The sequence below is a fragment of the Mytilus galloprovincialis genome, chromosome 12 (genome assembly GCF_965363235.1).
Source record: "Mytilus galloprovincialis chromosome 12, xbMytGall1.hap1.1, whole genome shotgun sequence".
NCBI lineage: Eukaryota > Metazoa > Mollusca > Bivalvia > Mytilida > Mytilidae > Mytilus > Mytilus galloprovincialis.
The window spans coordinates 43820683-43947838 of NC_134849.1; the positions used below are offsets into that span (position 1 = coordinate 43820683).

The 127156-nt window shown below is 33.1% G+C and overlaps 7 protein-coding genes across 7 annotated transcripts; 3 read left to right on the plus strand and 4 right to left on the minus strand.

The window, feature by feature from the left end:
* Positions 1–7284: 7284 nt before the first annotated feature.
* LOC143053854 (uncharacterized) lies at positions 7285–12743 on the plus strand. Its single transcript, XM_076226640.1, has one exon. The coding sequence runs from the start codon at positions 7567–7569 to the stop codon at positions 9010–9012; it is 1446 nt and encodes a 481-aa protein (XP_076082755.1). The 5' UTR covers positions 7285–7566; the 3' UTR covers positions 9013–12743.
* Positions 12744–18876: 6133 nt separating this feature from the next.
* Positions 18877–23742, plus strand: LOC143053852 (uncharacterized). Its single transcript, XM_076226638.1, has 2 exons — positions 18877–19016; positions 21210–23742. The coding sequence occupies exon 2, from the start codon at positions 21277–21279 to the stop codon at positions 22783–22785; it is 1509 nt and encodes a 502-aa protein (XP_076082753.1). The 5' UTR covers positions 18877–19016; positions 21210–21276; the 3' UTR covers positions 22786–23742.
* A 3382-nt stretch (positions 23743–27124) lies between these two features.
* On the plus strand, positions 27125–32179 carry LOC143053853 (uncharacterized). Its single transcript, XM_076226639.1, has 3 exons — positions 27125–27356; positions 28225–28298; positions 30645–32179. The coding sequence occupies exon 3, from the start codon at positions 30654–30656 to the stop codon at positions 32133–32135; it is 1482 nt and encodes a 493-aa protein (XP_076082754.1). The 5' UTR covers positions 27125–27356; positions 28225–28298; positions 30645–30653; the 3' UTR covers positions 32136–32179.
* A 12243-nt stretch (positions 32180–44422) lies between these two features.
* Positions 44423–49102, minus strand: LOC143055305 (trimethylamine monooxygenase-like). The gene is made up of 4 exons (XM_076228441.1): positions 48902–49102; positions 47640–47804; positions 45212–45902; positions 44423–44933 (listed from the first exon to the last, which is right to left on the minus strand). Exons 1-4 carry the CDS (start codon positions 49056–49058, stop codon positions 44591–44593), a joined length of 1356 nt encoding a protein of 451 aa, XP_076084556.1. The 5' UTR covers positions 49059–49102; the 3' UTR covers positions 44423–44590.
* A 10706-nt stretch (positions 49103–59808) lies between these two features.
* On the minus strand, positions 59809–61249 carry LOC143053671 (trimethylamine monooxygenase-like). The gene is made up of 3 exons (XM_076226461.1): positions 61225–61249; positions 60146–60562; positions 59809–59900 (listed from the first exon to the last, which is right to left on the minus strand). The coding sequence occupies exons 1-3, from the start codon at positions 61247–61249 to the stop codon at positions 59809–59811; spliced, it is 534 nt and encodes a 177-aa protein (XP_076082576.1).
* An 8089-nt stretch (positions 61250–69338) lies between these two features.
* On the minus strand, positions 69339–76788 carry LOC143055306 (trimethylamine monooxygenase-like). Its single transcript, XM_076228444.1, has 5 exons — positions 76685–76788; positions 74724–74887; positions 73594–73758; positions 70654–71344; positions 69339–69938 (listed from the first exon to the last, which is right to left on the minus strand). Exons 2-5 carry the CDS (start codon positions 74878–74880, stop codon positions 69602–69604), a joined length of 1350 nt encoding a protein of 449 aa, XP_076084559.1. The 5' UTR covers positions 74881–74887; positions 76685–76788; the 3' UTR covers positions 69339–69601.
* A 9881-nt stretch (positions 76789–86669) lies between these two features.
* LOC143053855 (trimethylamine monooxygenase-like) lies at positions 86670–115568 on the minus strand. The gene is made up of 5 exons (XM_076226641.1): positions 115456–115568; positions 90768–90984; positions 89965–90129; positions 87824–88514; positions 86670–87157 (listed from the first exon to the last, which is right to left on the minus strand). Exons 2-5 carry the CDS (start codon positions 90922–90924, stop codon positions 86821–86823), a joined length of 1350 nt encoding a protein of 449 aa, XP_076082756.1. The 5' UTR covers positions 90925–90984; positions 115456–115568; the 3' UTR covers positions 86670–86820.
* Between the last annotated feature and the right edge of the window lie 11588 nt (positions 115569–127156).

Consider the following 127156-nt stretch of genomic DNA (forward strand, 5'->3'; position numbering starts at 1 on the left):
ATAGCAGTTTGAAAAACACTTATTTTGATCATTGAGAAGCTTAATATTCCCTTAACAACACAACGTCATTAAAACGTTTAGATGATTTTACAGAGTAACAGTTAACTGTAATGTTAGGTACCACCTTACGATTGAACTCGGGACCATACCACATAACGCAACTGCTCGTCAAAAGTATCTTATTTCTTCAGGAAACAAGCGCCCTTTATCAATCCATCTTCATGTAAAACAGGAACAATAGTAATTGTTATAACTGACTCATATTTAATCATATCTTGCAACTAATAAACGCTTGTAAGGTTCTTGAGCCCTATTATACTAGTAAGTAGCACTTAAATCAATCGAAACAAGACACTGCTTTTATTTAAAGCCCTGTTTATTACAAAACTAAAGAAGTTCATATCGTCACAGATAATTATAAAATAAGATAAAAAGAAGATTTGAAAAAAAACAGAAAGTTTCAACAGACATTGTAACCATATGATGAACGATTGAAATAAATAAATTAAACATGTTTAAAGCTAATCAGTTGTTATGGTTGGCATTTGTTTTGTATAGACTAATGAAAGTAGGTTCTTAATACTAACGTTATTGAAGAGTTGGTAACTTGCATAGTCGATACGATAAATTCTTTACATAGTGTGCTAGTGACCTAATACGATATAAATGGGGTCAGTCAATTCCATACATATCGTAGTAGGTCACTAGCACACTATATCATTAATAATATATTTCAAAAGTTATAAGGCTAGCACTTGACATTAATATCCACTTATCTTAACAAAATTTCCTAAATCAGGAATTTTCTATTCCATAGATTGAAGTTGCAAAAAATCCAGTTTTCTTGATAAATTGACTAAATAATATACTTGATATTGCGTGTATTATAAATATTCAGCTCAAGGTGCAACGGTAAAATTTTCTGGTCAATTAGGATAATTGTAACCATTTAAGATTTTATTAAACTTTTTAACTAGAACCTATAATACATACAATATATTAATAAAGGCAGTTATTCCATTTTGAAAGGCCTTCTGGACATCTTAACAGGCTACGAGTACACCATATAAAATTCTTACGAAAATCACCTTTATTCAGAATTAATTCATATTTTCTTTTAGTTTTTTAAACTGATTCACCAAACTTGCGCAGTTGTTGTTCTGTATAATATGCTTCCATTTGTCCAATCACACTGATCATGGCTTTCGGTCATAAAACAGAAGTACAAATTCAGTATTTGTATTGGTTGATTCGACGATAATCGTACTCGAAATCTTTTTTGACCAGGAAAGGGTACACAAAATAGATACTATCTATATTACGATAAACACGCTCTTTTTTACAGACTTCGAGAGTTTTTGGTCAAGTTAAGAAGATTTTCATGATAAGAGTTTTCGACACACTTCGACAAACCGCACCTTAAATCGCTAAACCATTTAGTGCGACTTCTTGTATAAAATTATTCGTGAACGGAAGGAAGAAAATTACATGTTCATCTTAAAGTACATATATTGTTGATTATGTACAGGACTGACATTCAAAAACCGCAGACCAGAAAACTGTCAACAGTTAAAAAAACATGTTAGACAGATACTTACTATTTACTTCGAAGTGAGATATGTTTGCTACATAAACTGTGGAGCAAACAATTGGCCAGAAACTTTGATTAAGATCAGGAGATATGAATAACAGGACTACGGTAAAGTTTGGTGAACTTGACAGAGTGAACGATGAAATGGCTGCAGTTTTACTTCCGGTTATATTAATTGTTGGTGTTTATATGATTGCAGGAATATTTGGAAACCCTCTAGTAATATATTATTATGGTTATTTAGTGAAACCTTCTCCATCGTATCATTTTATCGTTACAATGGCCGTGTTTGATCTTATTGTTTGCCTTGTGTCTATGCCGTTAGAAATCGTGGACATGAGATTTAATTATAAATTTCCGGACGCAACAGCATGTAAAATTTTCAGATTTGGGAATTACTTTTGTAGCATGGCATCAAGTTTCATTCTCATTGCAATAGCTGCTGATAGATATAGGAAAGTATGTCAGCCATTTCAAACTCAAATAACTTTTAAAACAGCCAAAATTATAACAGGATGTTTATGTTTGGCGGCTTTCTTTGTCGCAAGCCCATCATTTATTATTTACGACATTCGTACCGTAAATATCAGTGCTACATCTGGATTAGTAGGATATGACTGCACAGCCATAAGAGAAGCTCGATATACGCTTTACATATCAATATTCAATGGAATATGTTTTCTTATTTTCATTTGTTGCATTACCACGCTGACTGTTTTGTACATTCTTATAGCAAAGAAATTATGGCATCTAAAACGATTTCGTGTTATGGATACTACTCGGAAAATCTCTAACATGCCGTATACACCGCCTACCAGTTCATTTGATCTAGAGTCGTATAACAAACCACATTCAACTGTTGTCAGGTCAACTGGTGCTGTTCCGGTGAACATCAAAGCATCAAACGATGACAAAAATATCCTCCACGGATGCAACGATAAGAAAAACTCCGAAATAGTGTCTTCTCCAACTGGTAAACATTTTGATTCCGAAACACCTTTTACAAAATTTAGAGAAGTCGTTTTACATTGCTGTGTTAATAGCAAAATAAAAAATTCAGATAACGAATTTCACGAGCCTGGAACAATGGAAATATCACCTAATACTACAAATACAGATACAGAAGCAAGAAAAAGACACATTAGGAACAACAAAAACCAAATCCACCAGCAGTATATACATCTTAAAAAGTATACATTATTGATGGTATCAATAAGTGTAGGCTTTATTGTTAGTTTCCTACCCTATCTTGGTTTAATGACATGGCAGACGTTAATTTCTCAGTATGAAGTTGATTTAATGTCCAATCTTGAACTGGTTCTTTATAATATATTTTTTCGTTCGTGGTTAATATCTAGTGTTGTTAACCCAATAATTTACGGATTTTTCAACACAGAGTTTAGGTCATTTTTCTTGAAGAATATTAGAAAATGTATTTGTTTTTGTTTCATTAAATCAACAAAAGCGGATATTCAATCTAGACAGGAGGCGTTCTAAACAATTTAATTGTAAAAATCTGCAATGATTCAAATATTCATGTATCGTTTAATTAATGATTAATAAAAACAGAATATCTTTAGAAAAATTAGTTTGATATTAATGGACGAACAGCTGAAATTATATAGCTTCATTTGATAATTTTAAAGTTTTATTAGTACGTTTTTCTTTGAATAAAAAATCTGAGTTTTATTGTTCATTTTCTTACGGTGCGTCTTCTCAAAAGCTCATCAAATAGAAAAAGCTTAAAATTTGATACAATATTATTATAAGTAACCCTGTAGGACTGTGCTGATGTTTTTGCAGTGTTTTTGGCCTATTTATCATTTACGAAGAAATGTGTATTTGTCGCCTTTTTTTAACCTGACTAAATTGCAGCCTTATTGTCATCTTGCCAGACGATTTTACAAGACAAATTTCCGATAAACATAGATTTTAACTCATATACGTCTCTAAGAAAATAGACTGTATATTACATTAACTAGAAATGGAAAAGCATGCTGACACCTTTAATAAGATGAAAGAAATTTGGCTTAAATTTGATTATTCGAATTGTTTGTTTAAAAGCATAAAATTATGGAAAAGTCTATCTTCTGTAAGGGGTGTAATTTGTTTTCATATAATTGTTATTGTTTGATATAAATTTCGATTATGTACATAGTATGTGTATTTTTTCATTTTACATTATACGACCAGCCACAAAAACAAGACAAAGCATTATTGATCGATTAATGTATTGGATTTTTTTTTAAGTGTTATTATGAATAATGTTTTTTTTTTTATATATATTTGTAAAAAGTTAGATAACAAAATTACTGCTCTCCGCGGAATATTCAAAAAGGAAAGTCACTCATTACAATGTAAATGGTAGTATGAAAAGCTTAAGACATCAAACGAATAGATAACAACTGGTACATTCCAGAGTTGGTACAGGCATTTTCATATGAAGAATTTAGATTAAACCTGGTTTTCTAGATAGCATTACACTCTCACTTGTATGACAGTTGCATCAAATTCTATTATATCGACAAAGATGTGGGATCAAAACAAACAGACACATATATACTTTGATTTAAGCAACGACCATTTGAAACAATGGGTAGAATGAAGGTTTTTAAAACTAGTAAGTCTGTTTGCCCATAACAGAATGCTTATGAATGATTTGTGCAACAAACTGCAGGAAACTATAAGCGCCAAAATATTAGCGAGCCTAGCAAAAATTGAAAAAACTATATTCCGTCAAAAAAAAAAACTCTTGACACTATCCTGTTATGAAACAGATTAACGGACTGATACATAGAAGAAAAAACATAAGCCTCCCTTTTTTTCGCAGACTGGGATTTAAATAAATGTTAAAAAAAAATAAAACAAAAAATATCTTCATTATATAAAATAGCAAATGTCAGAGTTAAAGTAGTTTTTCTTTAATTGTTGATAAATTGTGACAGTACATTGTATGACAAAGATAACAATTATATGTCCGCAACAGTAAACATTACCTGTTCCAAGCTTAAGTTTCACATTGTTTGACTCGGATCGACGGAGAGCTTACCATATAGCATACAGACCAAGCTATTGACGGAGACTTTAAATGCACTTTTGTTATGAATAATGACTCAATGTCGTTTGGTTTCTCTCTTGTTGAAACGGACCTAAAAAAGTAAAATCACAAAAATACTGAACTCCGAGGAAAATAAAATCGGTAAGTCCCTAATCACATGGCAAAATCAAATGACATAACACATCATAAACGCAAGGACAACAGAGTGGAATGAGTGCCGATGAAACAACTCTCCAGGCATGTCACAATTGGTTTAAAAGTAAAACAAGTAAGGTCTTCAACCCGGGGCCGTGGCTCACAACGAACAGAAGCTATAGAAAGGCTCCCAAAATGACTAATGTAAAAGCATTTAAACAGGAAAACCAACAGAATGATCTTTTAAACGTAATCGATTGTTAGTTTACCCATCAAGTAATCAGGCTCAGACGAACAACACGAACAAATCTGTAAAAGTTGTTACAGTTCACTTTTAAATATCGGATGAAGGCAATTTTAAGATTTATTAGCATGTTGAAAAATTAGATAACACTCATAACAAACAAACAGAATTCTAAAGTCTAAGACTATGCCCCACATCAAACAGCAAATACATAAGGATAGTTACTTTGTTTTAAATTTTATTTATTTAATAAGATTCAGTCATGCATCTGTACATATTGTCAAGCTGATTTGTGCATAATTAAAAAAAAATTTGGGTTTGTGATCAAAGTACAAAACTTTGCACATTTGTAGATATTTATTTGGTAGTCAATTTAACAGCGGTATACTACTGTTGCCTTTATTAAAGCTATAGACCCACACTGAAAAATGCAATATGGCGGTCATTTTCAAGATGTCTGTCAATCCGTCCGATGTTCACAACCATGTATTACATGTAATCAATAAATTAATATTCACTAAAATATTTTAAAACATATTCAATGAAATTCAACGTTTTATAAGTAATTCATGATGGTTTTTTTTTTTTTTAGAAATTTGCAATAGATGCTAAAGAAAGTGAAAAATAAACAAAACTGATACAAAGCTTTGTTGAAAAAAAAGTAAAATCACAAAAGTACTGAACTCCGAGGAAAACTCAAAACGGAAAGTCCGTAATCATATTGCAAATTCAAAAGCTCAAACACATCAAACGAATGGATAACAACTGTCATATTCCTGACTTGGTACAGGCAGTTTCTTATGTAGAAAATGGTGGATTGAACCTGGTTTGATAGCTACTTAAACCTCTCACTTGTATGACAGTCGCATCAAATGCCATTATATTGAAAACGATGCGAGAACAAACCAAACAGATATTATATATGAAAATGTCAAAAATATAGCAGTCAACAATGTGTTAAAATCTTATTCACTAAAAAAACCAAACAAATATGTAACAAAGAGGCACAAATTGGCATATGTACCAAGCATATTAGCAAAAATTAAAGACCATAGTACAATAACACAATGACAGGATGTACATGTATAAGTACAGAGCCACGTCATTTGTGTAACAAAGTATTATAAAAAGGCATAGTCAATATTCTATAGATTGTTTTCTCAGGATACATGGATGCTGCATGCAGGACGTTCTAATGTGTTAGCACAGAACTTTATAATATTGTTCGAAAAAAGGTTTGACATCTAAAAAGATTCCGATTTTTGACATGTACTGATGGTTATTATATTTTCCTACATTTTGTAATTCTTATTTTTAAAAAGACACATTTATAAATCCACTTGTATATAACATGTATAATCTATGCATAAATATTTGATAATATTTATCAATCCGTTTACACAATAGAACCTTAATTTTGATTTTTGATGGCGGTCATCTTGAAAAAAGGTCGTCAATTTGAATTTCAAGTTGGGTTCATAGCTATTATTGTTTAAAATACCAAGTACTACATGCAGAATTTAACACTATTATGAGATAACTGTACATTTTAACATCCACAGTAAAACTGTTGACATCTAAGAAAGTGTGTCATATGAGTGTAATGAATCATTACAAGTTTGAGTCCATAAGGTGTAATACCACCATTGATTTATCCCTTTTAGTCTTTTAGTGTTAAATTTGTACTTTTCAAAAACAATTGTACAGAATTTATCTGTGTTACAAATATAAAAAATACTTGGCATGAGTATAGTGTTATCCTGTCGTGCACTAAAGACAAAATTTCGCAGACCATTTAATTGCAAATTAGAAAATAACCACCACTGGAAGTAAACCAATCATAGAATCACCTCTCTTTACAGGCTTTAGTAACCATGATACCTCAAGTTTTCAAAATATTCTAGAGAAACACCAAATAAACAAGGATTGGTGATTTGAAACACCCAAGATATATGTTTAGGACTAAGAAACTTTTATTGCCATGAAATGAAGGATTAATTTCCTACAACTGTCAAATTCAATGGAATACTAATTATCGACTCTTTTTCGTATGCCACCGGTTTAGACGTACTATGATTTGGTGGTATTTCGCTATAATAAAACATGATTGAAAGTTAAGATTAAAACGGAACACATTTGATACTGAAGTAATTGACCTGTTTTCCATTAAACTACGCATCTTCCTTCTCTATCAGCAGGCGTGTACTTCCTTGATTTTGACCACTTGTCAATCTAAGTACTCATTTAAAGTGGACTTGTGCTTATGAGAAGCACGTAGAATAAATTTGAAATATCTATTTAAAGATTCATGATGTATGAACGATATTTATAATTAAAAATATGTTAAATGTTGACGATCATGGGAAATCGTCTTATAATTGCGTTTTAGATTTTAGAAATAGTTCACTATCTAATTTGTATGGATTTACTATCATTGACTACTTTTAATAGTATATAGTGGTAAACAATAGAGCCGTCAATGACGAAATAAACATAAATCAACATCGTAAACCAGCTGCAATTTAAAATTCACTGAGGATGGATAATTCTACAGGGCTAAATGTTACTGCTAACGATCTTGATATAGCAAACGATGAAATGGCTGTGATTTTACAACCAGTTATAGCAATTGTCTGTATTTATATGGTTGTAGGTGTATTAGGAAATCCTTTAGTTATATATTATTATGGATTCTCTGTTAAACCGTCTCCATCCTATAATTTTATCGTACTGGTAGCAGTGTTTGATCTTATAATATGTTGCATTTGCATACCATTAGAAATTGTAGACATGATGTTCAGTTATAAATTTCCCAGTGCAATTGGATGCAAAATTTTCCGATTCGTAAACTACTTTTCTAGTGTTGGTACTGGATTGGTGCTAATTGCGATAGCTGTTGATAGATACCGGAAGGTTTGTCAGCCATTTAAAACGCAAATTACTATGAAAATGGCAAAAATAATCATATTTATTGTGTGTTTGACCTCGGCCTGTATCTCGTGGCCGGGTTTTGTATTTTACGACATACATGCCGTAAACATTTCGTCCGTTCCTGGTTTAATTGGTTATGATTGCACTACAATACGAGAAAAACAATACAAATTGTATATATTAATTTTCAATGGAGTATGTTTTCTCATTTTCCTTGTTAGCATTATGACGCTCACTGTACTTTATATTCTTGTCGGAAAAAAACTTTGTCATCTAAAAAGATTCCGATTTTCGACTACAACTCAGAAACTATCTAAGAATATCGAAACCCCGCCGACTAGTTCGAGTGAGGTAAACAGTCATAGTGGAAGGTTTAAACATGACATTAAACCAACTCAAAAACCTATACAACTATTGCAGATAATCAAGGCTAAAGATGCAAACTATAACACTTCGGTATATAATCAAGGAAAACAACAAAGAAATGTGTCTTCTCCTGAAAGTACTCTGAATTCAAACAACATAACGCCATTAACGGGAAAAGACAATACTATCATTTCCACTTTGAGAAGCACATGTGCAAAAGTAGAAAAATCACAGCCTTTAAAATTTAATATTATGCCTGATTTCACAGATTCTGATTCTGACACAAGAAATTCGAAATATGATTCTAGAAATACCAGACAGAGAAGCCTGGTACAAAGGAAAAAGAAAGTTCGAGATCAGTATATTCATTTAAAGAAATACACGTTTTTGATGTTTTCAGTCAGTTTGGCATTTATTTTGAGTTTTCTTCCTTACCTTGCTTTAATGACGTGGCGTACACTTGTGCCACAACATGAAGGAAACCTAATGACCAAAGACCAACTTGTTGCATATAACATATTTCTACGATCCTGGATAATTAGCAGTGTTGTAAATCCTTTGATATACGGATTTTTCAATGCAGATTTCAGCTCATTTGTCTTTAGACGTTTAAAAAGATGTCTCTTTTGTGGAAATAAACAAAAATACGAAACTAATTCAAAACAAGAATCGTCTCACACAGCTTGATTATAAAACGAAAGTCTAGTAAATGCATGCTTTTTTTAAATTCAGATTTTTTTTAAATATATTATTTAATTGCATACTTAAATATTTTTATTCATGTCTGTTTTAAGATTTAAATAATTGATTGATGTTTACCACAGTTCCGTTCTAAGACTAGAACATTTGTAGTACAGATTTCGGTCATTACGATATGAGACAATAGATAGATAGAAACTTTAAATAGCAAATAAGATATCAGCAATACATGTATACAAACTCTACAAAAAAAGGCCAAACGTAGCCGAAAACATGAGTCTACTCTTTATTAGAGTTATTGCCCTATAATGACGATTTTCACAAGTTTTGATTATTATCTTAAAAACTGTAAAAGATAAATAAGGACTTTAAATAACATTAAATAATTAACAAGACAAGATCCATGAAATGAAAAAGAATGACCGAAATTTTCATCCAACACCTTAATGCCCTTTAATATTAATTTTTAATATTGTTTTGCATTTTTTGCCTTTTATCTTCAAAACTATGATAGAAAAACAGACACTTTGAAAAGGAAAACTTTTCAAAAGGATACGATTTAAAACTATATCAACATGACTAAAAGCGTTGGTTAACTTTTAATAGAGTTATGTTCCTATACTACAAAGTATGCATTGTTGAAGATGCAGGTGGTCGACATAGGCTCTTTAGATCCTCTAGTTGAATAATAGAATTTAAATATGCACTTGTTGAACACGCAAAGATGTGTATAAAGTCACCAATTCTGAATTCGATAATATTCATATTAACAGAAGGAACTTTGTGGTGCACGTTTGCGAGAAACTATATCGTTAAGTGATTGGTATCAAATGTGCTTCTCTTGTGGCATATTTGTTTCTTTGATATAATTCTACCATCATAATGTCATGTGTAACCTGCAATAATTTATATATCAATTGATAAGAAATTAATATTATAAACTATTTTGTACAATAATCATATATGCATAAAGCCATGCAAAGTTTTGAAATGACCTTTAAATCTATACATTTTTTTGTTGAATGCAGTTATTGCATTTGGTATTTTTTTTTAAATATGTATGTGCTCAGTTTCGTAGATTAAAACAAGTCTGCGATAATTCTTCTTTTTATGTTATGAAATTCCGAACAAAATATATTTTGCGCATCAAAGTGTATCAAAAAAGCGACTTCCTTTACTTATAAAGAGGTTGCTTTTTGAAAACAATTTTTACATTCAGCCATCAATAGTCATGTTACAGCGTTGGCAGTATGCCATGTCAGCAGCTTATTAATAAGAGCTTTGAGAATGCGTTTAGTAACCCGACATAGAGCAGATATGGGTCATCAATGCACCAAGAAAATCCCGTACCGGGAGGCGTGCTCCAGCTAGCCCCTACACAAAATTGTATACTAGTTCAGTGATAATGAACTGGTCACCTTTCGTTAATTTGTTTGGCTGAGAATAATGTACACTCAGAAGCATATTAATGAGAGAACAAGCCCATCTTTGATGTATAGTAGTTATTTTATTTAATTGCAACTTCTATTAGATACGTATCTACGACAGCCGGAACACTGTACGTTAAAATCTAAATATCTATATTGGACTTTTCTTTTTTTTTCCTGTATCTTGATCTTGATATTTGAGAAGTGAAAAAGACCTAATGAAAACATGAAGATGTCAATTAGTCTAGGTAGAGATCCCTCTTGAGTATTACGAGCATCTCACCCTAATAAACATCTTGTATTTCCGACACGCAAAAGTAACCACTTCCTGATTGTATATTGAACTGTGTACATTAACTATGTTCTTGGTGACATTTTCATAGTAGAAATAATAATAATAATAACAAATTATAATGCAATTAAGATGCATACCCGACATGTTCAAAGACTTATAATAAGAAAATATGTCATTTTCAAAGATAGGATTTGATGATTTCGATGATTGCATATACCTACCGTGTATACAGAAACGTAAAATGTACTTGTGAAAGTCGTAACATCACTCAGGAAAAGGGATTATCATATTTCATAAGTAGACAAAAATCTCAACTTCTCAATCCTATATCAACTGTGCTTTAGTACATAAATGTTAAACTTTGTCCAGTGAAGACGACACATGGTCATAGAAAACGTTGGTTTTTTTCATGGTTTTTTATGGAGAATACAAAATAAAGAGGAAACATAAAATTATTGGATTGTAAAGCTAGTTAACATGAATAACAGCACCACGTTTACATCTTATCATCTTGACCAGATAAACGATGAGATGGCTATAAATGTTCTTCCGGTCATTTTATTAATTTGCATTTATATGTTCGTTGGACTATTTGGAAACCTTCTAGTAGCGTACTATTATGGATGCTTCGTTAAGCCTTCACCTTCATATTATTTCATTGTTGCCATGGCGATTTATGATATTATTTTATGTTGTGTATCAATGCCATTAGAAATTGTGGATCTAAGATTTAGTTATAACTTTCCGAGTGTAATAGCATGCAAAATTCTCCGGTTTGTAAACTACTTTTCTAGTACTGCGTCTGGATTAGTCTTGATTGCAGTAGCAGTCGACAGATATCGGAAAGTTTGTCAGTCATTCAAAAATCAAATTACCATGACAACAGCAAAGATTATCATTGGAGTTTTATGCTTTGCTTCTGTATGTATTGCATGGCCAGCACTTGTTATTTACGACATCAATGTCGTAAATATATCGTCTGCACCAGGTTTGAATGGATACGATTGCACGACAATTCGAAATAAAGAATACAAAGTCTATATATCTATATATAACGGTGTGTGTTTCCTTATTTTCATTGGTTGTATAACAACTTTAATCGTTTTGTATATTCTTATTGGAAAGAAGTTATATCATCTTAAAAAGTTCCGATTTTCGGCAACTGCTCGGAAATCGGCTAACGTCAACTACACACCGCCTACAAGTGAAAGTGAAATTGATGCAAACTTCAGAAGGTTTAAACCAGTAGTTTATGCAAAACAACCAAAGAGTACATTCATACCTCTTTTGCAAATTAAAGAAACAAATAGTTTGAGCGATTCCACTGCACAGCAATCAAACAAGAAAATAAATGCTATAAAATCTACAAGTATTGAAAACAAAGTCCATGAAACATCACAAAGCAAGGAAAGTGTTACTCCTTTATATTATAAAAATGAAATTTCATCACAAACTAATCAAGAACCAAAATGGTTATATACATCTGATTTATCAGATTCCGACTCTGACACGAGCGGTATGAAATTGAAGAAGAAAAGAAGCATATTGCATCGACGGAAGAAGATCCGTGAACAGTACATACATTTGAGGAAGTACACGTTGTTAATGTTGTCAGTTAGTATGGCATTTATACTGAGTTTCCTCCCCTATCTTGGATTAATGACATGGCGGACATTGGCGGTAAAATATGAAAGGGAAATCCTATCGAAAGTAGAACTAATTCTTTTCAATATATTCCTCCGCTCATGGATGTTGAGTAGCGTGGTGAATCCGATCATTTATGGCTTCTTTAATGCTGACTTCAGTACATTTGTTTGTGGTCGCCTGAAAAGAATTCTCTGTTCCCAATGTGTAAAACAGGCAGATGTCGACAACGAAACAAGAATAGAATCGTCGCATACATTTTGAGTGTAAAAATAAGAAACATGAGTTTAAAAGTTTTAAAAAATATATATATGAAATTGTCGTCAGCAATTATATATAAAACTAAAATACTACAGTGTTATTTGATAGACATGTATAAATAACCAAATCTTTTACGAACACCATCATATATTGGGTGGCCGTCGCGGAATTTTTATGCAAGAAATACCCACAGATAAGTCAAGATAAGATAAGATAAGATAAGTTAAACTAGAGGCTCTAAAGAGCCTGGGTCGCTCACCTTGGTCTATCTGCATATTAAACCAAAGGACACAGATGGATTCATGACAAAATTGTGTTTTTGTGATGGTGATGTGTTTGTATATCTTACTTTACTGAAAATTCTTGCTGCATACAAATATCTTTATCTATCAAGAACTTGGTCCAATAGTTACAGTGGAAAATATTTTGTAAATATTTATAAAAAAAAAATACAAAATTAATGAAAATTGTTAAAAATTTACTATAAAGGGAAATAACTCCTTTAGGGGTCAGTTATTGACCATGTTGGACACGTTGAATTATTTGTACGTCTAACTTTCCTGTTTATTATTGCTGCTCACAGTTTATCTTTATGTATAATAATTTTGAAGATAATAACCAAACGCTGCAAAATTTTCTAAAAATTATCAATTCAGGGGCAACAACAACGGGTTGCCTGATTGGTCTAAAAATTTCGGGGCAAATAGATCTTAACCTAATGAACAATTAATTTAATCGTCATATTTGCTCCAAATGTTTTGGTTTCAGAGATATGAGCCAAAAAACTGCATTTTACCTTATGTACTATTTTTAACCATGTCGGTCATCTTGGTTCGTGGGGCGGGTGTCATCGGACCCATTTTTAAACTAGATACCCTAATGATGATTGTGGACAACTTTCGTTAAACTGGTCTCAGTAGTAGTTTCAAGATTTTTGTAAAAGTTAACGACGGACGACAGACGACGAACAAAAATTTACGGTAAATTGACAAAAATTGACTATAAAGGGCAACAACTCCTTAATGGGTCAACTGACTGTTTTGGTCATTTGACTTATTTGTATATCTTACTACGCTGAACATTATTGCTGTTTACAGTTCACCTATATCTATAATATTCAAGATAATAACCAAAGACGGCAAAATGTCCTTCAAATTACCAATTCAGGGGCAGCAACCCAACAAAAGGTTGTCCGATTCATCTGAAATTTTCAAGGCAGATAGATCTTGACCTGATAAACAATTTTACCCCCATGTCAGATTTGCTCTAAATACTTTGGTTTCTTGGTTTCAGAGATATGAGCCAAAAACTGCATTTTACCCTATGTTCTATTTTTAACCATGTTGGCCATCTTGGTTCGCTGGTGGGGTCACCGGACACATTTTTTTAAACTAAATACCCTAATGATGATTGTGGACAAATTGGTTAAATTGGTCTAAATAGTTGCAGAGGAAAAAAATTGTGTAAAAGATTACGAAAATTTACGAAAAATTGACTATAAAAGGTAATAAATCCTTAAGGGGTCAACTGGCCATTTTGGTCATGTTGACTCATTTTTAGATCTAAACTTTACAGAACATTATTGCTGTTTACAGGTTATCTAAATCTATCTATAATAATATTCAAGATAATAACTCAAAACGGCAAATTTTCCATAAAATTACCAATTCAGGGGCAGCAACCCGACAATAGGTTGTCCGATTCATCTGGAAATTTTAGGGAAGATAGATAAAACAATTTTATTAGATGTCAGATTTACCCGAATACTTTTGTTTCAGAGATATAAGCTAAAATCTACATTTTAGCCCTATGTTCCATTATTAGCCACGGCGGTCATCTTGGTTGTTTGGCTGGGTCATCGGACACATTTTTTAAACTAGATATCCCAATGATGATTGTGGCCACGTTTGGTTAAATTTGGCTCAGTAGTTTCAGAGGAGACGATTTTTGTAAAAGTTAACGACGGACGACGGACGACAGACAACGAACAACAGACGACGGACGCCAAGTGATGTGAAAGGTCACTTGGTCCCGTGGGCCAGATGACCTAAAAAATGGTATCTGTTCAACCTTCTAGAATAATTGGTTCAAATACCTCACATCTCAAGATCCTTTGGTTTATTATCAATGGTAAAGAGATTTACTACAGCTGTCACATAAGCATAATTTACCCTCAACCCTTACTTTATAGTTTATAAGTGTGTTGAAATATCATACCAAAGAGATCATTTAACTATTTATTATAGTATTAATGAATGGGTATTTTTATAATGGCCCTGTTATATGTCCAAGGTCTGTAATAATGGTCGAGGACGTCTGTAATGGCCCGAGGCAACGCCGAGGGCCATTACAGACATCCGAGGCCATTATTACTGACCAAGGACATATAACAGGGCCATTATAAAAACACCCATTTCTTAATACATTCAATAACCAACTGAAAAAAGTGTATGTGTTGCTGCCAACTTGATGTACTCTCTTACTCTTTTAATGACAGTTTAGTTTGAAAAAAATTAATTTGTACTTCATCATGATCAAGCTTTAAATATACCAAATATCCAAGATATTAAGTTGAAAGAAGTTATGTGTTGAAAAACAGGATGAACAGTGATCCCTTTATATGGTTCTTTAATGTTTGTTGCTGGTTACTAAATTAAATAAAATACAAATAGGTATTATACTCTTTACAGCTTAATTTTATTAACTTTATTAAAAACCCTAACTGGGCTTAATACAGACAAGCTGGGCATTAATACGGGGCCATTACAGAAAAACAGGGCCATTACAGATATAACAGGGCCATTACAGAAAAATAGGGCCATTACAGAAAAACAGGGCCATTACAGGAAAAAACAGGGCCATTACAGAAAATATGTTATTTTTATTAACCAGTCATTTTTGGCAATAATGTACTTAGTTGGTTAATAAAAGAATATAATAACCTACTAGGTTCCTCTAATGAATAATAATCATACACAAACATATGCATTGTTCGTTTTTTTCTGACTTTTTTGTTTTTCAACTAATCGAACTGTAAACGGGTTGGTTTTAAACACATGAGCGTTCTGTATTTTTTTGTAAGGAGGTTGTCGGCATTTAGGAAACTCTGCAAAATATATTACCATTATCGCAGACTTGTCTTCAGACCAATCATATAATGTTCAGTGGAATAGTCCATATGTTTTTTTGGTTTTTTTTAGTCCTTGCGTTGCTGTCTAACTTAAGTAATGAATGGACATTTTTTATTCATATTTACACGAGGCAACGCCGAGCATTGACCTCTGCATCTTAACATTTTGACGTTCAAGGGGAGACAAATCTTGAATTTTTCGAAAGACCGAAACATGTTATTATACTTCAACTTGTTAAATTATGCACAAAACTATTTGCCGTGTTTGCCTGATTTTTCGGGGCGAAAAGAAGTGGGGTGGGGCATTGAAAAAAAACCAGCTCAAAGAATCAATGCTAGACTTAAAAAACAAATGTGTAATAAAACAGTTATATTCAAAAAGGTTTTAAACATATTGTGAACTTGGTCGTACTATACAAGAATTCAAAAGGCAATATTTTATATTTGCTGATAATTTTCATTCTCCTTTATGGTATTCTTGATTGATTTTTTTTCTTCCGAAAGCTTAGACTAGTACTTAAGAATTGATTTCAGGACCCATTTTTTCAAATAATACAATAACGAGTATTTTTCTTTTTTCTCGAATGTCCACATTTTTAAAATGTGGTCACAAGGTTGAAATGAATCAAACTGCAAAACCTACTCCTACTAAGGTACATAATTTTTTAAATCGCTTTTAGGTCACGCATCATTGTAAATATAACGCAATTTGGTGAGACTGTCATCAAAGTGAGAGGTTTAGCGCTTTAAAACCAGGTTTAATCCACCATTTTCTACATTTGAAAATGTCTGTACCAAGTCATGAATATGACAGTTCTTTTCCATTCGTTTTTGATGTATTTGTCATTTGATTTTGCCATATGATTAGGAACTTTCCGATTGGATTCTCCTCTGTGTTCAGCATTTTTGTGTTTTTACTTTTTGTATCAGAAATATGTTTCTTCGTGAACATCTGAAACGACAGAAGTTTTGGAAACCTATTTATCTTATTATACATGTATCTGTTAACCTCAGCATTCTCAAAGCACATGACTGGAAAAGGAGATTAAGGGGTGCAAGGGGGCCAGCCCCCCCCCCCTTTTCTTGGAAAAATTTGATTGCTTATATAGGGAATCACTGAAGCATGACTGGAGACTGGACCCCAATTTAGAAATTTCTGTCACAAGGAAGAATTTATATAAAGTGCTATATCATGCAATGTAAACTTCCTGAATATTACTGAAATGTTTGCAACCGAACATTGGGCAAACAGTATTCACTATTATACACGTAAGAAAAATTTGAATGATTAGATAGGGAATCATTGAAGCATGACCAAGGACTGCACACCAATTTAGAAATTTCTGTCACAAAGGAGAATTTATATACAGTTCTACATGAATATCATACAATGTAAACTTCCAGAATATTACTGAAATATTTGCCACTGAATATTGGGCAAACAGTATTCATTATTATACACGTAAATTCACAATTAAGAAGTTTGTTTTTGTATAGATCGCAACTGAACAAGGGAATAATCGTTTATTTTTAAGGTGGAGTGGTGTTATGGTTTTGTCTGAGTCAGAAAAAAAATCATTTTCTTAAAGATCTAGACGCTATCAATCAAATTATTTTTTTTTCAAAATTTAACACTATAATAAGGTATCATGGAGAAAATCTGGATTCTGAATTTAAAAAAAATGTCATCTATTTGACCACAGGATACAACCCATAACCACCCATCCCTATCCCACTTTTGAAGTTGAATGGTCGTTCCCTACACAATTTATTCACTTGTAGCGGGGTTGCTTCCCCTTAGTACAGGTAGAACACATATAGCCAGTCTTAATCAATTGAGCAAGGGAATCGATTCTTTGGCTCGGTGGGTTAACGCACTGACTGTAACGCAGACGACCGGGGTTCGAATCCTGGTGGTGACGACATGAATTTGTAGAGTAGATACGCGCTCTCCGGTTACACACTGGCCTATAAAGATCAATACCATATACACTAGACCTATGTAAAAAAAAAGAATATAACATTTAAAGAGTGTTCACAAAATAACATATAATTATATTAATATAATTAAAATCTAATTGATGTGGTGCGTTTAAATGGTTTTTCATCTTTTATTCACATGTCATTTCATAAAGAAAGTTCAAATCAAAACATTTACACATAAAGAAGTATACATGTTACACTGCAGGAGCTATATACTGTCTTGACGGTCAATTTAAAATCTATTTAAAAAGACTGTCTGCAGAAGACACATCGTATCGTCTACATAAAAGTCTCTTCAGAAGCGCTCGAATCAAAACAGTGTGGAAACTATCTCAAATACAAAATACCACGCAACCAGACGAGAGATAAACAAAATGGTGGAAATGGACATTGTGTACTTGCTTAATGAATTAAAACCGTAGGAATTGGAAAATAAAATCATCAATTTTGGTGAAATATTTGGTACTTTATTATTCAGCAATTATTGCGATGTTTTTATTATTGCGAAAAATGCGACAGCGTTATATTCACAATAATTAAAACTCGCATTTTGTAATTTTTATATCAATTGAACAGGATTTTTCTCAATGTCTCAAAAGTAAAATCGCATTTTAGTCCAAAATGACAAAATCGCAATAATTACTACACGCAATAATTTCTGAATTTACAGTAATAAAAAACTAATCGTCCAAGTATTGAAAAATAATTCTACCTTTGTTTGCAATCGCAAGATGTGTAATATCAGTATGAAATACTGATCGCAATGAAATTTCTCAATAATTCTAGTAGTACAACAACCTTTAGTTTATAACAAGCGTGATACTATGGTCAGTTTCAGTAAGACACGACCCCATGCAGCTGGACACTATTTGCTTAAACTTACAGATTTTAATGATAAACCATAAGTTTATATACCTTGCTGTTCAATTTACACTTCAAATAAAAAGACAGTGTCGTGATGGTCTATTTTATATACGGTGATTTTAATGATGGTTAATCCAATTCACACTTTCTTAAGACTGGTATTTTTAAAGAGGGTTCATTAAACCTTACAACCCTAATTCTAATCTTATATTCAATTATTTAACAGCTCTATTCATATACATGTTTAAAGATTAAATACGGTTTTTATAATGTGTATTGCTCTGTTAAATACCAATTGAAATGTTTTTCTTTAGTTGAATATTAGTTGAGAGTGTATGGATATAAAAAATGACATCGTAAGCTATGGAAGTACTATATTCTCCTGACGGTAAGATTGTTTTGTATTTTTCATTTTTTGAATTTTTCTTTTTGAAAATTTGTTGTAGTGATTTTTTTTTTTAAAAGGGGGGATAACATGGAACATATAACAGAGATTTTGTAATCATATGGGTTATTATTTTTTGGTCATTGCTATTCAAAGTTTATTATGATTAAAACCAGATGTAGGTACAGGCATGTGAAGAGACAGTAACCCAACTACTTAATGAAACAATCTTTCTTCCTATCATGAATATAAAATATTATGTTGCACACCTACAAATGTATATAAGAAAATCAAGAATTTCCTGCCTCAGTTCAATCGCGGGAGTAGCAAGTCTAGACTTATGTGTGCTGACGTTCAAACAAAGACTACATGTATCCAGATATGCATGTGATAGCTAAATACACAGGCATAACCACCTAACAGCAAAATTAAGATATACATTATGGGATCAGCGTCAGAAATATCTCATTTAATGTTATCAGAAATAATTATTCATCAAATGTAACAGAATTAAAGAGCTGATTTTTTATTGCTTAAACGTTCAGTGGCAAATACTACATGCATGCTTAAAGGAAAATTATAATACAGATCAATTGGAAGAACAATAAAACCAATTAGAGTGAAATGGTAAAATATATATATATATGTATAAAGAAACGATGATTCGATTCACTCCTCACCCCCCCCCCCCCCCCCCATCAACACCATTACCTACCACACTCCACACTCTCTTAACCATGTCTAATTTTGCCCCCCTCCCGCCCAGTATATATATTATGTATACATTAGTACAGCAGATTTTAATATATGGCACCAATAGCTGGTATTAGATAAAGAAATAAGAAGATGTGGTATGATTGCCAATGAGACAATTCACAAGAGGCCAAATGACACAGAGTTTAACAACTATATATTTTGAGCTTTCTCGATGGAAGTAAATTCACAAAAGCGCTTCGGACGTTCTAAATTTCATGAACTGTTATTATTATCATTTTAAAAAGAGTTTGAATAAAAAACAATAAGTGGGCCATATTTATATACTATATGATTTTTAAACCTTTCATGTCTATATTCTTCAAGCTATTCACTGATAGTTTACATTACAAACTTAGCTTATAGTCAAATAGACGCGAGATGAGTACTTTAAAAGGTTTCTTTGTATATTACTGTTTATAAAATTCTATCAAATATCTTACGAGGTCAACCAATTGCTCGTTTTTTAAGTACTGTATTTATTTGATGAATGTATTCAAATGAATGAGCCTTTTAATATGTCGATTGCACTTGAAATGTTTTGAATTATATATAATAAGCTCCGTGTAATTATTAAAATCCAATTCTCTTTCATTCAAAAAAAGAATTTAAAATCAAGTACAGTGGAAAAAAATAATTCACGCCTTATCGTAGGGGTTCCTGGTCTTTAGACTAGACATCAAAGCTGCTTACTAGATTTGGTAGTGGAAAGAGATAGTGAAACTATTCCAGCTCATTAGTATTTATTCGGGTCCTCTCCTGATCTAACGTCAGACTTACGAATATTCAAATATTTTGGCCTCGAGCATCACGAAAGAGACATTGATTGTCGAAATGCGCATCTGTTGCAGAAAAATTGGTGGTTAATGTTATTACATTGTGAAGTCGATTATTAAAATGGTACCTACATTGAAGATTTATGTTACCTGATGACACGTACATACTTAAGTTGTAGTAAACCAGCCGTTCAACTGAACACCTGCCATTAGTACATAAGTACTTTTGGAAAATGTTAATATATGGACATCTTTATTTAGGGTTTATTTTCTGTAAAAAACAACATGTCAGGCTTAAATAGACTTACTAATTATTTTCTACTGTATATATAATTTATTTTAGTATTAAGCTGTCTATGAAGAATTTGAAAATTTTAGTTGACATATGACAATGTTTCTTGACGAATTGTTGATGATAATTGAAATTGAAGTTTAGCTGAATTACTGTACTTAATGTTGTGTCATGTCTACTCATAAGATGTTTTCCAGTTTTTAGTCCCGATTAGCTCAGTTACTATTAAGAGGTTATAATAAACAGCTGGTTAATACAAGTATACATGTTAGCTTGTTTCACTTGTTAAAATATAACGTTTCTGCCTGATGTTTTGACGATTTATAAACAGTAAATACATTTTTTTTCATTTACATATGTTTTATTTTTTAACAGGATATTATTTCAAGAGATGATTGTATCAGAGAACCATTAATGAAGTCGGACTATTTTTAGTGTTATCATGTCATCGACAAAAGAACTTGACCAAGTAAATGATGATACGGCAGTTACACTTCTTCCCGCCATAATTCTCGTTGTAATCTACATGCTGATTGGACTATTCGGAAACCCTCTTGTAGCATTTTATTATGGATGTCGTGCAAAAGCTACATCGTCTTATCATTTCATTGTGGCACTATCAGTTTTCGACCTTATAACATGTTGTATATCAATGCCTCTAGAAATCGTTGACATGAGAAATTCATTTAAGTTTGAAAATACAATTGCTTGTAAGATTCTCCGTTTTGTCAATTATTTTGCAAGCATATCATCTGGGGGAATTTTAATAGCAATTGCAGTCGATCGTTATAGAAAAATTTGTCATCCTTTTAAAAAACAAATTACACTAAAGCTTACAAAAATTATCATCGTCATCACTTGCATGTTTTCTGCATGTGTATCATGGCCAAGTTTTGTCTTTTACGGAGCACATGAAGTTAATGTGACGTCAGTTCCGGGAATTGTCGGTTACGACTGCACAACAACGAGAGATAGTTCATTTAAAATTTACATAACAATTTATAATATAATACTTTTCATATTTTTCTTTGTTGCGATCACTAGTATCATAGTTTTGTATTGTCTAGTTGGAAAAAGACTTATAAATTTGAAACAATTTCAATTCTATGCCGCAAAACCAAAATCGTCTAACACAAATAATGCCTCACATGATTCTAGTGATTTTAAAACATCAATTGGAATATTAAGTCGAAGAACCTCGAATGTAATCGAAATACCCGACGAAACAGATGATAAACCTTTAGCTACAATCAAAGAACTCGATTCTTCGAGTAGACCTTCTTCGGCGACATCAAGCAGACCAGTGTCTTCCAAAAGTGAAAATCGAGTTCACCCTCAAAACTCTCACAAAAATTCAGCTTTTTCGGATCAAAAATTGACGGAAGGAGTTTCATCTATTTCTATCCATATATCAAACGAAGTCAGAAACGGATCTGCCATGTCAAATTATTCGGATCGGTCAAAGTCAACTCGTCAAGGTTCGGCAACATCAGGAACATCACGTATATCCGGTTTATCAGAGTACAGTGACAGCAATTACGTTCCAGCAGCATCTGAATCAAGAGATCCAAGGGGTTCAATAGACATTGATAAAAATGACAAGAAACTACACGCTCAAAACGTAGATACTAAAAAGTATACGATTATTATGCTATCAATATCAATAGCATTTATTGTGAGCTTTCTGCCTTATCTTGGACTCGTTACATGGCGGACTTTAGCGGAAGAACACGAGTTTCATCTTTTTTCGGATGCTGCATATTGTGCTTACCAAATATTTATACGCTCTTTTCTAATAAGTAGTGCTGTAAATCCTTTGATTTATGGATTTTTTAATACAGAATTTCGTAACTTTGTCAAAACTATTTGTCAAAAATGCTGCTGCTGTTGTTGTTATAAGAAAAAACAAAATACACACAAGCAAGAACATTCGGCATCTTTCTCGAAATAAGACTCTGACTTAGTTATTCAGTGCTTCAACATGTGTGTAGCGTGAAATTGACACGCGCCTTTTTACACATACGTGGGTACTGCTTGTGTGTACGATTATATCGCCGGATAATGTGCGATAATATCGATTATGTGCGAAAAATATCGATTATGTGAAATACATATATCGAATGCGTGTAAACAGTTTCAACTAATTATGCATACATACAATGTATATACGGAACTATAACTAAATAAGTGGATGCTTACATTGAATTGAGGGAGATCAGAATATTACGAAAGAACAATTACCCGTATGCAACAAGAAATAGAATATTATGACATTGTCAAAAAAGGGTAAAAATGCAAATAACACAAAACATGGTCAATGTTCAGAAAGGATGAACTTGAGAATTATGATCATGATAATTATGTGTTGTTTATTGACATTATATAAATAACACATAGCTGAGAGGGTGATAGAGCAGATTGTTACCCCGAGAAAACATTGTCATCCGCGGCGAAGCCAAGGTTGACAATGCTTTTTCGAGGGGTACCTATCTGCTCTATCACCCTCTCAGCTATGTGTTATTTAATTTATTGCGAATCGAATTCGAATTACGTGTGAACTCAGCATTATAGTCTTTTACAGATAAATTTTATTTTAAAAATTGTTTCTATGACGTCATCTACATAACAACGTTACAGGTATTAGAAAAAACAACAAAAGTTAAGTTATTTTGACAGTCAAATAATAAAATCTGAGCCAAAACGTAAAACTTTAGCTGTATATAATAACTTGATGTAAATTAAATTCAGTGTCCCTTAAACTATCGATCTTTGATTAGTCTAGACGTGAGGGTAACATTAAAAAAAATCGTCACCCGCTTAGCCATGTGATAGAGTAAATTAACACCCTCGTATCAGCCAATCAAAATATGGCATTTTAACGTGAAGTATAATAAAATATATTGACATATATGTTTATGTTGAATTTGTTTATTTGACAAGCGTCCACAAATTATTCATTTGTATATGGAATACAATATATTATAGTTTTAAAGGAGGAAGAACATTTGTCTGTATTCTTGAATATGCATCCTTTTTATCTAGTTTATTGAAAATTTCTCAACACACTTGCCAACATCTTCACCTTCAGCCAATGATATTACAGACGAAAGCATTGAATGTGTAGGTAAAGGTAAAATCTTTGGTTAGCTTGCTCGATAGCTTAACCGTGAAGTCATTATTAGGTAAGGTACATGTATATTATCCTCCTTTCGAAGTAGCCTAGTCCTACAGAAAGATATATTGGTTATCTGTCGGTAGGACTAGACTACTTCGAAAGGAAGGAAGTTTATCTAACCTATGAATGACTTCATGCATATGTTTCAGCTAGCAAGTAAGCCAACCAAAGATATTACCTTTACCTACACACTCAATGCAATCGGCTGTAATCACCTGTCCAGACATTTGCCAAAGTATTGTAACATACTCGAAAAGCCCACATGACGTTCTAGTTCTGGATTTTATGTAAATGTGTGTCTTAATCGAAATCGAATGATGTTTAAACAATTTGCCAAATTTCATACGAGTTGTCTATTTTTTTTTTTTCATTTTTCGAAAGCACAAATACATGTATACGTTAGAGCTATCTCCTCAACTTTTATCTTAAATTCGATCTTTTAATATCTTTCTTTCTTTCACACAAAATGGTTCTGGGTCTTCTCATGTATTACATGTATCTATATAGAATTTAATTATACAAACAGCCTGCACCGATTGTTTGCAGCCATTTCACCATCCATGCAAGATGGTGAAAGACACCCGGCCGATCTGCCTTAAGGTTGGAAGACATAAACTTGACCCTGTTGTAAAACAAATTAAGAGAAAATCAGCCTGCCTATTTAGAAATCAATGAAATTGTTTCGTAACTGTACTTATTAATCCTTGCAAGAAAAGCTTTGAAAACTTTTCAAGGTCTAAGATTTTGGTGCAAATATATTAAAGAAAACATTATTTAACCACTAATTATATAAATTATTGAAACGACAATTCCATTAATGATAATCAAATTAAAAGTTAAAGTACAAAGTATCAATTTCCTTCGATTATTATTCAAGATAACATGTGGTTTTAAACTTTAAAAAGGACAAGAAAAAGTCAACGGAGCCGTATAATGCTTGTACTTTAGAGATATTTTGAAGTACTAAATAAAATTGAGAATGGAAATGGGGAATGTGCCAAAGAAACAACAACCCGACCATAGAAAAAAACAACAGCAGAAGGTCAACAACAGGTCTTCAATGTAGCGAGAAATTCCCGCACCCGGAGGTGTCCTTCAGTTGGCCTCATAACAAATATATACTAGTTCAGTGATAATGAACGCCATACTAATTTCCAAATTGTACACAAGAAACTAAAATTAAAATAGCATTGAAATTCTGTTTGAACTTCATTTTGCAGTAAAAAATTCTGTGTAGTCATGCAGTTAGCAAGGTAAATTAGTACTAATTCATGTCGACACTAGCAAATTGCATGCTTATTAGTATATAGCCTTGCTTAGTCTGTTGTTTTCTGATGTCAGTGTATTGTTAAATTGAATATCTCAACCAACACCCTTTCACCAAAAATTGAAATAAATATAACATTCTTCAATATTTTTGAATTATGCTAATTGGTGATTATGATAACGTTAATTATTGGACAATATAAATCAAAATTGAAATATCTGACCCATAAAATGTCGTTTAAAAAAAGCTTATGTGTGGATAATTACAAGTTACATGTACGTTTTATAGCCCTATTCTTTAAAGATATTTAAATTCACATTTAAGTTTATGTATAAAACACCTTGAAGCAAGTATCTCCTGTTTGGTACAGATGAGGATAACATCTTTATAATAAGGATAAGATCCAAAAATGTGGCTTTATTTTAAAACATTACATTCATAATTCAATGCGGTTATTTTTAGATCCTAAGGCAGATGTATACTTAGGCAAAATTTAGCAGTATGAATTCTAAATTGTGACAGACTGCTACTGGAAAAGAAAAGAAGGGGATGTTAGATATGAACAAATGTTTTGTTATGTAATGAATAACTTGTGAGCCCTTCACATACTTTTTTACATGCAGGGATAACAAAAAAATCCAGTATGGTATAAGTAAAAAATCCAGCAATTGGTGTGCCAATTGAATGTTTGATTGACAAGTGTTAAATGCCCCTTTTAACACTATTGTGCCAATTCGGCCAGTTCTTATAAGTGGAGGAAGTCAGGGTGCCCGGAGAAACCACCGACCTTCGGTAGGAAAAATGAAAACCCTAGTCATTAAGATTGGAGTTGAGTGCACCTGCGCCGTCGTGATTCACACTCCCAACTTCAGTGTTGAGAAGCATGCGAACCAGAAGTTTGAGGCATGCACATGTAGAGGGCAAAAAAGATTTCAACAATATACGGGTGTATTTACGTAATGTGAATATCTAATTCGTCCCGAGTCTAAACAAAAGCAATCAAAAGCACTTTACATCAGTTCTTCAAGAATGAAATACAATTAGTTATAATTAACGTACAAAAAACTAGTTACGAGAATGATGTCTGACTTGATATGCACTATCAAATTCGGCGTGATTATTTCCATTTGTTCCATTTTGATCGTGGTAAACATTGCTATTGATTTTGTTTAGTTATTTGATAACACTTTTAGGCCTTTTTGTGCATTTTCAAACTGATCATTTGATAACACCCTATTCGGCTTGTTTGAGAATTTTGCAAAACCAGTGATCTGGGAACCTGAATTTAAATGAATAGACTGACACAAAAGGAGTAAAATCAGAGAATTAGCATATAAATAATTGACAAAGCTGGTAACTTCTCTTGAGCTTCAATTTCTCTTTTGGAAAATTAAGGATTGAAAATGATTTGTTTACACTAAGGAGGGGCATTTTCGTGGTAGGATGTGAGTCGCAACCACGTTCCCCTTATCGCAGTCTCCATGCACTTAAACATTGTCGCTTAAACTAGCATTTGTTTAAAATTATTCATCTTAGTAAATAAAAAGATTAGATAAATTGTCAAAAGTTAACGATGTTAGGTTGTTCAAATAACTATCAAATGTCAAGTTAATAAAACTAAAAGAGAAAATTATCAAAAGACAACGATGTAAGGTCGTTCAAATAATTATTAAATGTCAATAAGTTTATAAATCTTCCCTTTACTCATTCCATGGCAATGAAATTGACAGATAGGGCTGAATATGACAAACACTTCACCACAAACTTGTCAGCTGATAGAGATCAGTTTCAAATACCTGAGAGAAATACGATGTTAGATGTCGTTTTCATGGGTCACGTGACCTATACATCTACTTAATGCTTTATATCGTATTCAATCGACAATAACTTAAATATACGAGGTGAAATCTTTAATTACATCTTTTTGTTTTTACTACCTCTAGGTAAACATAGGGTTATGGTATTTTATTGTTTACCGTGTGAATAATACGTACGACCCCCGCAATTATGTTAGAACTAGAAATGGGATGAGATGTCCGTTTCTTTTCAAAATAATCGGATAGTATATAGAAATAATCAGGTAGGAAATGTGGGTTATTTTTTTTTTGCAGTTTTAAAAATTTTCTTTCTTTTTTTTTTGGAGGGAGAAAAGATGTGTTCTTTAAAGATAAAATTCGTCATTTTATCTGCATAAACAATATATATCTCATGAATTTTCGTGATCTCATTTCTCAATGACGTCTTGACATTATATTTGTATTTTACGTGCGCACATTAAAAAGATTTATTTGCTGATGCTAATTATGTGAGTTTTATAGTTGCAAAGAAAATTTATAAAAGAAAATCAAACGAATGATCGAATAAAAAAAAACAAGTATTATAATCGTGGTCAATTGAAACTATTAAATATAAACATTTCAGAGCATAGAAAAGGTACCATTCATTTAATTATCAAATTTCATATACTCTTAGTGAATGCAGTGAGAGCAAAATCGGGATTTATATTTTTGTTATTCAGATACAGTATCAAAATATATATTTGCAGAAAATTTCGCAATTTCTGATTTTTATAAAAAATGTCAATCAAAACTATCGTCCTGAACAAGCATGAAATATTTGCCACTGGACGTTAAGCAACCAACAATCAATCAATCAATCAATCAAAACTATTTAAAATCAACATTTCAGAACATAGAAAAGAACAACAACATGCAAATTTCATATATATATCACACTAAATCATTGTGTTATGTGCATTTCATCTTAATGACATTGTTTACAGTATAAACAGAATAAGATATAACATTCATTAATAGTGATAAATCGTCTAATAACTTTGTAAAAAAACAATGTCTCGAAAGGAAACGTCAAAAACATACATCGACTGTTTATCATGTATATTCCATCATTAAATCCAATACACAATAAGATTGTTGATGTCTTTGTAGACAGTTCATGTATAGGTGATAGATGATGGTCTTTTAATTGTCCATTAGCCACAACTTGTCAGGAAAAACAACAGGTATGGTAGTTTATATATGTAACGGTTTGTGTTGAATTGTTTTAGAATTTTAAATTAGTTTGATATGTATTATGTTTCAAATATTTTCCTACCATATAAGCGTTGAAATTGTTGGTTTTAAATATTTGCAATATTTTGTTTTGAGTTAATGATTGCAATTTTTAAATGGCGATTTTTCATAAATCACAGTGATTAATAGTTGTTCATATATATCAAACGTAACACATGTTATCTCCATGGATTGTCGGAATTGGGTATAGATGTATAGCATTTGTTCCATCCAGAAGTATGTAAAAGATGAAGGGCGTCAATAAGGCTGCACGAAATCTTTAAATGCGCAGTTATAAACGCACTTGATAAAATCACAAATCAACACAAGGGAACTATTCAATTGTGTGATATGCTTTTTCGCAACTTATCCTAATTCATAATGATAGCAATACATTATATACTACACGTTATATATCCCCCTTTTTAAACTTACAAGTTTGGCTTTTAAAGGGATAGCAGTACTTGTAAACTAACCTTTGCATTCCCCTGTCCCATCCTCCCGGGATTGCTGTACTTGGGCATTGGCCATGGGCATGTATGTAAAATATTTTCAAGAAGGCATCTTCCGTCTAGCAGTATGTCAAAGATTAAGGGCGTCCATTTGGTTGCGCGAAAGCTATAAATATGCAATCTTTACCGAGCTCGACAAAATCATATAAGTACACAAGGAAACAATTAATACTGTTATTGATGACAAAAAAGAGTTATCGGGGATGGTTATTGTTCAGCAGTTTATTTCACATTTTTTAAGAGGTCAGAAACAGGAGACTTAGTTAGGTTTTACCAGATAGATATAATACGACTTTTGTGTCTAGGGATCTTCTCTTGCCTTAGTTTTTCTACGTAGTGTCTTTCGTCTAAACCACCATAGTCTAGACACAAACTGTGTATTATACAAGGAGGTACAATTCTAGGCGTTGGCACAATTATTGGCACGTCTTAAATTGAAAAGAGATTAAATCCGATTAGATGATTTAAAGTCTAAATGTTTATATGTACGGGTTTTACATGCATATTATGTTTAACACTAAACTACGTCAGTTTTACATGCAAAGTGTTTTGCACTAGTCATTTTTGGGGCCCTTTATAGCTAACTGTTCGGTTTGAGCAAGGCTCCGTGCTGAAAACCGTACTGTTACCTATGATAATGGTTTTCCTTTTTCACTTGGATCGATAGAGAGTTGTCTCATTGTTACTCATACCATATCGAAAGGGCAAATGATTTATGATGAGGGATGCCGGTTTAAGGTTAAGTGAGAGTCATCACATGCATAATATAGACGTAATATGACAACTTATACGAGACTGACGCATCTTAAATGTAGTCAGATTTTTTTCACGGTAAGGGTCTGCATGTCAACCAGACATATTATTTGCACACCGAATTCACCTTTTTTGTTAATATTTCTCAATGCTGCATACTGAGAAGCGTGAACACCTAATTTTCAAAAACATTTGTGTACCAGCTATGGGTCGAACCTACTAACTAACGCGATGGAGTCGAAATACTAACAAGTCGCGATTCGAATGACTTATGAAAATAGGCGGAAGAGTAACCATTGTTAGAATTAGTTTAATCATGGTGTCAAATATTTAAAAAGTGCATTCTACAATGAATAAATAAAGGCAACAGTAGTATACTGCTGTTCAAACTCATAAATCCATGGACAAAAAACAAAATCGGGGTAACAAACTAAAACTGACGGAAACGCATAAATATAAGAGGAGAACAACGACACAACACTACAATGTAACTAACACACACAGAAACGGACGCCTATAGGTTTCTTTGGCAGAAAAAGCTTGTCTTTTGTAAAGTATTTAGAATGTTTATGTTTCATCTACTTAAAATATCACCCTTTCGAATGTTGCTTATAGGTCTGCTTCGAATCACATTCAGTTCTGAATTTTCCTATTAGAATCGAATAATTTTATCATGCCATACTCTATGCTAACAGCGACATAGTTAGAAATTATATATATATGTGTGTCACCCACCGCTTTACACATCGTTAACACTCTGAATAAAGATAATGACAAAGAAAACATTTATTAATCTAATTTTATTCCACGATAAAAGACTTTGGCCGAACTATTTCGGAAGTGATATCTAGTACAACAAATGGACGTTTTTTACGACCTTGACTTGCTATACAGCCCCTGCGCATGTAGTACATCATGAAACGGGTGTATATATACATGTATATACCTTGTTGTTGCCATTACGACGACTTTTGAAATAAGAAATTTTGGAAACAACTTTGGATTTATACTAATTATTTTTTTTCATTATAGGACTTTGATATGGATTACAGTGAAGTCAATCAGATAAATGATGCAATGACAGAAACTCTTATGCCAGCCATTGGTATAGTCTCAGTATATATGGCAATCGGTCTGATAGGGAACCCCATGGTTATATATTACTACGGATTTAGAGCTAGATCAACTTCATCGTTTCATTTTATTCTTGCGTTAGCAGTATTTGATCTTATCGTATGTACTGTATCAATGCCGTTAGAAATTGTGGACATGACCCATTTCTACAAATTCGAAAGTGCGGTTGCTTGTAAAATTCTACGTTTTGTAAACTACTTTGCTACTATAGGTTCTGGTGGAATCTTAATGGCTTTAGCCGTTGACAGGTATAGAAAAATATGCAGACCACTTCGAAGACAACTCACCTTACAAATTACCAGACTTATAATTGGATTTGTTTGTTTGTTTTCATTTTGTATTTCTTGGCCAAGCCTCGCTTTTTACAACATCGTAAATGTAAACATTACTAAAGTACCTGGATTAACCGGAAGTGATTGTACCATGATACGAGACGATGACTACAAACTTTTGATAACAGTCTACAATGTGTTTTTATTTTTAATATTTTTAATATGTGTTAGTGCTTTGATTGTTCTGTATGCTTTAGTTGGAAAGACATTATTTCGAGTGAAATGTTGCCGTCTTAAAAGAGATGTACAAAAAAGTGAAAATACAAGTCGGCGATACAGTCCGGCAGAAACAGTTGCGAGTGAAATAGAAAGTTGCAATGATAGTTCAAAACGTAATTCAGTGAGTTATGGATTAGAAATTCAAATTAAAGACGAGAATGATGACAAGCCTTTAGCAACAATAACGGAACTACAAAATGATAACAACAACATTCTATCATCCGATAATTCTGGCCATCCTCACATAGAAATGTCGGAAGTAACCAATCGAAACATAGTATTACCTCCAAATTATTTACCGTACTGCGCAGAAAAAGATTCAAAGGACTCTGACGACATTGATCCGTCTATTAATAGACGTTCCACGGAAATTATCCTAAAGGAAGGTACGGACGGGAAAACAGTCTCCAAACTTTCAAACGGAAAATCACATAAAGGAAAAGTAAAATTAACTCCAAATGTATCCACGAGCAGTCTTGGAAGTGTGAGATATAACCATCGATCGTCAAGAAAATCAATTTCAAGAAGACTACATACAAGACAATATACCATTATGATGATCGCCATTACTATAGCTTTCATCATTTCATTTTTACCATATTTGGCTTTGGTCACGTGGCGAACCATAGCAACTGACTATGAGGTTGACGTGTTATCTGATCCTGAACTTTTAGCTTTTCAAATTTTCATCAGGTCGTTTTTGATAAGCAGTGCTGTAAATCCATTAATTTATGGATTTCTTAATAGTGAATTTAGACGTTTTATTTATCAGCGTGTCTGCTGCTGTTTACACAGCAAAACACCATCACCTGAGATCTCTTCATCACACTCTATTTGAATTTGATTGCTCAACATCGTTAAATAAACGATGCTGATTGGTTAGCATTAATCATGTGATAAAACTCGCTTGCTTATTATTGTAGTTGAATACATTTAGAATATGAAAGTAGAGACTCACTTAACAATAAAACTCTCTTAATATAAAAGAAAAATAAGCATAACTAAAAAACGTTAAAAAAAAAGCCAACCACTGACTAGATGCCTGATTTGGGACACTCGGACACATGTTACGGGAATAAACTAGTTTTTGACTTGACCCTTTCCTTTTAATGTCAACAAAAGTACTAACAAATCTATATAAAAGAACATACAAAAAGGAAAACTACAAAAACGTTCAATATACATTAACAGTTTTAACTTGAAGTATGAATATGAAACAAAATGACAGACCAAACATGTTGCAACAATTGTCTTTACCAGTGTATAACACTAATAGTTATTGATAGCAAATTCAAACAAATTAACTACTGATGACTGATTGAGACTTGCTATGTTCTAATATCGGTGTCTTAACATGAATGCAGATTTCAGAAAACAACGTGTTTAGAAACCTGAATCGTCCATCAACTACTCATATCAGATTTTAGCCCTGAAACGAAATTTTACCCGGCAATGTATAATTGTCTTTTCATGTTTGCCTATTATATTCTCAACTTTGATGTTATGGGAGTTACTCAGTCCGAAATGATTTAACATCAATACAAGATCTTCCCCAAATAATAATCATTCAACCCATGATTGATTGTTGGTTGCTTTACGCCGCATGAGCACAAAAAGGCTATATCGCGGCGAGCATTCAACCCATACTTGTTGCATTGTATAAATTGTATGAAATTATATAAGGAGGGCGATAAATGTGACATAGTGCCTCTGGTTACTTAGGTTATGCATTTTAAGTTACTTTTCGGATACATATCTTTGTACAACATTTAATATTTTATCGTAGTACATGTATATAACGTCCTTTAAATTTCTTACCTAATCTACACTTCTTAAACCAAAGTTTTAAGTACAAATTTCATAAATTGAAAGGATTCGTCTCTATAGAAAAGAAGATGTGATATAAGTGCCTGTGAGACAACTATCCTTCTAAGTCACTATTTACAAAAAGTTCACAATTATAGGTCAAAGTAATGCCTTAACACGGAGCTGTGGCTCACATCGAACATCAAGCCATAAAGGGCCGCACAATGACTAGTGTAAAACAATCCAAACGGGAAAACCAACACACTAATCTATATAAAGAAATAGAAAGAACTGGTACGAACAACAACAAACGGCAACCACTGAACTGAGGCTCATGACTTAGAACAGGCTAAGATATTTTATATATCAAAGGTCCGACCTCTTTCAAGATTACAAGTTACATCATGATATTTTTGTATCGTTTTGATTTTGTAATAGCCACTATTATTAACGTATACTACATGAACTGATTTAAGTCGATATTATTGTGTCTATCAGAGGTCGACTATTTTTTTTTAGTTAAGTTTTTTTTGTTTTGGGGGGGATATGGTAGAAACAAATGAAAATGAGTAGGCACTCTGCCAAAAATTCTTCTGCCAATAACATTAGATGTTCATCTCCCATCCCATGTTTCAATCAGACAAGTGGTACTTAATAGAGAAAAGCCAACATGACAATTATATCTTATCCTATATGAGAGCCATATACTATTTGGTTTCTTGTTAAGCAGAATAGAATAGGAAAATCGAACAGTACTGTTCTATTAAAAAATCACATCAGTCAATCTAGAATAAAAGAAGTTAGATTCAAAGTTTGGATTTTGTGTCTAGTGTTTCAGAAGGGATTAGATTTTCAAAAGAGATGAACAAAATGTGTACGTCAGAGTAAAAGTTAAATTCTTTCTTAGATATTTAAATGTACGAAAGAAGTTACATTTGTCATAGGTTTTGTATACCGTCTCACCTTTTGTAACTTTTGAGTTCCTGGTATGAAAGTGTTTCTTGTCTGTTTGCCTTTTTTTGTTAGCCATGGCAGTGACAGTTTTTTTTTCGATCTATGAGTTTGACTGTCCATCTGGTATCTTTCGTTTTGGCCAACTAAAATTAATTAGTAGATTTTCATCCAAATTTTTGAAAAAAATGGGGCGGGTGGGAGGATCTTATTTATTAAATTTTATTTCATATGAAACTTTCTTGTCGCGTGTTATTCAATCATATATGCAAGTGTAATAATAAGCTTATATCATGTAAACACATCCATTAGGTATCGTGTATAACACAATAACAATCAAAACCAAGGAGTATCCAAAGACTAAAAAAAACCAAAAGACATTTACATAAACAGTTACAAATATTAAGTAGGAAACAACACAAACTCCACTAAAAACCAGGAATGAAATCAGGTGCTCCGGAAGGGTAAGCATTTCCTGCACCGTATACGGCACCCGTCATGTTATTCCTTTGTTCAGTTCGGTAATGATGGAAGGTTGTAATGACTGAGGAAGAATATCACTGAGATTATTATGATTTCTGACACACTTTTGTCATAATGGCCATCAGCTCATGATGGCAACTAGTCCAAATAATTATGACGTCTTGAAAGGCTATTATATTTTTTTCTTTGACGCCTTACTTCGTCGAAGTAAGGCGTCAAGACGTCATAATTATTTGGACTTGATGGCAACCATAAAATTTAGTGATGACCTCAATTTGATGATTCATAGACCTGTCTTGGTAACTTTTGAGAAAGCAGTATTCCCCGATCAACAAAATCAGCGTACTTTGAGCTATAGCTCGAGATCTAGAGTAACGTATCAATATTGAGACACATTTACTCCATTTACTTGCTGTTGCCGCTTTTTTCAAATTCGTAAATATATATCTCTGATTGGCAACTACTGTTTTACATGTAATTGCCGCTTTAGAGTAAACAGCAGAAATGTGAAGAAATGCTCTCTTCGGTTGGACTACCTACATCAAATTTATTTTGCTTTCTAAGATATGTTTTGTTGTCCTGATAAAAAAAAAATGAAGCAAATGCATTGGTATGCAACCCGAGTAGGATAAGTACAGAATAAAATGAAAACTCAAAGTGTTGAAATAACAGGGTTGGTCCTTATTGCAAGATGCAAATATAATTACAATGTAGAACATAAAGTTGTTTAATGACTCTATCGTGGGTATTGAGACAGAGGATGTTTGCTGTGGTTTTTTTTTTACAAAAAAAAGGAAAGGCATGGCTAAATTTATTTCTAAGAGCTTGCTGTAAATTAATAAATTAAAAATCATCGTATGTTTGTCGATTTTCTTAACTCAGTATACGGTTGTTAATCTAAAAAAAAATCATGCTTGTGTCAATTTCTTTATTCTAGTCAAATGTGTTCCACGATTTTGACACTTTTGGGTTTCCTTAACAGTCCAAATTTCTTGACACAAAGTCATTGCATAAATAAAATAAATCCAAGGTGTTTTATTACTCACATTCAACATTTGTGTCATTTGTGACATAGTGTACGGTAGTCCAAATAATTATGACGTCTGGCAAGGCTATTTTATTTTTTTTTTTTGGGACGTCGTAGGAAGCGTCCCAGAAAAAAAATTAGCTTTGCCAAATAATTATGACGTCTGGAAAGGCTATTTTATTATTTTTTTCTGGGACGTCGTAGGAAGCGTCCCAGAAAAAAAATAAAAAAGCCTTGCCAGACGTCATATCATAATTATTTGGACTAAGTGTACGGCGATTTGCGTTCTTGGACACAGCGTATTACTCGTTACCCGAATATTTCACGCCCTTCTCGTAATCAATCTTTATTCTTGGTAAATGATGTTGTCATCATAGATCAGCAGTATGTATCGACTTAATCATTCAGTTAGAATACTCTAAGCAAGGACGTATAACTATGTTAGTTATACGTCCTTCCTCTAAGAAATACGAAAACCGAAATCTGAAACAGGAAGTTTTACACGAAAGGAAATATCGACTATTACCGGTAACGGAAATGAACAAAATCCGGAAATCGTAATTTTTTTCAAAAATTAAAAAAAAATCGGGGTGGGCGGGGATGAAAATCTATCAATTAATTTTAATTGGCCTTTTCTTTGAAGTAATTTTTAACTATTTGTCTTTTCGTTGTCTTACCTTTTTGTAATGATATTGTCTGGTTATTTTTTACCATTAATGATTTGTTTACTCCCCACTTGGAAGCATTTCTCTTCTTTCAAAGATCTTTGAAATTGCTATTCACACTGCCCTATGAGGAGTTTGTTTCAAAATACCTCAAGAGCACTGCTTTGACCATTTATGTCAGAGGGTTGGAGGACCATTTCTATCGAAATGTTCATATAATGGGAATTACATGTTGCCCTTCTGTTAATATAGAAAATTGAAGTTTCTCATATGTACCCATTTTATCACTAAAACTGTAATACTTTTACTATAAACATCTGTAAGAAAAAATGTAACATAGAATAGAAAATTAAAATGCAATAGAATGTTTTTTAAAAGGTCAAGATATAGGACTGTCCAGCATATTTTCAACATTTATGGGTCTCGAACTTCTTAAGAGTTTTAACTTTCAATACACTTCTGTTATATCCCTCCCTTTACTTCAGGTTTTTCTTAAGAATTGAATTCGGCCGCTATCAATGTTTATCAATACTGGTTTATTTCCCAGGTTGTGTCTCTCTTAGATGAAACATAGGATATATACATGATATATGTGAACCAATTGTACAAAACAAAATATCAATTTAACAAAAGGGGGCGTATTTGGTGAAACAGCTTTAATTAAAAAGCGCAATGTATACTTCCATTTATCTGTTTATTCCAATAGAAAAATCTTCTTTTAAAGAAACTACTTTTTTCACTATACTACTTATTTATTAGAACAATAGTCTTAAAGAAATAATTACATGTACTATTAGTTTACAGTAGATTTGAAGCCCCCTCCTCAACCAAGTTTTAATTTTAAAGAATTTGAAAACATTGCATATAAGTATTGTCAGCTTACTCTATGTGCATGTTTTCTGATATTCAATGTCTAGAACCTACATGAAACTACGCTGATAATAATATATTTAAAGCATTTCAAAATATTATTAACTTTTTAAATTATTTAATCATACCAACATTCAACAATGTATAAAGTATCTTTCCAGTTCACATCTTACAATTTATCTATTAAAATTCCCAGTTTCTGCCTCAGATGGTAAATTTAGAAAGATTATCACAATAATATCCTATCTTACCATATATCTATTAACAAAATATGGTACATATATGAATTAAAAGTATTGATGCAAAATAAGTGTGTATTAAGGCCCAGGATTTTATCAATCTTCATGAAATACTTATAAAACTCATATTTCATTTGATTTTTATTTAAAAAAATCGGATGAAAAACCATGTTATCTTTTTCCAACCAATGGTGTTAATTGGAAGCTAAAAAAAACATAAGAGTTGTCTTTCTTCGAGTATCATGTGTGTTGTCTCTGTTAACCAGTGGCTTAGATGCATTAATCTGAAATTTTTAAATACACACATAAATCCAAAAGGCACATATATCCTCAATGTCAAGTCAAGGGGATATATGAGATAAACACTGCTTGGGGTGTGCGTTGATGAGGAAATCTTATACATGCATCTCTCAAATACATTAAATTCAACATATTTAAAAATATTCTTTATTTCTATCTTTTATATGCTTTGTGCAAAAATTCTTCGAATCAAAACAACAAATAGCGATACACAATAAGTACATATTAGAAAACTTTTGAAAATAGTCTTTTAACTGAAAATATATTTCATAGATATAAGAAGATGTGGTATGAGTGCGAATTACACAACTTTTCATCCAAGTCATAATTAGTAAATAGTAGAAGGTTATAGGTCAAGGTATAGCCTTCAATACGAAAAACGAAGCCTTGGCTCACACCGAACAACAGTATATAAAGGGACCCCAAAATGACTAATGAGATACAAACAGGAAAACCAACGGTCTAATCTATATATATAAAAAAAAACAGAAACACCAATAAATCACATCAACAAATGACAACCACTGAACAACAGGTTCCCGACTTAGGAGTCAGGTGCAAACGAATACAGCGGGTTTAAATGCTTTAACAAATGCATACCTCCACTCTTATTTGAAGTAGTGATGTAATATCACAATATCGAAAGACACACTATAAATATTAAAGTATAAAATGAAATGGCTTAACTCAATCAAAAACATGTATTCACAAAATCAAATAAACTTAAACGGAAAGAATTAATTTGATCTATGACACACTATAATACAGTATTAATAAAATGGTGATTTGTAAACCTGAATTATTAAAATCATTTTTACATAATATATAGGTCCGATTCATTGACGGGCTTGTCTCTGGTAATGTCCTTTTTGGTTTAATGGCTCTTTCAACGTTATATTATGTTTTATACCGTCAAATGGTTTAGCATAGAGCATCACCGAATCATCTTAATGATGATACCCTCGGGGACAAACCTCCACTAGTAGCGGCATCGACCCAGTGGTTGTAAATAAACTCATCCTATATACCAGGAGTAATATTTTATATGCCATGACGTGCGTTTTGTCTACAAAAGACTCATCATTGACGCTTGAATAAAAAAGGTTAAAAAGACCAAATGAAATACGAATTTGAAGAGCATTGACAATTGAAGCTCTTCCACAATCCAGTGCCCAATACAAACAAGTTCATATATTTTGTTTATTGTATTAAAATTGAATTTTTACTACAACTAAAGCATGTTGACATGGCTAAACTTTTAGTTATGAACTTATCAACACAAAACTATAAACTTTTTTATAGACCTTAAACGAGCACCTTAGTGTGTAGAATCGTGTTGTGACATGAAATCGACATCGGACTACATCTATAGTTGTTGCTATATTACGAAGGTTATACGGTGTAATTCTGCTGCGCAGTTTATTTCATTTCATCAGCCGACAATAACTGACATTTGATCAAGTATTTTCCGTTTAGATTTTTTCTTTGATTTCGGTATTTTTGTTAAAAAATATATATAATGTTTGCTGTATTGCAACTTTAATGTACACATGTACTATTACGAAAACGTTCACCACTTGTGCAATTTCAAATAATTAACCATAATTTTCATCACTTATGCAATTGCAAATAAGTTATCACGATTTGTTTGTCATTACCCTTAACAATCTTTAATATATTATTTAGGTATGCTCGATGTATTTTTTGACTGGATAAAGAGAACAAAATAAGCAAATGGGTTTATCATGATTCATGCATATCAACATTAAGATACATGTAATACGTTAAAAGTTTATAAGTATTATCATTTGGATATTTACAGAGATGTTCATAGGCCCTTATATATTATCAAATGGATAACAAATGTTAAAAACAAAAATCAAATTACTTGATCGGTTGTTTTGATATTCATTTAATTTATGCTGCGTGCATGTATATTGATATTGTACAAATGCGTGACCTAAAATAAGGTTAGTAAGATCATATGGGAGCCTATAGACAATACGTGCAGTTTCTGAGAGAAAAAAAACATGTGGTTAAACTACTTTTGGAATGTATGCTGAACGGAGTTTTGATGGTCAGTGCAAAAATATTTTAGAAAATCTAATTAGAATTGTGATTTTCAGGGTAATGACAAATGTTTTACCAAAAGTAATAACGGCTGTCGACATCTTGCCAAATATGTTCTTCTTCACACAATTGACTAAGAACCTCTACCAACAAAACAAACGAAATATAGAGGTTTTTTATGCGAAACATGTAAGACAAGGTCTTCCAGATAAGCAAAAAAGCTTTAGGGTATAGTTTCGTCTTTTAATGTTTTAGTTTTGAGTGTTAAAAGTGAAAAGCAAGAATGTTGTATCAGGGCAAAATAGTATGTTCTGCTTTAAAAAGAAGATACAAAGATAAAAAAAAAAAATCCTATGTGTAGAGATAGCTATCAAAGGTACCAGGATTATAATTTAGTACGCCAGACGCGCGTTTCGTCTACATAAGACTCATCAGTGACGCTCAAATCAAAATCTTTATAAAGTCTTCCGCCAGAGCATTGAGGATCCAAAGAGACCGTGTATATCTAAGTCAAACATACCGTAGTTAACCTTGGTTGTCGAACTTGAAAATGTAGAATTGTTAAGTAATTTTAAGGTTTCCAATATATTGAAAAAAATTACAAATGAATAACACAAACTTGTTCTTATAACAATGTTTCTTCTTTGGAACAGTTATATAACAAGATATATCTAAAAATTTCAAAAATAATTAATATTATGCTTGTTGTAGACCAATTAAGTTTCTTCACATTGATACAAAAATTAAAAAAAGAATAATTTTGTCTTTTAAATGTTTTGATTCCAGCCCCACTGAATCGCTTCTTTTACAAAATGGTATACGTATTGTTATCTTTGGTGAGTTTGTTCAAATCGTTAGAAGTAACTAAACATAAAACTCAAAATGTTGAGTTAAAGTCAAGCACCTATTCCGACGAAAGATCATCTCATTATACTATCAAGACTTCCAGACATGTTATCATTGTTGTATTTAGAAGATGGCAGGGATCTCCATGGATGAAAATTGAACGATGGAGGAACTTTCACCATTACAAACCGTGTCTATTCTGTACAGTGTAGCGCGATCGGAAGTATTTCATCCCTCCATACAAGGAATGGTGAACATGCTAAATCATTGCTTATTTAAATTATATTTTTTTGAATTTTCATTATAGAATTCGAAGTATCAATATTTTCATTTATTGCTATTTTTAACCTTTCAAATGCCAAATCTTCATGGTCCCCCCTTAGTCGAGAATGACCAAAAGCTGTCATGAAGGTCCCCATGTAGATTTCTTATATTGTTGGTAATTGTTATGGGGGTTAAAAATCATATGATGTGGAGCTTATTTTTCATGGACACTGTCAAATTCAGAACCCATTACCGGTATGGCTGATTTGCAGCAACAACAAAACGATTCGTACGGGTTATGTAAAAGGTTAAAGAGATTTGTAAAGCAAACATTGACAAATGAAAATGTTTTAATGACTTTATCTGACAAATTGATCTTCGAGTATGAATAGAAACCGGAAACGCGGATGTATCAATTTGATTGTAATATACGAAATGAATTCGGAATTACGATACGATATTTCTTTACAGGAAATATTTAAGTTTTTACTTTTAAACTTTTAAAGTAATTCTAAATTATCGTTACAGCAGTACTCGAGTTATTTGCAATGCAATAATATTTACTGTTTTGCGTCTTATTTTGTACTTCTTAAAAAGGGGGATGCTGATTGCGTAAGTCAAAATAAAGCACGTGTTCGACTTGTTAAACTGTTTTCTTTGTAACTGGATTATTAATTAATTTATTTAATCCAAATTATCATAATCATTTGCTGAAACTTAGTTGATTAATTCGACAAATAGATCGTCTATCCGCAGATAGTATTCTCCTGTCTGTTTTGTTGATCTACCTGTACAAGCTCAGGTACAAGTGATTAGCGATCTTAATCCGGATATCCCCCAGGCGTTAGAACTGTATTGGATTATAACATAAAAAGCCTAAAAGGTTATGCAATTACATGCATTTGATTATAATTGATAAAAAAAAATGGCGTCGGGCTGCAAAAAATGATGAAGTTTTGAACGATGGCGGAAGACAATTTAACGATGGCGCAAGACACTTTAACGATGGCGCAAGTCATTTGACGATGGCGCAAGACATTTGAACAATGGCGGGGCGCCATCGTTAAACAGGCCATGGAGATCCCTGGATGGTACATTTTATATTGTTATTTATCCGATTTATTTGGTGTATATCTTAGTATATTGGTAATGGTTTATGATGGTCATTGATATTCTGAGACAACCTATTATGAAATATAAGTCTCAACCTAACTCAGTGTTACTTTTACGTTGATATAAACAAAGCAACAATGGTAAATTTAATGGTAGGTTGACTATTCAACGCCTTTCCTGACTATCGAAACTAACTAGGATATGATAAGTCTCCTGGTAGAACATGATCTGCTAACCCTGCTGTATTATCTATTTGATGGGATTCAATTATGATACAATATAGAATTGAGAATGGAAAGGAGGAATATGATATGTCAAAGAGACAACAACCCGACAATCCCGCACACATAGGTTGTCCTCAGCTGGTCCCTGTATTAAATTGTGTTCTAGTTCAGTGACAAATGGTCGACATATTTAACTCCAAAACATATAAATGAATTAAAATTTTAAAAAAAAACATACAAGACTAACAAAGGCAAGAGGCTTTCGATCAGGGACATACGCAAAAATGTGGCGGGTTAAACATGTTTGATAAGTTCTCAATACTTCTTCTATACCTCTATTCAATGTAGCATAAAGAAACACATACCAATACGCTCAGTAAAACTCAGCTTAATAAAATGCCTTTGAAAAAGTACTTGTAAGTATTTTTTTCTGCTGAAGTTTATGATAAAAAAAATCATAACATGTATTTTTTCATATCAAATATGCACGTATTACAATCCATTGGTCAGTATCACCTATCAAGCATTAAGCTCTTTGGCTAAAAATACATTTGCTACTAGTATGCAAAATGCCATGTAATTATCTGATATGTGTTTTTGTATGCTAGGTTACCACACATATTTACTTCTTTCAATCAGTTTCTACAATATAAGTTGACAAGAATCAAAACGGAACATTTCAGTACATATCAGATCATGTTAAAGCAAGTATTTTTTTAGTTTTTTACACGATATCAAATATTTCTCTTTTCATAAAAAACGGACAGACAAAATAAAACATATAATCAGTGTTTAAGGTACACATTCGTAACATAATTGTTGAAATCTCGATTGTGAATATATTTTTGGAGCTTATCTTTCGACACGATTTGTCTAGATATGTATAGAGTGGTTTATGAGCATTTTAAACTTTGTGAAGTCTGAACCCTGCCAGGCTATATAGATCGTGTGGTCATACTATATGAATCACGTGTTAGTCGGTGCTGCTTGTCCTTGAATGTCGTCTTATTTCGAGATAAATGGTTGGTGTTGTCTGTTTTAATGTATATCTAGTTGGAAATTATAATTCAGGGATTCAGTTACCACAAAATTACTTCAAACTATTACCAAAATGTTTATGGAATAAAAGATCTTGTTTGGAAGTGTCATTGTGGTTCATACATAATTTGTATTGCTTCCTAGATGTTGTACGTCCTTTCGATATTTTTACATGTTAAAATTGGAAATTTCACAAGTTCACAGACTGTTAACACCCTCTCTACATTAAGTCGTTTGGTGTCCTTACTAATATTCTGTCTAGGAAAACCTTAGTTTTGAAAAGTTGTATTTGAGCTTTCGTCACCTTTTGGCACTACGAGTAGCATAAGGTTTATGTCTCTATCTTTTATATATTTTGTACAAATTTGATAGTCAAGCATTTTTTCAATTGATTTTAATAATTCATTGTGGTTGATGAATGTTCTTTACTCTGTAATGTTAGGTGGATCTCTAACAAACATATCAATAAACCAAAGCGTACCTGTTCCAATTTTGTAGCCTCAATTCTAATGGGTGCTCTTGGTAGCTATCTGTGATTTTCTTTTTTTATTCGATTAACATTGCATTTCTTTTTTTTTCTTTTTGTTTCATAACAATATTTTTTTTTTTTTTTTTTTTTTTTTTTTATTTCCTGTATAACCTGCATGACTTTGCAGCGTATTGTACAATATTGGTAGCTCATTGATGAAGCTTTTACGTATTTCTATTAATTGTCACTTGGTTTCTAATCTAAAGTTGTCTTTTTCAAACTTTATTTCTGTATAAGTATCGATTATTTGGTTGTAAGCATATTGATATATTTTTTATATCGATATGCAGACAACCAGAGAATCGATGTATTAATTATATTTGCTTGTTTTGCATGATAGAAACAAGTGATATGATCATTCAGAAAACCAGAAAATGGCTTGGGTAAAATATATCAACGTCGGTTTGTTTAGAATGACGTCAGTGATATTATTGGGTCAAAGCTGTAAGACAAAGTCAACATATTTAACGTTACAAGCCGTTATAAGAGATAACTGGAGAGAAACAGATAGTGGGACGACTGATAGATTGTAATATCAAAAAATTTTACTAAATCATTTGATGATTTTGATATATCATTTCTTCATACGTATGACAAGATCTGGTGCAGGTTAGATTAAAGAAAATGCTTCTATTTAGTGTTAATATCACAAGCTTAATTATTAAAGCACACAAAAAAGAATACTTGGGCTAAGCTGTTATGGTGTTTTAATCAAGCATGTTGTTAAAATATAAGAATATAATGATTAAGCATACTTTTTATAGTGTAAGAATAAAATACAATATTACATTCAGAAAGCATACACTGTTTAAGAATGTTATATGTTAGGGGTATGTCATTCGATGATAGTTGAACATATATAATAAGTCTATCTCTTGATAAATTGGCTAATTGAGTCGTCAAAATTCTGAAACCACGGTTTGGTGCACGGAGCAGTTTCAGTACCAGAATAAAGTGATGTGAATTGTTGGTCCCTGTAACTTACAATATTCGCCTTTTTATCGATATCCCACTTGTGGAAAAATTTATTTGCCTTAGGTGCATCGGGCGAATATCCAGTTCCATAACTCAGATCTTTGATAAAATCAGCCTGAAAGTCAATTTGTTCATTGTTTCCTTTCAAGCCTCTGCATCTCTGTACCCATTTCTGTGCTTCTTTCTTCATTTCTTCACAATTCGTTAGTTTGTTTGGTAACGTGTCCGTGATATACCTAAATAAATACAGAAAAGAAATATAACAGTTATTTACGTATCATGTGTATTTTATTTTCTATATATTGTTTATTACACAACCATTTCGAGGAATATTAATTAAAGGTCTTAAAAAATCAGATAAATTCTAAAGGCAACTTTGCTTGGGCATGTTGGGTGAGTTAAATCACTCTAATACAGAGTCACTGGCTACAAGGCTTAATATTAAAAACGGTCAACTACTGTCTAATTTATTAAACATGCATTTCGAAACAATAAAAACAATGGTGTGTCATACCTGCATATCCAGAGCCCCTGTGCATCAAACATTGTGAAAGAGAAAAACTGGTCCTGAACTCCCATGTAAAACAGTTTCTTGTTACCTTCTTGTAACCACAGGGATCCCTTGTATAAGCCAGCAGGATATAAAGTACGGGATGAAGACAGACGTAAATTATCCTCCAAAAATGGGAATTTGTACTTGTAACCAGTGCTCAGGATGATTGAATCAACTTCAGTAGAACTGCCATCAAGAAAGTGTACAACTTTGCCTTGAATTTTCTTGACTAATGGCCTTTCTTCAATTCCAACTGGCCATTTAAAATTCATTGGACTCGATCTATAAGACGTCACAATACTTGTGGCCCCAAATTTAAGACATTGCAACGCTATGTCCTCTGCCGAATACTTTGCTCCAACAACCAACACACGCTGACCTTTGAACTGTGTAGCGTCACGAAAGTCATGTGAATGTATTATTCTCCCAGGAAAGGTCTCGATGCCTTCAAAGTATGGTTTGTCTGGAGTGTTGAATATTCCTACGGCAACGATCACGTGAGTGAAATTGGTGTCGAATGTCTGACCTGTCTTCAGATTTTCAGTTGTTACTGTAAAGTCATCTGACTTTTTGTTGTACCTCACATATCTTACTGCAGTGTTCCATTTGATAAACCGTTTTATATCTGATTTGCTTTTCTTGACAAGCCTGCCTATAAGAATAATTTTAAATTAACGGATGAATTAAATTGAGAATGGAAATGGGGAATGTGCCAAAGAGACAACAACCCGACCATAGAAAAAAACAACAGCAGAAGGTCACCAACAGGTCCTCAATGTAGCGAGAAATTCCCGCACCCGGAGGCGTCCTTCAACTGGCCCCTAAACAAATATATACTAGTTCAGTGATAATGAACGCCATACTAATTTCCAAATTGTACACAAGAAACTAAAATTAAAATGATACAAGACTAACAAAGGCCAGAGGCTCCTGACTTGGGACAGGCGCAAAAATGCGGCGGGGTGAAACATGTTTGTGAGATCTCAACCCTCCCCCTATACCTCTAGCCAATGTAGAAAAGTAAACGCATAACAATACGCACATTAAAAATATTTCAAGAGAAGTCCGAGTCTGATGTCAGAAGATGTGACCAAAGAAAATAAACAAAATGACAATAATACATAAATAACAACAGACTACTAGCAGTTAACTGACATGCCAGCTCCAGACTTCAATTAAACTGACTGAAAGATTATGATTTCATCATATGAACATCAGGCACAATCCTTCCCGTTAGGGGTTTAACATCATACCATCATAACATATATGAGAAGAACATAACCCGTGTCATGCCAACAACTGGTTTTTGAATAAATATGTTTATTTCCGATGCAAAGACCCTATAAGATGAATGTGTAGTTTTAAGGAAAATGTACCTAAGTGATCATCCTTTTTTAAAGTCAACTTGTAAATACCCTCTCGCTACTTGCAGTTTTCAATATATATATATGATTCCCACCAGGAAATTGAAACACAAATATTGACGGGTTTTTTTTTCTTAAGGCGTGCCATTAAAAACTAGCTATTAACTTAGTTATAAGATAAAATCTTCATTTTTTAACTATTTTCTTGTCCATACTGCATGCGTATATAGTTCATTTAAAGTTTTCCTCCGGGGTCATACTGCCACCTCCTCGTATAATGGTGCATCGAATACAAGTATGGTGCACAGGGTGATCTTAAAGCTGGTCTTACGTTCCTTCGCCGTATTATTATATGCGTAATTTCCCAAAAATTCCTTGTACAGTATTCTCGCACATTTCATCGTTGCTAAGTTAGCATTTATATTACTGTTCACATCGCTACCCCGTATCAATATATATATTCTGCTTTTCTAAGACCTGTTTATTCATCGAATGTTGCATTACCGAATGTTTATGCCCGCACAACTGTCAAAATGTTAAAATATATCAACGACCATCAACAGCTGTTCGTATGTCAATACTGGGGTCATCACAATTTAATAAAGAATTGAATGCTTCTTTGTGCAACTTCATTGGGATGTAAAAACGTTGATCGAAGTACATTTTGTATGAAGCGCAGAAGCGCTTTATTCTAAATATGTGCGCACGGTCAACGCTTTTTCAACCCTATGAAGTTACACAAAGAAGCATTCAATACTTCTAATCACACATTTTAGCTAGTATCATGAAAACACGATTTTTATAAAGTTTTTATTTAATTTACCTGTGCACTTTATTGTGGGACCTCGTGTCATCATGAATGATCAATTTTATTGTGTAATGAAGTTAGTTAAGGAATAACATGAGATTGCAGTGTAGCCAATAAGAATAACGTATTATAATGAAACATACAATCTAATGTTATTATAAGGAAATAAAACATTAAACTGTTAAAAAAACACCGATCAAATTAAAAGCAATAATACCTTCCAAATAATCTCTCATAGCCGGTCGTGGAAGAAACGATGGTATTGCTTTTCCAAAGTGATCAGTAAATGTATAGTACGGATATTCTAGACCTTCTTTCGGCCCGTTAGACCATAGATGTTTGTACATACCACCATGACATGGTTCTCCAAATTCATCAGTTCCTAGAATAGCAAAAAGTGTAAATAATGGCGAAAGTAGTATGTCGATGTTCAATAGTTGTAAATCGATTTAACTGAAACAAATACAGGTCACAAACTGAAACTAAGGGAAACACATCAACTCCAAATGGAAAACAATGGAACAACATAAACACCTAACTGTTTAAAACAAATAACAGTTAATAATAATACATTATTATATGTATTCGAAATATTATAGGAAGCAATATAAGGTTGAAACAAAAGAATACAGTTATTACGGTGCATGTGGAGTAGGATCTACTTACTCTTACAAGTACCTGCAATCACCCGTAGTTTATAGTCGGGTTGGTTTTGATTAGCCTTTATCTTTGTATATGTTATGATTTATATACTGTTGTTTGTATTTTCATCTTTTTCTTATTTAGCATCGAGTTGATAATTTATTTTCGACTCATGAGATTGAATGTCCCTTTTAAACCCTTTGTCTCTCTTTCGAACACACTTGATGAATTTTTTTTTCAATGCTATTTTAAGAATGTATAATTTTTGCATGTAATGTATGCAGTATAATAATTTCGAAAACATAAAACATTTTTTTTTAAAGAATTATGCTTTATAACATACCTTCTTTAGGGTCTATGGGTTCGTTATGTAAGTTAATTAAATAAATGCTGCACTTTACTTGGACGACTGATTATATTATTCGTTGCACGTCAGAATGACGTTTCGCATAAAATTTATTTGCATGACGGGTGATGTATACAAAGTGGAGGGTCAATCACCACGCCGATACAACTGGTTTGAAGTTGTTTATATTATTTCTAAAAAATTATTTCTAACGATAAAAAGTAAATACATTGTACTGTGACTTGAGACTAATCGAACATCTGTAATTTGATGGTATTTTTAATTCTTCGTCAGTTTTAAAGACGAATCACACACTAAAATTGATTTGTATCGTATTGTGTTTTTTTTTTCTGTTTGAACCTTAACATTATTTTTAAAAAAAGATAATACAGTCGAAGAAACTAATTGACGTATGTTAGAATGACATTTTTCTTGATAAGGATGATAATCTGAACAGGCAAAATAAGATATGTTACGGGATAAATTATTACCAGTCATCCATGTAAAGTTCCAAAGTCCAAGCCACGTGTCGCTTTTCTCGTAGCAGACAACTTCCGTCGCAGAATCGCTGATCTGGTCAAAGTGAAATAATGCTGAGGTACCACAAGGCCCTGCTCCAATGATACAGACTTTCCTTTTACTTGCCATTGTCTTCCTTAAGAAATATGGACCAACAACAGCAAATCGGTAAAATTTTTGAAATAAATTGAAATCTTATAATCGTAAAAAATATGTTGGCTATTGAGAATTTCATTCATTATCCCCTCTTGTCCTATTCCCGTATAAGCTTCTGAAGGTACGTATGCGTTATTTTAAGTTACTCTTACTTAAAATCTCAAACCGTTCAAATATAAAAATAGTATTTTGCTTACAAGTTTTATTTTTTGTTTTAAAATTTGTTCAATTGATAATAGCGTCAAAAGTCATCGGCTGTCCTTCGGCGGATTTGTTTGTTAATATACAAAATAGAAATTATTGTTAGTAGTATTAACGGATTGGTTTCATAATACAATACAATAAAATTGGTGAGCGATCAGTTCCTCATAAGTGCTCACAGTTACTTAAACGTTCAGTTTTCTATTTATTGTCATTTTTCCCGACCGTGCAAGGGCTGTATAGCCAGTCAAGGTAGTTAAAAACTTCCATTTGTTGTTATCATATTTATGTTTAAAAGTTCCTGCGAGAAGCAAAATCTATATTAGAGTATCGTTAGTTATTTACCGAGTAATCTAGAATAGTAATGATTAAAATTTGGATAAGCATGGACAGGGAAAATGTAATTTACTGTATATGGTTCCCTGTTTTTGTGTTTGAGTTTCAAATGATTTCATTTCAATTCATTGTAGTAATTTCCTTTTGTTGGCTTAAAAACCTTACCTAAATGGGGACAAAAATCATAGAAAACGACATCATACTTTTCAACCTATCTGATTTACAAAGACAGATTTCCCCAAATTACCGTAAAGCGGATTATTTTCGCAGGGTGTAAATTTAAGCTTATTTTCACGGATAGAACACAATCGTAAAAATAAATCCGCTAATATAAAGTTGTACATGCAAAGGTATCGATAAAAATTTGAAACCGACAAAATAATAACCGCCAAAAATAGTTCGTATACCTTTTTCAATGAAAATCGCGAAATGTTACACCCGCGAAAATAACCCGCTATACGGTATTTCTGCAAAAATGACACAAAAAGCTGCATAAAATTTCAATAAATAAACACACATCGAAACTTTTGTTTACTCAAACAAGTAACTAGCAAACATGATCTTAAAACAAATCAATGACAATACAACATACTTTTCAACTTACTTGATTCCAAAAGTTAGTGTCACTTATATTTTATCTGCAGAAATGATACAAGAGGTTATTTTAAATTTCCTTAAATACATATCCCATCTCAACTTTGAACCATTTTTCAGTGCATGATTTCATCTTAGGTCAGTAATGTTATTTTTCACTTTACAGACTAGACAGATTATATTATTTTGCCCTTAACAGACTAGACAAGTATTTCCAGTGTTAAATTAATGAATAGATAATGTCAAGGCCACAGTTATAGTTGTGTTTGAATCTGTATCACGTAGAATCACGTGAATCACGTGAATCACGTTGGCTATTCGGTGGTTTGATCAGTTTGAATCTCCCTCTGGGATATTTCACCTTTCTTTAAACAAGGAAAATAAGGATTATTTAGTGACACTTAACCTCACGCAGGAAAAAAAACGAAGATGTGGTACGATTTGATGATATAACTTCTCACCAGAGATCAAATGATGTATCTGTTTGCTTCAATCTTTGTTTGCATTTCTTATCTTAGGTCCGAGTACACAGTTATTTCATAGTGCAATTCTTTTAGACAATAAATGGAAATAAAAAAATCCCACTTGCACTTTCTCAATAATATTTTTTACAGTGTGATGTACTACTTTTGGGACAAATTATATATCATTTTTAGATAACTTCATCGACTCTAACACCAAATATGGACAATTGTATGTAAAAGGGGGGGTTTGAATTCTTTTGACAGCTTCCCAAATGCTAATTTTTAACCTTTTTTAGTTGGACTTTACTTTAAAATATCATGAATAATTTTTTCACAGTGTAATTTTATCCCACTTCTTACTGTTTGAGACATAAAACATGAAGAAATAAATTTGGAGGGTTATAAAAAAATTCGCCAGTAACACACTGTCAACACAAGGGACTATATTTTTGGACAACGAAAATCAGGGACGATCACTGTGTACTCGGACCTCTAAGTGCAGCCTCTTAAGCGAAACAGATGTAAATAATGTTTTTAATGCTCTGGTTTGATTCAGTTTCAACTTATTTTCTATCTCAATAGAGCGAGTATGCTATCAAGAGACCGACAATTCGATACTATAAGAACAAGAAAAAACTCATTGTGTATCAAAAACAAACTTTTTAAAAGCCTTGACATACTAGATATAAAAAGAAGATGTGGTTTGATTGCCAAAGAAAAACTCTCCACAAAACCAAATGACACAGAAATTAACAACTTAACAACTATAGGTCACCGTATGGCCTTCGACAATGAGCAACGCCCATACCGCATAGTGAGCTATAAAAGGCCCCAAAATGACAAATGTAATACAATTCAAACACAAAAACAATCGGCATTATTTATGTACAAACAATGAACGAAAAAAGATATGTAACACATCAACAAACGACAACCACTGAATTATAGTCTCTTGAATTGGGAGTCTACAACAATTCAGGTGACAGCCAACGGTCAGATTTATGATAAATTAATGAATGAATAAAACTATGACAGACAGATACCAAGGATTATCATGGAATTATAATACTAGTAACCTTACGCTTCATATGTGTTAAGGTGTTAATATTTAAAAATATGGTACAATACTCATTCTAATGAAACAACGTGTGTAACGTAGACGTTCATTTTGATTTGATAACACCACTTATTCTTATGGCGTTTTCTGCTAACGTGTCGACAGTAAACTTCTTTGCGACCATCAAATCATTAGTTGGTGCCGTCGGAGATTGCAAACAATACAGTTATCTGCTTTTTGTTTTACCTTATTAATCTTTGTTGAATTTGTATTTTTCGAGGAGAAAAAAATTGGCAGCATTTAACTTTGTTTCTTATATGCTGACATACTAATAAAATTAATGAATTGTCCGTCCTTGACATTTAATTTTGATCTTAGGGAAACTGCCCAGCGCGAATATTTTAGATCAGATGATACATTTCATATTGTATACTTTCAAATTGGACATAATTAAGTGTGAAGGAACAGAAGTGAGTTGGGTGCATTAAAAATTGTTATCATGGTAAATGTCATTCCTCTTTTCCACTTTTAGTTTATCAATGATTATTAACTCGAATTGAGAATCGTGTGTGTGAAAATTATACGATGTTTATAAAAATTGTTATCATGGTAAATGTCATTCCTCTTTTCCACTTTTACTTTATCAATGATTATTAACTCGAATTGAGAATCGTGTGTGTGACAATTATACGATGCTTATATTGGTCTCATACAAATTGCTAACATACGTGAATAAGTTTATCACCTAGTATTTGTTGGTCGAAAACTAGATGAAATATTCGATGATGTCAGCTAAATACGAGGAAAATATCATATCCATGTTAAAGTACATTGTAATTGTTATGATGTTCGAAAACGTTAATGTTTAGGCATTTTCAAAAAATATACCAAGGGAACAACCGCAAAAAATAAGTCGACATTAAACACAGCATTCCAAAAAGAGAGCAGTCCATCAAACGTTACCTAGATCATTTCAACACCAAAACCCGGGCATATAATGATATTATCACATGCTCTGGTTGGAATGGGGTTCCCGTTCCTCGTGTGGCACCATCGAATATATAGATCAAAATCAGCAATCGGTGATGTCACAATAAGCAACTGTCGTGTTCGTTGCATTTCCTTCAAACACCTTGGTTTTAGTGAACTTCGTTCGTGCTTTTAGAGGCATCGTCTTTTTGCTTCCAGATTAAGTAAGAGGTAGAAATATTATGATACTGTATTGCACGAATATCCGGCAAATTTAAATCTTATAATTGCTCTTCAGCACTGCTATCATTAAGACATATCGATTAGGAACCTACGGAAAACATTATTTCTTGTTTACCATGCTTAATGAGGATCACGAAGGCGCTTGATAGTCTTTTAATACTGTAAGAATACAGGTGATCCTCTTCATCTTATAAATGACATCTTAAACACGTGGATATTTAACGTACTTTTTCGGTTAAGAGCGTTACTAGAAAGCGGTTCATTTTAGGAGAGATTTGCGAAAATGCTGCCACAGAGAACTTAAAAGTTCGCAATCAAAAATTGAACTGATGATTATAAAAACATAAGAAAATGTGGTATGATTGCAAATGAGACAACAGTCCACGAACGTTTAGTTTTAAGTCGACCCTTTATTCAAGTCGCGATTTGAATCATAACAGTTCATGTGATATCTTTGATTTCTAGGTAAATAAGAAATTGTAGCTTCGTGTTTGCTTATGACTCCAACTCTATGGGAATCAAGAACAAAAGTACAAATTTATTATTGTGAATTTGCATTTCATGGTTTGGCTGTACTGTGTTAAATGGATGGTTTGTCCATACCAATTAGTAATCATTTGCAAATAAAGCTAAGAAAATTAGTACACACGAAACAGAAGGAATCCACAATTGGTCGAATAAAAAAAGGCTTTTCGTATCGACCAATGTTGATTTAGAAGCCAGCACTTTTCTATTAAACTTGAATAAGGGAAAAATATAAATTATTTGATAAATTAAAGCTGTACATACATACAACATGTTTATGAAGGATACAAATTTACAAACAATGTAGGCAGTGAAATATTCTATGCAAATCAAAGCTGAATATATATTTAACTTGACATATAAAGGAAACAAATGCACAAACATTGTGGAAAGCAAACTATTCCATTCAAATAAAAGCTGTATACATATTAATTTCTCAATGTATAAAGGATAAAAATCTTAACAATGTAGGCCGTCTATTATTCTATCTAAGTATTCAAAATGATGTACTTGCCCTATATTCCTATTTGGTCTTAATCATTTTTTTGTTTGAATTTAAAAAAATATATATATTTATCGATTTTTAGTTGACAAAAATGTCTTTCACATATTTATAGGAGTACGTGTGCAGTCTACCTAACTCGAGTTTATTATTTTTACTTTCATTGGACTATTCTTAATGCAGATTCCTTATTAGGCAAAATGAATGGCTCCGAACGAGCTTCAATGGTTACATGCATGACAATTGTTGCAGTTCCAAAGGTTTCATATAACATGTATAAGCAAATTTATAGCTAAGGGATATGCCTCAAATTATTTGACTTTGTAAATTTTAGACCCCTTCGTCTGTTCGCTCTTTTTTCAAACTACTTCAATAAATCGCTGTCAACTTCTATCCAATGACCCAACTCTATCGATTACAAGTTGTTTTGAACATCTGCTCATATAGCTAATAAGAATAAAATAATTTACCATGGTTATGTCCATCGTCAGGAGCCCAAGCCATTGCATTGTGACACTTATTTTATAATGTTGTAAATTTTTATTGGGGGCTCGACGCCTCGTGATCTGTTTGACTAATACTTTTCTATACCCCTTTTCTGTTTTTCAATTTTTAACAAAAACAGTAAAAATATGTTTTCATTATTTAAAACATATTAGTATCGTCTTTACACTTAATCTGTTAAAAGTGTTCGGTCTTAAAAAACATGATATATTAGTAGGTGGTGTTGTGCTCTGACTAACATAATTTGGTTTATTAAGGTTTGTGAAGTTGTCATACTCTGTAACGTTTGTTTAAGCGATCTAAGTGATCTACCCATTTGTTTACCAAAATAAGTTATCTGAATCTGCCTCTTGACAGTCTTGTTGCGTTGACTGTTTAACAAGTCGTCCCCATTTTTGAAGCTGAAAAGCGACCTTCTTCTCTGAAAATAATCCGCCTCTGCTTGGTTTGCATATCTTGTTCCATTTGTTTTAAATCAAATGTCCGTCTCTCCAGGTACAACATTTTTCATTAACAATCGCACCACGCGTCCTTGTCGTCTGCATCTATAAAGGGAAAACCGAATCCGGACTAAATACCCGATTACGTTACTGGTTCCCGCTGAAGCATTTTCAATATTTCTATAACTTGGGGATATAAGTTCTGTCGTTATTAATACTGCCTTTTCAAAGTAAGAATGACTGGCCTCGGAAATTTGCAAACTTGATAATAAATATATCGTTGTGAATAACGGCATTTAAAAAATTGCACCTGTCTTGACACCTTCGACTTCGTTTATCTGAAAAAAAAACTAATAAAAGGGGAGAGGGTGTGTGAGGGTGTCACTTTGTATTATTAGGTAAAGTGCTAAAATTATGGTTCATGATGTATTCATTCGTAAGTTTACCTTTCAAATAGATCCCAAATAAACTCCAGAAATTAGCTGCATATTTCTGAATTTTTAGTGATGAGGGGGTGGGGGTTTAAGGGGTCCTCATCCTGAAATCCCGGGCTTAAACACATGAAATACCGAGGTCCCGAAGAAATTCAAAACCCCGATATCCCGAAATAAAAAAAAAAATTCTCAGATCCCGAAAGGATCAATAACAGGGGTTTAACAGAAAATCGACCGGTTCGCACGAAATTTCCATGTTCAAAGTCAGTTGATTAGGTTGTGCAGATTAATTAAAAATATTTATGTCTCTGGCATACAGGTCATTCTTTCTTAAATATTTATATAGCTATAGGTACTGAAATTCAGTGAATGTTATATTAAAATGGGTATATTTTTAGGCAAAAATGGCACACCCTACCGTGTTTTTTTTTTTTTTTTGTCACTGCTCAAGATGCATTCTTATTGAATTTATATAGTTTTGAATTCACATATACATGCACCAAGACACATAACTTTCAATAAGCCCTCACGATTCCAGATTCTGAAATGAAGACCTATGCTTAGCAAAGCAGCATGATTAGAGTTCGTTATAGTTTTTCCATCGATGTTATGATTTTCAACAATCCATATGCTCTTAATGTTCAATTACCACGATACTTGTCAAAATCATCATGATACTTAGGGAGCTACCATTTGATATTTAGGGGAAGGAATAGATGAAATTTCTTCCTACATTTTTTTTAGCATGCAAAACTTCCATATTGTCAAATTATAAGATTAAGAAGCATGGGAGGATTAAAGTGGAAAATAAGGGGTACAGGAACAAGCATGTGTAGCAATAACAACAAAAATTATTAATCCTGAAAAAAATCCGCCTTTTCTACTGGCGTTTCAAATGGCCCGGCGTACACACGTCTCCTGATGAAAATAAAAATTATAATCTTATAAGCTTGAATAAAAAGAGTGGTGTATGCTCCCGAATGTCACTCACCATTTGGGGTACATGGGGTTCAAAACAACGACTCCCTAAAACCAAAATGATTATAAAGTTAAGATTTAGATTGCTATTTGACTATCAAAGCCATAGCCTACTATTCTGACCAAAATTTCTGGCTAAATGGAGACATCTAAATCTACTATCAATATTAACATGTGTATGACAGGAACAGAAGCGTCCAAGATTTTTGGAAGTAGTGACATTGTAGAAGAACAAAATATTGGCAGATTTTATGTTAAAAATTATTTTTATTTTCAAATCAAAGGGGGCATATATGACCTCTATGCCACCGTATAAAGAACTATTTACAAAATCACACACTCATTCGTTTTTAATTGAGACAAAATGAATAAAGATAAAAATGAAGAATAGCAATCAGTGTCTATATATGTATAAATTACTGGATGGTCATGAAAGTGAACTGGACTGAAAGGGGAAACAATGTTTCATGTGACCTCGAGTCCTCTTATTTTTGACTGATTAAGTCGGGGGCGGATCTATGCAACCAATTTTTTTCAGGTCCAGTCATGGATAAAAAGGGGTTGGGTTACCATATATGCCCCATTCAAATTCATTGATCATCAAAAAAGGTGATTCCATTCCCCTTCCCCCTGGATCCGCCCGGGCACTATTTAATTGCAAATACTTTGATATTTTCTGTACATTTTCCAATTGTCTTCACACTTTTTCTTAAACTGAGACAATTGCCATACTAAAAGTTTCATGTTTTATTAGAAATATTAATGAAAGGAAATACAATGTATCATATGTGGTTAATACGTAAATGAAACTGATTTATAGGTAGTGGCTATGTTTCGCTCCCCTGTAACAATATTCATCACTTTGAAAGAAAACAAAATCCAAGTTGGGATGCTCTATGTCATGCTTCCTACATAAAACAGTGAACATTGTTTTGTTCTGAGTTAGTGAGTGTATAAATATATTATTAAAATGGTAATTAAGCCAGTTGCTTAATCATAAAGTCAGGATTGAGTAAGGCTAAGAGGGTGTTGTAGTACTTGACTTATCAGAGACATATATTTTTAAAAGATACATATATTGTATTATACAGCTACGTGTTATGTGTTACAGTCTGTTGAAGTCATGCTAGTACATATATTTTTAGCGTTTTGGCCATTCTTTCTGCATTGCCATATTCTGATTACTCAATACTTTGTAATCAGTTATAGAAACCATTATTTTGAATTAACTCCCATTTACTCAGCAGTTACATCTAACCTTAAGTAGAAATGATTCATTTCAAACAAAAAGATATTATAAGAATATTTTTATACTTGTATCAAAGACATACATTGTAATACATTTGTACATTGTACATGTACATGTATGTCTAGAGATGTAACTATACCTTTTAAATAAAATAAAATTAATCTTGAGAAACAAGGACTGTTGAAAAAGTACATTTTTTTGTTGGTAATTATGTTTAAAATTTGTGTTAAATTTCTCATGTTAAATGAATGTTTCACCTTTTCACATTGATTTCTTTCATTCATTTGAAAATAAGGAAAGGTGGTATGATTGCCAATAAGATTACTTTTGAGTTCACCTGAAAATTTGCACATGCATTTTTAAAATTCTAGATTCACATACTTGACTTCATTTAACATGTTTAATGTGTAAAATTTAAGTTTAAAAATACATACAATAGCTTATTAAAGGAGGAAGTTGTACTAAAAGGCTTAGCATGAACAGATAATGTTAACCATTATGCAAATATTCATGTTTGCATTATGCTGTTCTAATTTTTTTATCAGCTTAATATACACTTTTTATAAATATGCTGTTTAAAAAATGAAAAGCGATAGAAAATAAATTGTGACGAACATGACCAATTTGACGTAAAATTCTATTGAAGTTATAAAATGAGTTTTAATATGAAAAAAAGGCTGTGTAACACAAAAATATATAATGAAAACCCACGTAAAAATTCATGTAAAACTGATGTTTTATGTGCGTTTTTAAAAACATACGTTTTACGTACGTGATGTATTACGCCCGTTTCAAAACGGATGTGGGTGTTTTGGTACAGGCGTTTAACGCATGTTGTCTAAAACATGCGTTTTCCATACGTTAAAAGTACGTTTTACAGACGTTTTTTTTTAAACGCACGTAAAACATGCGTTGCACTTTTTGCTGTGTAAGGTTGATATCTTAACCACAGATATCACCCCTAATTATTGTTATGTAATTGTAGCCAGAAGTCAAGTGGATGCGCTAGGTTATCATTTGTGACATTTTTGTGTTATTCGTTCAACATATTTAAGCTGCATTTTATTTCATTTTTATTTTAAATAGGGCTTTTTTATGGCTTATTTTTCTAATATCGGTGTTTTGATTTATGTTTTGCCTCCTATTGTTCAATATGGATAGCTCATTGGTGACACTTATACACATTTGATTCGTTGTCTTTTCTGTTCTGGTGCTTTGTTGTCTTCTTCGTCCTAAACTTCTATATACATTGTTATATCAAATATATTTTGGTAAATCCTTTTATGTTTTGGATATATTATTACTTCAAATATTTCACGATCTTCTGAAGGCTAAACTAGTGAGAATGCTTTATTTGCGTTTATCACAAAAGCATGATATTTAAACCTTTGTAGTACAGCATAACATTGTTATATTCATAAAATTAGTAATTCTTGAGAAAAGCTGATATGCATATGGTGTTACAATAAAGCATATTGGTTGTCAAAATTACTTAGTCTATCTCTGGACAAATGAGTTGAGTGAATCGTCAAAATTCTGAAACCACGGTTTACTGCAGGGAACAGTTTCAGTACCAGAATACAGAGATTTGTATTGCTGGTCCCTGTAAGTTACAATATTCACCTTTTTATCACTGGCCCACTTGTGAAAAAAATCATTTGCCTTAGGCACATCGGGTGAATATTCGGTTCCGTCGCTCAGATCTTGATAAAGTCAGACTGAAAGTCTATTTGATCATCGAAGTCTTTTAGGCTGTTGCATCTCTGTAACCATTTTTGCTCTTCTTTCTTCATTTCTTCACAGCTCTTTACTTTGTTTGATAACGTGTCCGTTATATACCTAAATGAATACAAAAAATGAATACAGCAGTGTTTTTATCATGTTCATACTATTTTCCATATACTAAACATTTAAAATCATTATAAAATTTAAAAAAAACAACGTTCAGGGATTTTTCGCACCGGGTTCAGTTCAATTCTTATTTATTTTGATTATAAGTATTACAGGCATGCATATGTATATTAAATGATGATGGTGATGATAATATACTTTTTCAATATTTATTTTGAGTAGAACTTGTAATACATACGTCGATAGATAGATTAATGAAAATATAAAAGAAAGCAAATAGGTGAGCAAAATCAATTCTTTCCAGTCATTTAAAATAACATTCTTGAAGCGTTTGTCTACTTTCCTTATTAAAAAAAATAGGAGCAAATACAGCACACTATCCTGGAGTAGCCTTTATCGCCATTAAAGTCTGGAAAGTCAAAAATATACCGATAGCATAAAAATCAATGCAAAATTCTTCAACAAATCCTTAAAAATCGAAGAAACATTTGCCAAAGGGAGTTTTATATCTTTAATACCTAGGCACTTGCTACTACGTTTATTAGGGAGTGGTAAACGGTTGTCGCCTTAATTAATTATTTATACATTTTCAAATAATCAATAAAATGTTGTGTCATACATTTTGTACCTACATATCCAGAGCCCCTGGGCATCAAACATTGTGAAGATGAAACAGTGGTGCTGGACACCCATGTAAAACAGTTTCCTGTTACCTCCCTGTAACCAAAGTGAACCCTTGTATAAGCCAGCAGGATATAAAATGTTAGATAAAGAAGGTTGTAAATTGTTCTCCATGAACGGGAACATATACTTGTAGCCTGTGCTCAGGATAATTGAATCAACTTCAGTAAAACTACTGTCAAGAAAATGTACAACTTTTCCTTCTATTTTTTGGACTAAAGGCCTTTCTTCAATTCCAACTGGCCAATTATAATTCAATGGGGTCGATCTATAAGACGTCACAATACTTTTGGCGCCAAATTTCATACATTGCAACGCAATATCCTCTGCAGAATTCTTAGCCCCGACAACCAACTCATGCTGACCTTTAAACTGTGTAGCATCACGGAAATCATGTGAATGTATTATTCTCCCAGGGAAGGTCTCGATGCCTTCAAAGTATGGTTTGTCTTGGGAATTATATATGCCTACTGCAACTATGACGTGAGTGAAATTGGTGTCGTATATATGGCCTGTCTTTATATCTTCTGTTGTAACCGTAAAGTCATCTGACTTTGTGTTGTAGCGCACATATCTTACGACATTGGTCCATTTGATAAACTGCTTTAAATCTGATTTGCTTTTCTTGACAAGCCTGCCTAAAAAAATCATTTTGAATTATTGACTGAATATATTATAGGTGTAATACCCCCATTATTTCTTTTAATTTGCACTCTTCAAAACATTGTTCAGAACTTATTTTTTTTAAAGAAATACTTTGTATGAGTAAAGTTTTATCCTGTCCAGTACTACAGACAAAATTTTACATAACATTCCATTGCATATAAAATAATAACCATCACTGGAAGTTAACCAATTAAATTTCCACCCCTTTCTTTCCTTTCTACAAGTTTTAGTAACCATGCAACCTAAAGTTTCCAAAATATTTTAAAGAAACACCAAATAATAAAAGAATGGTGCTATGAGTCATCCATGCAAGATATTTGTTAACAAATGTATTACTCAAAAAGTTTTTACTGCAATGAAATTAAGGATTAATTTCTTACAATTGTCAAAATGAAGGAATTTTTTTTCGACTCTTTTACGTACTATGTAACCGGATGTGACGTACTCTGATCTGGTGGTATTACATCCATTGTTGTAAGAAAATCCCTGTAAGGATTCTTACTCCGTCCTTTAAAAGTCAAAACATCAATAAACTATCGATACTTGAATCAGTATTCATTGCATCTTTTTGCATTAGGAAAAAGTATAATCTGTAACAGTGCATGTACTTTTGTTGAACTAACAAAATGACAAAGAAAATAGTTTTGTCTTAAATTGTGCCACTACAATAGGTTCCATTCGGTTCTCTCTAGTGCTTTGCTGTTGTCAATAGTGCACTTTGTTAGACTTGAATGTTATTACTTTACAGGTTTGTTTTTTTTTTAAATTAAAACTTCGATATTCGTTTCATTCTCTATGTTGAATACCTAATAGTCCACGTAAGTTGTTTTTCCAGGGTCATACCCTGACACTCGCATAGTAAATTATACAATATCTTTGATTCACATCTCAAACTGTTCACCATGGTAAACAGAAATATGTAATCGTGACAACTCATTTGCCATAAGAAATTTGTGTGTACGATATCGTTTTATCGGTATGGTCTGGTCGGGTAATGCCCTTTTTAAAAAACAATCCCGTTTTCCCTATTTCCATATATTGTATTTATAATTGCAAATAAATTCCCTATATGTACTATACCATTGGTTGTGTCTTTTTAAATCGTTTCCCGCCCATTTCATCGATTAAACAAAATTGCAGATCGTTTTATTTACTTGCATTTTTTAATAAATGAAGGTCTTGCCCGCTCCCCTTATGCCACAAATTGTTAAAACATCTTTACAGCTCTTTATTTGTCATAATGTGGACGACGGAAACCGCATAATTTAAATGGTAATAAATCACCAAACGGTTCAAAACGAATTAGAAAAGTAAAAGTAAAATACCCTCCAAGTAATCTCTTATAACCGGTCGTGGAGGAAAAGATGTTATTGGTTTTCCAAAGTGATCAGTAAAGGTATAATCCGGGTACTCAATGCCTTCTTTAGGACCATTGACCACAGATGGTTGTACATGCCACCATGACAAGGTTCTCCGACTGACTGCATTATTCGTTGCACGTCAACATGATTTTTCACTTAGAATTGATTGACATGTGGCGTGATTTTACGATAAATGGAGGATCGTATACAACGTCGATGCAACTGGTTTCGCTTCGTTTGAAGTTTATGTAATTTCTAAATGATTCTTTCAATGATGAGAAGTAAATAAAAGGTTGGTTAACGATCATCAGGATAATCGAATATCTATAATCTGATGTTGTCTATTATTTAGCAACGCTTTTACACTTTGAAGAAAACAAATTGCAAGCAATATTTAGTTAACTTTTTAGTTAAAACATATTTATCTATAGTGGATTGGGAATCAAGTTATTGCAATTTATATTAAACCCTTTCAACTTTGCTGATGCGAGTGCTGCCTTGTAGCGGCAGTAGCCTGTTCTTTTTTCGATATCTACAAAGGTGTATTTTAACGTTGCGTCGTTTGTTTTCTTATATTTTTTTAGTGTAAATTCACATTGCGATAAGACGTGTCACGGTACTAATCTATCCCAAATTCATGTATTTGGTTTTGATGTTATATTTGTTATTCTCGTGGGATTTTGTCTGTTGCTTGGCCCGTATCTGTGTGTGTTACATTGTAGTGTTATGTCGTTGTTCTCCTCTTATATTTAATACGTTTTCCTCAGTTTTAGTTTGTTATCCTGATTTTGTTTTTTGTCCATGAATTTATGAGTTTGAACATCGGTATACTACTGTTGCCTTTATTTACGTATTTAGATGAATGACTCTACCGTATTGTATTGTATGGTGTTCGAGCTTTATCTTTTGGTTTCAAAATTATGATAATTCAGATGAAGAAACTGAGGAACGTATGTTGAAATGAAAAATTTCGTTGTATATTATTAGGATAAAAATATAAGGAACAACAACATTTTCAAGCAAAATTAATAAGTCACGGGAAAATTTAGTACCAGTCATCCATGTTAAGTTCCAAAGTCCAAGCCACTTGTAGCTTTTCTCGTAGCAGATGACTTCCGTCACAGAATCATTGATCTGATCAAAGTGGAATAATGCTGAGGTACCACAAAGTCCGGCTCCAATTATACAAACTTTCCTTTACCTTCCATTGTTTTCCTGAAGAATATGCACCAACAAACACAAATTGGTAAAAATTGTAAAACATAATGAAATCTTTTTAAATCGTCTTAGATTTTAAAGCCAAGGTACATATAAAAATTCTTTGTGTAATTTTGATTTTAAATCTCCTAAAGTAAAGTACGTTAATTTAAGGTGATAGACCTTGGTTCAGGGAGATAACTCTTTAAATCAGTTATGTGTTTGTTAAAGTCAAGTTTCATCAATGTTTTTCAGGCATTTACCTGAAACAGATTGGAAATAATCTATGTAACCTAGAAGCTTAGAATATATTTAGGAAAACGGTTGACACAAACGTCCTGATGATTTTAAGAGTTATTTCCCTTAACCTAGGTCTACCTCCTTAAACATACAGTTTCCTATTTGTTGTCAGTTTTGAGTTCGAAAGTTATTGCGAACAACGAAATTTGTATTAGAGTTTGTTATATATGTTATATGTATACTAAGCAATTAAGTAAAGTAAAGCTTCAAATGCGGATAAGCATGGCAAGTGAAAATGCAATATAATAGTACATGATTCCCATACTTTTAGATTTTATATTCCGAATTATTTTATTTTAATATACCATTTACATTTTACCAACTTTTGGTTTAGGATTTTATGTTTTCAACGAGTTACCTACTCTTTGTAGGAACACTGGAACTCGTTCATGTATAAGTAACTTAAAGAAGTAAAACCACGCTTACAAAAATCAGTACAACTTCGATGGAAATTTTTCTGTTTTTTATTGTCTATTATCGACACAATCATAATAAAACAGTAAACTTTCCCCCCAACTTGCACCGATTATCTTTGGGAGAGGACGTCACTAACGTTGTTATAACTTGTGTCCAATCCCTTATGCTACTTTTGCAAATAAAACATGTTTAAACTAAACCGATTATGTGTTTAATATTGCTTCATTTGGTTGCTCATACCATACCGGAGTCCAGGATGTTCTAGCACAAAATATGTAACATGTCGGAAAATTCTTTAATACGTAGTCAAAAGTCAGTTATATGAACATAGTCTTTTCATTGCAGTGATAATCCTTTTTTTGGCTAAAATACATTCTAAAAAGAACAAAATGATTAGAAAATACGACATGATTTTAAACTATTTGATTTACAAAGACAGATTCCTTCAAATTATTTTCTGCAAAAACGCAAAAGGCTGCTTAAATTTTCAATAATTTTCGTCGGCTCAAACATATAACGAGAAAAATAATTTCAAATCTAATCAATGACATTCAACATACCTGATTCAATAAATTTTGCCAATTATTCTCTAATCTTTATATTTTAGAAACCAATTATTCTATATTCTTAATTTTTTGGTCCATTCTTTCTTTTCTATTTTTTTTTTTTTTTTTTTCATTTCTTTTTTTAAAAAAAGGCATCTTCTCCTAAAGTAAGATATATATGTTTCATTTTGCTCCCTTTTTTGTCATTTTCAATGCAGTTTCGTGTTCCCCTGTTATAAGCCATTTTTTCTTCCCAAAGGGTCAAGTGAGCTTTTGTTAATCACTTGGCGTCCGTGGGTCGTCCGACGTCCGCCGTCCGTTAACTTTTACAAAAATCTTCTCCTCTGAAACTACTTTAACCAAATTTTGCCGAAATCATCACTCGGGCATCTTGTTTTTAAAATGTGTCCGATGACCATGCATGACAACCAAAATGACTTACATGGCATAAAATAGAACACAGGGCTTATATCTCTCAAACTAAAGCATTTAGAACAAATCTGACGGCGTTAAAATGTTCATCAGGTTAGGAGCTATTTGACTTTTAAGATGAATCAGACAACCCGTTGCCGGGTTGCTGCCCCCGAATTAGTAATTTTAAGGAAATTATGCCGTTTTTGGTTATTAAATTGAATATTATTATAGAAAGAGATAAACTGTAAACAGTAATACTGTTCAGCAAAGTAAGATCTACAAATAAATCAACATGACCAAATGGTCATTTGACCCCTTAAGGAGTTATTGCACTTTATAGAAAGCTTTTAAAAAAATTTCGACTATTTTTAGTCTTTTACAAAAATCTCCTCTTCTGAAACTATAGCTACTGGACCAAATATAACCATACTTACCTTGTATTTTTGTCCATATGATTAGTAAAGCCTTTTTCAACTTCTTTTTATAGTTCGTTCTTATGTTGTACTGTTATACCACTGCCCCATGTTAGGGGAGGGTTGGGATCCCGTTAAATGTTTAACCCCGCCACATTATTTATGTATGTGCCTGTCCCAAGTCAGGAGCCTGTAATTCAGTGGTTGTCGTTTGTTTATATGTTACGTATTTTTTTTTTCGTTCATTTTTTTATATAAATAATACCGTTAGTTTTCTCGTTTGAATTGTTTTACATTGAGCCGAATCAGACAAGCCGTTGTTTGCTTTCTGACCCTGAATTAGTAATTTCAAGGAAACTTTGCAGTTTTCTGTTATCTTGAATATTATTATAGAGATAAACTGTAAACAACAATATTGTTCCGCAAAGTAAGATCTACAAATAAATTCAAATTATCAAAATGACCAATTGACCCCTTAAGGAGTTATGACCTTTTAAATCAAATTGTAACATTTTTGTGGTAAATATTTGCAATCTTTTACAAAAATCTTCTCTCCGGAAACTGCTGAGACAGTAATCTATTTGTAGAGCACTGATAAAATGCTGCCAAACAGTACTTGAAACTTCACAATGAAAAATTTAACTTATCTTTATAGAAAAAAATAAAAAGATGTGGTTCAAAATGAAACAGCGAAGTTTAGTTATCAGTCGACCCTTATATCAATTCAAGTGAACATTGTTCGTGTGTATAGGGACATCTTCACTTATTTTCAATGTTAAGCAAGAGATTAAAAAATAATAATGGAGATGTGGTACGATTGCAAATGAGACAACCAAAGTTTTGTCCTCAGTCGACCCATAATTTAAGCCAAGATTTGAAGCATAACAGTTCTGTGAGATCTTTGGTTTCAAAGTAAAAAGGAAACTGTTAATTCGTGTATACTTATGGTTCCAATGGTCAATGATCAAAATGTATATTTGCGTGGATTAAGAACAAGTTTATTTTCTAGGATACCTGGGGTTGAAGTCATAAAACTTTGCTTAGTGCTCGGAGCACAAAAATCATGCTCGAAACATGGAAACCAGCATTTTGATTGGTTGAATTTCGAGTACGAGTACAAAAAACTGACTCGAAAGTTTTATGACCGCAGGGCCTGATTTCGTGGTTTGGCCTAAGTCTGCATTAGATATGCTTTATGTAACATGTTAGACATTTAAATTTGGGGATCATCGATACAAACAAATACCACAAAAATAAGTAACGACAAATAAACAAGTTGAACACAGTTGGTAATCTAAAACACATACCACATGATGTATGCAGGATACAAATGCACAAACAATATAGGTTAATCATTAGATGCAAATAAAAGCTGTATACACATTGAACTTGATGTATGAAAAATACATATGCACAAATAATGAAGGAAACTATTCTATGAAAGTATTTAAAATGAGATATTTCGACGACACACTATAAATTTGATTTCTAAAAAGCTGTGTTTTTTTTTTCATATTCATATTTATTTAAAGTAGCATGCAGTTTGCATAGTTGGTATGACAATAATTCCTTTTCGTCATTTTTTTCTAATTTTGAGATCACCCCCAGATAACCAGCCTGCTATTACAGCCAAACAGATGAAAGGATAACTTAGATACCAGTAAATTACAAGAAAGAGAACCAGCCTAGTAAATATACTATTAGAGCCAAACACAGATAAAAAAAAGTACAAATTAGATACCAGTATATTGAGAGAAAAGAACCAGCCTATTGTTAGAGTCAAACAGATAACCAGTCTACTGTTAGAGCCAAACAGATCTACTGTTACCTTGGTGTAATATTCACCAGATAGCCACAATGAGTTCCAATATAAGTAGGATCGTCTGACACTCACCAAGTTAAGGGCGGGGTTCATTTTGCTTAGTCTTTGTATGTATTGTTTTGTTGACTAAGTCTAAATTGTTTTGTTGATTAAGTCTTAGATGCATGATTTTGTATTGGTTGTTATTGGCTTTGAACTAGCTGTTAGTAACTGGTAATACTCTTAGATTCGTACTTAGGGTCTTTTGTTGGGATGTACAAGTACCTGGCCACGTCCACTCTGAGTTTATGTTAGATGTATTTCTATGTTTATCCATCTGATGAGTTGAGCCTTTTTTAATTTATTTTTTATATGTCGTTTTTATGTTGTACTGTCTAAGGTTATGAAGTGAGTTTGGATCCCGCTAACATGTTTAAACCTGCCACAATATTTCTGTTAGCGCCTGTCCTAAAACAGGTGCCTGTTATTTAGTGGTTGTCGTGTTACATGATAAATATTATTTGTTTTTCGTACATTTCTTTTGAACATAAGTTAAGCCGTTAGTTTTCTCGTTTGAATTGTTTGACATTTGTCATTTCGGGACATTTTGTACTGACTATGCGGTATGGGCGCTGCTAATTATTGAAAGTCATACGGTAATCTATAGCTGTGTTTATTTGTGGAGAGTTGTTCCATTGACAATCATACTACATCTTCTTTGTTATGCTGGTCTTTTTTGTTGTGGTATGAGTGCCAATGAGACAGCTCTCAATCCAAATAACAATTTATAAAAGAAAAACAATAATAGGTCTAGGTACGGCCCTTCAACACGGAGCCTTGTGTCACACTGAACAGCAAGCTATAAAGGGCCCAAAAAATTAGTTATGTAAAACCATTCAAACGAATAACTTTTTCATAATTTGAAATATGTTGAATACCCTGATATTACTGTGTATTTCAGGTTTTATTGTCTGTGAGAAGCGAAAAAAGGTCTTTTACAAAAAAATTTAAAAAAAGTTTTGCCTATTTGTCATCTTTAATTTATCCAATTTTTTTGTTCTTTATGTGTTTTCTGTCTTTCTGTTTTTTTCAATCACTTACTGCGTAAAAGTTTTAATTCTATTTTGTATATCCCCTTTTGATAAGGCATTCTGAAAATAACCCTGTTGGTTTTTTTTTCAAATCTACTTTATAATTAGCCTCTGAAAGTAGAGGATGGATGTCATGAGGACCTCTCTAATTATTGATAACTTGCGGTGTTATTTGGTTCGGAATGTCATGAGGTCTTATAATCCTGTTTCACTAAATGGTGGGCCTTTTAACACCATCACATACTCAAACTTCATTTCAGTTTGTGATTTCTCGTTTGTAAATTTTAGTAGTACAAAAAAGAAGATGTGGTATGATTGCCAATGAGACAACTATCCACAAAAGACCAAAATGACACAGACATTAACAACTATAGGTCACCGTACGGCCTTCAACAATGAACAAAGCTCATACCGCATAGTCAGCTATAAAAGGCCCCGATAAGACAATGTAAAACAATTCAAACGAGAAAACTAACGGTATTTATGTAAAAAAAATTAACGAAAAACAAATATGTAACCCATAAACAAACGACAACCACTGAATTACAGGCTCCTGACTTGGGACAGGCACATACATAAATAATGTGGCGGGGTCAAACATGTTAGCGGGATCCCAACCCACCCCCTTCCCGGGACAGTGATATAACAGTACAACATAAGGACGAACTATAAAAACCAGTTGAAAAAGGCTTAATTCATCAGATGGACAAAAATATGTATGCATATAAAAAAGAAGTTGTGGTATGATTACCAATGAGAGAACTCTCCATAAGAGACCAAATGACACAGAAATGAACAACTATAGATCACCGTACGGTCTTCAACAATGTTTCATGTTTTACCATGTATTGTACAATATGGGAAGCTCATTGATGACGCGTGTACGTATTTGATTAGTTGAGTTCTGCTGCTTTGTTGTCTTCTTCGTCCTATATTTCTTCATGCATTGTAATATCAAAAACAAATTGTAAATCATTCTATGTATAGATATTTTGTTACTTCAAATATAACAAAATCTAATGAAGGCTAAATGCTGTATTGGTGTTTTACACAAAACATACTATTTAAGCCTAAATAGTACAGCTTAACATTGTTAAATTTTAAAAATTACGATTACAAAAGTATATTTCTTACGCATAACTTATATCGTACTAAATTATAATCCTGGTACCTTTGATAACCAATTATATAATACAGAATACAAGCATACAATTTTTAGGCATACTGTTTATTGTGGGGGTGTTATTTGAAGACAGTTAAAAAATACATAATTACTCTATCTCCTAAACAAAAGCGCCAATTGTATCGTCAAAATTCTGAAACCATGGTTTGCTGCACGGAGCAGATTCTGTACCAGAATACAGAGATTTAAATTGCTGGTCCCTGTAAGTAACAATATTTGCTCTTTTATCATTGTCCCACTTGTGGAAAAATGTGTTTGCCTTAGGCACATCGGACGAGTACTCAGTTTCGTCGCTCAGATCTTTGATAAAATCAGCCTGAAAGTCAATTTGTTCATGGATGTCCTTCAGGCTATTGCATCTCTGTACCCATTTCTGTGCTTCTTTCTTCATTTCTTCACAACTCTTTAGTTTGTTTGGTAAAGTGTCTGTTATATACCTTAAAAAATACAGAAGGGGGATACAACCGTGTTTTTTTATTATGTTCATACCAATTTCTATAAAATGTTTATTAGGAATCATAATAAAATGAAGAATACCCTAAGTGTTAGCAGAAGGTAGCAGTTCCGAAAAAAGACATATAAACAAACTCAAACACAATTATTCAGTATTGTAGCAAAAAGTATAATTCATCGTGACTAAAGGTCTGGAATTTCAAAAATATTTAAGGAATGACTGTAATATTTTTTCTGTCTATGAAGAAATAACATAAAAAATTTGGTGCACACTGAATAACTCGCGTAGCGGGTTATTTAACAGTGTGCACCACATTTTTTATGTTATTTCGAATAGACAGAAAAAAATATTACAGTCATTTCTTATAATTTAATTCTAAATTCCATTTTAAACCCTAGAAAACCATGAAAAAACGTTGATGACGTCACGGTCACATGACTAAATTATGTCTATGGGCTCATAACAAAATAACCTCAGCCAATCAGAAGACGCGTTACATCCAAAATTAAATTATAAACCGATAGCATAAAAACCAAAAGCAAAAGGCCTCAAATAAATCATATAAGTATTAAAAAAAATTCCTTGACGGAGTTTAAACACTTTAATACATAGGTTACTAAGTTGAAAAGAGACGATAAACTAGTGGAGTCTAATTCATTATACACGAATTTTAAATAAAAAAAAATAAAAAAAATTACCTGCATATCCAGAGTCCCTCGGCATCAAACATTGTGAAGGTGAAAAACTGATGCTGGACACCCATGTAAAACAGTTTCCTATTACCTCCCTGCAACCAAAGTGAACCCTTGTATAAGCTAGCAGGATATAGAGTACTAGATGAAGTAAGTCGTAAACTGGTTTCCATGAACGGGAACTTGTACTTGTAACCAGTGCTTAGGATAATTGAATCAAATTCAGAAGAACTACCATCAAGAAAGTGTACAACTTTTCCGATTATTTTCTTGACTAATGGCCGTTCTTCAATGCCAATTGGCCATTTATAATTCATTGGGCTCGATCTATAAGACGTCACAATACTTTTGGCGCCAAATTTCATACATTGCAACGCCATATCCTCTGCCGAATACTTGGCACCAACGACCAACACTCGCTGACCTTTGAACTGTGTAGCATCACGGAAGTCGTGTGAATGTATTATTCTCCCAGGAAAGGTCTCTATTCCATCAAAGTATGGTTTTTCTGGGGAATTGAATATTCCTACTGCAACTATGACGTGTGTGAAATTGCTGTCTGATGTATGACCTGTCTTTAGATCTTCAGTTGTAACTGTAAAATCATCTGACTGTTTGTTGTAGCGCACATATCTTACAGAAGTGTTCCATTTGATGAATTGCTTTAAATCTGATTTGCTTTTCATGACAAGCCTGCCTAAATAAAATTTATATTATTGACTGAGTGTAAAGGTGTAATACCATCAATGTTTTCCCGTATCAGTCTTCGTAGAATTTGAACTTTTCACATAATTGTGGACAATTTATCTTTGTTTCAGGTTAACAAATAATTGGCATAATAATCCACGTAGGGGTGTTTACTATGTCCTTTAACCAAGTTTAAGAGTCAAAACATTAATAAACTTCGATACTTGATTCATTTTTAATAGCGTTTTAATAGAAAAATGTAAAATGTATCTACAAAAATTCCGGTAATTTTGTTAATCAAACAAAATAACAAAGAAAATTGATTTATCTTTTATTGTGCAGCTTAAAAAGGTTCAATTCGGCTATACCTTGTGCTGCTGATGTCGTCAATTGCGCTCTTTATTAGACTTGAATATTACTATGACATATTATAATATTCGACTTATTCTCTATATCAAATATTTAAAAGTCTCTGACAAAACGATGTGTTTGAAACAAACAAAACAATTGATTTCGAAACATATTATATTCGCCAGAAATTTTTCATAAGTATCAATCATTTTGTATTTACCTTTCAAAATCAGTTTTTGAATGACGAGACGATTGGCATCGAATATGACCTCCTCTGAACTAAGCCTTAATGTAGAAATCCTCATTTTTTAAAAAGATTAGATACTCTTGTTTACAACGTAATACGTAAATTGTGATTCCGGGGTCATACCCTTTCCCTCGTATATTGCATTATGGAATATCTCTGGTTGAAATCACAAATTTTTCACCATGGTGCACAAAAAGATGTTATTATGCCAGCTCAATTGCCAATAAAAAAAAATGTGTGAACAAAACGGGTTTATTAATAAGGTCGGGTAATTTCCTCTTCCTCATAGTGTTATTTTTAAAAAATCCTATCTCCTTTCACTGTACAATTGTATTCATAATTGCCGGTAAATGCCCTGAAGGTATCACTAGATTTATTTCACTTGACTAATCCATCTGTATACAGGAGTTTTGGGATAAAGTCACAATGAAGTGTCCATTTATTTGTCCCATATATTACATCCCAGCTCCTTTGTTCTAAAAGGGGTGATCTGAGCCGGATCACCACTACAAGATCACCCCAGTTTAAGTTTCTTTGCTCTGTAACATTTTGGCGGGAATGTCAAATCCACTATAAAACTGATAATTAAAAAATCCAGTGTGCATGCTGGGATTCTAACTCAACACCTTAAGCAAAACAAGCCACGATACATACCACTAAACCAGGATAACTGGATACGAATATCAGAAATTTAATATACTTAAAGGAAGGAAGATATGTTTATAAGTGGGGCGAGTTGGCAGACCTTTGTTCAGTGGGGTTTAAACCCCTTTTCGTTAATAAGTGAGTTAAGACTGATTGTTCAATTTGATTTTACACTTTTTCAAAAGTGGGGCGAGTCGGTAAACAAGAGTGGGGCGATTTGTTTATAAAGTGGCGATATAATGTGGGCCGATTGTCCAGGGCGGCGAGTTGACATTGTTTGATATTTAGTCATCGTGCTCGGGGGTCATAAAGGGTATACATCATATAGTAATATATAAAGTATATTTTAATGGTTGTGTGGCGTTCTAAACTAGATTTTATGTATTGTAAATGGTTTTTCGTCTAATCTAAAACAGATGGGATGTAAAATAGTTATCCCATTCGAACTTGGTTTGATAGTGTTAGATCACCCTCTGGCCTCCGACCATCGGGGTGATCTTACACTGACACACCGAAGCCTCGTGGGATAACTATTAAATACACTCAGTTCTTTAGTTTATGCGTTTGGTGACACTGATAGGTGATTAGAATTCAATAATAATTATAACGGCAATCATCCTTATCACACACATCTTCAAATAGACTGTCGTTATGCAAGTTAAAACATAAGCTCCGCACGATCAGTTGAAATAAAATTGGTAATACTATACCATTTTATTCAACATTGGGTCATTGTCAGCCAATTTCATCGTTGCTATCTACTTTTTTGCAGATCGTTATGGTTGACAAGATCTGCCGTTTAATTTTGTCCTTTATGACTTCCTATTTTTCAATTACTGTAGGTTTTGTCCGCTCCTCTAATGCCAAAAACTTTATACAACATATCTACAGCTCTTCATTTGTCATATAGGAGACACCAATCAATCAATCATTTGTCATAATCGGGGGGGAGGGGTTTTTAAAAAATATATATAATCATCAAACATTTCAAAACAAAATACTAAATATGAAAATACCTTCTAAGTAATCTCTTATAACTGGTCGTGGAAGAAAAGAGGGTACTGATTTTCCAAAGTGATCAGTAAAGGTATAATCCGGGTACTCTAGACCTTCTTTTGGGCCATTTGACCATAGGTGTTTGTACATGCCACCATGACAAGGCTCTCCATATTCATCAGTTCCTAGAACAGCAAAAAAATATAAACAATGTTTTATGACTTTGTGTTTTGGAAAGACGGATTATACATGTTATATATAGTCGATTCAAAAGTAAAAAGTTTATGAACACACGTAGAGAAGGATTTGCGTGTCCGTCGGGAGAATGCGCATCTAAGATCACTCACAATTTCGGCTTGGTTCGTGTTGCTCATTCCTAATGTTTTTTAGTTGTGATTTGTAAACTGTTGTTTGTCTTTTGTCCTTTTCCCTTTTTTTTACAATGGCGTGCTCAATTTATTTTCAACTTCTAAGCTATTTAGTATAAATGTCCTTATGTATATTTCACCTCTCTTGTTGACCAATATTTTGTGCAGAACTTTTCCACACTCAATTTAAGATTGGGTGCATTTTGCACGAAATATATACAGAATACATGTATTTCGAAAACACAAAACGTTTTTGGATATACATATGCATAATAAAATACCTCTCCGGGTTTATATTATGTTTGGATTGTTAGCGTTCCTGATAAACGTTGATTATGAAAAAATTATCGTAGTTTTACATGACGTTTCATTTAGAATTGATTGGTGCGGCGTGTGATGTATGCAAAATGGAAGGTCGCTTACCTCGTCGATGCAACTGGTTTCGCTCTGCTTGAAGTTTGTGTGATTTTCAAATATTTGTTTAGTGATAAGAAGTAAATTCAAATATGGTTAACGCTAATCGAACATTTATAATCTGAAGTTGTCCCTAAATCATCAACGCTTTTTCACACATATGAAAACAAAAAAATACCCTGCAATATATAAATGAATGACTCTACCGTATTATGTTTCATGGTGTTCAAACTTTATCATTATTTCCAAAATAAAGATAAATTAGTGTTAAAAAACGATTAACGTTTGTAAAATATATTTTTCTTACATGTTATTAGGATAAAAATATGTTTAAGCAAAATAATACATGCTACGGGAACAATAAATACCGGTCATCCATGTTAAGTTCCAAAGTCCGAGCCACCTGTCGCTTTTCTCGTAGCAGACGACTTCCGTCGAAGAATCGCTGATCTGATCAAAGTGAAATAATGCTGAGGTGCCACAAGGTCCTGCTCCAATTATACAAACTTTCCTTTTATCGTCCATTGTCTTGCTTAAGAAAAGGGAACAATAACAGCGAATTGGTAAAAATTCTTTAATTAAATGAAATCTTTGTTGAAAAGTAAAAAATGTTGGCTATTGAGAATATTATATTAGTGATTTCCTCTCGTGTCCTATTCCCGTCTTACATTTATAAGGTTTGCATAAAATGTTTCAAGTAACTCTTATTTTGAATCTCTAAACGTTAAAATGTTAAGTATTTTACTTACATTTTTCCTTTAAATATCATGTTAAATGGATTTCAGCGTGAAAATTCCATTGCAGGAGTTTCACAGATATGGTGTCATAAATGTTGACGTGTAAGTTAATATACAAAATATATATTTATTATCGATGGTTCAAACGGAAGGGTTACGTATACAAAAAACACAAATTTGTGAGTGTTCAGATCCTCAAAAGTTTCTGCGAGCAATGAAATCTATATTAGAGTTTCTTTATATATGTACTTCGTTATTTAGTAAAGTAACGCTTCAAATGGATCAGCGTGGATATGGAAAATGTAAGCTATATGCTTCCCATTTTTTTTATATTAAATAAAGGCAACAGTAGTATATCGCTGTTCAAAACTCATAAATCCATGGACAAAAAAATAAAATCGGGGTAACAAACTAAAACCGAGGGAAACGCATTAAATATAAGAGGAGAACAACGACACAACACTAAAATGTAACACACACAGAAACGGACCAAGCATCAGACAAAATCCCACGAGAATAACAAATATAACATCAAAACCAAATACATGAATTTGGGATAGACAAGTACCGTGACACGTCTTATCGAAATGTGAAATTACACTTAAAAATAAGAGAAAACAAACGACGCAACGTTAAAATGTAACACACACAGAAACGAACAATAATATAACAATGGCCATATTCCTGACTTGGTACAGGACATTTTTAAAGGAAAAAATGGTGGGTTGAACCTGGTTTTGTGGCATGCCAAACCTCGCACTTTAATGGCTATGTTAAATATAACATTGAAATGACAACATAATATTACAGGACTACAATACAAATAAATAGGAGAACGTGTTAGACAAAGAAACACATGATTAATGAAAACAAAAAGCATCAGGTTTAAAATTCAATACGTCAAAAACGCGCCTCGTCCATACAAGACTCACCAGTGACGCCCAGATATAAAAGATCGAAAGCGAAAAAAAGTACAAAGTTGTACAGCACTGAAGATCAAAAGTTGAAAAAGGCTGTGTCAAATACGGCTATGTTTTTATGATCCTCATTTTTCATTAATCCCTCTTTGGTAGGAAATCCTGGAACTCGTTCGTGTATAAGCAACTTACGGAAGTAAAATGAATCGCACAATCTTTATAAATTACAAATATTATTGTCTATTAAAGACAAGTACCCCATGAATTGTACCAATTATGTGTTTGATATTGCTTTATGTGGTTGCTCTAACCTTACCCGGGTACCAAGACGTCCTATAACATAGTATGTTACTTGTCGAAAATTATATATTTCGAGGCCAAAAGGCGGTATTATGAAAATAATCTATTTATTGAAGTGATTGTCCTTTTGTTCGCTTAAATACGTTACTAAAAAGGAAAAAGTAATCATTTCACAATAAAACATGCTTTTTTTTAATTTATCTGATTGACGAAGGCAGATTCCATCAAAGTATTTTCTGCAAAAGATGACACAAGCGGCTGCTTTACATTTCAATAAATAAACAGCTCACCGGTACCTTTCGTTAAACTAAACATCTAACTAGCAAAAATGATTTTAAAACAAATCAATGAAATTATAATATACTTTTAACTGACCTGATTTAAAAAATAATAGTGTCCCTTCTATTTTTTCTGCAGAAATGATGCAAGAGGTTGTTTCGAATTTTCTTAAATACCTATCGCATCTAACAATCTCAACTTTGAACCTTTTCCAAAGCACGGTTTCATCTTATTCAACTAGGTTAGTAATGTTATTTTGCATTTAACGGACTAGACAGTAATGTTATAATGAGCTTTACACACTAGATAAGCATTGTCTGTGTTATATTAATAAATACCTAACTTATAACACAGCATCTAATAAGGCTGCAATTGTTTTGTTTTGTTTTTTTTTTTTTGTTTTTTTTTTTGTTTTTTTGTTTGTTTTTTTTTTTTTTTACGTCTGCATTGCACGTAGAATATTTGATGGTCTGAAGTAAGAAGGAAAAAAACGACGGGTGCCACATGTCAGAGGCTACATGTAGAGTAATATCTGCTTTCTTTACCAGAGCACTTGCGTTTTTGATTAAGTTCGTGTTCCTCAGTCTGTAGTTCACACGTGAACATTCGGGAGAAAGGAATGTCACTCTTCCCGGACAAATGTTTTCGAACTCTGATTTGACCAGTTTTTGTTTGTATTTCTCAATGCCGCATGTTTAGAGTAAATACTAATGTGAATGATTTGGTTTAATTAAGCCAGAATTTAAATCTATGTCCTCACTCAACAGAGTTGCTTTGAAAACATACACCCAAGCGCAGACGACGTATGACAAATTTAAATTTTATTATTTGACATTATTTTCTATCAGTTTCCTTAGAATTGATATAACAGGGTTGCGTTCAATATCGTAGCTGCTACGTAGTGCTACGTAGATTTTGACTATTGAACGTGTAGCTATAGACTAGTTGTTACATAGATATTGATAGCAGCTACGTAGCCGCTACGTAGCTGCTACGATATTGAACTCAACCCAGTTTTGTATTTTAAGATCCGATGGCATCAATTGATGATTTAATGGTCTCAAATACGCGTTTACAAACTGTAAACAGCTCTTGATTTACTCTACAGGTCTGGAATATATACTCTTGCACAAAACTGTAAATCTTAAGTTGTTTCCGCTTTATCAACATTTAAAAATGTAATAATATATTCTCTTAAATAAAACACACTGTGAGATTTTCTATCTCTGCCTATGCTGAACCTCACGTGAATTCACTCAAAACTTCTCGGAACATGGATTTCTTAATCACTTTGTTTCCATATTTTACATTATATTTTGAAAGTGTGTAGTGTGCTGTGGATGGGTTGTATGATCAATCAGAGCAAAACGACAGGTGCCACACGTGGAGCAGGATCTGCTTATCCTTTCGTAGCAAATGACATCACTGTTGATTTAGCAACAAGCTTGATTGCAGTTGATTGGTGATTTGATTTGAGCTATGTGTTCTAACGCCTTTTTGGGCAGTTTGTACTAACTCCGCAGCCAGTTTTGATTAGTGGAGTATGCCGGAGTTTCCGGAGAATACCACCGACCATCGGTAGGGAAACTAACAATCCTTTTCCATTAAAATTGGACTGAAGTTCATCCACACGAGCGATGTTTGAACTCACAACATTAGTATTTATTGGTTAGTGATTTCAGTAATAACTACTTACACCACTCGATAACCGAGGCCCCTCATTGGATAAGGGAAATAACTGATGAATAACAAACAATTATTTTGTTGTGTCACGTATTAGTATCACTCTCACGAGATCTTCTGGAAAATTAGGCTTTTTGTTAAAAATATTTTATCTATATAACTTTTTAGTTTGTTTTTTTTTTCTCTTTAATTTTTAATAAAGCATATTGTTTTTAAATATTTTTCTTTTCTTTATACATTTTAATGATATGATATGATTTTAGAATATGCAATAAGGCTGACATATACAAAAATAAAAAAATGTCCTTGTTTGACCTTAAAACTTGATCTAACAGAAATTACACTGCACTATCATTTGACGACAGATAAAATTTGTTTTCGAATGGAACATAATGTAGTCTTATGACACGTGTAAGGTGGGTGCATAAAAACAATTCGTGTGGTAAATGTCATTGTACTTTTCTACAATTGCTTGATCAATACGTATTAACTCAAATTGAGAATCGTGTATGTGACAATCATACGATGTAAATTGGTTTCATATAAAAGTTTATCACCTACTTTTTTGTTGGTCGAAAATTAGATCAGATGGGATATATAGGTTTTGATGGAAGTCCTTATCTTAACACTATTTTGTTTGTCGGTCAAAATCACGGCCGACACTCTGCTAACCGAGAGATTGGTCGGTTAATCTATATTGAGTATGCAGCTATATGGGAGATTGGTCTGTTAATCGGGATGGTTATACGTCTGTTAAGAGTAAAACGCACAATTTAATGTTAAACTGTATCAAATATACAGATTTTTGGCATATTATAAGAACCAAATCAAAAAAAGAAAAGTGTCTGACAAAATGATATCTATCATAGAACATTTTCCACTTGTAAAAACATTTCATAGTCTACGCAGTTTTCAGTAAAATAAAAAGGCGTCGCGCAAGTATGTTTTTATGCTTATACGCATAGGAATTTTTTAATAAAAGTCGAAACAAACAATTTTAGATATCATTTAAAGGACACAAAATAGTACTTTGGGTCTAAAAAATAAATTTGCATTGGTGAATATTTCATAATTGTAATATAACGTGAATATTACCACGTTTTAGTGAAAATTATGAAAAAATAAAGTCTGTTAATAGGTTGGACAATTGAAATTGTGTCAGTTAAGAGTTAGAATGAAATTCAAAACAGTGTGGCTGTGGCCATTGATTGACATATTAAATTCATCCTTTGATTGGGACAATTTACATGAACGTTTGTCTGTAACGACCACTGTTCACGACGTACCTACGATAGACATTTAAACTGTGGGGTCACCAAAGGTTTCGTAACGCCTTTAATTATAAAATAATTCAAAAAATTAATTAGGAATAACCTTTATGTTTTGATTCATATAATTGATATAAACCAAAACATCGTGTTATTTCTGATTAGTTTTTCGAATTACTTTATTAAGGTGTTGAGAACCTTTGGTGACCCCATTGTTTAAGTGGCTTTAAAAAGTACATAGTTAGCAGTGGTCGTTACATACAAACGTTCACCTAAATTGTCCCAGTCAATGGATGAATTTAATGTGTCAATCAATGGGTACAGCCACACTGTTTGGAATTTCATTCTATTTAGCCACAGTTATTTTTGCTACCTTTATATTTTCCCATAGAAAAAGTTAAGAATGAGATGTTCCTAAGTAATAAAAAAAATGATAATACGGTGCAACAGTATTCTACGGAAGCGAATTAGCGCCACACATTTTTTTTTAATTTTTCTTCCTATATTTGCGTTATAACGCAAACCTCAAATATCTTGATTGCAATTGTTCATTAAGTTTTGTAAAAAATGTCCGTCTGTCATTTATTTCGGTTGTGATTTACTAGTAAGAGCATTTTTATTTTGACTTTCTTTGCATTTTATTGAAGGGTGTCACTTCAATATAGCGTGATATAAATTGGCCGCTGGAATATGCATGAATTTATTATTAATGTTTTCAATCAGCCTCAATTTTTGTGTCTGTTCAAAGTAGCACGTTCTCAAATCCGACTGAAAGTGTCTTTCTAATACAACACAGGGTACCGGTAAAATAAATATAAACTGTATATCTGTCCAGTGCATATAACGTGTTGTCATTCTCATATGCACATGATATTTGTCACTGGACGAAAAACCCTAATTTGTAAGCATCCTCCAATTGGTTCTTTATTTCTATTACTTAATCATATATTGTTTACAAAAAAAAGTAAAATCACAAAAATACTGAACTTAGAGGAAAATCAATTCGGAAAGTCCATAATCACATGGCAAAATCAAATAACAAAACGTATCAAAAACGAATGGACAAGAACTGTTATATTCCTGACTTGGTACAGGCATTTTCAAATGTAGAACATGGTGGATTAAACCTGGTTCTATAGCGCTAACCCTCTCACTTTAATGACAGTCTCATAAAATTCCATTGATGGCGTTAAATAAGCAGACACAATAAATAAAATAGTCAAAATATGGGTACATCAGTCATCATCGTATAACAATTTTAAAAGGAACAATTTTAAAACAGAACACAAAAACATCTACTATCTACGAACACATTCATTGATTTGAGTGTCTGACATCAGAAAATTTTATACGTCACATAAATTTGTCGTTCAATGTGCATACAAACGATTTTAAAATTTTACATAGGCAATGTTAGTCATTCTCAAGAAGTAAATGGAAAGGAGCGAATGCAGCTACATTTGGTCATCTTAAGTTTTAATAAATTTTATTACGTTTAGTTCCTTTCTTCATAAGTGTAGAGGAGAACGGCAGTTGTCCGCATGTAAACTTCTAGCATTTGTCACCAATATGAGTACATCGCAATCCGTTACTGTTTCAACACCCAGGGGTGTTTCATGTGTGTATTCTTAAACAATTATTATTTTTTTCTCTTTTTTTTAGCAATGCATCACTCTCTACTGTCCTTATCTATTATTCTATATTCTGCTACTCCATCCAGATTATCGTGTATACCATGAGGGTTCGGATTGGGGGTGTTGTTTATTTCTGTATTCTTTAAATTGTTATGTCACGTTTCTTCCGTGACGTTTTTTCCTTTTACCTTTTATTTATCTTACTCATTATTTTTTCTCTATTCTTTATATTTTAGCATCCCAATATATTTTACTTACTGATGTTTAGTTACATTACGACGTTTATCTCTGATTTATATACTGGTTACCAATGTAGATGACAAGTTGGTGTCATGCAAGACAATTAAACAGAATCCACATGACATATGCGACCATTCTTGGATGAAATTAACATTACTTTAATATTACACTTTTTGAAATCGTTTTTATCAATTTTCTATTTCCATTGTTTAAATTGTTCATTGTTCACAGTGGCGGATCCAGCCATTTTAAAAATGGGGGGTTCCCAACCCAGAGTAAAAAGGGGGGTTTCCAACTATATGCTCCCATTCAAATGCATTGATCGGCAAAAAAAGGGGGGTTCCAACACCCGGAACCCCCCTGGATCCGCCACTGGTTCATGTGTTGTTAAGGTATATTTTATGTTTCATTGCTCATGTGTTGTTTCCGTATATTTTAGCCGCTCGTCTTGAGCCTACCCATTTGATCCGATAACACCCCATATAGCAATAAAATTATACTTTTATTGCCATTCATAACTCTTAACAGACCGGGTTTTATACATCCGACCCATTAACAGACCAGGTTTTAATTAAAGATTGCTGTATGTCACCAAAATACAGATTTTCGTGAAGATTTTTCACACAATGATTTCAGTATGGTTAACAAACATAATGCCTGTCTTTTTTCGATGTTTAAAATATTGCATGCACGTAAATTCAACCAACGTGTCATTTTGTGTACAGTTTGTGTGTGTAAAATGTGTTTAAATTTATTGATGAGTAACCCTACTTTTCATTTTATAGATCGTACATTGAAGCTAGAAAAATAATAATTACACCACTGGATTCAGTACATTGAATTGTTTTGTTAGACATGAATATTTTTTATGATAAACATATATTTAAAAAGTTATACAGTGAAACATGCTGAACTTTCAATGATTTTCTCGATAACACCTGATTAACAGACTTTAGCCAACCCGATTAACAGACCAACCGCCGATATAGCCGCATACTCAATATAGATTAACCGACCAAACTCTCGGTAGCCGAGTGTCGGCCGTGAAAATATACAATCAGAATTTTTAAACAGACCGCAATGAATCTGTTCACGTGTAATATTCATGTATTTCAGTATCTGTGTTCTTTAAAAATGATTAACCAAATACATGTACTTTATGAAGCAGTATGCACGCCGATGTGAGCTTAATAAGAGAAAATAAACTATGCACGTGCACATCATTTAATATGGGCAAGGAAGATAAACCGAATTCCATTGGAATTCCATTGTCATCTACGATGCTAAGTTCTAACTTTGGTGAGCTCTGCACTATATTGGATACGGGCAACTGTTTGTCCGTTCGTAGGCAAAAGGTCTCCGAAATGGTCTTATGTGACGATAATCAGTAGTCAGGCGTAGATAGATAGATAGATAATTTTATTAACCAATCATGGTGCCCAAAATTTGAGTTATACAATCAAATGAATTACAAAATAAAGCACAGAAAATGATTAGAATGATTAAAGTACATTTAAACAAAAAACCACTTGCATACACATTTACACTAATTAACCTGATATAAACCAAGTTATTGACAAAACAAAGTTGTTATGGGTGCCACTGTGACCTGGAGAAATTACATAAATTTTTATAGTTCTAGGTCTATGGGAGACAACTCCTGATATTATATATTGGAATTGTTCTTAACTAAGGGCATAATCTTTGTCTCTTTCATTTCACTAGTCTTGGTGCAAATTCTTTTGAGGCAAAACCTATACCTCTAAACGAGCTCCCAATATTATGATATTTTTTTCAGCTTCAAAAATCCGTTTGTTACATAATGTTGGCAAATTTATAGCGAAGGGGAGATAATTCTAAATGATTTTGATTTTACCAAATTTAAAACATCTTTTTTACTAAGTTATGCTTATTTAGTTTTCGATCTAATTATCTGTAGTGTTTATTTCATTATATATCCTGGACAACGAACTCTAACAATTGAAAAGGGCAGGTCTCTTTAAAATTCTTCATTTTGTTACTTATTTGGCACTCTGTATTTTGAATGAATTTCAATGGTTTTAATTTTTTAGGTGACAAGTTTGGAAAATTCTGCAAATACCGACGAAGAAAGATTTCTATACAAATAATTAGAACTATAAATGAATGTGGTTATTATTTTTATTTATTTTTTTTTTTTTTTGTATTTATACATCTAGATTAGCCAGAAATGGTTGCACCATGATTATTACAAATTTTTGAAAACTATCTATAATTAAAGTGCTTATTTTCGTTTGTATTTTGCCTTTAATTTGCGTTTTATTGTTCTTTACTTGTAAGCTGGGAGTCCATAATTTCGGGTGAAATATAACCTCATGAAATTAAGGCAAGAGCAGTTTACCAATATTTCTAATCAAAATATATAAATCATAAGAACTGATACATGTACATTTTGCGATACGAACTCATGCTTTTCCTTCATCATTTTATAATTAATCCTGGCAATGAACGGTGCATAACCTACTAGTATTATTGCCAATAATGGGATATTTCATTTTTTGATTCTATATTTTTTCAATGTATCACTGTGTATATGTCAAATGCATTAGCATATGCATTTAAAAATTCGACTGCAATTACAAGTGTATTCTATCATTACTTTGTTTATGAATGATTTGGTGATTCATATATATAGTATGTTTCGCTCAAATACATTTTCTTTAATTTATATTAATATATTATCTTTAATTGTGGAAACCTGATATTAAGACCTTTTCTCGGTAGAATGTTTTGTGGTTAATTATAAACTTTTACACATGTCTCTATTCATTTGAAATAATTTCCTCAAAGTATAAGTATATGATCTGTGGTTAGGGAGCTACCATTTGATTTTTATGGTTTATGGTTTTTATGTTTTACTAAAGCAAGTTTTGTTCACTCTGTTCGGTACTGCTTTTTTTTTTAGTTTATCCTGACTTTTTATTACCTAAATTGTAGTCCTGACTTTTTTTTTGCAAGTGTCTCATCCTGCCTTTTTTTTTTACTCAAAACTCCTGTCCTGCCTATTTTTTTCAAATTTCATCCTAGCCCCCCCCCCCATAAAAATCAAATGGTAGCTCCCTTAACAACTAGTCTTCGTGAATTTCTATGTGCTATATAAGCGGATGTTTTTGTCTAGCCATAAAAAAAACGTTCAACCTACTATTAATTTTGTCCTGAAAATGGCAGTTGTTATCAAATAGTCCGTTTTTAATTATGCTGGCGTTTGTTTTTGTAGTAGTGTTATTAAAATGTGTTTCTGCTATTCCGTTGTTTGATGTTTTTTTTCTGTTTTAGGACATGTATGTCACCCGGATTTGTTTTGGCCTAACCGATTAATGACTATTGAACAACGGTGTACTGTTTTGGCCTAACCGATTAATGACTATTGAACAACGGTGTACTGTTTTGGCCTAACCGATTAATGACTATTGAACAACGGTGTACTGTTTTGCATTGAAACAACAAAAGAGAACATAATCTTCCGATTTGTGTTACAGCAGATTTCAGTCAGTATGTAGCTAATGGTAATATCTTTGGTTAGCTTGCTTGTTGGCTGAACCGTGAAGTCATTGTTAGGTAAGGTAAACTTCCCTCCTTTAATAGTAGACTAGCCCAACAGATAAAAAATCTATCTCTCTGTAGGACTAAGCTACTTTAAAAGGAGGGTAGTATACCTTACCTAACAATGACTTCACGGTTCAGCTAACAAGCAAGCTAACCAAAGATATTACCATTAGCTACATACTGACTGAAATCTGCTGTAAAATTGAATATTTTTTTCAACAATGACTTTCAATGAGTAAAATTTAATGTTTTGAAGATGACATTTTCAACTGTCCTGTAACACCACTGTACCAGTTTTAGGGAAGTTGGAACACTCGCTCACATGTTCAGTGTATGTCCACTTGTGTGTTAATATGTCATTTAATTGACTTAAGCTATTTCAATTCATATTTTATAGTGTGTCTTTCTATGTAGTGATGTACATAATTATTACAGTGAACGTTTGTTAAAACGTTTAAACTCGCAGGATTTGTTTGAATCTGGTGTTCAGTATGTGCCGTTTGTTGATGTGGTTCTTAAGTGTTTCTCGTTTCTCCTTTTTTACAGCTTGCAGTTCGCTGTGAGCCAAGGCTCCGTGTTGAAGGCCTAACCGATTAATGACTATTGAACAACGGTGTACTGTTTTGGCCTAACCGATTAATGACTATTGAACAACGGTGTACTGTTTTGCATTGAAACAACAAAAGAGAACATAATCTTCCGATTTGTGTTACAGCAGATTTCAGTCAGTATGTAGCTAATGGTAATATCTTTGGTTAGCTTGCTTGTTGGCTGAACCGTGAAGTCATTGTTAGGTAAGGTAAACTTCCCTCCTTTAATAGTAGACTAGCCCAACAGATAAAAAATCTATCTCTCTGTAGGACTAAGCTACTTTAAAAGGAGGGTAGTATACCTTACCTAACAATGACTTCACGGTTCAGCTAACAAGCAAGCTAACCAAAGATATTACCATTAGCTACATACTGACTGAAATCTGCTGTAAAATTGAATATTTTTTTCAACAATGACTTTCAATGAGTAAAATTTAATGTTTTGAAGATGACATTTTCAACTGTCCTGTAACACCACTGTACCAGTTTTAGGGAAGTTGGAACACTCGCTCACATGTTCAGTGTATGTCCACTTGTGTGTTAATATGTCATTTAATTGACTTAAGCTATTTCAATTCATATTTTATAGTGTGTCTTTCTATGTAGTGATGTACATAATTATTACAGTGAACGTTTGTTAAAACGTTTAAACTCGCAGGATTTGTTTGAATCTGGTGTTCAGTATGTGCCGTTTGTTGATGTGGTTCTTAAGTGTTTCTCGTTTCTCCTTTTTTACAGCTTGCAGTTCGCTGTGAGCCAAGGCTCCGTGTTTAAGACAGTACTTTTACCTGAAATGGTTTACTTTACAAATTGTGACTTAGATGTAGAGTTGTCTCATTAACACTCATACCACATCTTCTTATATATATTTAGTATATGATAGTGAAGCTTTCACACATCTTGGTAGGTCTAGGTTCAGAGGCAGATTCAATAACAACCAACGGTCTTATCATATTTTTTTTTATAACTCTATTAAAGTTCTAAATATAGAAAAAGCATCCGGAAAACATTTACGTATTTATAATATAATATGCAAAAATGCATATGGTTATGTATATATCTTTATAAAAGATATGAACATTGTGATATACTCTAGAATACAATCATATTAAACACATTGTTACATTCTAAACATTCTCAAGATTATGAATGATCACTTTTCTTGGTCAAAATGTAGTTTTTTCTAATTCAAACATGAATAGGAATTTATATATTTTACTGTGTATCTCAACCTATTTGACAAAGGAAGCAATTGAATCGTCAAAGTCCTGAAACCAAGGTTTGTGCTGAGCAGCCATAGTACCAGAATAGACCGATTTAAATGGCTGGTCTCTGTAAGTGATTATATTCACCACTTTATCATGTTCCCACTTGTGGAATAATGCACCTGCCTTTGGTGCATCTGGATGATATCCAGTTCCGTCGCTTAGATCTTGAATAAAATCGGCTTGTATGTCAATGTCATCGTGGCAATCTTTAACGTTTTTGCGTCTTTGTACCCATTGTTGCTCCTCCTTCTTCATTTCCTCAATGCTCTTTGGTTCGTTCGGTAAAGTTCCAGTAATAAACCTAAATGATAAGTTTAGTAATGAGTACAAGAATATATTCCTAGAAGATATATATATACAAATTCTGAACAATGTTTAGTAATACAATTGTGAGATAGTGGTTATCTGCACAAGCCATCAAAATTGTTACAGTCAAACTTCATAAACCGAAAGTTCATGTAAAAGTATTCTATGTAATTTGATGTGCATCAGGCTACTGATTTTCAGGAGTAAATAAAATGAGGAAGCGAAGGGAGATACTCAATCCAAAAAAAACCCAACCTGTTGTGCTAAAGCATATTTTGTATATGGTCATCTAGAGGTCAATATGCGGTCTTTAACAATTGATTGGAAAATAGAGTAGCACTGTAATACATTCTATTGCATCTACAGAGTACAACAGACAAATCAATATACTGCAAATGTATTCATAAAAAATATATGTGAGGAATACGTAAAAGATATAAACTAGGAGAATGGGCGCTCCCGGGCGCATTTTAGTAGGACCCTTAAATAAAGACATACAGTATAGAGTAATACATTGTGTAGTATAAATTGCTTAAAAATTAAAAATCTTAGGGTAATAAAAAATTGGTTCCGGAATTTTTAATGTTACATGGACATTGTAAGGAGTGTATGATTTTCTTTTTCGACTACGCTTTTCGACATAATTATAAAGATGTTGTACCTGGATATCCATAGTCCCTGTGCATCAAACATTGTGAACGAGAAGTACTGGTCCTGCGTTCCCATGTAAAACAATTTTCGATTACCACCATTTAACCAGAGGGATCCCTTGTATAAACCAGCAGGATATACCGATAGCGTTGACACCAGGCGTAAACTTTCTTCCAGGCACGGAAAACTGTATTTGTATCCTGTACACAGAATTATTGAATCTACTTCCGCCGAACTTCCGTCGATAAAATTGATCACTTTTCCATCAATTTTCTTTATTAATGGTCGTTCTTCAATTCCAGCTGGCCATTTAAAGTTCATTGGTTTCGACCTATAAGATGTGACAATACTTTTTGCTCCAAATTTCAAACATTGTAGAGCTACATCTTCCGCGGAATAACTAGCTCCAACAACCAATACACGTTGACCTTTGAACTGTGCAGCATCCCGGAAGTCATGCGAATGAATTATTCGTCCAGGAAAAGTATCAATGCCATCAAAAGTTGGTTTGTTCGGATTATTGAATATTCCAATAGCAACGATAACGTGTGTAAATTTGCTTTCGAATGTGCGACCTGTTTTAAGTTCTTCCGCTGTCACTGTAAAGTCATCTGATTTTTGGTTGTAGGTCACATACCTTACAACGGTGTTCCATTTGATAAAACGCTTTAAATCTGATTTACTTTTCTTGACAAGCCTCCCTAAAAAGGACAATTCAAAGGTATAACGTACTTATTTTTCACCAAAATAATTTAATTCATTGTAAGAAAAAAATCAAATTAGGGAGCTACCATTTGATTTTTATGGGGGGGGGGGGGGGGGGGGGGGGGCTAGGATGAAATTTGAAAAAAAATAGGCAGGACATGAGTTTTGAGTAAAAAAAAACGGCAGAATGTGACTCTTGCAAAAACAAAAAGTCAGGACGACAATTTATGTAAAAAAAAGTCAGGATAAACTAAAAAAAAAAAGGCAGGACCAATTAGAGTGAAAAATAAAAAGGCAGGACAGAGATTACAGCTAAAAAAAAAAGGCAGGACAAAATTTTCCATCCTAGCCCCCCCCCCCCCCATAAAAATCAAATGGTAGCTCCCTTGACGTCAGTTAGAGACATCACCACTACCTTTTAGCATATTATAATTACACTACTTAAAATCGAGAATTAAAATGGGGAATGTGTCAAAGACCCAACAACCCGACCAAAAGCAGAAAATTACCAAATGTCACCAATAGGTCTACAACACAACTAGAAAATAAACAAATGTCACCAATGGGTCTGCGTTGAAAATCCACAACTAAGAGGCGGGCTTCAGTTGGCTCCAAAACAAAAATGTGTACTAGTTCAGTGAAAATCAATGTTATACTTAATCCGAAAGATATAAATGAACTTATTTTTTTTTAATACAAGACTAACATAGGACAGAGCATCGTGACTAGGACAGGCACAAAAGTACAGGTATTTTTCATGATAAACCGTACTTTTGATTTTGCTGAGAAACAGAATTTTATTTTGTTTTCTCAGTTAGATGCAACACTCATAAGAGCACGTGCTTCACGTGACAACAGAGTAAAGCAAAACACATAAAAATGTAATATTTAATGAATGGCTATTATCTATTTTGAATTTATTGAACCATAAAACTAATTTTTGACTCTTCACATTGAATAATCCGCGAAGCGGATTATGTAAAATGTGAAGAGTCAAAAATTAGTTTTATGGTTCAATAAAATCAAAATAAATTATTGCCATTCATTATAAATAAATTTCTATCAAAAATAAGGCTCAAAGAACTTTTTATATCATTTATATTAACAATAACAACGTACACACATAGTGGCGTATGAATACACAACGTCGACAGAGTGGGCGTGTCGCCATCAAAATTGACAACATTGAAAATAAAACTAATAATTTTAACCAATCAGAAGACAGTAGAAACACCAAATTTATCTATAACTAAATAATGTATATAAATACAAGCTAAAACATGTAAATCATTAAATATACCAGGCTATAAAATGTGTCCGCCAGACGCGCGTTCCGTCTATAATTATAGACATGATGATAAATCGTCCATGACGCTTCAATAAAAAGAAATTGTCACACAAATAACTTACAACCCAACCTGTAGAAGAAAAAAAAAAGGAAAATACCTTCCATGTAATCTCTCAAGACGCGGCGAGGAGGAAAAGACGGTATTGCTTTGCCATAATGGTCATCAAATGTGTAATCCGGATACTCTAGACCTTCTTTCGGACCATTCGACCAAAGATGTTTGTACATGCCACCATGACATGGTTCTCCAAATCCATCAGTTCCTATAACAGTGAAAGAAGAGTTAATCTTCATGGACTATTTTGTGTCTTGGAAGGACCATAAAACATTATACGTACAATTATAATTATTTTATCTCATCTCAGAAGAATGCATCATTTTTGTATTTGAAAATCAACTTATTTTGAAGCTTTTGTCATTTTCTACTGTGAGTAATACAAATATAAAAGTATAATGCAAAATTTGAAGTCTGAAAAAAACTTTTATAAGATTTATGTAATTTCTGAGAAGACAATATGCACAAAATAACTTCAAAGTCAATTTTTGATAAACAAAAATATATATATATATATATTAAGTTTAAAATCAAATCATCCCTGAGTTTCGTTGGATTCGTTTGGTCATGATAGGTTGTTTTATGTTGGGTTTTTTTCTCGTTTTTTCCTTCCGCTTATCAATTTGGATTTGAAAGCATTCGTCTCTTTATGTAGATAGACCATTGTTGTGCCTTACTTTAATTACTTTGGTGGTCTTAGGAGTTCGTCTATTGCACTGCATTCATTCAAAGATCTAGTTGAAGTAACAAAAAAAATGTATTCATCTTTTTAATCCTTAGATCCTTAATCCTTAAATATGCCTAATCAAATACAATAGTTAATAAGAGAATATCTATATTATTTACCCGTCATCCATGTAAAGTTCCACAGCCCAAGCCATGTGTCACTTTTCTCGAAACAAACTACTTCAGTCGAAGGATCGCTGATCTGATCAAAGTGAAACAATGCTGTCACACCACATGGCCCTGCACCAATGATACAAACTTTCCTTTTACTACCCATTGTGTTCCTTTAGGCAAAAGGGACTACAAATAGCAATTTGTTCGAAGTTCCACAATAATACTGAAAATCAGATTATATGATAGGATTTATGGCAAAAAATGTATTTATGACATTATTTATGACATTTATCAAGAGTTTTCAAAGGGGGACGAAAGATACCAAAGGGACAGTCAAACTCATAAATCTAAAACAAACTGACAACGCCATGGCTAAAAAAGAAAAAGACAAACAAAAAACAGCACACATGACACAACATAGAAAACTAAAGAATAAACAACACGAACCCCTAAAAAAACTAGGGGTGATCTCAGGTGCTCTGGAACATCTGAAACTTAAATCTCACAAATTGAGATAGAAGTAGAAATTTTTTTTCAAAAAAGAAATGTTTTCGTTTTGATTGATTATTTACCTGTCTTGTAGTATTCCTCACCTTAGTTTCTTAAAGGTAGTATGTACTTTAGTTTAATCAGATAAAAACTAAAATCACAAAAATACCAAACGCCGAGAAAAGTTCGTACTAAAATGGCAAAATCAAAAGCTCAAACACATTAAGCGAATGGATTTTACAACTCTCATATTCTTGATTTGGTACAGGCATTTTCTTATGTAGAAAACGATGAATTAAACTTTGTTATATAGCTAGCTTAACATATCACTTGCATGACAGTCGCATAACATTTCATTATATTGACAGCAGTGTTAACAAAAACAGACGCATAAGGCAATAATGACAAAAACGGGGTAAGGTAATCAACAACCACAACAACCACAAAACAACGTGCAAAAATAAACAAAAAAGGCACTCAGACAAAGACCATCATTAAAAATGAAACACAAGAATACAAGAATTTACAATAGCACAATAACGGGCTACACAAGCACAGAGTCGAGCTACATGCAACAAAGAAACACAAAAGGCAGTGGTGGATCCAGGGGGTGGGGGGGGGTCCGGGGGTTGGAACCCCCCTTTTTTTGGCCGATCAATGCATTTGAATGGGAGCATATAGTTGGAACCCCCCCCCCCCCCCCCCTTTTACTCTGGGTTGGGACCCCCCTTTTTTTAAATGGCTGAATCCGACACTGAAAGGGCACATAGACATAGCAAACTAGCAAAAAAGAAAAAAAAGAATACATAAATTTACCATAACACAATAACACAATGACGGGGTGTACAAGTACAGAGACACGTCAAACGGACATCACAAAAAAAAACCCAGAATAAACAGTTAAAGTGATATATTCATAAATGCAAATAAAAGAATAGTATCACACGTTATCGAGATGATTAACAAAGTCAGTACACAGAATCTATACTTCAATATAGAAAGTTTTTTTTCTGTTTTTCAAAATAGAAATTGCAGATCAATTAGAATTTTAAATAATTCTTTAAAAAATATTTCAAATAATTCAAAACAATTTGGTGACAAACCAAAGACATAACAACAAATTTTAAATTTACCTGCTTTACAAGAAATCTTTCCTTCAAGATGATTGTACTAACGATATACAATGTAGTTGAACGGTTGTTTTGATGTTGATAAATGTATATCATACCTGAGTGTTGGACATAAACCTATATCTTATCACCAGGTCAATATCAATATTGATAGTGGACATGGCCGAAATATCAAAAATGGAGCATTTGTCCATAGAATATAGATCATTCAAACAATTTGATAGAAATAAATTTATTGAAAATTCTCATTGAATCGATTGGAGATGTTGATGAAGCAGCTAATTATTGGTATAATTTATTTCTGAGCACCCTAGACAAACATGCTCATACGAAAATTAAAAGGGTCAAAAATACCCAACAACCAAAGTGGTGGACTCCTGATATAAATAGCGCTAGACACCAAAGAGATTATTTTCACAGAATTGGTGATATATATATATATATATAATTATAAAATTTGGCGTAATAAGGTTACATTTTTAGTAGAAGAGGCAAAGAAAAAATATTTCCAAAATGCTATTTCAAATTGTAAAGATAGTAAAACTATTTGGAAGTACGTCAAAAGTCTAAATCCTAAAAACATACATAATAATATCACGAATTTAGAATATAAAAATATTGTAATTCAAAATAATGTTGATATAGCAAATACATTTAATGTGCATTTCACAAATATTACTGAATGTATACATGGTATAGTTGATAACAAATTAATGGTGCCAGTTTTGATGCACTCAATAAATTTGTAAAATCAAAGTTACAAACGGGTAGTGAAAAATTCATTATACCAGAAATGAGTATTTTAGATGTAAACATGTATTTAAGAAAACTTGACAAGTCTAAAGCAACTGGTTTAGATGATGTCGGGCCAATTATTTTGAGCATGTGCAGCGATGTCATTGCACCAGCCTTGACATATATATTTAATCTAAGCATTAAAAGTGATAAATTTCCAAGTATTTTTAAAACTGCAAGAGTTTGCCCAATTTTTAAAAGTGGCGATGCCTGTAATCCTGATAATTATAGACCAATAGCAGTTTTGCCTTGTCTCTCAAAAATCATAGAACGACATATAGATAATAGTTTGTATATATTTTTAAATAGTAATGACCTTCTTAATACTACACAGTCATGTTTCAGACCTAAACATTCGTGTACTACTGCACTTACTAAATTAGTAGATGAATGGTTAGCAAATATAGATAATGGAGAGATAAACGGAGTTAAATTTTTAGATTTAAAGAAAGCTTTTGATCTGGTTAATCATATAATTTTATTGAAAAAACTTGACATTGCCAAGAATTAGTCCGGTTTAAGGGAGGTAATCCAATCTTATTGAAAAATTCCTTCCAAGAACAGATAACTCGGAGTATACATTGCTATCTCAACAGGCCACAGACCACAATTAATTCCTCTATCAGTTCTTTATAACCTTTTGCATCATTAAAAAAATTGCACCATGCACTTTTGTCCAATTTTTTGTGTGTGTAATGTATTGTCCTAGTCCAAATATATATCCAAAATTCAGAAAGATTGAAGCAATCACTTTTACAAATTTAGCCAATACACATCCATACCCCTATTGACAAGTCAAGAGATGTTCCGAAAACTGTAAATATCACCTTTTTGCACTTGACCTAATCACTCATTCCATATCAAAATCAGTTAAAATACAACCTCCAAAAATTTATTTGACCTCTCTTCTTTCATTTCCACCCAAAAAGATTTAAGGAATGAGTGAGGAAAGGAAAGAAAAAAAATTAAGGAAAAATACACTCTAATTAAAAGGAACTATATTCGTGGACAACGAAAAGCGGGGTCATTAATTGTGGTCTTGGGCCTATTAGGGGCCTAAAACTTGACCAATTCTAATAAAACTTGGCATGATTCAAGCTTAGTATATTATAAAACAGGTTACAAAGTTTCAAAGCCATATGATACCAAATAAAAAAAATGTGGCATTTTTTATATCTGAATTTTGGGTGCTGAATTGTGGCGTTGAATTAGAACAATTAAAACTATCAAGTTTGAGCTTCTAAAAACCAAAAGATACCAAAACTAACACTTTTTAATGTCTCTATGTATAAGTTAACATCTATTTAAAGCAACAGAAAGCATATTTCATGTATAAGACTTATGCAAAATGGCCAGAAGTTAATTTTATATGAGCCTGTGCCAAAAAATAGAGGTTTTCAATTAGGGTGAGGCCTTATATCAAATGTAATATTTTTCACTTACCACAATTTTCTGAAGTTGTTAAGTTATCAAACAAACTTTAACAGGTTATAAATGTACTTTTGATGGAAATATAAGTTTCAAATAGCATAACGCATGTGGATAAAATGGTCTTTAGCAATGTTATGCTTAAAAAAACAGATTGCCAGTTTAGGCCGTTCCCCACATTTGCATATTTAAAAGCATATAAATGATATGGGAGATGGAGATATACTTCTTTTTGCTAAAATCTGTGCTCAGATATGATAAAACATGGAGCCTGGATGTAACAAGACTGTCACTTTCAACTATATATGCAGACAGTATGGTCTGATGCAAAGTTTATTAACTTTACTGTTTAAAAACTGAATGAAATGTCAGCCTCAAAAGGCCAATATTTAAACCACTAGCTATCCAACAGAAGAAAGTAAAGGTAGTCTGTGAAACAGAAATGGTTAAGCAACCAGTAATAAGTGTTTTTGATGTTGGTTCAGTGCAATCTGTTTTGGAATACAACTTTTAAGTGCATAGAACTTCACATTTCACCTGCTGTGTATACTGACCGTTAGACTTAGACTATTAAAACAGCACATTTTGCACTCTTTTCATGTTTTTATCTACTTTTTTTTGTGTTCAGAGTTCACAAATAAGTTAAACAACTGAAATAAATACCACAAACACAAATAGATATCAGAAAAAAACTGTCAGAGAGAAATTAAGCATGCTGTTTTTGAAAAAATAGTGAAAAAAGTGAAAAAGCTACATTTTAGGCATTTAACCTGAAAAGTGACTTTTTCACAAAATTTCTATCAAATGAAAGTGAAAATCATTTCTTCTCATATAGTTTGACAAATCAATACCAATAGATCATTCAGAAAAGATGCCAAAGTAAAAATTCCAAATTTGCTGAAATGCACCTCTTAGGCCACAGACCACAATTAATTCCTCTATCAGTTCTTTATAACCTTTTGCATCATTAAAAAAATTGCACCATGCACTTTTGTCCAATTTTTTGTGTGTGTAATGTATTGTCCTAGTCCAAATATATATCCAAAATTCAGAAAGATTGAAGCAATCACTTTTACAAATTTAGCCAATACACATCCATACCCCTATTGACAAGTCAAGAGATGTTCCGAAAACTGTAAATATCACCTTTTTGCACTTGACCTAATCACTCATTCCATATCAAAATCAGTTAAAATACAACCTCCAAAAATTTATTTGACCTCTCTTCTTTCATTTCCACCCAAAAAGATTTAAGGAATGAGTGAGGAAAGGAAAGAAAAAAAATTAAGGAAAAATACACTCTAATTAAAAGGAACTATATTCGTGGACAACGAAAAGCGGGGTCATTAATTGTGGTCTTGGGCCAACATCCCAGCGTGCATGGTTACATAACGAGGCCAGGCAATTAACACCTTGTAGTTTTTGTCTCTTATCTCAAATTTATGTTATAAACATGCAAAATAAATTTGCTTTCGGTTTTGACAAGTTTACTAGTAAAATGTAACAATTTACGTGTCATCTTATTCTACTTAAATAGATTTTAATTGTGTTTTTTTTTTACTCTAATACCCCGATTTATTCATATTTCTATAGGAGGAATAGTGTTATGCTTTTTTTGTATATATGCTTTTGTTTGTTCTAATATCACTTATTTTAATGGTAATATTTGAAGGCCTGTTTTTGTTTCTTGTGTCTCTTTTGTCTTTTAACTTGAATATTTGGTTAAGAGTTTGGAAACATTTTTTTTTGTTCTGGCTGTTTGTTACACGTTTATAAACTAAATAATGTCTACTACCTTAAACAGAACAATATGTAATAAATAAGCATTTTATAGCAGCATGTGTTTTTGTTATGAACAATAGGTGATGTTGTACGTCAATAAGTCCGCAAGCCAACTACAAAAATAACAAGTAGACATTTAAAAAGGGATAAATACCGTGGCAGTCCGGAACAATAGTCTATATAATGTAACGGGCACTTAATCGCCCAATATCAAAGTTTCTAATAAATTTAACTAAAGCAAGCAAAGATCTGCCATAAATTTCTGCCAAAAACGAAAACACTGACCAGCCGATGTTCGTGACTTCAAACATTTTAGAAAATAAGTGTGTTTACTCTAGTACGACAATTTATTTCAAGACTATAATACTGCAATAAACAAGGGTAGCTTTATCAAGCAGTCTATTGTAATAAAATGGATTGAGCTAGTTTTCCAAATGATTTATATACTGTTTTTTCTTATATTGTACTGTTCACCACTGTCCCAGGTTAGGGAAGGGTTTGGCGCCCGTTAACATGTTAAACAACGCCACATTTTGTATGTATGTGCCTGTCCTATGTCAGGATCCGGTATATCAGTGGTAGTCGTTTGCTGCTGTGTTACATATTTTTCATATTGTACATGAATAAGCCCTTGGTTTTTTCGTTTAAATACATTTGTCGTTTCGGATTTTTTTTTACCTAAATATGTTGTAAGGGTTTGGTCATTGTTGAAGGCCGTATATGGTGACTTTGCTAATATCTGTGACATTTAGTCTCTTGTAGAGAGTTGTCTCATTGGCAATCACAAAACATCTTTTCTATATCAACTATATAAAAACTTCAATAACAATATATTTATAAACATATAAAACCATACTAATGACCAGAAATTTTCGTTTGGTGATAGTAAAACACTATCTTGTGTTTTTTTTGTTTTTTTCGGTATGACAGAAAACTAAGTCTATAAGCATAAAAGAACAATATCTAAAATACATTTTCAAACTTTAATAAATTTACTACTCCGTGCCGTAAGCCTCCGAAGTTTGTGAATCAATATACAAACACTACCATGGCTGTAACAATAATCGGACAAACAGCTATATATATATATATATATACATTTACAAATTGATCAAACAGCAACGAAGAAAACTTTTTTTGTTTAAACCTACAAGAATTTAGTGACGTAAATGCTTTAAATGTTAAAACAAAAACAAAAATGGAAAGAAAGCACATTTTTTTGTACATATATACAAGATAAACACCATCTGGGACTATTGAAAACTGTCAATATATTATGTAACAGATATTATCAAATGATGGAATGAAGGTTAAACTTTGCTTGTTATAATCAATATTTTCAGTTTGATACTCAAGATGAGACGGTATACGAGGCTAACTTGCTGTGTATATACATCCTTAAAAAAATTCTACTAAAATACCCCTACAGATGTCTGATACAATGGCATTATTTACAGGATTACATATGATATCATGATATCTAAATGAATGAATATGTACAATTTCTTTGATATAAGAGCAAAAAAGGGAACACAGAGAACTAACCGAAAAATGTTTATAACCTTAAAAAATCAAGTTCTTGGGTATTTTTAGGTAATAACATAGCCCCCCCCCCCCCCCCCCCCCACACACACACACATACACACTTCCATGACCAAACCCCCACCCTTGTAACGAAACATTGATTTCTTACCTAAATTTACTCAAAAGTGTTTTACATTTTTTTTTAATTATCTTGTAGATAACTTTCACTAAATCAATCAAAGATATGCCATAAATTTCAACCAAAAAGTGGTAATAACGAAAAGGAATAACACGCATTCAACCAATCTAAAGTTAAGTTTGTATTAAAATGTCTACTTTCTGCCGCCAACAGTTTCTTTTAAAAGAACTACGAGCTTTTCTTTCTTCCGCAGTTTTGTTTTTATGCCAAAAGCTAACAGTTTCTGTTTAATTTCTTCGACTGACAGGTCTTCAAAATCAACAACCTCGTCGGTTGATAAAGATGAGTTGACGGAATTTACCGTTGACACATAGTACTTTTCGTCTGCGGCTTGTATCTCTTTCGACACATTCTCCTTCTTTTGTGCTCGGGTAACACGGATGTGGTGTTCCCACCAGTCGTCATTCTTTTTCACATAATTCCTTCTTTCCCGTTCCATTTCGCTGCATAAGTTTTCTATTCGCTTTCTAACTTTAATCGTATCAATAGTGCAATCCATCTTATTAGTTTTCTTTTGATATATTGTTTTAATACTGTCATTAACTTTTTCGACCGCCTGACCGCTAAACTTTCGAATCTGTCCGTAATTTGACACGTAAAATGGGATGTGATAGACGAGCGTATGTATATACGGAGTAATATTTTCAGGACGGTATCCATTCCGTTCCTTCCCGATTTCAATAAAGTCAGAAGCCCACTTTTTACACATATTGAAAACAAATTCTGGTGTTTTGAGTTCAACAGCGGGGGAGTTAATCAGTCGTAAAATGGAGGAAAAGTCATTCCATAGTTTCACCGTTTGATCGTGGGTATTGTTATGAATACAGAACATTAACTTTTCTGGTAAATTTTTCATAATTTTTTTCATATCATCTCCCCTTAAAGAAGTCCAATCTCTTTCGCACCTTCCAGATTTTGGTGTCCAAATGTTAAACGAAACCCCACATGATCTGATACTTTTGACTAAAGACTCTAGATAGTCTGTTTTGTTACCTACTGCTGCTGCTCTGTCATCCTTTTCTGCCGCATCATCAATCAAATTTCGCAGTAACACGTCGAACACTCTCATAGTCAAATGAAGTTCGTCTGGAACGATATGGTTTGGATCTATTTGTATTAGGGGTGGATTCTTTACGCTAAACTGTTTCTTACTGTTCTTACTAATCAAATTTATTTCTGCAATGGATCGCCGGTGTTCTTCTAAATGATAGAAATTCCAGGATTTAGAAAAGTCACTTCTTTCCATTTTTGACACCTTGCACCATGGACAAGCATATTCTGCGATTGCGCTACTGAGACCCAGGCATAATTGTACAAACTTCATATCACCTCCAGAGAAAACTTCGATCTCATATTGACGGTCTTCAATCAAAATTGTACCTTCAGAATAGAGCTCATTGATATCATCAAACAACGGTTTCAGCGACGAACGAATATTTTCATAATTTTCAGTGCATTTTACGATCGCCAAAGTTTTTTGATGTAACGAGGATAAACTTGTTTCGTCATCGATCAACGAAAAAGACATTACAACATAATTCGAAATTCGGCTAACTTTGGTTCCGTCGCCTGATACCTTTATTCTGACTTTTTTCTGAGCATCGTCTGTCGGAACATCATTAAATTTCTGTTTAATTGCATTCTCAACTTCTGACCTGAAATTCAAGAATGCGCCGGGTACATTTCCAGGCGTCCGTTCTAACTGTATGTCTTCGTTAAATTTATCTCTGCAATTCTTTATTAAGTAAAATTTTGGCAGGTCATTTGTCTTCATCGCTATCTCGTGATATGCTTGATCACTAATTGCAAATTTATCGAGGAGAAAAAGTATTTCTTTCAGTCGAATTTCATCATTTTCCGATTGACTTTCTGTTTGTTCTCCAAATCTTATGTTGATGTCTTCTCCGTGTTCGGTTTCAAAAACTAAATTTTTTGGTGTCAAACCATAAGTCTCAGCAAACCATAGCGCCTTTGCAGATTGTGTCTTTAGCGTTTGCATTTTAGCATATCTCTGAGACTTGCCGAGATCACCAACCGGTTTTCCACCGACACTTGAAATATGGTGTTTTTCTAACAAGTCCAAGCATTTGTGTAGGCTGTCGTTTTCGCGTTTTAACTTTTCTGTGATTGTTTCCAATTTCTGGTAATCGGCATTCCCTCGCGATCTTTGTTTTTCTTCGGAAAGTAATTGTTTATGAAGTTCTTTGCATCTAATGGACAGTTCTATTTTATCTTCCTCAAATTTTGAAAGGCGGTACGATAATGAAGTCACATCCTGAAGTTCAGAGTCATACACAGCAATCTTTGTTATTCCCTCGTTGAAAGACGAACGTTTTCGGCCACATCTAAATTTTGTCTTGTATTGATAAGAAACTCGCTCCGCGGTCTTTTTAAGTCTTTCTTCAAGTCGGTATGTGCCTTTTAATTGAAAGGTTGAAATCTGAGTATTTAAAATTTCTATATACTTATAATCGGAAAATTTCGTTTTAGTTTTGTGAATTTCACTGATAAAATTGTTCTTAATTTCGAGAGTCAGCGAAATTTCACCTCGGCTTAGAAAATCTTTATGAAGATGAGGAGAAAGAGCATTTGATATAGCCGGTTTTAAATCTTTGTCTAGCTTGAGCTTGCAGTAAGCTGTAAATTCGTCTGACATGACTGGTATATATGGAATGTAAAACATATGAATGGAGAAGAGTTTTACAAAATTCTCTGCGGGACACTATAGCTGATCAAAAGTACATACTTCAATGGCACATATCATCCTCAACGTCTCGACAGGCACAGTTTTCATCTCCAAAGCACCCTTTTCAGAAACATAAACTTTTTTCATATGTAATTTGGGTTTGACTGTTAATGGAAATGCAATTTTCAATCCACGTCCACTGGCGTTCAGGTTGTAATGCCAGTTTTTGTGTAGTGGTAATTTTTCAAAATCATCCACACTTTGTAAAATGTAACTGTTTTCTATACCAAAACAATGTCTGAACACATCAAGGTCAAATCTAATTATCACAGTATTGTGCTTCCCTCTAAGCCTCTGTTGTATAGCCAATTCAAAGTTACGAGCTGACAACGTCAGACGTGAATCGTCGATTTCTGGTGTATAGAAGGTATTTAACAAAACTTGGTTAAGATGAGCCTCTGGTTCCCACGAGCATTCGTAAACAGAGTAACCTTCCCATTTCACCATGTACATAAGCTCCTGTAAAAAAAGGGATGCGTGTCAAATATAAAAATTGATAAGAATATAAGAATCGGCACATGTATCATACACAGTAATAAAGTATAACATATAATGTATGTTTCTTAGAAGAATTGTGAAAAACAAGAGAAGTCGGGACATATGTATCTTATTAAGAACTTGTTCGGAACCAAAATTACTTTTTCGCATTTTCAATAATAAGGCGGAAGATCTTAAGCGGACATCCCAAGCTCTAGAGAAACAGACAAGTCATTGCAAAAAAAGATAATATATAGATATGCAAAAGAAAATAATTAACGAAATATTCAGACCAAAGCAAAGAAAAGGGGGGGTCTATGCCATTAAGCGCCAATATGAAAAAATTGTCTGGACAAAAAAATTCACAATTTGTCTTCACAAAAAAAATCCGTCATCATTGGAATAAACGAGACATCTGATATAATGCATTTCATTAAAAACAAAACTCTCATAGACGCAAATATTAGAAATGGGGTGCTTACAAAATGTAATCAATGATATGTAGTTATCTCCTTATATATTAGTAGTATATGTACCATGCGGGAGTTTATCAAAGATCGTACTTTATGATAACGCGACAAGTGGACAAAGCAAACAAACACGGCATCATGTGTAAATATATATATACAAATCAAAGATGTGTTACTTTGAAAAGAACCTCAAAATTGTTTGCAAATAATTTAACATTACGAAAAAGTTTTCCTATAAGATTGTTATTTGAAATATTGATGAAAATCAAATGCAAAAATCAGGTCATGTTTATAAATACGAAAGAGCGTATGGGTTAAATGTAGTTATCTATAAACATATGAATGCCACAACGAAATAAACAGGCGTATTCGTTCTGGGTGAAATTTTAAATAAGGATGAGACACCATTTTTTCTTCTTTTGTGGAGATAGATTATGTATACATGTATTTCATTCTCTCCATTTGAAAAACTATTCTTCTATCGACAAATTTGTAAGAAAAATATTTTTATTACTTTACAGATTTTTTTTTATATGAAGAATACAAATTAAGGCATTAAAGTGTCAAAGCGTATAGATAAAAAAAAAAAAAAAAGGCTATTATTTTGTTATAATATGTGGATTCTTAAAATATTACACTGGACCCTTTTAAGCAAATATCTTTTAGAAGAGCTTTCATATTTGAAGCAGATGCTATATATATATATTGGTATAAACGGTAACAGAGAATCTCTTATTGATAAAACTGCTTGTCCACTATTTTAAACAAGTTCAAAGCTTAAGTTTGAATGTTTAATAAATAAATGGAAATTGTACGTCTTTATATAACCAGTAATGGAATGGTCAGTTCGCTTTAAACTAACTAACATAATTTTAAGTGGTTTTGAATTTCAAAGAGATGACACACTTCAACTTCATCCAAACTAAGCTTAAATGCCTACCTTTCTTTTCTCTAATTTTCTGGAAATAAGTCGTTCAACTCTGTATTCATTTGGTAAGATTTCTCTTTGTGGAACAATTCTCTCTTCTTTTATAAATATTTTCTGTCCAAAGCACAACTCTCTCCAATTGATTTCCTTTTTAGTACGTAATTGCATATGAAGCGTCATCGTTGATTTTCAGTTATAAAATGTAAAATAACTTATAATACGATTAATCTTTTGCCGATATTTCAGATAATTGTCATTTTTATTATCATTTTCCTGTTCTGTACACATAATTTGTGACACTCTATCGGCTAAGTCGACCACCTACTCTTGTTTATTATGTCTACGTGTACCTGAAACTCTCTTTGGCATGTTTTAATTAACAAATCTAAACTTTATTGATGCGTGTGTGTGTGTGTAATCTAATCATGGAGGAAACAATATTGCAAGATTTTTTTTTATTAAAACGACAGTATAAAACATTTGAAAATATTCGTTTAAATTTAAACATATTGCCTATTTTGCGTTTTATTTTATTCGAATGTAACCAGGTATGTGCATTACTTGTGTATTGCAACGAGTCTTTTCCTCGCTAAAGACATACAATCAAGATTTTATGCCATGCTTGTTCAATCATTTCAGTATATCAATACTTTTGAGGGGATGTTCTGTTCTGTTCTGTACAGGTATTCACCTCCGTTTAATCGGAGCACTCCACTTATCGGATGAGCAATTTAATTTACACACCGAGATTGCGGATATCTTTATATTTACATTAAAAATATGTACGACTAAAAGAAATATTTTAAAAGTCTTAAAATATTACGACGATAATAAGTTAAAAATATTATGTACACATCACAATTGCGGTAATAAGAATCAACACGATATCACGGTAAAAATGTATGCAGCTAATGTTCACCACTTGTATCACAATAAAAATGTACACAGCACAAGTTGCAAATACAATATCACGATAAGAAATGTACACAGAACTATTGCGGCAATAGCGTTCACCACTATATTATGATGAAAATGTTATTTACAGCTTATTTAATAAAACTATAAGTGCCCTGCCAAGGCTATCATTAAAAGTATAAATCACGCACTTCTTGATAGACTGATACAAGTTAGCTTGGCATCCCATGCAGACTGTACAGACTATATTGGATATTGCTCTTGATTTGAAGATATTATAGAGTGTACTAGTTAGCTTGGCATCCCATGCAGACAGTACACACCATATATTTACGATTTCGATGTTATTTTACTTGAAAACTTTAACAGTTAAAATCTAGGACATTTTAGTAAGACTTATTTGCTATTTCAGTATTTAAATATATACTTTAGATTTATAAAAGTTAAAATCTAAAATAATTAGAGCCTTCATATATTTCTTTTACTTGATGTCACATAAAAGTTTTGTTCGCTTTATATGTAACTGGTAGCAAAGATCTTGTGTTTGCCTTTCTATATCCAGTAGCTTGTCCATTGGCTGATTATTCAGTATATTTGTCTTAGAACAATCCAGTATAATTTTCATCAGTATTTCATCATTACTGACGTCGATTGTACCACCCCCTTCTATCTCTCTTAGCTTGTTGACTAGCTTCGCCATGCATTTTTGTCGTACATCACCTAGCCTAGTACATTCCAGGAGAAAATGTTCAAGGGTTTCATCATTGTCCTTACATAGCTTACAGTCAGGCAGTACTATATTTTTACTGAATTTTGCTTTTATACTTTGAAGCATGTAGGTACCAGTTACTAGCTTACATTTCAATTCCGCTTTTTTGATGTCATATTGATTATTTCGAACACATTTCCAAATGTTATGCGGATTATTTACCGGATTATTTTGCAACGATAAATGTTTGAGTGTTGATTTTGTATTACATTCTTCTGTCCAAATTGAAGACCAGTAATCATTTATGGCTTTTTGAAGTTGTTTTTTCCAAATATATTTTGATGGAGGATTTTTCATAATTTCTTCTGCTGTTGGGAGTTGGTATTTTTGTAAAATTTTGCTTATACGACAGATGAAGGAATTGTCAAATTCTGTGCTGATTTCTAGTTCCCATTCTAGGATTTGATGTTCTATTGAGCCATCTAGGCGAGAAATTGAGAGAAATAAGGCTAGCATGTTTTTGTCCAGTACCGATTCAATGGGTTCAGCTCCTATTAGTATATATACTGCTGCAGATGCTGTCCTATCTGATAGACATTGAAATTGTTTGAACATTTTCCTCTGTAACTTTTCTAGTTCAGATACATCCTTTTTCATGCATATTTGTACTTCGAGTCCATAAAGATAGCGGGGGACAACATATGTTTTCCAGATCTTTTTAAGTACCAGCGGTGACATTCCTGTTCTGGCATGTAGGCCAGAACCTAGCAAGGCATATATAGTTTGCCGTCCAGTTTTTAGCCTTTCGTCCAAGTTGACTTTGCCATTTGTTGCCCTGGTGATACCTAGATGCTTCAGCTTTTCTACTCTTTTTATTTCTTTTCCATTGAAGCTGTATGAATGCGTTTGTTGCTTTAATCCTTTAGATACGCACATTATCTCTGATTTGTCTGGATTAATTTTAACCATGTCTCTTTTAGTGTGGAAGTCTATAATATTGAGCATTGCCTGTAAATCTGACCGCTCACCCAGTAAGGCAATATCGTCCGCACATGTAGGAGAGCCTACTTGTATGTTGCCTATTTTTGCGCCTAGATTACTACTGGATATTGCATTTAGAATGGTGTTATTGTATCGCTTGTATAGGAGAGATGATAATTTTGCTCCTTGACGAACCCCTTGCATGATATTGATACTTTCTGATGTTTCATTATTCCACTTGATTTTGAGAGACAGATCTTGATAGATGTTCCGTAGTAGGATCCACATATCTCCCTCAATTCCATCATGATAAAGCTTATTTAACATGATCTCATGACTCAGGGTGTCAAATGCCTTTTCTGCATCCAGTGCAACAAGTTCTAATAATATTTGAAGAAGACGATATATTAGAATAGTTTCAGTTGTAATAAAGGCTGCGAAGAGGCTTGATGCGCCTTCTGTAAACCCTCTCTGTAATGGATTTTGTGATGGTAGTAGCTCATATTCTAGCCTTCCTTTAACGATTGATTCGAAGATTTTAGAAAAGATACTTGTTACAACAATTCCCCTGTAATTTCCAGGTACGGTTTTATCCTTCTTCTTTTTAAGAACAGGTGTTAATAAACCATTTTTTAGATTTTTCGGAACATCCAAATCGGAGAAAATATCATTGATTATGCTTGCGATTTCTTCTGATAATTCATCTACAGCATATTTGTAATGTTCAGAACATATACCATTTTCGTCTGATGTTTTGCCAGTGCTTAGGTTCTTAATTGCACTTTTAACTTCTTCAGGTGTTGCTTGTTTAATTTCTTTTTTGGAATGTTGATTTTCAAAAATGATGTCATTTTGCAATTTAGCCAAGTGGAAGCGTTCCAGGTCAAAGATATTTTTGTCATGATTTGGTGTTCCGAGTTTTTCGAAATGTATTGTCCATGCTTTTAGAATACTTTCTCCTTCAAATTTCTCATTTCCAATGTAAAGAACGTCAGTATTTGATGAATGATTAGATCGTTGTTGCTTTATTAATTTATGGAATGTTTTGCTGTCTTTTTCTGAAGCTTGCATGATTTCATTTATGAACTTTTCCTTCTTTGATGCATGTGCCTGTCTCTGTAGTTGTCTCAGATGACGTTTTTTGTTTTTGAGAGCCAGCTTTTCTTGATCTGCATCCTGATTTTTGTTGGTTTTATCTATCCAGTTCCTATGTGCAGACTTTGCTTCTTTAGATGCTTGGCTAATTTTGCTATTCCATATGCCTTTCCCAACAGATTTTAGTTTTTTCAGCTTCCTGTAGCTCGGAATAGATTTTGTACCAGCTTTATGAAGTGTTAATTCCAATTTTTGTATACGTGATTCTACGGTACCCGAGAATTTCTTTTCTCCAGATGTATTGTCTAGACTACTTTCAATAGTTGACTTGTAGAGGCTTTTGTCGCATTTTCTCCAGTTTGGCGTTGTATATATTTTGACAGGTCGTAGAGAACATCTTTTAACCTTTAGAGCCATATTTGCAGTGACAAGAGTATGATCAGAGGTATTTGTAGGATGCCTCATAGCTATTTTCACATTTGGATTTGATTGCTGTATAATTCTTTCATCAAACAAGAAATAGTCAATTTGTGAGGTATATTTGCCATTGTGATGAAAAAAGGTTGGCTTTATTGGATAACCATCTGGTATATGGAGATTGTTTATGTTTTTGAATTCTCCAAAGACAGTGTCCCGTTTCCTATTGTCACGATGTAAAGACGCATTCATATCACCACATAAAATTATCTGGTATGTTTCTCTATACTTATCCATAATTTCGGAGATTTGATCTAATGTATCTTTATATTCAATGTCCCCACTACTCTGTGCAGATGGCATATAGGCATTAATTAAGCATGTTGCAATTGGACTGCTGTTTATTGTTATCACTTGAATACGAGAATTCCCATCCGGCATTATATTAACTGTGTTGTTTAGATCTTTCTGCCACAGAATTGCTGTTCCTCCGTAGCCACGGATAGATTTAAAGTCTATTAGTGGGTTTTCGTCATCCACTGATTTGATATTTGACGAGAATTTTTTATTTATTTCTATTGCTATATTTTTTTCCAAAGATAGCAGCCAATGTTCTTGTATACATAGAATTTGCACTGTATCCAGGATTGAATTAAGATACAGGGTGTTGCCTTTTATATTTTGAATATTGATGGTTCCTATTATAAATTCATGTGGTTTATTGTCCAGTTTACTGATGAGGCTCTGCCTGCTCCTAAAAAAGGCTTGTTTGAGTTTATTTGTTCATTATTTAAGGCTGGTTCCGAAATACTTCTATGATGTAATGTACTTCTAGACGGTGGAATATCTGGCTTACATGTACTATGAGATGTGTCCATATCATGTTTTGTATATACATGTCCATCCCTTATTTGGGTGTTCGCCTGATTTGATTCTGGAGTTTGTACCAGATTTTGATGAGAATTTTGGTTTGGCTCCTGATGTTCTTGCACTTGATAGAGAGTTTGTTGTTTGTAAACTTGTTCACTGTTAGTGTTAGTGGTTTTCGCCAGTTTTTGATGATTTCTTTGCATTCTGGACCGTTTTTGTCCTTGTGTTTCGGTATTTACTCTTTGGCGAGGTGGTTGAACATTTTTAGGCCTTGAATCATAGCTTATGTATGTTTTTTGTTGTTGCACATGAGGAGCATATGGGGCGAATACCAATCCCATAGGTGTTTGATAGGGTTGTGGTCTAGTCCACATTGGAGGTCTTGTATATTGTACACCAGGTATCTGTGGATTGTTTAGTGCCTGTTGAGGAAAGTTCTCATTCTGTGGTCTATCCTGTCCAATAGGTGCTTGGTATTGTGGTGGTTTAGTCCATATTGGAGGTCTTGTCCACTGTAGCCCAGGTGCATGTGGATGGTTTAGTGGTTGTTGAGTTTGTTGATTTGAGTTCCCATTCTGACATCTTGGAAATGGAGTGAATTGAGTATTCATCTGTGGATATTGACTAGGTGGTTGTTGATTTCCACTTATGGTAGATTTATGTTGATTACATTCATTTTCCATATGATGAAGTTTACATTTCAGCTCATTGATTTCTGTATTGTGTTTCATTTGAATGGATATGATGTTAAGTTGATGCTCAAACTCCAGTTTCATTTTATTAATTTGCCCTTCAAATTTCAGTTCAAGCTGATGGATTTGTTGGTTAAATGGAAGTTGGCTGTTGTTGTCTAATGGAGATTGTATGCCTAATTTAGATGATAGTAAGTCAATTGTTTGTCTATATTCCTGATTGACTGTTTGAAGATTGCTGATTTTTGTTTGACTTTCAGCCAGTTGTAATTCAAGATGAGTTTGTTCTAGATTGTCCTTCTTTTTTGCTCGCTTTGGTTTGGTTTTCACTTCAATAGGTGGAATATGTATATTATTTTTGGTAAGATCTTCTTTAACTGCTGATTCTGGTAGAACAGGTAGGCATGGATCAGATTTTTCTGCTTCAGCTTCAGTTGTATGGCATATTTTTATAGCGTCAGTATCCTGTTGACTCTTTGTTTCATATACTAGCTGTTTTGGATGGGTTTCTTCCCTTTGTTGGATCATTTCATTATGCAGTGATTCGTCATATGGAATTGTATCGTCTAGGATTCTGCATGACGAGCATACGTAGGCTGTATGGTTATTGAGCGAGTTTTCGGATATTCCTTCGCAAACAGTATGCAGCCATTGTCCACATATTGTACATTCTACATTATTTTCATCTATAATAGCAGATCCACATACTATGCAGATTTCATCTGTTGTTTCTTCGCCTTCACGAGAAAGTGTATGTAACTCAGAGTCAATAAGTTCATCATTTAGACTAGTAATTGAGTTATAATGACTGTTTATACGTGTAGGGCTAGAGTCGCATAGTTCTTTATCATTGGTGGTCATTAATCTATGTGTTGTTTTTGGTTGATGGTTATGACTATCTTGGTTATAATCATTTAGCTCAACTTGTGTTTGGACTATATGGTGAGAATGCTGTTTAATAACACACGTTTTCTCGTCCTTGTCACTGTTACCTGTGGAAGTATTGGTTTGCACGGTTTTGTTGAGTATGGGCTTAGCTGATAAGATGGATTTAGCTTGCCCCTTTTTTGGATTATTTATTTGGTCTTTAGTGAGCTTACACATTTGCTTGATTTTGTTATTTAGCTCAGAGGATGATTTATTGACCAATAGTTCTTCGCATATTTTATCGAGGTCTTCTTGAATAAATGTTTGTACCATATATCCGTTAGCATCGATTCTACATGTGGTGTTGAACATGTTTATTCTAAATAGCTGACGACTAGACAAGGATGGATCTCTATTTTTGACAGATAATGATTCCTCAACTATCATTGGTTGTTTGCTGACATCTGGTAGACTTGACTTGCTTGTTTTGGTGTGTAGCCTATATGTTCTATCTTCAGATTGGTCGTAATATTTATATATGGAGGATTTCAAGATTTCATAAGCTCCTGCATTGCATGTTATGACTAGTGTACCATCTTTAAATTCCATATCACAGGAGTGATCCCTGTCTGTTGCATCAATTTTCTTATCTAGTGCCTTCTTGGCATTTAGCCTGTAGGACATATGCTTATTCCCATGTGATCGAGTAACACTTGGTGTGTATGTCATGGGAGGGTTTCTAGTTCTTGTAGGCCTTGTTAATTCCCTGGAGCCCATGTTGACAAAGTTATTGTATCTTTTATTTATTTATTTCTTTGTCTATAAATTGGTTGTATATTTAATGTTTATTATGACAGATAGCTTGGTATCCCATGCAGTCTGTATTAAAACTATTTGTTGAGAGGATAATAAGCTCTTACGAAGGTGTTTTAGGTACAGAATCAGTTAGCTTGGCATCCCATGCAGACTGGTCTGTATTTGTTATATGTATGACTATTGAATTTGAAGCTACGGATTAATATACTTATTTATATATCTTTGAGGCTGGTTAAACTAATTTTATTTTTCTTTTCTTTGAGAATTTATTATATCCTAAAGTTTATAATAGCAGTTAGCTTGGCATCCCATGCAGTCTGTATAATAAACTTTTTATTGTGAGAAGAGTAAAAATATTATAGATGTTAAATTTCAGTTATATGTTGGTATTCTATATGACAGACAAGGTTTTTATATACAAACAATGTACTATTGCTGTTGTGTATGTTGTTCCAGTTTTAGATACAGAACCTAGTTAGCTTGGCATCCCATGCAGACTGGCCTGTATCTGTTAAATATAAGTATAAGAATTTAGGATTTGACTTCAGATTTGCTCCAGCAATCAATTTTTATTCTTTCTGCTATTTCACGTAACCAAACTCTTGCTAGATTCTGGCCAGGATGGATCCCGTCCCTGTACAGGTTGTAATTGAAGTATTCCCAGGCTTCGACTCTTGACCGTGTACGGTGTTGTTTGCGGGCTTGTAGGAAAAGTGAAAAATTAGGTGAGCGTGTACTTAAGATTTGGTTCGTAGCTCTTATTTTCTCATTTACTTGCCAGACTTGATTTGCAAGTGTTTCGTCTTGTTGCTTGAAGGTTTTCGGGTCGGAGTGTTTTTGATGTTGATTGTAAGCTTTTATTGAGTATACTGGTACTTCAAGGAAAATAAGTTTGACTTGTGGAAAATCTTGTATATAGTTCTTGATGTCATCAATACAGGAGATAACTTTGTCAACAGTATCAGAATTATCAGTTGTAATAGATATGTATTTTGAGGATTTTTCTTTGGTTGTCAGATTACATGTACCAAGCCAGACATATAGAGCAATGTCTCCAATTTCATATAATTTAGTGGGAAGATTTCTTTTAAGCCAGGCAAAACTTTGCTCAATTGTCACACCTTTCTTGCACCACCATATAATATTTTGGTCAAATGGACTTATGATATTGTTTCGTAATGAAAATCCTTTGCTGTCAGATAAAATGACAGGGCGCCGTCTTGTTTGTCCTGTTGGAGGCACAAAGTTATGTGTTCTGAGATATTTTGCTAGCTTTGTCTCGGACATATAGATTCTTGTTGATAAAAGAGGGGGGTGGTACTATCAGGAACAGCCGGCTACAAGATTCCAAGAAAATTTGGGCCTTGGCAGGGTTTAGTTTTTTTAGTTAAATAACATTTAAATACGAATTGCAAATATAAAATAATAAAAATGAGCTAGCAATGGACGGAAGACTTGAAAAGTGAACTCAAATGACCCGCGTAATAAGGCGGGAAATTCAATCGATCAGAAAATGTCAATATTGTTTCTAAGAATCGATTTAAATAAATTAAATTTAAGTTCAAACGTGAAAGTTACTATCGTGCTCAATATAGACAATTGTTTTTGATTTAAGTGGAGTGCAACACTTAGGAAACTCAATAATATTGTCTTCTTTCTGTGCAGTGAAAATCAGTCCGCCATGTTATCTCGTGAACTTTTTTTTTTTCGTATTTGTTAATATATTTACATTGAAATATATAATTCAAATTATGTAACAATTATAATGTGTGTATTGAAATAAAATAATTAATAAAAAACGTTAAAGGAGAGTATAAATACGATAGCTCTCGCTATCTTATAATCTGTGATCATGTAATCAGCGCCGTATAACATCTTAATTCTTGTGTGTATCAGTTTACACATATCGTGACGTTTTTCTTAAAATTAGTAAAAATGATCATATTTCTATTCAAGTTGGTAGCATGAAGAACATTTTTTTAAACTTTGAAACTTATATCGAAAGATAGAGCAATCTTTCTTCTTTTATTTTATAACAAAGTCAATTTAATGTTCATTGATTAAGTATTTTAAATTATTTTTTAAAGATGTGACCTTATTGGTAATAATTTACATTTCACATATAAGAATTTACAACAAAGAAGTCTTTATGACTGTTACAAAACTAAAATTGGTATCAAGAAAGACAAATCCGAAAAATATAATAAAAATATCATCTAGTTGCTGAAATATTGATGAACACAAATATAACAAAGTCAAAAGGATTTTATGAAAAGAAAAGGTTTAAATCGTCAATTTAAACATTTTTCCCCGTTTAATTCAACAGACCGATTTCATCGATAAAACCTCTGTCCCGTGACGCATGCGCATTACAGACCGGACTGATTCTTGACAATGATATTATAATGTTTCAAATTGTACACTAGACTGGTTCAAGTCATACTTGTTTGAACGAAGCCAACAAGTTAATTGGTCAATAACGTCATGTCTAATACTAAATGCATAAAAACTGGGGTACCACACGGTTCTATCCTGGACCCTCTGTTATTTATTTTATATATCAATGATTTACCTCTTATTATAGAACATTCATTAATAGATTTATATGCAAATGATTCTACATTACATTGTAAAGGTAATAATTTACTTCAGTTAATTTCTAACCTTCAAAATGATATTCATGTAATTGAAAACTGGTGTTCGCAAAATTGTATGAAATTAAATGCCAAAAAGTGTAAATCAATAATTATTGGTTCGAAACAAAGGCTAAATGTTCAACTGGAAACAGTTTAGATATCAATATTTCAAATGAACAAATAGAAAATGTAGATTGTGAAAAACTTTTTAGTTTATATATTGACAAAAAAATAAATTGGAATCAGCAGATAGATAAAATGTCATGTACTATATCAAACAGAATCAATTTATTACAAATGATAAGAAAATATTTACCTATGCATATACGTATTATCTATTTTAATGCTTATATTCTGCCATTATTTGATTATTGTTGCAATATGTGGGGAAGCTGTTGTGAAAGTGGAATAAATAAACTTAATAAGTTATTAAAGAAATCTGCTATGGTTATAGTAGAAGCTGACACAATGACATCATCCATTTTATGGTTTAATAGTTTACACTGGTTAAATGTGGAAAAACGCATTCAATACCAAAAGGCAATACTTGTATTTAAATCATTAAATGGTACGGTTCCTAACTAATTACAAGAAAATTTTCATTTTACTGATAATCAAAATTATAACTTACGTTCAGCTGATGAAAAACTATTAAATTTTCCAAAACCAAAAACAAATGTTTTACAGAAAACATTTACATATTCAAGTTCTCAAATATGGAACAGTTTACCATATGAAATAAAAATGAGTAATACATTTGTACCTTTTAAAACAAAATGTTATAAATTTTTCATCAATTGTGCAAATTAATATGCTTTTTCATTATTATTTAAATACAATTGTATATTGTGTATAATATAATATAGTATTAATGAATGGGTGTTTTTATAATGGCCCTGTTATATGTCCAAGGTCTGTTTTAATGGTCGAGGAAGTCTGTAATGGCCCGAGGCAACGCCGAGGGCCATTACAGACATCCGAGGCCATTATTACCGACCGAGGTCATATAACAGAGCCATTATAAAAACACCCATTTCTTAATACATTTAATAACCAACTGAATAAAAGTGTATGTGTTAATATACCAAATATCCAAGATATTAAGTTGACAGAAGTTATGTGTTGAAAAACAGGAGGAACAGTGATCCCTATATATGGTTCTTTAATGTTGGTTGCTGGTTACTTAATTACATAAAATACAAAAAAGTATTATACTCTTTACTACTTAATTTTATTAACTTTATTAAAAACCCTAACTGTGCTTTATACAGACAAATCGGGCATTAATACAGGGCCATTACAGAACTTGAAACAGGGCCATTACAGAAAAAACAGGGCCATTACAGAAAACAGGGCCATTACAGAAAAACAGGGCCATTACAGAAAATATGTTATTTTTAATACCTAGTCATTTTTGGCAATAGTGTACTTAGTTGGTTAATAAAACTTTATAATACTCTATGTACTTATAAATATTTTATTATTATTTTGAGGACTCTCAGGAAGATTAGTTTTTAACTAATGGGATCATCCTCTTGAAATAAAGATTATTTATTTATTTTATTTTATTTTATTTAAATATATTAAGTACAATTGTCCGGTAAAAGATAGATAAACTGACGATAAACAAATTTTTTTTGTCACTAGGTGACTGAAAATTAAATTAGTACAATTTTCCTTTTTAAAAGACAGATAAGCGGACAATTACATATATCCACTCAATAATTACTGTTCCTCCAAAATCACAGTGAGGCCTTCAAAATGGAGGGGGAGGCACAAAACATCAAGATAAATTATTATGATGGCACCAAACATTAAAACAAAACCGCGTGCGCTCTTTGATAAACATGCAAGAATAGTCCAGTGAGAAGTTCGTCGGCTGTTTTAGAAAATTGATTTTAACACATATAACATTCTTAGTCATGTTAGTAGATGTGCATTATTTTATCATCTTGATCACATCTATTTTGTGAATCAATATTACATGAAATAGACTAATCTCCTTTACACGTACAGATACCACCTCTGATTTCTGATTACGTAACAGAAACGCAACATGTACATATAGTATGAAAGTTAGGATAATGAAAATTTAAAACTTAAAAAATGAAAAATATAAGACAAAAGTTAAAATTCAAGGGATGTATAAATACTTATATACGTGAAAAGAAATATGATTTAAACATACTTGATAAATTAGTTGTGATGGCTTTGAACTAGCCTCCAGTAACACTTACTACTTTTAATTTGCTGTTTTGTTATTATTTTGTGCCTCGGACCGATCATTTAATTAGGTTAGGCAAATTGCTACTGATTTTTAACGTTCGTTCGTTTGTTCTTATGTCGTGTTGTTTCTTCTGTCAATTATTGAATAGTTTTAATAATTTTTACTGTCAACTATCGAATAGTTTTAATAATTTCTGCTGTCAATTATTTACTGTCAACTGTTGAATAGTTTTAATAATTTCTGCTGTCAATTATTTACTGTCAACTATTGAATAGTTTTAATAATTTCATCTGTCAATTATTCAATAGTTTTAATATTTTCTTCTGTCAATTATTGAATAGTTTTAATAATTTCTTCTGTCAACTAAAGAATAGTTTTAACAATTTCTTTTGTCAATTATTGAATAGTTTTAATAATTTTGCTGTCAATTATTGAATAGTTTTAATCATTTCTTAATTTGTCAACGGAGAATAGTACTGAAGCATCAAATACTGTATTTACCTGTTAACTACTGTCCACCATCAGTTGTATCGAACCAGTGGTAGAAAAAAAGAAATATCAGTACATATACCTTTTTGTGCTGATGAATCCGTAGCGCCTCGAGGTGGCGCTTTTCTTGATTGCCCGTTATTAGATAAAAAGGACTTCACAACCAAAAAATTTGTCCTTGTTCTAAACTAAGTTAAACATGTTTAAGATTAGGTAATGAACTACATAATGCAATATGAGGTCAACATCAGAAAAGCAAGGGGATATATTATGTGCACGGTTTGTCAGATAACATTATTTGTTAACATTTGGCACACTTCGGCCTGATCTGACAATCATGTCATGTGGACTACCGAAATGTACCGAAGTTTGCCGATGGCTGATTGAAATTCAATTTCAAAAAGTCGACAAAATAACATCACATTTGGAATTTGTATACAGAATGTAGAGGAAAAAAAACACAATTTTTTAAAAAGGAAGTATATGTTTTAATGTTTGATTGTTAAACGTGTTCATGCTCTTTTTGTAATTTTTTGAAAAGTGTACCCTCGTGTAGATTGTATCGTAAGAGTATTTAGAATATTGAATAGAGCCAGTGATCATTCCAAAAATGTATTATCTTGCATTCATTTTTTTTGTACTAGTATATTCAGAATAAATATTACAATCGAAAATAATTATTGTGTTTGGTTTGTGCGATTGCCAAAGTACTAATAAGATGTGCTGAAAAGTTATCGACAAATCAGACTATTCATTTTTTTTTTATAAATAAGGCTGTTAGTTTTCTCGTTTGAATTGTTTTACATTGTCATTTTGGGGCCTTTTATAGCTGACTATGCGGTATGTGCTATGCTCATTGTTGAAGGCCGTACGATGACCTATAGTTGTTTATTTCTGTGTCATTTTATTCTCTTGTGGAGAGTTGTCTCGTTGGCAATTATACCACATCTTCTTTTTTATATTGGAAGCGAAAATTGAATATCAGTACATATTTGAAGATTTTGTATAAGATAAGGGATCATCTTTTAAAAGAAATTTCATGTACACGTTTTTATAGTATAACTAAATCATTTACGTCTCAAAAACACATTTTTCGCTTTTTTGATGAACTTGAAGTATCATATGACCTAAACTAAATGTTGATAATTTTAAAAAGTCCTTGAGATTTAAAAAAAAATACCACAGAAATGCAAAACAAAATCAATCAATTTTACAGTAAAATATGCTGATATGGGAAATATTTTAGTAATAACATTAGTGCACACACTGAATGTCATCTCTGCTTTACTAAACACGATTGGTTTAATGTTGATTGTCCAGAGAGATATTAAACAGATATATCATGTTAAGGAGGGGTATTTGCGAAAAATACCAGTAGAGAGAATGTTAAATTTCGCAAGCCGCAAGGCGCGGGAAATTCATTCTCAAGACTGGTATTTGTCGCAAATACCCCTCAAAAACATGCTCGTGGTATTTTTTGGCAAATACCACGGCAGAGAGGGTAAAAAAAGCATATCCTTATTGCAAATGCCCCGGCGGCGTTAAAAATGAACGATAAATAAAGCCAGACAGAATATTCACCTTACAATTTGTCCATGCATCAAATATTTTATAATCATAATTTAAAGAATAAAAAAGACGACGTTTTTATTGGTCCCAAATGTTGGTTGTACTTGATGTCGAAACTGAACATGAAAGCAGCTACTTTAATTTTAACTGAACCGAAACAGTAGCTTGATTTTAAACAACATGAATATCTAAAATTGGGCTGAAATAGTTTCCAAACAACTTCAGCATTATTATATAGACTGATTATTGTTTTGTTACACTTAACTGGTGGAATCGTGGTAACTGGGATTTAATAGCCGTTATCAATAATATTCAAAACAATGAATTTGTATCAATATCTTTCCAATAGTTTTATTTTTCTTCTATTGTATTATATTTCGTAGTCAAATGAAATGTACTGATATGTTATAAAATGTTTATGTTTATCAAGATTCATTACCAATATGGCGAAACACAATACTTGTCCCCATGATCTCCTATTGCTTGACTGGATGCGTTTTTGGACAATTCCGTCTCCAATGTCCTCGGGTGCTGCATCTAAAATAGATTTCTGTTGGCTTATATTCTACAGGTAACTTTATATGTACTGAAATTGTTTCCGCTCTTTCACTTTTAAAACCGTTTCACAAATGATATCGGGTATGTTCCTTATGTCATAACTACAATCCCCTACCCTTTCATGAATGTGACCTACCGAATTAGACTATTTACCGGATTTTTGTCACATGAGCAACACGACGGGTTCCACATGAGGAGCAGGATCTATTTACCCTTCCGGAGCACCCGAGATTATCCCTAGTTTTTGGTGGGGTTCGTGTTGCTTATTATTTAGTTTCCTATGTTGTGTCATGTGTACTATTGTTTGTCTGTTTGTCTTTTCATATTTAGCCATGGTGTTGTCAGTTTATTTTCGATTTATGAGTTTGACTGTCCCTCTAATATCTTTTGACACTCTTTTTTAAACCAGTTGGAGTTCTTGGATGTATTGGTGGAGTATCAGAGAATGTTTGCCTTTAGTAGGTACAAATTGTATTTAGAGGCTCCCGCAGTGTCAAAAACGACCTGCGATCTCTGGGCTTTTTAGAGGCGACTCCCGACCTGAGGGCCTTCTAAAAACGACCTGCGACCTGTAAAATTTGGAAAAATGACCTCCGACTGACTTCCGTCCTCTGTGTTGGGAAAAAAAACTACCTGCGACCTGTACATTTCCCGTAAAAACGACCTCTCGACGAATATAAAAGCGACCTTGCGACCTGAGGGGGGTACCCTGTGGGAGCCTCTATTTACCTAATGAAATTCTGATTTATAATTCTATGAAAGGTTATAATTTGCATCACAAGTAACTTGTTTACTCAAGGTAGGTCCTCTGTGATGAGATCCATTACTATCCTCTTAATTATTTTGTTACTATTGTGTTACAGCATATATACTAGAGGGTAAAGATACTAAAGGGGCATTCACACTGAAATTAAGTTGAGAATAAACTAACAACTCCATGGCTAAAAAAGTAAAAAATACCAACATGGATATAACAGAACACAAAACCTAACATAGAAAACTAAAGACTGAGCAACACAAACCCGACAAAACTGGTGTTGATATCAGGAATTCCGGATATAATGCACCATTATGTTGCTCATGTCGGTACAAACCCAGTGATAATATAGTAGGTCACAAAAGAAAGAGGTTACCATTATCATTTGGTTATTTATATATAACAAGATAAACGTGTCCAAGGTTATGAGTAAGTACAATTCGCCTTTTCAGAATCTAATGCATTCTGGGTAATATTTTCAAAAGTGTACACCAAAACGTCGTGATTGGTTAAAAACGTCATAAACAATGGAAATTCAACCAATGACATAACGTTATTTTCATTTTGGGGTACGAACAATGAAATTACCCATAGTCCTTTAGATTCTGAAACGGCCAATTCAACTTATAGATTTTTCCTGTTTTTATTTGCCTTTACACCAAGCTGATGTTAAACAAAATTGAATAGATTGCATTTATTGTGCATTTTAAGTCACATATGGTCAAAGTCATTGACGTTGCCATCGTATGGATTCTTTTTTAATAAAATTCAGTAAGATGTGGTATGCTGGCAAATGAGACAACTTTCCACAAGAGACAGAAATTACCAACTACAGGTCACCATACGGACTTCAAGAATGAGAAAAACCACTGTCGCATGTTAAGCTATATAAGGCTCCAAAAAGACAAATGTACAACCATTCAAACGATAACACCAACGGCTTGATTAATGTACAAAATTAGGTGCAAAAAAACATGAAATCCCGAGGTCCCGAATAAAAAGAAATTCAAAATCCCGACATCCCGAAATTCGAAGATAAAATTCTCGGATCCCGAAAGGATTAATCCCGAAATCACAAACTTAAAAACACCCGATCCCGAAGTCCCGAAAAAGGTCCCCCCTCCCCTCTCAACATTAAAACGTTTAATCCGCTGCAAATGTTTGTACCTGCCCTAAGTTAGTAATCTGATTACAGAAGTTGTCGTTTGTTCATGTTATTTATACGTGTTTCTTGTTTCTCCTTAGATCGTTGGTTTTCCCGTTTAAATGGTTTTACATTAGTAATTTTGGGGCCCTTTATAGCTTGTTGTTCGGTGTGAGCCAAGGCCGTGTTGAAGACCGTACCTTGGCCTATAACGGATATAGGAAGATGTGGTATGAGTGCCAATGAGACAATTCTCCATCTAAATAATAATTTATAAAAGTAGTACAATGGTTCCCTGAGGTAACCTTACTATGCACAGTAGTACAATGGTTACCTGAGGTGAACTCACAATACTCAACAGTACAATGGTTCCCTGAGGTACCATGACCATGCACAGTAGAACAATGATTCCCTGAGGAGACTTGACCATGCACAATAGTACAAAGGTTCCCTGCACAGTAGTACAATGGTTCCCTGAGGTAAACTCACAATACTCAACAGTACAATGGTTCCCTGAGGTACCATGACCATGTACAGTAGAACAATGATTCCCTGAGGAGACTTGACAATGCACAATAGTGCAAAGGTTCCCTCCACAGTAGTACAATGGTTCCCTGAGGTTATCTGACAATGCCCAGTTGTACAGTGGTTCCCTTTTGGTAACATGACCATGCACAGTAGTACAATGATTCTTTGAGGTTACCTACCATGCGCAGAAGTACTATGGTTCCCTGAAGTGACCTGACCATGCACAGTATTGCAGTGGTTCCCTGAGGTAACCTATCAATGCACTTTAGAACAATGATATCCTGAGTAAACCTATCATGCACAGTAGTACAATGGTTACCTGAGGTAACCTGACAATGCACAGTAGTACAATGTTTCCCTGAGGAAACCTGACAATGCATAATAGTACAATGATTCCCTGAGGTAACATGACAATGCACAGTAGTACAATGGTTCCCTGAGGTAAAATAACCATGCACAGTAGTATAATGGTTCCCTGAGGAAACCTACCATGCACAGTAGTACAATGGTTCCCTGAAGTAATCTGACCATGCACAGTAGTGCAATGGTTCCCTGAGGTAACCTGACCATGCACAGTAGTACAATGGTTCCCTGAAGAAACCTGACCATGCACAGTAGTGCAATGGTTCCCTGAGGTAACCTGACCATGCACAGTTGTACAATGGTTCCATGAGGTAAACTCACAATACACAGCAGTACAATAAGTTCCTGAGGTACCATGACCATGCACAGTAGAACAACGATTCCCTGAGAAGACTTGACAATGCACAATAGTGCAAAGGTTCCCTCCACAGTAGTACAATGGTTCCCTGAGGTTATCTGACAATGCCCAGTTGTACAGTGGTTCCCTTTTGGTAACATGACCATGCACAGTAGTACAATGATTCTTTGAGGTTACCTACCATGCGCAGAAGTACTATGGTTCCCTGAAGTGACCTGACCATGCACAGTATTGCAGTGGTTCCCTGAGGTAACCTATCAATGCACTTTAGAACAATGATATCCTGAGTAAACCTATCATGCACAGTAGTATAATGGTTCCCTGAGGAAACCTACCATGCACAGTAGTACAATGGTTCCCTGAAGTAATCTGACCATGCACAGTAGTGCAATGGTTCCCTGAGGTAACCTGACCATGCACAGTAGTACAATTGTTCCCTGAAGAAACCTGACCATGCACAGTAGTGCAATGGTTCCCTGAGGTAACCTGACCATGCACAGTTGTACAATGGTTCCATGAGGTAAACTCACAATACACAGCAGTACAATAAGTTCCTGAGGTACCATGACCATGCACAGTAGAACAATGATTTCCTGAGGAGACTTGACCATGCACAATAGTACAATGGTTCCCTGCAGAGTAGTACAATGGTTCCCTGATGTTACCTGACCATGCACAGTGGTACCATGGTTCCCTAAGGTAACATGGCCATGCACAAAGTACAATGGTTCCCTGAGGTAACCTGACTATGCACAGTAGTAGAATGGTTCCCTGAGGTAACCTGACCATGCACAGTAGTACAATGGTTCCCTGAAGTAACCTGACCATGCACAGTAGTATAATGGTTCCCTGAGGAAACCTACTATGTACAGGAGTACAATGATTCCCTGAAGTAATCTGACCATGCACAGTAGTACAATGGTTCCCTGAAGAAACCTGACCATGCACATTAGTGCAATGGTTCCCTGAGGTAACCTGACCATGCACAGTAGTACAATGGTTCCCTGAGGTAACCTGACCATGCACAGTAGTGCAATGGTTCCCTGAAGTAACCCAACCATGCACAGTAGTACCATGGTTCCCTGAGGTAACCTTACTATGCACAGTAGTACAATGGTTCCCTGAGGTAACCTGGTCATGTATAGTAATTTACATATGACCTGAGGTAACCTTGTCATGTACAGTAATTTACAGATAACCTGAGGTAACCTGGTCATGTACAGTGATTTACAGATGACCTGAGGTAGCCTGTCCGTGAAAAAAAGAACATAGATATAATCTGGACTAAGCTGACGAAGGGAGTTATGAACATTCATTTGTGGTAACCTGAGGTTTCCAGAAAATAAGCGTTTTGCAAAGTTTATCTGTGGTAACATGCAGCTGGTACAATGACCATGAAGTTGTGACCTTAGGTAACCTCACCATATTCGAACATACAGAGGTATTCTGAGGTTACATATTCATATACAGTAGTTAAGAGATGACATTAGTTAACATGTGCACATGGCCATGTATAGAAATGCAGAAGTGCCCTGAGGAAAAGTAAAAAAATAGTGTTTTGTAAAGTTTATACAAACTGTGGTAATACGAGTATGTGCAGTAGTACAGAGTAACCTCATCAAGTACAGCAATACAGAGGTGATATTAGGTAACCTAACAATGTTCAATTATACAGAGGTGACCTGAGGTAACCTCACCATGTGAGCAATCATAGATCTATATGATCTGAGATACAGGCAAGACACAGTTATTTAGAGATGAACTAAGGTTATCTGACCATGTACAAAAGTACACTGGAGACGTGAGGTTTTTTCTTGAAAATATCCAACATCTGTACAAATAAGATTAATTAAGACAATTAACATTTTAAAAAAGCAGTTATATACTATATAACCTGTGCTTGTTACTACGTTACTTTCAAAGTAATGTCAAATGAAAAAAAAAATAGATTACTGTTCGTACTGTAATGTTTCTCTTTTTTAATACTGGTGAATAAAATCCTTACAGTGTGTACTGGCTGGTCATCATCGCGTATGATGCGATTTTGATACGCATACACAGCTAATGAATAGTATTCATGAATATAGATAAGATCAGCACGTGAAGTCATAGACTGAAAGTTGTAGATTTGTAGATGCCGTTTATAGAATACAAAATTAGATCTAAAACATAGTTATTAAAATTGAGAAAGGAAATGGTGAATATGTCAAAGCGACAACCATCCGACCATAGAGCAGACAACAGCCGAAGGCAACAAATGGGTCTCCAATGTAGCGAGAATTCCCGCACCCGTAGGTGTCTTTCAGCTGGCCCCTAAAAATATGCATAATAGTACAGTGATAATGGACGTCAAACTAAACTCCGAATTATACACAAGAAACTAAAATTTAAAATCATACAAGACTAACAAAGGCCAGAGGCTCCTGACTTGGGACAGGCGCAAAATTGCGGCGGGGTTACATATGTTTATGAGATCTCAACCCTCCCCCTATACCTCTAGCCAATGTAGAAAAGTAAAAGCATAACAATACGCTCATTAAAATTCAGTTCAAGAGAAGTCCGAGTCCGATGTCAAAAGATGTAACAAAAGAAAATAAATAAAATGACAATAATACATAAATAACAACAGACTACTAGCAGTTAGCTGACGTGCCAGCTCCAAACCTCAATCAAACTGATTGAAAGATTATGTGTTCATCATATGAATATCAGGCACAACCCCTCCCGTTAGGGGTTTAGTATCATACTATCATAAAATATATGAGAAGAACATAACCCGTGTCATGCCAACAACTGTTTTTTAGAAATAAATGTGTTTAGTTCCGGTGCAAAGACCCTATCAGAGAATCAATATTAAAGCCAAAATATGCAATCTTTGATGACCTGACAACAGTATCGTAACTATATCCCTTTTTAATAAGTCTATTTAAAGGTTTTGTTAGTTTCTAAGGAGAATACTGACATTTTTGTGCTTTATAAAGAATATTTCCATAAAAAAATGTATGTGAAATACCTGAACGTATAAGATGTCTGCATGTTGAGTTATATTTACGAATTATTTCCTTATACCGGTGATAAAATTTAGTAAATGTTTTGACCAGTTTGTGATATCGAAAACCCTGGTGTAATAATTTTTCAGTAATACATAAATTTCTCTCGCTAAAATCTAATACGTTGTTACATACACGAGCGAATCGTACAAGTTGAGATATATAAACACCATAAGATGGTGACAAGGGAACGTCACCATCTAAAAACGGATAATTAACAATAGGAAATGAAAAATCATCTCTTTTATCCTAAATTTTTGTATTCAGCTTCCCGTTTATGATATAGATATCAAGATCGAGGAATGGGCAGTGGTCATTGTTAGCATTACACGTGTAGTTTTATTTAAAGTAAGTTCTACAGGATAAATTTCTTTAGTATACATACGGAAGTCGTCATTATTGAGGGCCAATATATCATCCAAATATCTAAAAGTATTGTTAAATATTTGTATCAAATGTTGTTTTGATGGGTCTTTGCTAATTTTAGTCATAAATTGTAACTCATAACAATACAAAAACAGGTCCGCAATAAGTGGTGCACAGTTAGTCCCCATTGGAATTCCAATAACTTGACGATATACGGAATCTCCAAAGCGAACAAAAATGTTATCAAGTAAAAATTCAAGCGCATAAATAGTATCAAAGCATGTTCAATTGACATAGTTCTTTTGTTTATTGCTACTAAAAAATGATCTAAAAGAGTTTGAACATATGAACTCGCAGTCCGACTTTTTAAATGCCCAGTTAATTAGGGATGTGAATTTTTCTTAATAAGAATATGAGGCAAAGTGGTATATAGGGTAGAAAAATCAAAACTTTGAACAGATTCAAAATCAACAATATATGCATGCAATTTATCAAGTACTTCCAACGAGTTTTTGACACTCCAAAAGTAATTAATTCCACTATTTTCAAAGGCCTTATTTCAACAATTTATTATCTGGTTTTTTTATTGTACCAAGTGTACTAGTTAGTAAAACAGACAACTTAGTAGTTGAACAATGGACAGTGGCGGGTCCAGCGGTGTTCTGGGGATAGAAACCCTTTTTTTGAAACCCTCTCCTTGTGTCCTGGATTGGAAACCCCCCCTTTTTTTTTAAATGGATGGATCCGCCACTGCCCCTCATGCAGTCGGACATGAAGGACTGATTTTCAATAACCTATCTATTAAACGTTATCATTTTCTACTTATGTTACTTTAAAAGAAGTAACCAAAATCAATATATGCGTTATCTGTCCATATGTAAGTGTCATATATTACCAAACACAATGCTAGTCAAAGTTTCAACAGGACATTCACGAAACTTAGGCAGCAATCATTTCATTTTCAGGGGGGGGGGGGGGGGGGGGGCTGTGGATTTTTTTTTAAAGTTTGTTTTTAATTGTTCGAGAAACAAATAATTTGTTTTTGACCCTGAGGGAAAAAAATTGTTTGTTTCACCCTCAGCTGCCACTATATGTAATGCTAAAATTGAAATGAAAGAAAAATATGTTTTCGACTGGTCTCCAAAAAATATTGTCTTTCGCCGAAGGAAAAAAATCCATAGCCCCAAGTTTAAATCGCCATTCAAAAAGGGTTTTCTTTTTAATTATTTCAAGTCATTTACGTTTCACTAAATAAATATCTGTTCACGTTGCAATGATCACAAATTAACCAAATATCTGGGTTTTTTTCGTGAATTATTTTTCGTAACTTATTGTAAAAAGTTGTATGTGTTCCTGTTTTCTCCTATTTTTCGCACATATACTGTCAGTCGAAATAGAAAGTACAATGATGTATTTTTAGTTTATTCTATTTTTAGATCATGTTATTACTACGCATAATGGGCACTATTGCCACGATTACCTTAGGGCACCGATTACCTCAGGGCATACAGCAGCGGACCTAACTGCCACCTGCATATCGTATAGTCGTCACCTGAGTCAATAAATACATCAACACGCTAGGAACTATACAACCAAAAATCGTATCTCCTGGACTCATAAGATCCATAGTTTATTATGTGTCCTTCATCCTACTTTAAGATTATTTCATATAAACATAGATTTCAAAAAAAGAATAACCTTGAATGAGGTTAGTAGTATCATTTTGGTGTTTATAAATCAATTATAAAATAGACCTTTTGACTTCAAAATTAGCACACTTTCTCCTCTTATTATATATATGTGACCATATATATTTCCAATAAAGATTGCAAATGCATGTTAGATTTGATTTAGAATCAGAAATCAACTGGTCTGTACATATTTCGGTCTTAGCGAGCTACCATTTGATTTTTATGGGGGGGCTAGGATGAAATTTGAAAAAAATATGCAGGACAGGAGTTTTGAGTAAAAAAAAAAGGCAGGATGAGACAATTGCCAAAAAAAAGTCAGGACGGCAATTTAGGTAAAAAAAAGTCAGGCCTAAACTAAAAAAAAAAAAAAAAAGCAGGACCAAACAGAGTGAAAAATAAAAAGGCAGGACAGAGATTACAGCTAAAAAAATGCAGGACAAAATTTTTCATCCTAGCCCCCTCCCCCCCCCCCCCCATAAAAATCAAATGGTAGCTCCCTTATAGTATAGTAACATTTTCTTTCTTTCTAAATTTGATGTGGTGCGTGGTGCGCATGACCAGACATGTGGTCTTGCAATTACTTTTGAAAGTACTTAATTCTATTAAATTTTACTTTAAACTTTTATATAAATACAATTTACTTTTTTGATTAATTTTTCAATTTTTTGTTCAAACATATTTGTGTAGAAATTTAAGAATTGGATTTTTAACAGCTTTAAGTATTTTTACATCGAGATAACCTTTAGGTCATTCCAATGTATTGCTATCGCCTAAATTTTCATTATGCAAATTAGTTTTGGGTTTTCAACCGATCTATGAAAATTATAGATCCGCGGACATTATATCAATTTTTTGTAATGTTGAATTCTCTCTTATTATTGGTAATAGGATAACTATATTTGATATGTGCGTACCTTGCAAGGTCCTCATGTCTGTCAGACAGTTTTCACTTGACCTCGACCTCACTTCATGGATCAGTGAACATGGTTAAGTTTTGGTGGTCAAGTCCATATCTCAGATACTATAAGCAATAGGGCTAGTACATTCCATGTATGGAAGGACTGTACGGTATACATGTCCAACTGACAGGTGTCATCTGACCTTGACCTCATTTTCATGGTTCAGTGGTTATAGTTAAATTTTTGTGTTTCGGTCTGTTTTTCTCATACTATATGCAATAGGTCTACTATATAGTTGTATGGAATGATTGTAAGGTGTACATGTCTAGCGGGCAGATGTCATGTGACCTTGACCTCATTTTCATGGTTCAGTGGTCGAAGTAAAGTTTTTGAGTTTTGGTCTTTTTATCTAATACTATATGCCATAGGT

Bases quoted from the DNA above. Each gene is read 5' to 3' on its own strand.
- LOC143053854 (XM_076226640.1), top strand. From the start codon at position 7,567: ATGGATAATTCTACAGGGCTAAATGTTACTGCTAACGATCTTGATATA.
- LOC143053852 (XM_076226638.1), top strand. From the start codon at position 21,277: ATGTCATCGACAAAAGAACTTGACCAAGTAAATGATGATACGGCAGTT.
- LOC143053853 (XM_076226639.1), top strand. From the start codon at position 30,654: ATGGATTACAGTGAAGTCAATCAGATAAATGATGCAATGACAGAAACT.
- LOC143055305 (XM_076228441.1), bottom strand. From the start codon at position 49,058: ATGGCAAGTAAAAGGAAAGTCTGTATCATTGGAGCAGGGCCTTGTGGT. The intron at 47,805-48,901 runs GTAATAATTTAT...TTGCTATTCTAG, and splicing joins GAACTTTACATGGATGACTG to GAACTGATGAATTTGGAGAA. The intron at 44,934-45,211 runs GTATGACACACC...GTATTTATTTAG, and splicing joins CAGGGGCTCTGGATATGCAG to GTATATCACGGACACGTTAC.
- LOC143053671 (XM_076226461.1), bottom strand. From the start codon at position 61,249: ATGGATGTAATACCACCAGATCAGA. The intron at 60,563-61,224 runs GTACGTCACATC...ATAATTCCCAAG, and splicing joins TGTAATACCACCAGATCAGA to ACAAACCATACTTTGAAGGC. The intron at 59,901-60,145 runs GTAACAGGAAAC...TCGATTTTTAAG, and splicing joins TTCACTTTGGTTACAGGGAG to GATTTGTTGAAGAATTTTGC.
- LOC143055306 (XM_076228444.1), bottom strand. From the start codon at position 74,880: ATGGACGATAAAAGGAAAGTTTGTATAATTGGAGCAGGACCTTGTGGC. The intron at 73,759-74,723 runs GTATTTATTGTT...TTGCTGTTCTAG, and splicing joins GAACTTAACATGGATGACCG to GAACTGATGAATATGGAGAG. The intron at 69,939-70,653 runs GTAATTTTTTTT...GTATTTTTTAAG, and splicing joins GAGGGACTCTGGATATGCAG to GTATATAACAGACACTTTAC.
- LOC143053855 (XM_076226641.1), bottom strand. From the start codon at position 90,924: ATGGGTAGTAAAAGGAAAGTTTGTATCATTGGTGCAGGGCCATGTGGT. The intron at 88,515-89,964 runs GTATTTTCCTTT...TGTCCTTTTTAG, and splicing joins CTTGAGAGATTACATGGAAG to GGAGGCTTGTCAAGAAAAGT. The intron at 87,158-87,823 runs GTACAACATCTT...CTTATCATTTAG, and splicing joins CAGGGACTATGGATATCCAG to GTTTATTACTGGAACTTTAC.